The following is a 144,179-nucleotide window of genomic DNA, read 5'->3' as shown; positions in this document are numbered from 1 at the left end:
GAAGTCTTGAGAACTTTAAGGTATCCTGATTCTATCTTCAGAAATTAATTCCTGGCAGATCTTTGAGGACTGTATGTAGTTCTGAGATTATAGTGGGACTGATTCATGGGATTCAAGCATCTTAACCACTATAATCTCTCCAGTACAAAGTCCTACATCTTTTAATGTACTTTTCATTGTCATTAAAATAGTGTCCCATATTAATTTCATAAGTTTTTTCATCACATTTTATGCATTTATCCCTCTGGTTAATTGTTGTATTCAATTGTAAATAGGATTTAAAAAACACTTTTATTACTATAACCATTCATTTTCTATGCCCATTGAATGCTTCTGTAGATTTTAATGAAGTCTTTTAAGACTATTGAATAATGCTATCATATAATTTGCACATAAGAATGGATTGAATACTTCTCTGAAGGGGATGTTTGGGTAATACCCAGTGGTGCTCAGGGATTACTCCTAGCTCTGTGCTCAGGGATCACCCCTAGCTGTGCTTCAGGACCTTTGTAATGACCCAGAGATTAACCTGGGTCAACTGCATTGCAAGGGAGTATCTTCATCTCTCTTACCCTACTTTAATTCTTATTACTTTTTTGTTTATTTATTATGTGTTTTCTATTTGATCTGGTTAATACATTTACTATTCAAATAAATAAAAGCGGTAATGATAGACCATTTCATCTTATTCCCAATATTAATAGGAAACTTAAATTGAAGAGAAAAATGGGGCCAAAGAGATAATACAAAATGACTTTTTTCATGACTTTTCAGCAAAAGTCATGCACATATACTGCTCAGGTTCAATCTCATGGTTCACTGAGCATTGAAGGGATCAGTCTGGAGGCCTCAGGGCATTAGATAATCCTTGGTCCCACAGAACCTAAGTAGTATCACACCCTAAGGCTCTCCCAGTGATCTGCCCAATCTATTTAGCTGAGCATATTTGGGAGGGGCCTTCAGAATTCCTGAGCATTATCTTGGAATTCCCCTATGAAAAATAAACAACAAAATAAAACATTGTGACAATGTTGATTTATACGACTTTATATTAGACTTGTAATTGACATGATATAGGATGTTATAATACGACTTATTCTAAACGTTTATGCACATTTGGAACATTTGGAATACAGTATTACCACACCTATCATCATCAAGCCAATGTATGTCCAGCACAATCCGCTAGACCATTTTCAACAACTCCTTCCCATGTGGTGACATAAATTTACATTATTCTTCTTTAGAAAGGATTTCTGTTCATATATGATTCTATTTATACACATACATAGATCTGTTACTTTTTCACTTACTATTATCAATGGTTGCTTTGGTGTTGGGATTACTGAATTTGAATTTACATATTGTATATACATTTTTAAAAAAAATCTGAATTTTCTAAAAATAAAAACATATTAAATTCACTGCTGCAATTCTAATAAAGATTATTCAAAGTGTTTTCTGATATGCAAATGTGCACAGACATATTAATTTAATCGTATTTGTATTTGGTGTATTTTTCAAAAAAATCTTTTTACTTTTAAACACTGAGTTTTTACTCGCTATATCTAGAGTATGTGTTTTTATTGTTCCTAGGTATGTACCTTCTATCAAAATTTTATTTTGTTACATATATTATGATATCGAAGGTTAAATATATGACTTAATATTTACAAAACAATGGTCTTAGAACTGAGCCGTATTCTCAGATGGTACCATTTTCTAAAAAAATATCTAATTAGCAATGATCTTGTCAAATGCTTTTACAACATTACAGATAACAACATACAAGTTTTGTCATATTGATCACTGATACACATTATAAATGATAGGGTAATTACAATAATTTTCAGAAAAATAGAGAGGATCACAGAGGCACTGTGAACAATTATATGGCAAAAAATTTGTGTGGGTTGAACCTCCCTTGAGTTTCTGGAAGAAACTTTCTTGACAATGATATGTGATCCTTCAAAAACACTGTTTAATTTGAAAAATAGTGCTTTTTTGAGAACTTTTTCATCTCTCTATATAATAAATACTGCTATTTTGTGTGATATACTGGTCTTTTTTTCATTATCAGGGTAATGATGATCCTATAACATTACTTGGAATCATTCCCTTCTTTTCTTCTTTGTTTGATCAATTTATCAGTCCTTTTATTTTTTTAATTTAAAGAATGAGGTGGAGGTGTGGCATAAATTTGTTTTTGAAGATTTAAATATTTGGTAAAATGTGCTGGTCAAAATTGGAATTATAAATGAGAGTGGCCTCCCTGAGACAAGTCTTAGGTAGCTTGGTGTTGTGAAGCAAGCATGTTTAGGTCCTCTTCTGTCCTCCTCTGTAGGGTGGTGATCAGACACCTTGTCTTTGTTGTTCCATAACTCTGGAGACAATGTTTTGCCTTGCTCTTTCAGAGCCTGTTAACTTTTGCATTAGAATTTTAACTAATAATATTAGAAGCAGAGACTAACAAAGAGAAGTATGTCTGTGACATCTTGTACAGATTGCTGAACAACTCCAGTAAAGAGAGATTTTCCTTTGCTTTATCTTGCTAAGAATGGGACCACTTGGTTTAGAGATAAGGCTAAGATATGGTCTTACAGCCTTGCAGGAAACCAATCCTGGTTGACCCCTGGGAGTACATATGTCCCCCAACTACCCTGAGGAGTGATCTCTGAGCACAGCTGGGTGTAGTCCAAAAACAAAGAAACAAAAGAATAGGATCAGGGCAGAAATTTGCATTTTGGGCATCTCGTTCTTATGTATTTTCTCACTGCCAATCCTTTGTGAAATCTTAAGTTAGTTTCTTTATAAAATTAAACTGAGTAAAACTATAAAACTTAAAGTGAATTTGTGTCAGTATCTGGAGAAATGAATGTCACAGTCACAGTCCTCCCATTGTTCATCGATTTGCTTGAGAGGGCACAAGTAACGTCTCCATTGTGAGACTTGTTGTTACTGTGTTTGGCATATTGGATAGGTCATGGGGAGAGCGTGGGCAACATACTTTTTGTAGCTTGCTGGGCTCTCCAAGAGGGCCCGAGGAATCAAATCCCGGTCGGCCTCATACAAGCAAATACCCTATCCACTGTGCTATCGCTCCAGCCCAATGTCACAGTATATAGAAATATAATATTTATTGTGTTCTATCAGTGTAAATAAGCTATATGCAAGTCATTTTTCTTGTAAAATAAAAAAGAGACCCAGGCCTAATTTTAAATATCTAAAAGTTTAAATCAAAAGCAGATGTTGAAAAAATTTGGGGCAATGTGGAAAGAATTCATATTTTCTACTTCTGTCAAATAAAAATATAGCATCGCTTTTTCATTTTTTAATTAGGAGTTCTTTGAAAAAACAACTTCTTGCATCTTTAATGTAACAAAATTACTCATCACGGACATTATATATTTTCAAATAGAAAGTACTGGCCTCCATATTACCTTCGACTTGGGTTGGAATATTTCGTAACAACAGACAACAGCCATGGGTCTCAATAAACGGTTCAGCTTTCAAACTAATGTAAGTTTTTTTGTTTGTTTTAACTATTTTAACTGTATAGAGAAAATATAAGATTTCATAGTAATCTTAGTTAATTTGTTAAATTATCACGATCACGACCATCCTGTTGTTCACCGATTGCCTCGAGCAGACCCCAGTAACGTCTCCTTCATCCTAGCCCTGAGATTTTTTAAAAAGTACCATATTGAAGGCTCTTCCAGGGTTAGGAGAATGAGACCCATCATTGTTACTGGTATTTGGCATATTGGGTACACCACGGGGAGTTTGCCAGACTCTGCTGTGTGGGCAAGTTACATTCGGTAGCCTGTAAACTATAGAATGAAGAAAATATTGTTTGTTAATGATTTTTATATAAATATTAAAGTATGAAGTTGTTGTTTTTCCAAAACCAAATTTTTAAAAAATAGTCTGCTTTCCACTTTCATTACATTAGTTTATTCCTTTTGTTTATTTTTTTAAAATTTTTATTAGTGAAACACCGTGAGGCACAGTTGTAGACTTACAAATTTTTGTGCTTGCGTTTCAGTTATACAATGAACGAATACCCATCCCTCCACCAGTGCCCATTCTCCATTATTTACATTTTTTTAAAAATTTTACACAGAAAATGTTACTGTGTGGTCTGTTGCCCGCTAAAAAATGACAACATATTTATGCATTTTTTCCATTTTAGGATTAAAGAATATCCAGCTGAAGAACGCAACTGTGCTTCATTATTCTTATCTAGACTCAATGCACAGTTTTGCAATTCTCCAATTTCATATTGTTGCAAGCATAAACTTCAGAATTAGTATAGCTGTATATGGATTTTATTAAATAAGATGATAATCATAAAGAGAATAGCAGAATATCTACACATTCTTATGACAATCATTTTGCATTTAATAATGAACTTACCAAATAGAATTGAAATGTACAAAAACAAAGTTTTTGTAATTACCGTAAAGTTTTCATTCGTGCCTTTTCTATTTTAGTGAAATTATTTCTATATTTTATCACAAGTATGAGGATTATTTTAATTTTTTGCTATATTTTCTTGTATTAAAATAATTCCATAATATTCTCATTTCATACTATATTTTATAAACAGTGGTGGTAATTTTTATTGTTAGAAAAATTTCTGTAAATCTACGACTATCCTGCATTACTCTTGAGCATGACTTATGTGATTGAGTAACCAATCTTAACTCTTTAAATTTTATTTTATTTTTGGTTTGGGGCCAAACCGGTGGTCCTCAGAACTTTCTCCTGACCTTGCACTCAGGGATCATCCTGGCAGTGCTCTGTGGATCACACTAAATTGGGCAAGCGCGCTACCTGCTATACTATGGCTCTGGCCCCTTTTCACTTTAAATTTTATTTAATTAGCTTCAAATGAAATTTGAATACCTACTCTTCAGATGATTGATCTTGGTTAGTGTCTGTTGCAGTTATACCACAGATCTGTAATGTTATAGTAATATTCTACGAACTATGAATTTATACTAAATATAAAATGTTTGTGAACATACAAGATTATTTTACTTGTGTATATAATATATGCATAGATTTGTTACTATAATACCATGTTATGATTTTTTGTATTGTATCTGTATATACAGCACACATTTGTGTGTAATATCCTGATAGATTGGTTTGTTTTATAAGCAGTAAAAATTGTTTACTTCTCTATTTCTGATTACTTTATTCATTACTTTTGCAAATCTGTTATTTGATTATGTTCATAAGTCTCTCATGAACCATTGAAAATAAATTGCACACTGTACTGAGTAGTACAATGTCTTAAATATCATCTGTTTTAATTCACTACTGTTACTATTTTATCTTTAAATTTTAATACATATATTTTAATATTTCAATTTATATTATTTTATTCACTCGTTACTCATGCAATTGCTTTTTTGACATTGCATTCAGTTTTATGTCATCAGCTTTTTATCTAAAATAAGTTCTTTTTTTGTTATTGAATCCCTATGAGATACGGTTACAAAGCTTTCATGTTTGAGTTTCAGTCATACAATGATCAAATACCCATCCCTTCACCAGTGCACATTTTCCACCACCAAAATCCCCAGTATGCCCCCGCATAGTAACCCTTCCCCTGTCTGTGTGGCAGACAATTGCCACAATACTCTCTCTCTTCTTTGATTACATTCAATATTTTGACACCAGTCTCACTATTATTATTTGAAGTTTCTCCATACACTGCCACTCAAAACTCCTGAAACAGCAATGCTAGACAATTTATTTTGTATTGCTTGTTATGAATAGCATAAAACGTTTCACAGCCGTGTACTCCTGAAATAGAGTCTGGAGAGATCTCTGCAGCGAGCTGCTCAGTTCCAAGATTCGTGTATGTGTGTGTGTGTGTGTGTGTGTGTGTGTGTGTGTGTCTGGACAATGGTCGCGTAGGAGTTTAGTAGGTAGCCGGCGGTTTGTGGGCATTATCTCAGGGTCCCAACGGGGCTGGAGGAAGGAGAGGGTTCAGCTCTCTCCTTGTCCTGTGAGGTCTGGAATTTGCCATTACTACTCCTGAAAACCTGGACTCTTTATGCTGATATACAAAAACAAGATTACTAGATCATGCAGTATCTCTCTCCTTAGATCTTTCAGGTAAGTCCATACTGTTTTCCAAAATGGTTGTGCCAGTGTATATTCTTGTTACATTCCCATTATAAGATCTTTACTTTCCCTCAATCCTTTCAACACTTCTTATTACTTCTACAAAAGTCGCTCATTCTCACAGGTGTGACTTCTTACTGTACTGTTAATTTGCATTTTCTGAAAATGAACTTTTTATTCCAGTACAATACAGTTCCATTTATTGTCACTTTGGATTATAGATTAAAATCAGGGTGCAAACTGCTTTCATATTTTTTCTATCTTGGAATTTCCATAACTAAGATTTTTTATGAGTCTATATAACTATTAGTACTTTCTGTCCTATCTCCTTAAAACTGTAATTGTTGGTGCTAAAGAGGTAATAGAGCGGCTATGATGCTTGATTCACGATACACATGATTTATATGGGTTCAGACCCCAATATCACACATGAGCTTCTTGAGTACAAGGGAAGACTAAGTTCTGGGCATAAAGACAAAAAAGTTCACATTTTTTTAAATTATTAATGAAATTGCATTAAATCTACATGTTGCTTTCAGTAAAATGTAGTGTTGATATATACATTTTCACTGTCCATATACAAAAATATCTTTTCATAGTTTTTGTTTGTGAAGAAAGTCTTGAGCATTTCAAATCTGCTGACTCTGACTCTGTGCTCAAGATCCTGGCACATCTTGGGGGACCATATGTACTGCTGAGATTGAAGTGGGGCCTGATACATGCCATTCAGGTATCTGAACCACTGTCCAATCTCTCCAGTTTAAGGTCCTTATGTTTTTTCCTTGTCATTCAATAGAGTCCTGTAATAATTTTTCATCACATTTTATGCATTTGTTTCTCTGGTTAATTATTCTATTCAATTATAAATAAGGCTTCTTTTTGAATTTTCATTTTTGTAACCATTAATTTTCTATGCTAACTGAATTCTATAGATTTTAATGATATCTTTAAGGCTGTTTAAATATACTATCATATGATTTGCACATGATGATGGATTGAATTCTTTACTGAGGAGGGAGATTTGTGAGAATCTGAATGGTGTTCAGGGATTATTCCTTGCTCTGTGCTCAGGGATCACCTGTAGCTGTGTTTGGGGACCTTTGTGATGTCAGGGATCTAACAGAGTCAGCTGCTTTACAAGCGAGTTCCTTAAACTCTCTCATTTGACTTGAATTCTTATTACTTTTTACTTGTTTAATGTGCTTTCTACTTGATTTGACTAGTACTTCTAATATTCAGCTTAACAAAAGTGGTAAGAATAGATGTTTACCTTCTTACCAATTTTAATGTAAAAGCTTACATTTAAGAAAATTTGGACCAGAGATATAGCACTGGGATTTCAGATAAGTAATGCACATGTACGCCCCGGGTAAAACCACAGAGTTAACCCAGCATTGAAGGGTTCAGCCTGGAGGTCTCTGGGCACTTGATAACCCTTGGTCCCATAGAATCTGAGCAACATAACAGCCAAAGGCAATCCCACTGATCTGCCCAATCTACTTGTCTGAGCATTCATGGAAGGGGCCTTTGGGATTCATGTCCACAGCTTGGGATGCTCCCATCAAAAGTAAGTAACAAAATAAAACATTTTTATTGTGACAATGTTGATTTATATGACATGTTTGATTTATAAATAACATATCTGACTTTATGTGCAACATTATAATAGACTGTTTTCCAAGAGTTTATACACATTTGGAATACAGTACTGTCATAACCCTCCGATCACCAACAGGCCATATAGTTCAGCACAATTCATTATATCATTCTCACCAAATCCCTTCCATGTGATGATCTAAATTTTCATTATTCTTCTTTAGAAAGCCTTAGCTGTAGCGATAGCACAGCGGTAGGGCGTTCGCCTTACAAGTGGCCAACATGGCCGACCCGAGTTCGATTCTTCCGCCCCTCTCGGAGAGCCCGGCAAGCTACCAAGAGTATTCGATATGCCAAACACAGTAACAACAAAGTCTCCAATGGAGACGTTACTGGGCCCGCTCGAGCAAATCGACGATCAACGGGAGGGCCTTTACCTTTAGCTGTTCATATATGATTTTATTATAAATATATATAGTTCTATTATTTTTCACTTTTAGCAACAGTTGCTTCAGTGTTGAAATATTAATTCAATTTACATATTTTATGTATATTTGGAAAATTATAATTTTCAAAAAAATAAGCATACACACATAAAATTCATTGTTACAACTCTAATATAGATTATAGATTATTCAAAGTGTTTACTGATACGAAAAGGTGCATAGACATATTCATTTTATCGTATTTGTATTAGTGTGTTTCTCAAGAAAAATCTTTTCACTTTTAAATACTGAGTATTATTAAGTACTAGCTAAGTATGTGTCTTTATTATTCCTAGATACATCCTAGATACATCATTAGAAGTGTGTTTAAATGAATATAAATAATACCAGCATTATTCTTAGGTCCTTCAATATGCATTTAATCATATGATGGAAATCTCTTCAGAGATATTTCTTGAGCCAAGGGTTTTTTGATCTACTTAAACTATACATCTTTGTTTGAGAATCTTTCAGAACAGAAAGCAATTAGTTTTCTATTTATTTTCTGGCAGCTATGGGTATAGCTCAGAGGACTATAGAATTTTCTTTGCACATAGGAATTCTAGGTTTTGTCCTTGGCACCACAGGAGACTGCCCAAAAAAAAAGTTGCTTTCCTCTCGGACATGCATGTGAGCATGAGGACCACATACTGCCGCCACCACTTCCCACACCACTGCCTAGTGTTCCTGTTGCCCAGGCAACAGGTGCAGTCTGACCTCTGTTTCTAAAATTGATTTTTCTGTGTTCTCAACTGCCAGTGCTTCTTACTTGCTCAGTCTCCTTTGTTTCATGTTTTATCACTTAACCACATAAAATGTAATGTTTCTCTGATATTTTATATCTGTAAAAATCCTGACTTTTTCTTAGTACTTCTTTTAGTGTCCAGTCATGTGCAGTAGGTCAGAGAGAGGATCAGAGTTTAACTTTGCTGTAGATAAAATAACTAAAGGATTCGGGGCTGATGAGTGGTACAGACTGGATGGCTCTTCCCTGGCTTGTCACTGACCCAGATTCGATCCCTAGTACCCAATATGGTCCCCTAGGAGTGATCCATCAGTGCAGAGCCAAGAGCAAGCTCCATGTGGCTGACCCAGGTTCTATTCCTCTGTCCCTCTCAGAGAGCCTGGCAAATTACTGAGAGTATCCCACATGCTGGTTAGAACCTTGCAAGCTTTCGTGGTGTATTCGATATGCCAAAAACAGTAACAATAAGTCTCACAATGGATATGTTACTGGTGCCTCTTGAGCAAATCGATGAACAATGGGAGGACAGTGCTACAGTGTTGCATCCCTTCTATCAATATTTTATTTTATTGTGTATATAAATACAAATATATATATGTATATATACATATACATATATAGCTACATTTGGGATTGAATCCCGACTTCATATTTACAAAACAAGGACCCTACAACTGAACTGTATTCCCAGATGTCACCATTTTTAAAAAATTAACAACAAATTGGTAATGATCTTGTCAAATGTCTTCACAATATTATTGACAGTAATAGATCTTTTTTGTCTTTTTTTCATTCATAGCACTTATAAAAAAGAGTGAAATTTCTAATATACATGTACAAACCTATCGATATGGTAGGGAAAGCTTCTAATATAATCTGATTTTTCTCATAAAGAGTCCCTTTTCTTGTCATGCAAGGCCCCAGTCTATCTCTTTGATGCTCCAGACCTTTACCCCTTCCTAGCTCAGGATAATGTACCCTCAATTGCCTCATTTATTTTAGAAGCAGCATCTATGGGAATTCTCCCACATATATAATTAAATCTCTTAATTTCTCCTAGGGCTGGAGTGATAGCACTGCGGTAGGGCATTTGCCTTGCAAGCTGCCGGCCCGGCCCAGCCGGGTTTGATTCCTCTGCTCCTCTCGGAGAACCTGGCAAACTACTGAGAGTATTTGGCCCATACAGCAAAGCCTGGCAAGCTACCCGTGATGTATTCGATATGCCAAACACAGTAACATGTCTCACAATGGAGATGTTACTGGGCCCACTAGAGCAAATTGATGAACAACGGGAGGACAGTACTACGGTGCTACAATAAATATTATAGAAATACAAAGGTTCGCAGAGGCCACTAAAGACAACTATATGGAAAAATTTTGTGTAGGTTGAATTTCCCTTGACTTTCTGGAGGAAACTTACTTGCCAATGTTATGTGATCTTTCAAAAATACTCTTGCATTTGAAAGATAGTGGTTTGTTGAGAACTTTTACTTCTCTATATATCATAAATGCTGTTTTTTTTCTTTTTGAGGGTTATCTATAGGATAACAATTGATTTGTCCTTTTCTGGGATACAAAATTTTGGCATCCATATTACCTCCGATTTGGGTTGATATATTTCGTGAAAGCAGACACCATCCATGGATGTCAATAAATGGTTGAACTTTCAAGCAATTGTAAGTTTTTTATTTCCTTTAACTATTTTAAATATATAGAGAAAATATAACATTTCATAGGAATCTTAATTAACATGTTAAATTATAGCATGAAGAAAATATTATTTTTAAATGAACTTTTATGTAAATATTAAAGTATGGAGTGGTTAGTTGTCCTCACTTCAAAATATTTGAACATTTCCTTTTCTCACTTTTAACATAATAGTTTATTCCTTTTACTTTTCTTTCACAAAAAAAAATGTTACTGTTTAGTGCTTTTCCTGCCGAAAACTGAAAATATATTTATGCATTCCTCTCATTAACACTGTCGCTCTGTCATCCTGTTGTTTATCGATTTGCTTGAGCTGGCACCAACAAGGTCTTCAATATGAGACTTGTTGTTACTGTTTTTGGCATATCGAAAATACCACTGAAAACTTGCCAAGCTCTACCGTGCAGGCGGAATACTCTCAGTATTTTGCCAGCCGCCCTACCTGCTGTGCTATCGCTCCAGTACCATTATTCTCTTTAAAGGATTAAAATAAATGGGCACTGGTGAAGAGTCGGGTACTAGATCATTGGATAACTGAAACCCAAGCACAAAAATTTGTAAGTCTACAGGTGTACCTCATGGTGTTTCACTAATAACAATTTTAAAAATAAATAAATAAATAATTTTGAGAACATAACTGCTCTATTAATCTCTTATTGTTTTTAACAAATATTTCACATAAAAATTAAAGTATGGAGTGGTTAGCCTTCTGAACCCAAATTTTTTGAAAATTATCTTTTCCACCTTCAATATATTAGTTTATTCCTTTACACAGAAAATATTACTGACTAGTGAGTGTCCCGCTAAAAAGTGCTAACATATTTATGCATTTTTTTCCATTACAGGATTGAAGAAGCTTCGGATCGAGAACATAACTGTGTTATATTACTCTTCTCTTACCTCCATGCAGAGATTTGCAATCATCTAAATTCATATTATTGCAAGCTTAAACTTTAGAATTAGTACAGCTATATATGGATTCTATTGAATAAGAGAATAGCTTATTTTGCATCTAATAATACCCTTACCAAATAAACTTGAAACGTAAAAAAATAAAGCTTTAGTAATTACTGTTAAGTTTCTGGGCTGGAAAGATAGTACAGCAGTAGGGTGTTTGCCTTGCATGCAGCCAGCCCAGCCGAGCCACATTCGATTTCTCTGCCCCGCTCGGAGAGCCTGTCAAGCTACCTAGAGTATCTCGCCCGCACGGCAAAACCTGGTAAGCTACCCGTGAAGCACTCAATATTCCAAACAGGGTAACAAGTCTCATGATGGAGACATTACTGGGCCTGCTCGAGCAAATTGATGAACAATGGGAGGACCGTGACCATGACCATAAAGTTTCTATATGAACCTTTTCTATTTCAGGGCAATTATTTCTATATTTCATTCAAGTATGAGCTTTATTAAATTATTGTCATACTTATATTAAAGTTATTCACATTTTTCTTCAATAGAATAATATTCCATTTTTTCTACTAGATTCTATAAAGAGTGGTGGTAATTTTTATTTTTTTGTTTAGATTGGAGTAACAACTATTTTCCATTTCGTGTTTGTAAAATAATGTTAAAATAATCCTGCATTGCTAAAATAAATCTACAGTGAGTGAATGTGCTATTTTTGGTTTTAAAATCAGTGTGTATATGTATTTATATTAAGATGCTTTCTTAACCCAATATCACAAAGAGATTAGAATAAGTTTTTATTTAAAACTGCATACTTAAATTTTACTAAAGCTACATAAGGAATCATTCACTTATTGCATTACCTGATACTAATTGTATGATAGGACTCATACACACACACTCACACATACACACATACACACACACACACACACTCACATCCACATACACACAAGTCTGTATCATTGACATATCGACATATAGACACCTGTGTCTATATCATGTATATGTCTGTGTCTATATCATATATATGTCTACATCATTGAAGGGTGCTCAGATATATCATGATCATTATCACCCCATTGTTCATCTTTTTCCTCGAGCAGGCACCACTAATGTCTCCTTCATCCTAGACCTGAGATTTTGGAAAGTGCCATATTCAAGGCTCTTTCAGGGTCAGGAGAATGAGACCCATCATTGTTACTGGTTTTTGGCATGTTGAGTATGACATGGAGAGTTTGTCAGACTCTGCCGTGAGGACAGGATGCTTTCGGTAATCTGCCAGGTTCTCCAGAGTAAGAAATAGATAATAAGATCTCATGCGGCCCCATTTGTGGCTGAGCACTTCCAGGAGCTGGGTTTTATAGTCTCTGGGTCTTGGTCGTTGATGGGATTACCTGGGGCCGGGGTCAGTTGGTGGGTGTGACACCTACCTACTGAAAGATCGGGGATCTGGGTGGAGAAGGACCAGTCCCAATCCAAGCAGGCTTGGAGATCTCAGCCCGGGGACCCGCATGCCTGTGTTCCTTTGCCGGTTCCTTTATGCATGTGGAGAGTGGTTCTAGCATGGCTATGGCTGGTCCCGGAGGTCTTCAGCTGCCAGGGCTCTGCTTGGAGCTGGGAGGGAAACTCAACCCGCCCTCTTCCAAGGAACCACAATGGGTGAGGACAGCCAGGCTTGGGGGCAGGAGATTCTGCACTGTTCTCTTCCGGGAGGTGGGTTTTATAGTCTCTGGGTCTTGGCCGTTGATGGGATTACATATTTGTGCATGTGTGTGTGTGTGTATGTGTGTGTATGTGTGTGTGTGCATGTATACATATATCACTTGTATCATTTGTCACCCCGTTGCTCATTGATTTACTCGAGTGGGCACCAATAACCTCTCCATTGGTCCCTGTCGTATGCTAGTGTAGACCAATGGTGTCTGCTTGCTATAGAAACAGGAAGAGCATTAATTAAGCCATTTGTTCAGGGTCTTGACAAAGAAGTCCCACCATCTTGTAGGTGGGTGGCTAGGCATTCTTTACACATCCCATGGAATCCAGTTGGTAATGGCTCTAGTCCAGCGGTCCTCTACAAATTGCATTACCTGTCTGTTCCATCTGATTTTCGACACCTTGGCAAGTGTGGCAGCGTCCCTGATCCTCGATGGTCGATGGAGAATGGAACTCCAAATTCCTTCTCTCACTTGAGTAAAGTGACACACACACACACACACACACATATATATATATATATATGTCAGATATATAAGCACTCCGATAGCACAGTGGTAGGGCGTTTGCCTTGCACGCAGCCAACATGGCCGACCTGAGTTCGATTCCTTCGCCCCTCTCGGAGAGCCTGGCAAGCTACCGAGAGGATCTCGCCCGCATGGCAGAGCCTGGCAAGCTCCCCGTGACGTATTCGATATGCCAAACACAGTAACAACAAAGTCTCCAATGGAGATGTTACTGGGCCCGCTCGAGCAAATCAATGATCAACGAGAGGGCCTTTACCTTTACCTGATAAGCACTCCAACAGTGCTCAGTGACAGTACAGAGGGGTTCTTCCTGGCAATGATCTGGGAAACATACGAGGTGCAGTAGATAAAACAGGATCAAATTGCAAGGAAAATAGCCCTTATTGTGTATATGTTATTTGTTTGTTTTGGTGTCATATGGATAGTGCTAAGGACTTCTCCTGTGTCTATTTGTTGTACTGCATCAGTGTAATCTCCATTTTCTAGGATATTTCAGTTTCTTTAGAGATTAAAGTGTGTTTGTAATTTTGCATTATTATCTGTTTATGTGTGTAAAAATATCACAATTAAAAATAAAAGATTTTGTCTTTCCAATTTTCTAAACAGTTATATTTTTGTTTTTATTTATCTTTATTTTTTATTATTCTTTATTTTTCTTTATCAAAAAAACTCCTTGGCTCGACTGGTCCTCTAACTCCATCTTTCTAATAATTATCAGTTTCTTCCTCTTACTTCCCTTCCTCCTTTTTTATTTCCAAATCTGGTACTGTTGAGCCACATCCAAGGTGTTCAAGAGCTGCTTCTGGCACTGTACTTATGAATTACTCGTGACAATGCTCAGGGGGTCATATGTGGTTCCAAGGATAGAACCTGGGTCTGTCTGACTTTCATACAAGGAAGTGCTTTACTTGCTGTGCTTGCTCCTGATCCTTTACTTTATGCTAAAACAGTAACAATAAGTCTTACAATTTGTTGTGAGACGTTACTGGTGCCAGCTCAAGCAAATCGATGAACAATGGAAGACAATGCTACAGTGAGACATTCCCCCTAATTCAGTCTTTGGGTTTTGTTTTGTATAATGCATCTCTCTCTCTCTCTCTCTCTCTCTCTCTCTGTCCTTCTAGCTCTCTCTATTTCTTAAGCCCTTTTTTGCTTTTTTGTTTTCTTACTCTCTACTTCCTTCCTTCGTTCCCACTTCTGTCTGCACAGAATAAACTTCATAACTTCATAAAATTTCATAATTTTCTTTCAATGCATATGTGATGTGAAAGTTCATTCTGTCCATTTACTAAATTTCTCTGTTAATTAGGGATGTATTAGTGAATTTAAAGCCATGAAAGAATATTTGTATATTCGCCATTCACTGCTCTTTTAGATAAAGTCTAGTTAGAAAAAAATTCTTTAAAACTAAGAATGTCCTACATTTCTTTTGAATATGCCTTCTGTGATTGAGTAACCACTCTTTACTTTTCATTTCGTTTTGTTTTTGTTTTTGTGTTAAACCAGGTGGTGCTCAGGGCTTTTCTTTGCTCTGTGCCCTAGGATAACTCCTAACAGTGCTTAGAGGATCTTACTGGATTGGCCAAGTGTAAGGCAAGCTCTTCACCCTCTGAGTTATTGCTCTGGCCCCCTTTAATTTTTAATTTTATTTAGTTAACTTAAAATGAACTTTGATGTCTGCATTTCAGGTGGTTGATCTTGGCTAGTGTCTGCTGAAGGAACACCACAGTTCAGTAGTGTTACAGTAATATTGTAAGAATTATGAATGTATACTGCATCTAAAACGTATGTGAATATAAAAGATTGTCTTCTTTGTGTATTTAATATACTTATAGAATTTTACTATTTGTGTTTTGATTGGTGTATTGTTTCTGTGCATACAGTACAGATTTGTGTGTAAATAAGAATCTATGCATGTAGATCAACTTGTTTCATACACAGTGAAAATTGTTTAATTCTCTATTTCTGGTTATTTTATTCCTTAATTTTTGCAAATCTGTTATTTTATTATGCTCACAAGGCTCTCATAAACCATTGAAAATAAATTGCAACTGTACACATCATTGTGAAACCATCATTTCTCAACACTAATTCTAATGATTTTTGTTTTTGGTATATTCTTTCATGTTTTAAACTTTATTATTCTACATGCTTATTAAATATGACTCTAATAAAAATACATTTATATGAAAATTTTCATTGAATCTAAGTTATTTTCCAATTATATTTATTATGTAAATAAATATTTTATTTCATCAGAACTATGCATATCGTTATGTAGGTTTGAAAAATCTTGATAGAATTAATACACATATAAGTTAATTACTCTTTACTGAAGAATAGTATTTCTTTGAACTTGGTTTTAGTTTCTCCACAATATCTATTTTTAGTGTTACATACATTAAAAAGTAAAAGTAAAGGCCCTCCCATTGATCATCGATTTGCTCGAGCGGGCCCAGTAACGTCTCCATTGGAGACTTTGTTGTTACTGTGTTTGGCATATCGAATACATCACGGGGAGCTTGCCAGGCCCTGCCGTGCGGGCAAGATACTCTCGGTAGCTTGCCAGGCTCTCTGAGAGGGGTGGAGGAATCGAACTTGGGTCGGCCATGTTGGCTGCGTGCAAGGCAAATGCCCTACCGCTGTGCTATCGCTCCAGCCCATGTGCAAATTTAATGTTTGATTTCCAAAATATTCATTTTTTCTGGTCACTAGGTATTGCTATCATCCAATATAGTAAAATGTGTATTTACTGATAGATCTCAAACTACAGTGTTCAGGTCATAGTAGTCCATCCCATCCTTAACAGGGTCCTAATCTAGTTATTACTTTTTGGATTATGACAGAATTTGTCCATGACCATGTTCTACACTTATAGTCAAGTATTATAGTGCTTTTGCCTGACCCATTTCAATGCCAGGGTAGCACAGAGTTTGCCCTGCATCCATCCAGTCTTTTGTCAGTCGGAACCCTGCTTTTGGGGTTCTAGGAATTACTTCCTAGTAAATGAGGCTTTAGTAGAGAAAAAAAGTAGGAGTGAATGTCTTTAGGAGTCAATGAACTTCCAAATAACAAAAGCATAGTATTAAGTGTCTTCCTGTGTCTATACAAAAAGGACATTTCTTTGAATTAACTATGCAAAGGATTTAAGAAGAAGAGAAAAGCAATATTTACAAGTTTAAAGAGTGGTTGATTAGGATATAAAGGTGATTGACCAGTTGGTGAAGCAGAGCACAAAAAGGAGGTTATAAATAAATACAGAGGAATGGGAGCACTATGATGAGAGTAACCCAATAAAACTAAGTTCTCTATGGCAAGGCAGAAAGGACAAACCAATGTTTTCCTACACAGGTAGATCAGTTTCAGTTTGTTTAATAAGCAGTAAAAATTGTTTAAGTATCTATTTCTGTTTATTTTATTTCTTTTGCAAATCTGTTATTTTATTATGTTCATCAGGCTCTCATAAACCATTGAAAATAACTTGCAACTGTACACATCATTGTGAAACCATCATTTTTCTCAACATTGATTCAATTGATTTCTTTTTTAATATATTCTTTCATATTTTAAAGTATTATTCTAAATGTTTATTAAATCTATTTCTGTAATAAAATACATTGGTATAAACAGTTTCATTGAATGTAAATTATTTATCAATCATATTTATTGTGTAAATAAATATTTTTATGTCATAAGAACTATGCATATCAACTTTTCATCTTAAATAAGTGCTTCATCTTTTTTTAAAATTTTTTGCGTCACACCCTGCGATGTACAGGGGTTACTCCTGGCTCTGCACCAAGGAATTATTCCTGGAGGTACTCAGGGGGCCATACGTGATACTAGGAATAGAACCCTGGTTGGCTTTGTACATGGCAAATGCCCTACCTGCTGTGCTATCTCTCCAGTCCCACTTCATCTTTAGAAATGCCTTATTTTTCAAATTACTAGCATATATATTAATTCTTAAAAATTAATGCACTTTATTATGTTAATGTAATTTTTTTACTGATTTCCATGATATCCACTACTGTTAGTTCATGAGGTATTGACATCAAAATAGTCACATGCATATTTATTGATATCATAATAAGTAATGTTCAATTATTTTAAAATTGCTATTGTTCAATATTTTACTGATACTTGAACAGTTAAATGGCTGTAGATTTGACCATTGATACATGTGACAAAAATGTATTATATATAACAATTTAATTTAAAAGTAAAAAAAATGGTAATAATGGGTATGAATTTTTCAAATTATAAAAGGCAGCACTAGTGAATATGAGCTTAATTGGCTATTGGTGACTTTATTTTTATATTTATAATATACTATGATTAAACAAAAGTAAAATATAATTTATTTAATATATGAATCATTACGCCTTTTTTAAAAAATTTTTATTAGTGAAACACCATGAGGTACCATTGTAGAGTCACAAATTGTTGTGCTTGGGTTTCGATTATACTATGATCAAATACCCATCTCTCCACCAGTGCCCATTTTCCATCACCATGGATCCCAGTATCCCTCCCACCCCCATACCCCCATCCCACCCTTCCTCTGTGGCAGGGCATTCCCTTTTGTTCTCTCTCTCCTTTTGGGTGTTGTGGTCTGCAAAAGAGGCATTGAGTGGCAATCATGTTTGGTCTATAGTCTACTTTCAACATGCATCTCCCATCCTGGGAGAATCCTCCAAACACCCTTTATTTGGTGCTCCCTTCTCTATCTGAGCTCCCTTTTCCCCTAGCATGCCCGGCTGGCCTCTAGGCCATGGAGTAATCCTCCAGGTACTTATCTCGGCTATTCTTGGGTATTAATTTCCTATTTTGTTACTTTATGTCACCTAGATGAATGCAATCTTTTTAATGTCTGTCCCTCTCTTTCGGACTCATTTACTTAGCATGATACTTTCCATGTAGTACCTCGTCTGTTCAGTTTTGCACAGATCTTAGATTAACTTTGGCTTTTGATTTTGATCCCTTTCAAGATTTGTTTATAGGTCTCTGAAACAAGGCTTGTATAGCCGAGCCAGAGATCGTTTGTGGCTCTCATATATCTAATTATTGGCTGTTGAATTTCTCAGGAAACTTGGTACCAAGTTTTTGGGATTCCACTGGAGGCACAGTGGCAATTTTGGGGTTAAAAGGAAGCCTGAATACATCATCAGGCTGCTGATGCTCTTGCCCTGTGGATACAGGTTGATCTGCTGGTGGTGCCACCGCCCATTTTTAAAAGTTTTGTATAAATAAAATTTATTTTAGAAAATTCTAAGAATGTAATCAGTAATTATAGACTAAAAATGGACAATTTTGCACATTAAAATTGTCAGTAATCAAAAAATTATAACAGTTCTTGAGAATAATTAGTGACACGCAATTAATTTCCTATTTTAATGGAATTACAATAATTGAGATATTTCCATTAAAGTTGACATAATCAGTTATGAGGAGAAGAGATATGTGATACCAAAATTTAGCCAGTTAGTCTAGGTAGGTCATTTACATTGCTCCTTTTTGTTATTTTTTTATTGAAACCTCATGCCTTACTAAGTTGTTCACAATCCCGTTGTTTCAGGCATTAAATATCCCATACCAAACATACCACTACTGTGTCCTTCCCTCCACCCATATTCCACCTGCTCAGCCTAACACCTTGAAGGCACAGTGACATTTACTTCCTCTTGTTTGTTGCAACAAAAAGGCAAATGGAACTATCAAATTTTAGATCCAGTAAGAGTCAATTTAACAGTGACATCTCACATTGATGTTACTAAGGTCACTGAGGATCTGTGGTGCTGTTTGGTGCTACTTGATTCTTGTGTTATTGCTGAGGCTTGTCAAACTTGTTGGGCTTTTAAACATCATTCCGATCAGTTTGCTCTACTCAGGACTACTATGAAATTTGAGCAATTCATGGAATACTATGAAAGCTAGAAATTAAATAACTTAGATACAATTAATTAATGACCAAATCAAATAGAACATTAGTTCTCTGTTTGAAAACTCAAGGTGGGAAAGAGACAAAAATATAAAATATACATGGCTGCACAGTCCATGAGCTAAATATCTGGAAGAATTTAGTGCATAGCAGTTTGATGAGGTTCAGTTGTGAAACTGGGCCGTTTCTAATTCTGAGGCTATTGGTTCTGGCTGCAGGCTGCTGGGGCTACTGGAAGAGAGGTGGGGAACCTGTCCGACCCCATTGTGAGAAAGCTCCAGTATTCTCAGCACAGACCAGTGTACTTGGAAGAATTGGTGGTATCATGATCTCTTGTGTTGCTAGGTTGTTTCCCTGTTGGCAAATCATCTACATTATTCTTAAAGAGATCTAAGGTTTTAGTACTTGTTGAAATGGAAGCAATTTAACAGTAAAGGATGGTCAAGTCTTTTGTAGCTCACCAAAGCTCTTGTTTCCAAATGACAAACTGTAGTCTCAGAGTCCTCTGTATTGTGGATTTACACTCTTTAAATTCAATCTTAAGAATTTCTTGTTGAAATTTTAAGTGACACTTCAGTAAGGAATCTAGTTTTTTTAAACTCTTGAATTTCATTCAGACTGACAGATCAGTCTGTCCAGACCACAGATATTTCACACCTTGAAAGTTCTTTTCACACCTGGTCTCTCTGTAGAGGACATTTCACATCCTGGCCAGAAGAAGGTGTTTGTTGCTGCTCTTCTCTCTAGCAATTCATGGAATACTATGAAAGCTAGAAATTAAATAACTGAGATATGATTAATAAACGATAAAATCAAATAGAATATTAGTATCTCTGTTTGAAAACTCAAGGTGGGAAAGAGAAAAAAATATAAAATATACAAAAGATTTCTTTATGATTCATTTTTTTATTTGAAGAATCAGTCCATTGTAATTCATGTACATACCTGACTTTGTTAATAAATACAGTATAACTTAAAACTCCATAAATATCATGGCAATGAGCAGGGGTTTTTTTCTGGTATTTGTAAACAGCTTGGCTATCATTCTGTATGTACTCTATTTTTTAGTTATGCCTTCAAAAATATCTTGCTAAAATGAATATGCCTGATCATACATATCAAGCATAGTTTCATACATTGATTTACATTAAACACAATTATTTTCACTCTTATAAAACAATAGGATTAAGAAGCTCCCATTATGTTCGACCTTACGCAAATTATTAAATATCAAAAGACCTTAAAAAATATTGAACAAAGTATGATAAACATACACATAACACATCAACAAAAACCTTTTCTCTACTTCAAATCTCACATATTCTTGTTATTATGAATAGGAAATCAGAAACATTAATTTTGTGAGTATAAAAATAAAATCAGCAATATATTATTAAATCATAATAAAGCCAGTCTGTTAAATGTTTCACACGAGTAATAATGCACATATTTTTCATTCTTATTTTATACCAGTAGGCTGTATTAAGGATAACGTGCAATCTTTAAACTTATTAAACATCAAAGGTTGTAAATATAAAAGTCTGAATTAATATTGTATATCAGTTAAATCCTTTTATTTGATATATTTCAATTGATAATTGCTGGTTTGAGAACCAACATCATCTTTATGAAAATTTGGAGGAACAATTTTGTTCCGTAGATAATCTTTCATTTGCTATGCATGTTATATTGGCCATTGAATTAATTGCCAGCTTCTTAGGCAAAATATTATTGAAAATCATTTAAAATAAATATTTAAAGTAATGTTTCTTGGTTGCTATTAATATTATCTCTAATGTTTTCCTTTTTGTATCCCCAGCAAGTGATATCGCATCAAATTAGAATAATTAAACTTAAGATGTGCTTTTTCATGATGCACAAGTTTAAATCTTTAAGAAAGTTACAAATCAGATTTTTGTTAACCTGTAAAATAACTATTACTTAAGTCACCCCGCCCACACTGACTCTGCTAGAATCTTGGCCACACACTCTATTAACTGCTGCGTATAGTCAGTACAGAGCACAGTCCCCACCACCAAGCAGCTCAGAGATGAGAAGCCAAAGAGAAAACGACCCACAACTAAATTTGAAATCAAGAAGACAGTTAATGAAAGGTAAGGGCTCTAATGGGTTCATTTCAGTAACAAACTAATAGCAAATAAAGCTGGAAGTAAACCTTGAAAATATTTCTCAGAACCTTTAAAGGCCTAACAAGTATTCTCAGTGCAAAGGTAAAGTGTTGAATAGACATTTGACTGTCTCGAATGCAACAACTGGGTGTGGAGGGTGCAGGGAAGAAAAGGGAATGAGGCTTATATACTTTTCATTGGTGGAATCAAAACTTAAAGAAGTTAGACTATCGCATTCTAATATGAAATCTAAGGAAGAATTTTACTCATGCATTGTAATTTGAAGACTTTAATTAAAAAAACTCTTGGAATATTATACTTCTTGAAAATGCAATGGTATTTTCTACAGTAGGATTACAATTTTCCCTAGTGGCATGGTTAATATATTACCTGTGCTTTTGGGTTCTTTTGAAAATAATTATATGATTAACAACATTTCTCCTTGTTGTGTGTTACCATTATTTCTCCTGCAGATTTCCCCTTACCTTTGGAGCAGCTGACTGCTGAGGTCCTGGGAATTACCTGCTTGGTCTTGCTGTCTACCCTAGTGAAAACCATAATCCTTATTTCCTGTAAGGATATGTTTAAGGGGTCTGGGGTATGGACCAATGGGCAGGAGGCAGGAGTAGTCCCTGAGCATAATCATGTTTTTTAAACAAAAATTAAAAAGCACAGTTGAAAATTTCAAGGAAAAATTCAATTTAATAATGATCAATGCCTATATACAATTATAATGTCATGAAAAATAGCTTACTTTACATGTTAATTTAAACATACTGATTATTTTAAATATAGTAAAAATATAAATATAAAAACGCACATTCATTAAATTATTGTAAAATTATGATCATATAAATATTTCATTGCAATTATATGAAAATTATAATAGTAGAGTAATTGCATAGATGTTATATATTAACTTATTTCATAAATAAAATAAATGCAATAAAAGAATTAAATGTCTCATTGAGAAACACTCTTTCATTTTGAGATATTTTAAACAAAATACTTAAAAAATACTATAAATAGTCATATTCTTTGCCTATCCTTAGGAAATAGTCTGCCAAGTCTTCAATATTATTTTATGGTTAAATAAATTTTATTATAGATTATTTTAACATAAAAATTGTAATTGACCTCAAATTAAAAAATGATACTTTTCAGTATTATTTAAAATAATATGGGGGAAGCACCAGAATCCACGAGCACCAGCTGCCCTTATACCAAAAATTATGCTTCCAAAATCCTTTGATGTTGAATCTGCATGTAGAGCAAGTGAGCTGCCCTATGTGTGCCACTCACAGTAGAAGACCTTTTATAAAATTACTTTCCATTTTTCTAGATGCTGAAATTGAAAGACCAGAGTTGAATAATGCATCTCTAGTGACCAGGACTCAGGAAGGTATATAAATACTCTCTGTAATTCTAATAATAATACAATTTATGATTTTTCTATATTTTATGCTATATTAAAATGAGATTATAGTAGAATTTTTGAGAAATCAGAAATTATAAAATCAGGTGGTGAATGCTCATAGTTATTTTGTAAGACGGAATTTCTTATTCATCATTGTGAAAAGATAGTCATTCAGAACCACCATCACTGTATCACTGTCATTCTGTTGTTTGTTGATTTATTCAAGCAGGTGCCAGTAATGTCTCTAGTTCTCCCAGCCCTGAGATTTTAGTAGCCTCTTTTCACTTGTCTTTCCCAATGATTGGAGGTTCTTTCAGAGTCAAGGGAATGAGACCTGTTACAGTTACTGACTTTGGCATATTGGATACATTTTATAGAATTACTTTCCACTGGGAGCTTGCCAGGCTCTGCACTGTGAGGGCGGGACACTCTCAGTAGCTGGCCGGGCTCTTTGAGAGGCATATATACATTTCTCTCTATGATTTGTTGCCTACTGTCTGAACTCCATCAAACATGGTGTGGTAATTATGGAAAATGGATAGGAAGTGTCTTATGATGTGTTACACGGCTGCTTTGCTGCCCCGTGGTCCAGAAAGTGTCCTGGAGCATGGTGGTGGTTAATTGTTTTAGCTGGCTAAAACTTTCCACAGTTCTGTTATTGACATAACACACAGTGAAATATAATATAAATAAGATTAGTCTCTAAAAGTGGATTTTATTCATTGTCATTCCAAATGTGTGCAGTAGATACTTTTGTTCATTTGTTAGCATTAAGTTAGTTTTCATGGTAAAAATTCATTTTATTCTAAACACTAAATAACCCACCAAACTAAAACCATTATCACTTGTCTTTCCCAATGATTGGAGGTTCTTTCAGAGTCAAGGGAATGAGACCTGTTACAGTTACTGGCTTTGGCATATTGGATACATTTTATAGAATTACTTTCCACTGGGAGCTGTAAAATATTGGAACAAAAAAATTCTACATTAAAGTAAAAGGAGTCTCCTGACCCTAGTTTGATTTCTGGCATCTTATATAATACTCCAAGCACTACCAGGAATGATTACTGAGAACAAGGCCAAGAGTTAGCCCTGAGCACCTAAAAGCAAACAAACAACAAAAACAACCAACACAAAGTAAATAAGGAGTCAGGTTACCTCAGAATGAGTACAAGGGCTAGGCCATACTTTGCAGCTACCTTCTGCTACCTTCTCCTGCTTCAAATCCTAGCATTACAATCTGTCTGTGTACATCCCTAGAAATCCAGATATTTCCCGGAACCTCAGTGCTGGAGCAGTACCCTATCCCTGGGCCCCTGCTACCAACCTAGTTTATTAAGAACTGACAGGAGGGCCATGGGTCTTCTGAGCATGCATTAGAGGCCTCTTGAGCAACTCCCTCAAAACATAAATAAAATTTTTTAAAAAGGAGTCCTAAAGACATCTAAGAATTTTTGAGTACTTTGATTAGTGTTTTGTCTCTATCCTGCAATAAGAAACTCTGTTCTTAGATCTTGTGAAGAATAGCACTGTAGCACTGTCCTCCCGTTGTTCATTGATTTGCTCAAGTGGGCACCAGTAACGTCTCCATTGTGAGACTTGTTGATATTGCTTTTGGCATATCGAGTATGCCACGAGGAGCTTGCCAGGCTCTGCGTGAAGGATAATGAATCACAGAATTGGATAACACATATGCAATGATTATCCAGGGAGTCATGTTTTACACAAAAATGAGGATGATTCACCTCATATAACTATACTCACTGTTATCAATTGACCCAAATTCTTTTTCCTTATTTTACTGAGAGATTTTTTTCTATTCTAAAATTGTTATTTTGTTCATTGTCTTTCAGAACATGCAGAGAGTATTTTTTTTATAAGGGCACACAATGAGGAAATAATAGCAGAACCTTTTCTCTCCCAGTATATGGATATATTGCTTTATGTTCTGTGAAGGACACAGTTATGCCATGAACATATATATTTATACCTATACACATGTAAAACTAATTTTTGAATAGGGTTTTTAAATAATAACTCGTGATCTTCCTCCAGCATGTCATTGTAAACATTGTCCAGAGGATTGGCTCATCTATTCCAATAGCTGCTATTATATTAGCAATGAAACAAAACCATGGAATGAGAGTTTGAAGGACTGTATTTCCAAGAAGTCTAACCTGCTTTATATAGACAGTGAAGAAGAAATGGTAAGATTTTAAAAGTTTTAAACATTTTGATAAGCAATCTTGAAGTCAACATCATGTTTAAAGAGTATCAATATTTGGTTTTTATTGTACTAAACTTTGTTAGTATATTACTTGGATTCAAATATTCTTAAAATAATTTTATAACATAAATGCATATTTGATATTTATTTTGTTTCAATTTTATTTTTTAATCTTCTCTGGGGAGAGAGGGAAACCTGTGGTGATGCTAGTGATGCTCATTGCTTATTTCATGCTCAAGGAATCACTCCTAGCAAGTGCCTTAACTCCTGTGCTCTCTCTCTAGTACCAGCTTTGATTTTTCTTTTCTTTTCTTTTTTTGGGGGGGTTTTGGGGTTCTGAAAAACAGTATAAGTTTAGATGCTTTCCTTGTATTTAAAACCGCCAAACCTCTTTCATCTCCCTGAATCATATATGGACCCCTGAGCCCCAAATGGAGTGAATCCTGTGCACACAGCAAGCATAAAACCCTGAGCAAAACCAGGTGTCACTCAAAAACAGATGCACAAAAAGAAAAGAAAAGAAAAGAAAAAAAGATGGCATTTCATTAAAGGGGAGGCAGAGGGGTCACAAGGCTGCACTTGGCCATGCTAGGGATCAAACTCGGAGTCTTGCACTTATCCCACCACTTTAAGCTATCCATTTTCCTGACACTGTCTTCTTACTCTAACGTAAATGTTGCTGGTTAAAGCCATCGTCAAGGAAATTAAATGTTTTATTTATTATACATGGGCTGGATCGATAGCACAGCAGGTGGGGCATTTGCCTTGCATGCAGAAGACACGGGTTCGATTCCTCCTTCCCTCTATGAGAGCCTGGCAAGTTACCAAGAGTATCCCGCCCTTATGGCAGAGCCTGGCAAACTCCCTGTGGCATATTCGATATGCCAAAAACAGTAACAACAAGTCTCACAATGGAGATCTTACTGGTGCCTGCTCGAGCAAATCGATGAACAAGGGGAGGATAGTGCTACAGTGCTATCCTTCACAAGATCTAAGAACAGAGTTTCTTAGTGCAGGATAGAGACAAAATACTATTCAAAGTACTCAAAAAATCTTATTTATTTGCTTTTTGGGTCACACCCAGCGATTCCTCCTGGCTCTGCACTTAGGGATCATGCCTGGTGGTGCTCAGGGGACCACATGGGATGCTGGGAATCGAACCCAGGTTGGCCATGTGCAAGGCAAATGGCTTACCCGCTATGCTATTGCTCCAGCCCCCTAATCAACAAATATTCTTATTTTTAATATTCTAAATTATCTTTTTTTTTTTTTGCTTTTTGGGTCACACCGGCAATGTACAGGGGTTAGTCCTGACTCTGCACTCAGGAATTACTCCTGGCGGTACTCAGGGTACCATATGGGATGCTGGGAATCGAACCCTGGTTGGCCTCATGCAAGGCAAATGGCCTATCTGTTGTGCTACTGCTCCAGACTCTATTCTAAATTATCTTTGCTCACTTTTTGCTTCATATTCATGGAAGTATTATGTGTGTCTCCTTTCACTCCATGTGATATGTAGAAGTTCATTTCTAGTTTTGCATTTTTTCTGTTGAAGTTAAATTTTCACTATTTTGCTCTAAGAGTATTCCATTTTAATTTATTTAATAAAAATAAATAAATTTTATTTATATCCCCCGATGAATAATGGGGGATCAAGTGATCAAGTGATCAATAAAAATTTTAAAAATAAGTTTTATGAATATGTTCACAAAATATGTTTATAATAAAATTCCATTTGTTGTAATTATATTTGTATACTATGAAATATATTTATAAGTGAGTATATTTTATAGTACAATATATTACAATTATAGTATGATACTATTACAAGGAATGCACTATACTATATTACTAGAGTAGTATGATACTATAGCTGTATGTAATTATAAATTCACAGGGATCTATACATGGTGTGTGTACATCCGATACTATATAATTAATGAATATCTAATATTGTGATTATTGAATTTTTAAAAATTAATTTATAACTATATTAGATATTTTTTATAATAGTCAAAATTTAGCAACATCAGGAATTTAAATATTATAAGCTTTGGTGAATATATAAAAAGCATCATTATGTTAATATGCATTTTTCTGATTGCTATAAATTGAACATTATTTTCTGTTTTATTAATTATTATTGTAGTCTCTTTATGAAGTGTCTATTTGGTTCTCTTGCCCATTTTTTCTTCTTGTCTGTATTTTCCTTCCAAAATGTTTTCTTAATTCATCTGTGAACTATTTCTTTTCTTTATGTCATTGAAGTTTATATGAGGAGTTTATATTGGAGTTTTTTAATGATTTCTATTTTAATATTAGTATTTATTCTTAAGTTGAATTATTATTTCATTTCAATTGTTATTGAATTTTAATTCTTTTTATAATACTAAAATAATTATATATTTTGGAAGCAATTATCTTTCTAGTTTCTAGATATCTGATTTGTAAACGTTTTCTCCAAGATTATCGTGTATAATGTTTTCTGTTAAAAAATTCAGAAAAGTGTGGAAAGTAAACTTCATCAAATTTTTGCACATCATTCTTTTGATATTGTATCTAAGAAATATATATCTCAAAGCCATTTAATTTTTTTCTAATATATATTCTTGATTTTTATAGCTCATATTTAGTTTTATGAGAAATTTTGAGATATTATGTATAAAGTGTGCGAAGAAGCTTATGGAACTGGGAATAGAACCAAGGTCTTCTGAAACCAATATTTATCCTACTGATTTGCTTTATATTCAATAGTTTTGTATATTTTTTATTCAGAATGTTAATTTTGTTATATTTTTTTTAAGTAGCACTGTAGCAATGTCCTCCCATTTTTTATCGATTTGCTCGAGCGGGCATCAGTAACGCCTCACAACAGATTGTGAGACTTGTTGTCACTGTTTTTGGCATATCAATACGTCATAAGTAGCTTGTCAGGCTTTTCCCTGAGGGCAAGATACTCTGGGTAGCTTGCCAGGCTCTCGGAGAGGGGCAGAAGAATCAAACCCAGGTCAGTCTCGTGCAAAGCAAACACCCTATCCACCTGTGCTATCGCTCCAGGCCTTTTTTAAAAAAAAAAAACTTTATTTATTCATTTATTTATTTATTTATTTATTTTCTTTTTGGGTCACACCCAGCAATGCTCAGGGGTTACTCCTGGCTTTGCACTCGGGAATTACTCCTGGCGGTGCTTGGGGGACCATATGGGATGCCAGGGATTGAACCTTGGTTGGTCACATGCAAGGCAAATGACCTACCCACTGTGCTATCGCTCCGGCCCCAGCCCTTTTTTGTTAAAAATTATTTTTTAAAAATCACTGAGAGACAGTTAAAAAGCTTTTCTGTTTGAGTTTCAGTCATACAATGATCAATCACCCAACCCTCCAGGTGTGCTCATCTTCCACGACCAATTTCCCCAGTATCTCCTCTGATCCCACCCCTCCTGCTGACTCTATGGTAGACAATCTCCCTATGCTTTCTTTGGTATTACTTGTCATGAATAGCATAAGATGTCATGTGGCCATGAGAACATCTGAGTGCTCCTGGAATTCTAAAATTTTAGATAATTAGGATCTGGAGAAATCTCTGCAGCGAGCTGCTTGGTTCAGAGATTCCCTTGTGTGTCTTTGGATCATGGCTGTTAAGGAGCTCAAGTAGCAGCCAGAAGGCAGTTTGTGGGCCTGACATCCAGGGTCCCATGGAAACGGGAATATGAGAAGGACTGGCCCATGCCCTATCCCTTTAGGCATGGAGTTTACAGTCCCCGAATCTGTGTACCTGGACTTCTCTGGTAGCTAGGGTTTTTTTAGCAGACATATGGAGAGACAATGCCTGCCTGAGTCTGAGGTGCCCTGGTGAAGTCAGTCTGGCAATAAAGCCTGGGGATATCTCTTCAGTGAGCTGCTCACTTCAGAGATTCTTTTGTGGGTCTCTGAATCATGGCCCTTGTTTCCATCTTTTTCAGACAAATAAACTATTGGCATATTCCCTGTAGGGTACAGCTGCTTATCCATAGGGTACCACAGCCCTAACTGTGGTTTTTGATCTCTTTGAAAATTTATGGGTCTTTGGAATAAGGTCAATAAATTAGCTTGTATAGCTGAGCCAGAGGTGGTTTGTGAGTTTGCTCCCACATACCTAACTTTTGGCCGTTTAATTTCTTGGTGAACTTGGCCCCAAGTTGTTGGGGTCTGGCCAAAGGCACAGCAGCAATTTGGGGTATCAGGAAGACTGAAGGCACCATCAGGCTACTGATACACTCACCCTGCAGGTAGGTTGACCTGCTGGCAGCACCATACCCTCAGTTTTGTATCTTATTCAAGGCTTTCAGCATAATAATGGTCGCATAACTTTATCTCCTCACATATCAGTTTAATTCTGTATGTTCTTTTTGTTTTACTGTGTTAAGTTTTGGTTTCCATAGGGGAATACGAGTCTGGGGCTTCTTGATTCTGCAAATTGCTAATTATATATATATATATGTATATTATGTGTGAGGTGACCTAGGCTTAGTGGAACTTTGCTCCTTTAGCCAAATCACTGAATATGATTTTCACATGATTCAAGTTACCTCATTGTCCTGCCATTTTCCTCAATGTTATCTATTTTACCACTGTCTTTAACAATTGCTTAGCTTTTTTATTATATTGTCTCGAAATGTCTCAGGTTTATAAACACTCTTGAATGAAATAAGCTTATTCTTTTATTGTTTCTAGCACTTCTTTTTTTTTCTGTATTTGTTCTTCTCATGTTATATTTAAACCTAAATTGCTTCCCTTATACTGTAAAAGTTTCTGATTTCTCTATTTTTTTATCTTTCACATTCTAACATGAAAAGTCTCTAAAACACCATCTTCAGTTTCATTAGTTCTATGATTTGTATCTCAAATTTTTACTCAATTTAGTAATTTTTTGCTTTAGATATTATATTTTAACTCATTTTTTGACTTAGTGTATTTTATATTATTATATTGACATGTCCTATCCAATGCTATTATATTGTATTCAAATATAATTATCATCTTAACATCTTATTTATAATGTCTAATATTTTTAAATGACAGATGAAATAAATAACTTAATTTTATTACAAAAATTAAAACTAATACACAAGAAATTTTGATTTTTCGTAATCCTTTTCCTCATAGAATATATTTGTGGCTTTTAATGTCATGCCTTGGAGTGGACCCTCCAATGAAACCAATGATGGTGTAGAGATGTGGTCAGATGGCTCAGTTTTATCATCCAAGTGGTAAGCTCCTTAAACAGCCTTATATTTCTATGTGTAACTGATTAATCTTAGAAAGAAAGATGAATAATCGTATAGATGTGATACCAATTTTTTACTGAAAATTTTTACACGAATTATTCAGATTTTGACAGATAGCTATTATTCCAAATATACTGTGTATTCATCATCTTTTAGGTGTGACTTTCCAATATTAACTATATATTATTGTCTATATTTTAGGTTCGCAAGTTCTACAGAAAACCCGGATAAATGTTTCTATATAGATTATTTTAGAAAACGAATTATTCCAGCATCCTGTTTAGAAAGAAGATTGTATGTTTGTAGGCACCAATTTCTTTAATGTACTTAAATTTTGAAAACTTCTGTTCTTACCATTTTATAAAGTACTCATTTTTTCTAAAGCAATACAATTATATCCAGAGTTATATTTACATTAATTTATTACTCCTGATTTGCATCTGGGGCTGGAGCTATAGCACAGTAGGTAAGGCATTTGCCTTGCAAGTGAACAATATGGGCAACCCAAGTTCCATTTCTCCGCCCCCTCAGAGAGCCCGGCAAGCTACTGAGAGTATCTCGCCTGTATGGCAAAGCCAGGCAAGCTACCCGTGATGTATTCGATATGCCAAACACAGTAACAAGTCTCATGATGGAGATGTTACTGGGCCCGCTCGTGCAAATCGATGAATAACGGAAGGACCGTGACCGTGACCGTGATTTGCATCCAAATTAAGAGTAAGATAGAAGGAATTTCCATCTCTCAACTCCCTCACCTATAGATACACTCCCAGGGATATCACTAAGTGGGATGGTACAGCTTATACTGAGGATGTCTCTACTAATGCAATTGAATGATCTGAAGTCCATGATTTACCTTTAAATTCACACTGTTGTTGTAGAATTAATTTAAAATACACATTCATATGGATCACCAAATTAAACAGTCAGGTACATATTGTATATTCCTTAATAATTTGTTATTTTAATAAATGTTTGAATTACAAACCATCATGTTGAGCTTTTTATTCATTATTTCTCATAATGTGTATATTTTGTAATGAGTTGATTGTTCTGACCCTTAAAAGTGCTGCCAAGGAGGATTTAATAAGCAAGGTATAAGTTGTGTACCCCAGAGTAGACTCAGGAGACAGAAGCAGGAGAGATTTGAAGAAAACAATTTGCTGTTTGTTTGCAATTGTCCATTAAGTATGGATAAAAGACAGAGAATGCCTGTAGGTTAAAGGGCGTACCCAGAGAAAGGATCACTTGGATATCAGGCTTCCTAAAAATGGATTTCAGAGTTTACTGAAGACCTTTGGCACAGATAGTGTTGGGGCCAAGCTGTCCTGCATGGTCCTAAGACAGAGAAATTATAAGGTCACAGATAGAAATTGCTGAGGATGGGTCCCAGACTGCAAGGTCACAGCAGGCAGAGGCTCAGTACAGGGAACTGAGCCTACCCACAATGGCTTACAGGAAGTTGAATTCCACTGGACTTCCTGCCTACTGTTTCTTAGTAGCCACAGGAGAGAAAATGCCAGGAAGCCGGGTTGAGTCTCCCCAGTGGCTTTTACTGACAATGAACATCAGTCAAGCATATTTATTTGCAAAATAAATTACTGTTTCATAGATATTTATCTCGTTCAATTCGGACATGATCTTCATGGTCTATCTGCACTTGTGTCAGAGAATATTCAAAGTTCGTTGCCTATATCAACTGAAGCTGATCTAGTTGCTGAAGTGGTGTTATGAAGAGGGGGTTTTTAGAGCCTTCAGAGCTACTCTGAAGGATGCCTGGAGGACCACATGTACCAGCTGCATACACGATATACTTCTTAAACCCTTCTGGAATAAAATTTATGCTCTCTCTCCTCTCTCTCTCTCTCTCTCTCCCCCATATATAATAAATACACTATAGATAGTATGTGAGTGCATGTGTGTGTGTGTGTAGGTATTCTTTGTTTGTTTTGTTTTTGGGCTACACTGTGCAGTACTCAGGGCTTACAAGTGGCTCGTTATTCAAAGATCATCTCTGGTGTTGCTTCGGGGACGATATGAGGTGCCAGTATTTGAATCTGATCAACTGTAAGCAAGGCAAGTATCCTGCCAGCCCAGAAGTTGTTAGCTCCTAAATGTTTGCAATACCTTATTGAAAACTTAAAATGAATATTCACTGTATATTTGAAATACCTTTTTTTGCTTTTTGGGTCACACCTGGCGATATACAGGTTTACTCCTGGCTCAGCACTCAGGAATTACTCTTGGAGGTGCTCCAGGGACCATATGGGATGCTGGGAATTGAACCCAGGTCGGCCACGTGCAAGGCAGACGACCTACCTGCTGTGCTATCACTCCAGCCCCTAAAATACCTTTTAATATTTACTTATGAAATTCATTCATGTTTTGGATATTTTTATTATGTATTTTATGGTCTGTTAATATCTCACTTTTAATTTAATATTTCATTGCTATATTAGGTCATTGATGTATTTTTTGATTAGTTCTAGGGATTTTTATAATGTGATTTTGTTTGGGAAGCACATCTACAGATATACTGAGGCTGTTCCTCAGTGTTTGTCAACCGTGTGATGCTAAGGATGAAACCCATGACCCTAACATGCAAAGTCTGCACTTGAGCACTCAAACTCATCAAACTCTTTAGCCCTGACCCAGTATCAGGCAATTTTTTGTTTTTAGTAAAAACCATATATCTCTTCATGGTCTTAGCTTTAATATGGTCTTAAATATAGGACTGGAGTGATAGCACAGTGGGTAGGGCATTTGCCTTGTATGTGGCCAACCTCGGTTCGATTCCTCCATCCCTCTCTGAGAGCCCGGCAAGCTACCTAGAGTATCCCGCCACAAAGCAGAGCCTGGCAAGCTACCCTTGGCATATCAATATGTCAAAAGCAGTAACAAGTCTCACAATGGAGACGATACTGGTGCCCACTTGAGCAAATCGTTGAACAACTGGACAACAGTGCAGTGTTACTAAACATTAAAGAATATTAAAATCAGTTATTTTGGGGGGTATGGTGCCGGCAGTATCTCAATCTATACCTGTGAAGAGAGTGCATCACCAGCCTGATGGCGCCTTCAGACTTCCAGATACCCCAAAATTGCTGCTGTGCCTTTCACCAGACCCCAAAAACTTGGGGCAAAGTTTACCAAGAAAGTAAACGGCCAAAAGTTAGGTATGTGGGAAATACACCCACAAACTACCTCTGTCTCAGCTATGTAATTGGAGGCATGGCCTCTCTGGTTCCTGATTGAACTGCTTAGTGGCCATGATCCCAGAGACTCAGAAACAAATCTCAAAACCCAGCGGCTTTGGGCAGAAATGCGTCTAGTGCCTGCAGTAGGTTACCAGTGCTGGGCCAACCAGGTAGGAATAGGTTTCATGCCTTGGCCTGTTCCCCCCAGCGGCCCAGTGGCCTTCATCCTTCAGAGGCCACTGGACAGTCAGGTTTGGGCCCCCAGTGATGAGACACGCAGAGCCTCATGGGGTCGGGGGGCCGGTCCTGTCCTCCCCACCCAAATGAGACCCAAATCATCGCCCACTAACGGCCTCTCTGGCTCCTGATCAAGCTGCTTAACGGCCATAATCCCAGAGGCTCAGAAACAAATCTCAAAACCCAGCGGCTTTTGACAGAAATGCGTCCAGACCCCACAGTATGTTACTGTCGCCTGGCCACCCCAATGGGGAAAGAGTGTTGTCCCTCTACCTGCTCCCCCTTGGTGACTCAGTGGCCATCATCCTCCAGAGGCCATTGGACAGTCAGGTCTGGGCCCGAAGTGATGAGACATTTGGGGTCTCACGGGAAGGGGTGGAGCCGGGCCTGTCCTCCCCACCCCAACAAGACCCCAAGTCATCGCCCATGAACGGCCTCTCTGGCTCCTGATCAAGCTACTCATCAGCCATGATCCCAGAGACTCAAGAGCAAATCTTGAAACAAAGTGGCTTTTGGCAGAAATCCCTCCAGATTTAAGTGCTAAAATTTCAGAATTTCAAAATCACGTGGCCCTACTGCAGCCACAATACATCATATGTTATTCATAACCAGAAATAGAACACAAATTTTCTACTGTTGCCGTTTCAGCAGATCTGAGCGTTGGGGTAAAATCTCAAATAATAATGGTGGGTCTGGTGTTGAAATATTGAATGTGATCAAAGTAGAGAGAGAGTAATGTGGAAATCTTCTGCCCAAAGGTAGGGGGAGGGTGTGGGATGGGGTTATACTGGGTTTTTTTGTGGTGAAGAATGGGCACTGGTGAATATATGGGTGTTTCACTGTATGATCGAGACTTAGACCTGAAAGCATTGTAACTTCTCTCACAGTGATTCAATAAATAAAATTATAAAAATGAAAAAATTTAAGGTGGAGTTTATGCACAATTCAATCAATTAATCAGTGGCTGAATAAATAGCAATAATCCTACATAAAAAATAAAAAGATCAGTTATTTTAAATTCATAAATGTACCATTTATATTATAATTTATAAGAATGTCCTTGTTTATACTTTTTGGGAGAACAGTGTTGACTACCACACTATACCTATAACTGAAGTTTTTATATCTCTCTGTCACTGTCCCTAAGACTCTTCTCATCTACCCTCACTACTTTGTTAACTTTGTGAATTTTATCTTTAAAGTTGAAGAGTTTGTTTGCATTAGACTTTGTCTATTTCCTTGCTTTGCTTCTTTAGGTATCACATATGACTGTGATCACTTGGTATTTTTCTCCTGACTTTCTCCCAATTCTTAGAAATATTCTACGAAAAGTCCAATGACCAATTTAAAAAATAATGTAGTTTTATTATAGTTACACAGAAAATAGTTTCAGCAATGGAGAATTAGCTCATGTGCAGGAGACCCAGATTCAACTCCTAGAACCCTGTGGACACCCTATTCCCCACAAACACCACAGATAGTGACCTAAGACAGAGTCATGAATCGCTCCCAACATTTCTAGGTGTTGTTAAAAAAAAGAGAAAGAAAATGAAAGAAAATGCTACTGTTTCACATAGCATAAAAAAGAAAAGGAATTTTTTTCATTATGATGCTAATAGAATTATTTCCTGGTATAAAAATGTGTAATGCTATACTCACCAAATATCAGAACATATATTATGCAAATCTAAATTTTATTTTATGAAGGAATGAACTTTAGGATGAAAACACTTAAATTGGATTCTGTTGCATCTGTATCTCCATCTATATACCAAAAATATATTTATTTGGTGTCTCTCTTTTTTTTTTCCGCTTAGCACTATATAATGGGTATCCACCTTTCAAAAGATCACTTACCATTAGTCCATTTTATAAAATATCAAAGAAGAGATAAATTTGTATGTAAGAAGGTACATCAGTGCTTGCCAAGGGTTGAATGGAAGTGGAATGGGAAGTGACTTTTAATTGCTTCTGTATTTCTTTGATATTGATGAAAACTTCATAAATTTTGATAATGCTGTTAGTTACATTACAATCTTCATTTATTCATTTTAATTGAAATAATTTATGTTGTCTGAATAACTCTTCAGACTAGGTTATGGGGTTTGGAAGAGTATGGGGAATGGTGTTGGAAATACATTAATATATGAAGTAATGTGTAAAGATGTTATCTTAACAGTATTAAATGTGGTGCAGAGATCAAACCCAGGTCTGCTCCATTTAAGGCTAGAGCCATACCCACTGTACAATTGCTCTAGTCCTTAGTCTTTATTTGTTCTCTATAAAAAATTTTAAACCAGAATATATCTTAAAAGTTCATTTATGAGTAATAAATTCAAATGTGAAAATGTTAAGAATTGGTACAGAGAAACTGAGAGAAAATTAGGGAAATTGATGTATTTTGCCAGTTACAATGAAGTTGAAAATGCATTCCTTAAAATAATTTGATTCATCTTTAAATTTTAATAGTGTCATGATTTTAGAATATTTTCATTATAACATAAGTTACACTATCACAGATCACAGATCATCCTGTTATTCGTCGATTGCCTCGAGCGGGCCCCAGTAATGTCTCCTTCATCCTAGCCCTGAGATTATATTCAAGGCTCTTTAGGAGAATGAGACCCATCATTGTTACTGGTATTTGGCATATTGGGTACGACACAGGGAGTTTGCCAGACTCTGCCGTGTGGGCAGGTTACATTCGGTAGCCTGCCAGTTTGTCAAAGTAGGAATGAGATGTCATAATAAGATGTCGCGCAGCAGCGCGAATGCGGCCGCGCGGTTCCGGGAGCTGGTTTTTATAGTCTCTGAGTCTTGGCCGCTGATGGGATTACACGGCCAGGGGGCCAGTTGGTGGGTGTGACCCCCTGCCTACTGGAATTTGGAGGATCTGGGTAGAGGATGCTCGACTCCAATCCGAGTAGGCTTGGAGATCTCGGCTCCGGAACCCACGTGGCTTTGTCCCTCTGCCGGTACTTTCAGGTGTGTGGAGAGTGGTCTCAGCATGGTGGTGTCTGGTCCTGGAGGTCTTCGGCTGCCGGAGCTCTGGTCGGGTCGGGGAGGAAAGCTCAACCCGCTCCCTCCAAGGGGCCCCGGTGAGGAATAGCCAGGCGCGGGGGCAGGAGACTGCACTGTTCTCCCTCCGGGAGCTGGTTTTATAGTCTCTGAGTTACACTATAACCTATATAAAAAAACCTATATAAAAAAGAAAGAAGTGTGTACTGTCAATTTTAATAATCTTTTCCAAAGTACAATTAAAAGCTTTTAGAGACACTAAACAAGGTAGAAGAATTCAGAGTTGTGACTAAGAAGGAAGGGAAGTTTACAGAATCAGTGCTCCAAATCGTTTGTCTTCAGGTTTCATTAAGGTACAAAATCTAGTTCTCACAGGCATTTTCCCATGTAAAATTACATAACACACTCAATAAGCCCAGAATATGCTGTATTTCCAAGAAACAGCTTGAGAGAAGTTCTTTTAAAAACACAGTGAGTATAATAATTTCTTGTTCATATTTTAACTTACACATTAATTTAAAGAAAATTGACACTTTCTATGCTGTTCACAAAGACCATAGGTACTATTTGTTTACAAGACTAAGTGGAAGATGCACAATCATTCATGCTCAAAAGAAATTATGGGTAGCTGTCTCTATACTAGCTCATATTATTTAATATAATTTACATGCACTAGGTATGGGGCAACATTTATAAATATTCAAACTATAAGAGAACTTTGGTGTCTTTATTTGGATAGTTCAGGCTAGAAAACATGATATTCATGAATAGAAAACATGAATATCAGAGTCTAAAAAAAATAAAGATAATGCCTTTGAATTTTATAAATATTCATTGCTCACTGTAAAAAATTAGTTAAGTGCACAAGAACAATTAAATGTGAATTTAATAAGTTCCTTACAAGAAATATTCACTTTGGAAGTCATAATAAATATAGCTATACCTAATTTTAATGTTTAGTCCATTATTAAATAAGTTTCTTAAAATATTTCATTAATAAAAATCAAATGTTTTTTCTCACATTCTCACTTTTTTAAATTTTCTTTTTGGATCACACCTGGTGATGCTCCGGGGTTACTCCTGGCTCTGCACTCAGGACTCACTCCAGGCGGTGCTTGGTGGACCATATAAGATGCTGGGAATCAAACCCGGGTTTGCTGCGTGCAAGGCAAACGCCCTACCGGCTGTGCTATTGCTCCAGGGCTATTTTTGAATTTTTAAATAAAAATCAAGGCGAGTTAGTCTTGGTGAAATTCTAATTTATACAAAATTTTAAGAAAATCAAGCAGAAAAATTTGGAAATACTTTTCAAAATGTATATACTAGACACTGTTAAAAGAGAGAGTGTTCTAATCATATTAAATGACTGGATATGGAACAGGTGAAATAAAATGTTATTTGCATCAAAAAAACAGAATAATGAACTATTGAGAGCTACAAAAGTCAGTATTTGAGTGTATTTATATTCATTCTGTCTTACATATTTTTATTTTTCACATTAGTAAGTCAAATTATTGGACTTAAAATAAGTTTTTAGAGGTAAATCTTTTAAAGAAAAAATTAATTTTAGTTGTACTCACTACAGAGTACATTAACTATATTATTAACTTACATTATCTAATTTATTAGAATTTCTTATACAGCTCAATCTACCTTTACTGATTTTCATAGCTCTAGAATACTTCTGAAAATTTGTGCCAGTGAATCATGCCAAGTGATCTTTGTCCATAACTTTAAAGTATTATTTCCAAACCATGAAATCAATTGACAGTTTATTATTGAGATGTGTATTTTAAACCTTTGATTTTTAAAATCAAATATTATTCTGTTTTAAATCAATTTAGTGTGTCATAAAAAATTACATAAAATATTTTTGGGGATATGGTGCCGCCAGCAGGTCAATCTGTACCTGTGAGGCGAGTGCATCAGCAGCCTCATGGCGCCTTCAGACTTCCAGATACCCCAAAATTGCTGCTGTGCCTTTGGCCAGACCCCAAAAACTTGGGGCAAAGTTTACCAAGAAAGTAAACGGCCAAAAGTTAGGTATGTGGGAAACACAACCCACAAACCACCTCTGGCTCAGCTATATAATAGGAGGCAAGGCCTCTTTGGTTCCTGATTAAACTGCTTAATGGCCATGATCCCAGAGACTCAGAAACGAATCTCAGAACCCAGTGGCTTTAGGTAGAAATGCGTCTGGTCTCTGCAGTAGGCTACCGGTGCTGGGCCAACCCAGGTGGGAATAGGTTTCGTGCCTTGGCCTACTCCCCCTGGCGGCCCAGTGGCCGCCATCCGTCTGAGGCCACTGGATAGTCACATTTGGGCCCCCAGTGACGAGACACACAGGGCCTCACGGGATGAGGGTGGAGCCGGGCTTGTCCTCCCCACCCCAACGAGACCCCAAGTCATCGTCCACAAACAGCCTCTCTGGCTCCTCATCAAGCTGCTTAATGGCCATGATCCCAGAGACTCAGAAACAAATCTCAAAACCCAGTGGCATTTGGCAGAAATGCATCTGGACTCCACAGTACGTTACTGTCGCCTGGCCACCCCAGGGAGGAAAGGGTGTTGTCCCTCCGCCTGCTCCCTCTTGGCGACTTGGTGGCTGTCATCCTCCAGAGGTCATTGGACAGTCAAGCTTGGGCCCGCAGTGACGAAACTTGTTGGGTCTCACGGGATGGGGGGGGGGAGGTAGAGCCGGGCCTGTCCTCCCCACCCTAACGAGACCCCAAGTCATCGTCCACAAACAGCCTCTCTGGCTCCTCATCAAGCTGCTTAATGGCCTTGATCCCAGAGTCTCAGAAACAAATCTCGAAGCCCAGCAGCTTTTGTCAGAAATGTGTCCGGACCCCGCAGTAGGTTACTGTCACTGGGCCACCCCAGGGGGGAATGGGTGCTGTCCCTCCGCCTGCTCCCTCTTGGCGACTTGGTGGCTGTCATCCTCCAGAGGTCATTGGGCAGTCAGGCTTGGGCCCACAGTGACGAAACTTGTTGGGTCTCACGGGATGGGGGGGGGGGGGAGGTGGAACTGGGCCTGTCCTCCCCACCCAAACGAGACCCCCAAGTCATTGCCCACAAACGGCCTCTCTGGCTCCTCACCAAGCTGATCAACGGCCTTGATCCCAGAGACTCAGAAACAGATCTCGAAACCCAGTGGCTTTTGTCAGAAATGTGTCCGGACCCCGCAGTAGGTTACTGTCACCGGGCCACCTCAGGGAGGAAAGGGTTCTGTCCCTCCGCCTGCTCCCTCTTGGCGACTTGGTGGCTGTCATCCTCCAGAGGCCATTGGACAGTCAGGCTTGGGCCCGCAGTGACGAAACTTGTTGGGTCTCACGGGATGGGGGGGGGAGGTAGAGCCGGGCCTGTCTTCCCCACCCCAATGAGACCCCAAGTCATCGCCCACGAATGGCCTCTTTGGCTCCTCATCAAGCTGCTCAACGGCCATGATCCCAGAGACTCAGGAGCAGATCTCTAAACCCAGTGGCTTTTGGCAGAAATCCCTCCAGATTTAAGTGTTAAAATTTCAGAACTTCAAAACCACATGGCCCTACTGAAGTCACACGATATCATATGTTATTCATAACCAGCAATAGAACACACATTGTCTATTGTTGCCTTTTCAGCAGATCTGAGTGTTGGGGTAAAATCTTAAATAATGGTGGGTCTGGTGTCGAAATAGTGAATGTGATCAAAGTAGAGAGAGAGTAATGTGGAAATCATCTGCCCCACAGGCAGGGGGAGGGTGTGGGATGGGGGTATACTGGGATTTTTGGTGGTGGAGAATGGGCACTGGTGAAGGTACGGATGTTTCATTGTATGACTGAGACTTAGACCCAAAAGCTTTGTAACTGCTCTCACGGTGATTCAATAAGTAAAATTATAAAAAAATGGAAAAAGAAAAAAAAAGTAAGGTGGAGTTCATGCACAATTCAATCAGCTAATCAGTGGCTGAATAAATAGCAGTACTCCTACAAAAAAAATATTTCTTCAACATTTAAAAGATTTCTATGAATTCTACAATCTTTTAAAATAATTATTTGGTGGTTCAAAAAAAGAGTACAGGAGGTAAGACATTTGCCCTGCATGCATCAGGGTTCAAATCCCTTGTACCACCTATCATCCCCAAAACACTGCCAGCAGTGATCCCTGTGCATAGAGCAAAAGGAATCCTTGAGCACTGCCACACCTAGCCTAACTTCTCGCCCTTCCCAAACACTGATTAAAAATAAAAAGTTCATTTGATAACAAGTCACTTTAGTGCAGGAAATAGTAATGCTAATTTTCTTCCTGTTTTGGGCATTCAATCTTAAAATATTAGGTGACTTAAGATTTTGTCCTAAAAATTAGTGTATTGCAGAGGGGAAAGGGTGTTGCTCCCTTCCGCCCTCCTCCCTCTGGAAAGAAAGATGGCGGCCACATGGGAGCCTTGTGGACAGCAGGTATGAGCCGGGGGAGTGGGGGCGACTAAAACCTCATGGGTCAGGGGGCGTTCCGGTCCGTCCTTCACGCCCTACCGAGGTCACCAGTCGCCCCCCGCGAGCGGCTCTCCAGCACGGCCATGGCCCCAGAAGCACAAGAACTTAATGCAGAACCCAGGAGCTTGGAGCAGAAAAGTGAATGGACTATGTGTTGATCCAGGCCATCAAGTCTGCCGGAGGGGAAAGGGTGTTGCCCCATTCGCCCTCTCCTCTCTGGAAAGAAAGATGGCGGCCACATGGGAGCCTTGTGGACAGCAGGTATGAGCCGGGAGTGTGGGGGCGACTAAAACCTCATGGGAAGGGGGGCGTTTCGCTCCGCCCTTCACGCCCTACCGAGGCCACCGGTCCCCCCGCGAGCGGCTCTCCAGCACGGCCACGACTCCAGAACACAGAAACCAATTTCTTAACTATCTGACTTTCAGTAGAAATACTTCCAGGGTCAATAGGTAAAATAGCAGAAATCCAAAACCAACATTTAATTCTTGAACCCAGCTGTAGAAAGCAAATCACTTCACAATGCTTTTGAAGCATGTCTGATTTGGGGGGGGGGGGTAAACTCTAAATAATAGTGGTGAATCTTTTATTGAAACAATGAATCTAATCAAAGCAGATAGAGTGTTAACTAGAATTCATCTGCCTCACAGGGACGGGGAGGGGTGGGGGGTGGGGTTTTATTGGGGTTCTTCATGGTAAAAAATAAGTATTGGTAAAGGGAAATGTGTTTGATATTTGCATGACTGAGACATAAACCTGAAAGCTTTGTAACCTTTCCCACAGTGATTCAATAAATAAATAAATAAATAAATAAAATAAAAATAAATAAAAATTAGTGCATTAATATTTTGTAATACGGCATCTATCTTTTTCTTGTAGTATTAAAATCCTTCTGTGGAATCTGAGTTTAAACTAATGAGAATGTTATTATTCATGTGCTAATTATTACTCACTTTCTTTGCTTTATGTTTCTTCAAGCAATGCATCAAACATAGGACTTCATTCTAAAAGCTAGTCTACCACAAAACACCTTTAAAATGAACTATCTTGAAAGTTCTATGCAATGTGCAGTACTTTATGCATTGTGCAGTACATGTGGCATAATACAACTGACACTCCACCCACATTGACTAGGCTGAGAATCTTTTCATCTTAGACTCCTGTCTTCAGATTCAGTGGGTCATTGCAGTTATCAAAGAACACAGTCACCTACAGTTCCCAGCTGCGGAGATGAATAACCAGAGGGTAACCTATGAAGAGCTGAATCTACATAAGGACTGGAAGAGAAGGCAAAAGGAACCCCAGGACTCCAAAAGCTCTGATACAGTAACTGAGCAGGAAATAACCTACGCAGAGTTTAATTTTCAAAACTCTTGTCAGGATCCTCAAGGGAATGACCAGCAGCTCCACAGCAGAGGTAAGAATTTTCACAGACACAGTAGAATACAACCGTTCTAGTATATGCACGAAAGTAGAATAGAGTAAGGAATGATCTGTTCCCTTTCTTTTGTTGGTGAGAATCAGATCATAAAATTGAAATACGGCATTTTAGCATAAAATCTGAGGACTAATTTTATTCAAGCATCGTAATTTGTTGTTGTTGACTAAAATCCCGTGAGGGTTATATTTACTGGAAGTGTAATAGATGCAGTATCCGGGGAGAATATTAGAATGGGAGAAATAGTTTTAGAATCCAAGTTAATACATTTGCAAGTGGTTTGTCTTGTGTACTAACCATCTAAACATTTGTGTCTATTTTTTATTTTCCGTGTTTTCATTTTCCTCCAGTAGCTTTACTGGAAAAGTTCATTGCTGGATCCCTGGTACTCCTCTGCCTTGTTTGGATGATAATAATTTTCATTGTTATTCCCTGTAAGTAAATTTTGGAAAGATTATAAGGAGACTTTCCACATTAATGATTCTCTGTAACTTTAAATATTCATAATGTGAAGAGGCAGAACTCTCATTTTAATTTATGTTCTTGGAAAATGTCTAATACTTATTCTTAGTACATTAAAAAATTCCGATACGGGGCAGGGATGATAGTATAACACTTGTCTTGCACATGTAAACCTGGATTCTCATATGCTTCACCTAGCATTTGCTGAAGTGTCCCCAGAGTATAGAGCCAGGAGTAACTCCTGAATTTCCAACACCAAGGTTGGACTAATTTGGGTGTGGTCCCAAATCAAAAAGCGACCCCCAAAAGTTCAGTACAGAACAATGTGAAAATTGTTATAGTGTAAAAGTTATTATAAATTGATTCTGGACACTGATTAAATGGGATCAGGTAAGTGATGGTGAAATTAGGTATATTAGGCTTTTGAAATATTATCCCCAATGTTCATTATTTTATTAAGTTCTTTAAGTAAAATGATTTTATTTTAGGTTACTCTAATCCTTAGCAATTAATAAACTTCTCAAACAAAATTTCTTTCAAAGAACTAAAATATTGCCTTATTTAAATCAAAATAAATATTTTTATGAATTTAATTTTTCTAGCTACTGAGAATCAGGAGTCAAAAAATTCATCTCTGGTAACAATGATGCAAAAAGGTATGTTTTAGAAAATTCTAGGTGTCATTAGTACCTTTTATATTTTATCTTAGGTTAAACAAAAATGTAAATAGGGCTGAGAAGGTGGCTTAAAGAGTTGGAGTGCAGGACTCACAGGTGGGTACCTCAGGTTCCATCCCTGACACCGCATGGCTCCTTTCTATTTCCAGAAATAACCCCTGGAGAACTACAGGGAGTAGACACTGAGCACTTTCTCTATGTCCCCCAAATCAGTAATAAATAATAACTACTGGAGAGTGTTCTTCTAAGGTATCAAAGAAAGAAATATTTGTTTGAAAAAAAAACACCATATCCATTAAGAATTCGTTTAAATTTCTCATTGTTAAAACTTGAGGAAAGAGCTCAATTTTATGATCTAAAATGTGGCTTAAGGATTGAAGAGATTGTAAGGGGTTAAGGCACTTGTCTTGCATGCGGTTCACCACAGTTCCATCCCCAACTCTGTGTGTGGTCCCTACCGCACCACCAGAAGTGATCTCTGAGCACAGAGCTAGCTATAAACCCTAAGCAGTGTTGACTCTGGTCCTAAACCAAAAACTTAGTTCATTGACTTTAGGACAAATAGAGAGTTAATTTTGTTGTGATTTCTTTATATGGGTCTATAAGTTAGGGGATATAAAAATTCTGTGACTGCATATATGTGTTTTAAATGTACCACCTCAAGTACATAGATATGCACTTATGTTTAACATATCCATACATATGTGTATGTTTATATACATGAGTACATATCTATGTATATATGTCTGCATATATACATATGCTTATGCATGTTTGTAATATTATTTTAGTTAAATATCAAATAGTTTTTTGATTGGACTTAATTTTTCTTTAGCATATAATTGTAATCACTGTCCAGAGGAGTGGTTCATATATTCCAACAGCTGCTATTATATCAGTAATGAAAAGAGAACATGGAATGAAAGTATGATGGCCTGTGTGTCTAAGAATTCTAAGCTTCTTTATATAGATAATCCTGAAGAAATGGTAAGATTTGAAAGCTGTATCTATTTTGTTAAATGATATTTCAATAGATGCTATGTTTAAAGAGCTCATCAATGCTTTGTACATTATAGATATTTAAGTTTAGCACTGTAGCACTGTCCTCCCATTGTTCATCGATTTGCTCAAGCGGGCCCCGTAACGTCTCACCAATGCAGAGGTTGTTGTTACTGTGTTTGGCGTATCAGTCACAGGTAGCTTGCCAGGCTTTGCTGTGCGGGCAAGATACTCTTGGTAGCTTGCCGGGCTCTCCGAGAGGGGTGAAGGAATCAAACCTGGCTAGGCCAGGCCTGCTGCCTGCAAGGCAAAGGTTAATATTGCATTTTTTAACTCTAGCTAAAATTTTTCAACGGTAACAATTTTTCAGCAATTGTGATTACATTTTTATACCAGGAATGCTTGCACATTTGTTACTTTTTGCTTCACTGGCTTTTATAGAAAACAGTGCTGTGTTCATGGAGGTCTCCAGAGCAGAGTTCATGGGGTCACAGGGCTGTTCCTCGCAGTACTTGGCTGTATGTGGTGCCAAAAGTCCAGCTAAGGATTGTGTTCCACCCTTTCTAGAAATGTCGTCAGCATCATCAGTGCCTTCTTACTCCAAAATAAGTCTTATTTATCTTATCAAGGAAGCTAGACATTATATTGCAAATATTTACCAAGTGAAAAGAAGCAGGTTCTTGCAAGTAAGATCTTCAAATAAAATCTTTCAAACATAGTATATTCCTTTTGCCCTCTCTAATTGCTGAATCCGTACTCTGAATTTTAATCTATTATAAATTACATTTTCTTAAAACTTGAGCTTCACATACAAGAGAAGATTATTATGTTCGAATTTTTACTCTCATATATGTTCTTTCTTATTTCTGTGTTTATAGTTTTTACATTTTTCACTGTTCTATTGATGACTTAACATTTTAAATATTCTTATACATATTTACTTTTAAAGATATTCATTTTATAGATATTTTATTGAAATCTTAATTCATTACAAGATGTATATTATATATACAGTATATGTTATATAAAAATCTAGTATATTTATGAAATGTCTTATGGTTGTTGTTTTATAGTTATATTAGTTTTAATAATGAAAATATTGCAAATAAAAATTTAGTACATAAACATATATAATATATGATAAATTGATATGTGTGTATCAATTTGTTATATTACTCAGACATTTTCTAATATTGTCAAAATACATTTTACATATTAGTCTTTTGATCTAAAACTTATAACCATTAGTAATTTAAATGTTATAAATTCTGATGATTGTATATGAGAATCTTTGCGATATTAGTTTTTGTTTGTTTGGGGGTCATACCTTTGTTTTTTTCTGGTATACTACTGGTTCCAGACAGCGATTACTATGGGGACCAAATGGGATGCTCCAAATCAAACCTGGGTCAGCTACATACATGCAAGGCTTGAATCCTTACACACTGTATCATCTCTGGCCCGAGAATTATTATGATCTTAATAGTCATTTTCTGTTTGATAATGATTTGGTATGGATTGAACACATATTTTTCTGGTTTACTAGTATTATAATATTTTGTTTTGCTAAATGCCTGTATCTTTTGCCCATTTTTCCTACCTTGCTGTCTTTATTTTCCTTCCCAGATGTTTTGTCATATTTAACTTTTAAACTCTTTTTTGTTTTATGAGATGCAAATATCTTATTTTGACTTAATGGCTTAAAGTTTTAATTTCTATTGGTGCCTTTTAATAATTATCAATTTGATAATTATTTAATTATATTAAGTTTAGTAGGGCTGGAGCGATAGCACAGCAGGTAAGGTGTTTGCCTTGCACAAAGCCAACATGGCCTACCCAGGTTCGATTCATCTACCCCTCTCGGAGAGCCTGGCAAGCTACTGAGAGTTTCTCAACCACACGGCAAAGCCTGGCAAGCTCCCCCTGACGTATTCTGTATGCTAAAAACAGTGAAAACAAGTCTCACAATTTGTTGTGAGACGTTACTGGTGCCCGCTTGAGCAAATCGATGAACAATGGGAGGACAGTGCAGTGCTATTAAGTTTAGTAATTAAATTTAATAATGATTTAAGTTCTATTTTGAGAGGTTTTTATATATTCAGGAAACAAGTATCTTTAAAGATGCCTAATTTATAAATAGTTTTTCAAAGTTTATAACGTGTAATTTTTTTCATAAAATAAAAAAATTTGGGGGGCTGGAGCGATAGCACAGCGGTAGGGCGTTCGCCTTACAAGCGGCCAACATGGCCAACCCGAGTTCGATTCCTCCGTCCCTCTCGGAGAGCCCACCAAGCTACCAAGAGTATTCAATATGCCAGACACAGTAACAACAAAAATCTCCAACGGAGACGTTACTGGGCCCGCTCGAGCAAATCGACGATCAACGGGAGGGCCTTTACCTTTACCTTATTTTTTTATTTGGTTTGGTTTCAATTTGGGGACCACACTTAGAGGGACTATATGCTGGCAGTGCCAAACCAGGGTAACACACATGCAGGACAAAAAGACAAACATATTAACCTCCTGAACTATCCTTAAAGGTAAAGGTAAAGGCCCTCCCGTTGAACTATCCTTAGGTCTTAGAAATAAATTTTTTTGTTAAATACACTTTAGTTCTTTTATAATTCATTCCTCTGATGTTAAACTGACCTCTGTCTAATTCAATGGCATCCACATTTTTCTAATATCACGATCACGATCATCCTGTTGTTCGTCGATTTCCTCTAGCAGGCACCAGTAATGTCTCCTTCTTCCTAGCCCTGAGATTTTAAAAGAGCCATTTCATTGCTCTTTCAGGATTAGGAGAATGAAACCCATCATTGTTACTGGTATTTGGCATATTGAATACGACACAGGAAGTTTGCCAGACTCTGCCATGCAGCCACGATACTTTTGGTAGCCTGCAAGGTTCTCCAAAGTAAAAATAAGATAATAAGATGTCACATGGCCGCAAATATTTTCTAATATATCATCTTCATATTTTATAGTTTACATTCAGGTATTTTAAGATTTTTATTGCATGTGATATGGATTAAATTACCTTCCTTGAGGGGCTGGAGAGATAGTCAAGGCGTAAGGAGTTTGCCTTGCATGCAGCCAACCCGACAGACCCCAGTTCAATTCCTCTTCCCCTCTTGGAGAGCTTGGCAAGCTACCGAGAGAATCTCGCCTGTAGGGCAAAGCCTGACAAACTCCCCTTGACCTATTCAATATGCCAAACACAGTAACAAAAAGTGTCACAATGGACACGTTACTTGGCCCGCTCTAGCAAATCGATGAACAACAGGAGGACAGTGACAGTGACTTTACCTTACTTGCATATTTGTAGCCAACTGGTTCTATATGTTGAGAAAGACTATACTCCCTACTTAATAATTTTGTAACTTTGTTCAAGCTCACGCATAGGGTACCACAGCCCTAACTGTGGTTTTGGACCTCTTTGAAAATTTATGGGTCTTTGAAATAAGGCTAATAAATTGACTTGTATAGCTGAGCCAGAGGTGGTTTGTGGGTTGGCCCCCACATACCTAACTTATGGCCGTTTAATTTCTTGGTGAACTTGGCCCCAAGTTGTTGAGGTCTGACCAAAGGCACAGGGACAATTTGGGGTATCAGGAAGTCTGAAGGCCCCATTAGGTTACTGATGCATTTGCGCTGCAGGTAGGTTGACCTGCTGGCAGCACCATACCCCCAGTTTTGTATCTTATTCAAGGCTTTCAGCATCATAATAGTCACATAACTTTCTCTCATCACATATCAGTTTAATTCTGTATGTTCTTTTTTTTTAACTTTGTTAAGTTTTGGTTTCCATGGGGTTATATGAGTCTGGGGCTTCTTGATCCTGCAAATTGCTAATTTTATCTACACATGTATATTATGTGTGAGGTGACCTAGGCATAGTGGGACTTTGCTCCTTTAGCCAAATCATTGAATATTATTTTCACATGATTCAAGTTACCTCATTGTCCTGCCAGTTTCCTCAATATTATCTATTTTACCATTGTCTTTAACAATTGCTTAGCTTTTTTATTATATTGTCTCGAAATGTCTCAGGTTTATAAACATTCTTGAATGAAATAAGCTTATTCTTTTATTGTTTCTAGCACTTCTTTTCCTTTCTGTATTTGTTCTTCTCATGTTATATTTAAACCTAAATTGTTTCCCTCATACTGTAAAAGTCTATGAGATTTCTCTATTTTTTCTCTCTTATCTTTAACATTCTAACATGAAAATTCTCTATAGCACCATCTTCAGTTTCATCAGTCCTAGGTTTTGTATCTCAAATTTTTACTCAATTTAGTAATGTTTTGCTTTAGATAATATATTTTAACTCACATTTTGACTTAGCTTATTGTATATTATTATATTGACATGTACTATTCGATGCTATTATATTATATTATATTCAAATATAATTATCATCTTAACATCATATTTATAATGTCTAATATTTTTAAATGACAAATGAAATAAATAACTTAATTTTATTACAAAATTAAAACTAACATAAGAAATTTTGATTTTTCATAATCCTTTTCCTCATAGAATATATTTGTGGCTTTTGATATCCTGCTTTGGAGTGGGCCCTTCAACGAAACCAATGATGGTGTCCAGATGTGGTCAGGTGGCTCAGTTTTTTCGTCCAAGTCGTAAGCTTCTTAAACATCCTTATATTTCTATGTGTAACTGTGATTATTTTTTTTTATTTTTAGTATATATTCTTTTTGCTTTTTGGATCACACCTGGCGATGCACAGGGGTTACTCCTGGCGCTGCACTCAGGGGTTACTCCTGACGGTGCTCAGGGGACCATATGGGATGTTGGGATGTTTTGAATTGAACCCGGGTCTGCCGCGTGGAAGGCAAACGTCTTACCCGCTGTACTAGCTCTCCAGCCCCTATGTGTAACTGTGATTAATCTTAGAAAGAAAGATGAATAATTGAATAGATGTGATACCAATCTTTTTTACTAAAAATTTTTACATGAATTATTCAGATTTTGACATATGGCTATTATTCCAAATATACTCTGTATTCATCATCTTTTAGGTGTGACTTTTCAATATTAACTATATATTATTCTCTATATTTTAGGTTCGCAAGTTCTACAGAAAACTCGGAAAAATGTTTCTATGTAGATTTTTCTAGAAAACGAATTACTCAAGCATCCTGTTTAGATAGAAGATTCTATGTTTGTAGGCACCAATTTCTTTAATGTACTTAAATTTTGAAAACTTCTGTTCTTACCATTTTATAAAGTTCTCATTTTTTTCAAAAGCATTACAATTATATCCAGAGTTATATTTACATTAATTTATTACTCCTGATTTACATCCAAATTAAGAGTAAGATAGAAGGAATTTCAATCCCCCAATTCCCTCACCTATATATACACCCCCAGGGATATCACTAAATGAGAAGTTACAGTTTATACAGAGGATGTCTCTATTAACGCAATTGAATGATCTAAAGTCCATGATTCACCTTTAAATTCACACTGTTGTTGTAGAATTACTTTAAAATACACTTTCATATGGATCACCACATTATACAGTCAGGTAGATATTGTATATTCCTTAATAATTTGTTATTTTAATAAATGTTTGAACTACAAACCATCATGTTGAGCTTTTTATTCATTCTTTCTCATGTGCATATTTTGTAAATTAGTTGATTGTTCTGACCCTTAAATGTGCTCCCAAGGAGGATTTAACAAGCAAGGTATAAGTTGTGTATCCCAGAGTGACTCAGGAGGCAGAAGCAGGAGAGATTTGAAGAAAACAATTTGTTGTTTGTTTGCAATTGTCCATTAAGTATGTATAAAAGACAGAGAATGCCTGTAGGCTAAAGGGCGTACCCAGAGAAGGGATCACTTGGAGATCAGGCTTCCCTAGAATGGATTTCAGTGTTTACTGAAGACCTGTGGCACAGATAGTGTTGGGACAGAGCTGTCCTGCTTGGTCCTGGGACAGAGCAATTATAAGGTCACAGATAGAAATTGCTGAGGATGGGTCCCAGACTGCAAGGTCACAGCAGGCAGAGGCTTAGTACAGGGAACTAAGCCTACCCACAATGGCTTACAGGAAGTTGAATTCCACTGGACTTCCTGCCTACTGTTTCTTAGTAGCCACAGGAGAGAAAATGCCAGGAAGCCGGGTTGAGTCTCCCCAGTGGCTTTTACTGACAATGAACGTCAGTCAAGCATATTTATTTGCAAAATAAATTACTGTTTCATAGATATTTATCTCGTTCAATTCGGACATGATCTTCATAGTCTATCTGCACCTGTATCAGAGAATATTCAAAGTTTGTTGCCTATATATCAACTGAAGCTGATCTAGTTGCTGAAGTGGTGTTATGAACAGGGGTTCTTTAGAGCCTTTAGGGCTACTCTGAGGGATGCCTGGGGGACCACATGTACCAGCTGCATATAAGATATACTTCATAAACCCTTCTGGAATAAAATGTATGCTCTCTCCTCTCTCTCTCTCTCTCTCTCTCTCTCTCTCTCTCCCTCCCCATATATAATAAACAAAATATAGATAGTGTGTGTGTGTGCATGTGTGTATGTGTGTGTTGTTTGTTTTGTTTTGGGACTATAATGTACAGTACTCAGCTGACTGTACTACTGACTCTTTATTCAAAGATCATTTCTGGTGTTGCTTTGGGGACAGTATGAGGTGTCAGTGTTTGAATCTGATCAACTGTATGCAAGGCAAGTATCCTGCCAGCCCAGAAGTTGTTAGCTCTTAAATGTGTGCAATACCTTATTGTAAACTTAAAATGAATATACACTGTATTTTTGAAATACTTTTTTTTTTGCTTTTTGTGTCACACCTGGCGATGTACAGGGGTTAATCCTGGCTCTGCACTCAAGAATTACTCCTGGCAGTGCTCAGTGCTCAGGGGACTCTATAAGGTGCTGGGAATTGAACCTGGGTCGGTCACATGCAAGGCAGATGCCCTGCTATCGATCCAGCCCCTAAAATACTTTTTAATATTTACTTATGAAATTGATCAATGTTTCAGATATTTTTATTATTTATTCTGTTAATATCTCATTTTTAATTTAATATTTCATTGCTATATTAGGTCATTGATATATTTTTTTATAATTTCTAGGAATTTTAATAATGTGATTTTGTTTGGGAAGCACATCTGTAGATATACTGAGGCTGTTTCTCAGCGTTTCTCAAGGAACTGTGTGATGCTAAGGATGAAACCCATGACTTTAACATGCAAAGTCTGCACTTGAGCACTCGAGCTCATCAAACTCTCTAGCCCTGACCCAGTATCAGGCCATTTGTTTTAGTAAAAAACCATATATCTATTCATGGTTTTAGCTTTAATATGGTCTTAACTATAGGACTGGAGTGACAGCACAGTGGGTAGGGCATTTGCCTTGTATGTGGCCAACCTGGGTTCGATTCCTCCATCCCTCTCTGAGAGCCCGGCAAGCTACCGAGAGTATCCCACCACATGGCAGGGTCTGGCAAGCTACCTGTGGCATATTCAATATGTCAAAAGCAGTAACAACAAGTCTCACAATGGAGACGTTACTGGTGCCTGCTCAAGCAAATCTATGAACAACTGGACAACAGTGCAGTGCTACTAAATATTAAAGAATATTAAAATCAGTTCTTTCAAATTTGTGAATGTACCTATTATATTCTAATTTATAAGAATGTCATTGTTTATACTTTTTGGGAGAACAGTGTTGACTACCACACTATACCTACAACTAAAGTTTTTATATCTCTCTGTCACTGTCCCTAAGACTCTTCTCATCTACTCTCACTACTTTGTGAACTTTTTGAATTTTATCTTTAAAGTTGAAGGGTTTGTTTGCATTTGACTTTGTCTATTTCCTTGCTTTACTTCTTTATGTATCGCATATGACTGTGATCATTTGTTATTTATCTCCTGACTTTCTCCCAATTCTTAGAAATATTCTATGAAAAGTCCAATGATCAATTTAAAAAATAATGTAGTTTTATTTTAGTTACATAGAAAATAGTTTCAGCAATGGAGAATTAGCTCATGTGCAGGAGACCCAGATTCAACTCCTAGAACCCTGTGGACACCCTGTTCCCCAAAAACACCACAGGTAGTGACCTAAGACAGAGTCATGAGTCGCTCCCAACATTTCTGGGTGTTGTTTAAAAAAAGAGAAAGAAAATGGAAGAAAATGCTACTGTTTCACATAGCATAAAAAAGAAAAGGATTTTTTTCATTATGATGCTAACAGAATTATTCCCTGGTATAAAAATGTGTAATGCTATACTCACCAAATATCAAAACATATATTATGCAGATCTAAATTTATTTTATGAAAGAATAAACTTTAGGATGAAAACACTTAAATTGGATTCTGTTGCATCTATATCTCCATCTATATACCAAGAATATATTTATTTGGTGTCTCATTTTTTTTTCGCTTAGCACTATATTATGGGTATCCACCTTTCAAAAGATCACTTACCATTAGTCCATTTTATAAAATATCAAAGAAGAAATAAATTTGTATGTAAGAAGGTACATCAGTGCTTGCCAAGAGTTGAATGGAAGTGGAACGGGAAGTGACTTTTAATTGCTTTTGTATTTCTTTGAAACTGATGAAAACTTCATAAATTTTGATAATGCTGTTAGTTACATTAAAATTTTCAATTATTCACTTTAATTGGAGTAAATTATGTTGTCTGAATCACTCTTCAGACAAGGGTATGGTGTTTGGAAAGGTATGGGCAATGGTGTTGGAAATACATTAATATTTGAAATAATGTGCAAAGATGTTATCTTAACAATATTAAATGTGGTGCAGAGATCAAACCCAGGTCTGCTGCATTTAAGGCTAGAACTATATCCACTGTATAATTGTTCTAGCCCTTAGTCTTTATTTTTTCCTCTCTGAAAAATTTTAAACCAGAATATATCTTAAAAGCTCATTTATGAGTAATAAATTCAAATGCAAACATGTTAAGAAGTGGTACAGAGAAACTGATAGAAAATTGGGGAAATTGATATATTTTGCTAGTTAAAATGAAATTAAATATGCATTGCTTAAAATAATTTGGTTCACCTTTAAATTTTAATAGTGTTATTATTTTAGAATATTTTATTATAAGTTACACTATAACTTATATAAAAAAGGAAGAAGTCTGTACTGTCAATTTTAATAATCTTGTCAAAAGTACAATTAAAAACTTTAAGAGACACTAATCAAGGTCGAAGATTTCAGAGTTGTGACTAAGAAGGAAGGGCGTTTAAAGAATCAGTGCTCCAAATTGTTTGTCCGCAGGTTTCATTAAGGTACAAAATCAAGTTCTCAGAGGCATTTTCCCACGGAAATATTACATAACACACTCAATAAGCCCAGAATATCCTCTATTCCCAAGAAACAGCTTGAGATAAATTATTTTAAAACCACAGTGAGTGTAACAATTTTTTGTTCATACTTTAGTTACACATTGATTTAAAGAAAATCGGCACTTTCCATGTTGTTCATGAAGACCATAGGTACTATTTGCTTACAAGATATGTGAAGATGCACAACCATTCATGCCCAAAAGAAATTATGGGTAGTTGTCTCTATGCTAGCTCATATTATTAAATATAATTTACATGCACGAGGTATGGGGCAACCTTATTTTATAAATAATCAAACTAGAAGAGAACTTTGGTATCTTTGAATAGTTCAGACTAGAAAATATGACATTCATGAATAGAAAACATGAATATCAAAGTCTAAAAAAAATAAGATAATGGCTTTGAGTTTTATAAATATTCATTGTTCATTGTAGAAAATTAGTTAAGTGCACAAGAGCAATGAAATTTTTTTCAAATTAATACAATTAAATGTGAATTTAATAAATTCCTTATAAGAAGCATTCACTTTGGAAGTCATAATAAATATAGGTATACATAATTTTAATGTTTAGTCCATTATTAAAGAAGTTTATTAAAGTATTTGATTCAATTGTAAAAGTCAAATGTTTTTTCTCACATTCTCACTTATTTTTTCTTTACTTGTTTTTTTTTTTTCTTTTTGGTTTACACCCGGAGATGCTCAGGGGTTACTCCTGGCTCTGCTCTCAGGAATCACTCCTGGCGGTGCTTGGTGGACCATATAGCATGCTGGGAATCAAACCCGGGTCGGTTGCGTGCAAGGCAAACACCCTACCCACTCTGCTATTGCTCCAGCGCTATTTTTGATTTTTTAAATAAAAATCAAGACGAAGTAATGTTGGTGAAATTCTAGTTTATACAAAATTCTTAAAAAATCAATCAGAAAAATTTGGAAATACTTTTCAAAATGTACATACCAGACACTGATAAAAGAGAGAGTGTTCTAATAATATTATATGGCTGGATGTGGAAGAGATGAAATAAAATGTTATTTGCATCAAAATAACAGAATAATGAACTATTGAGAGTTACAAAAGTCAATATTTGAGTGTATTTATGTTCATTATGTCTTACATATTTTTTTTCATTTTAGGAAATCAAATTATTGGACGTAAAATAAGTTTTTAGAAGTAAAACTTTTAAAGCAAAAATTAAGTTTAGTTCTACTCACTACAGAGTGCATTAACTATATTATTAACTTACATTATCTAATTTATTAGAATTTCTTATACAGCTAAAACTACCTTTACTGATTTTCAAAGCTCTAGAATACTTCTGAAAATTTGTGTCAGTGCATCATTCCAAGTGGTCTTTGTCCATAACTTTAAAGTATTATTTCTAAAGCATTAAATAAATTGACAATTAATTACTGAGAACATGGATTTTAAAACTTTGATTTTTAAAATAAAATATTATTCTGTTGTAAATGAATTTACTGTGTCATAAAAATTACATAAAATATTTCTTCAACATTTACAACATTTATATGAATTCTACGATCATTTAAAATAATTTTTTTTAGTGGTTCAAAGAGAGTGCAGGAGGTAAGACATTTGCCTTGCATGCATCAGGGATCAAATCTCTTGTACCACCTCTTGTCCCAGAAACACTACCAGGAGTGATACCTGTGCACAGAGCAGAAGGAAGCCCTGAGCACTGCCAGGCCTAGCCTAACTTTTACCCCTTCCCAAATAGTGATTAAAAATAAAAAGTTCATTTGATAACAAGTCACTTTAGTACAGGAAATAGTTAATGCTAATTTCCTTCCAGTTTTAGGGCATTCAATCTTAAAATATTAGCAGACTTAAGATTTTGTCCTAAAAATTAGTGCATTAATATTTTCTAATACAGCATCTATCTTTTACTTGTAGTATTAAAATGCTTCTGTGGAATCTGAGTTTAAACTAATGAGGATGTTATTATTCATGTGCTAATTATTACTCACCATCTTTGTTTTATGTTTCTCCAACCAATGCATCAAACATAGGACTTAATTCTAAAAGCTAGTCTACCACAAAACACCTTTAAAAATAAACTATCTTGAAAGTTCTATGAAAATTAGACCAAACTTTTACTTTATGCGATATGCAGTACCTTATACATTGTGCAGTACATGTGGCATAATACAACTGACACTCCACCCACATTGACTATGCTGAGACTCTTGTCATCTTAAACTCCTGTCTTCAGATTCAGTGGGTCATTGCAGTTATCAAAGATCACAGTCACCTACAGTTTCCAGCTCAGGAGATAGAATAACCAGAGGGTAACCTATGAAGAGCTGAATCTGCATAACGACTGGAAGAGAAGGCAAAAGGAACCCCGGGACTCCAAAAGCTCTGATGCAGTAACTGAGCAGGAAATAACCTATGCAGAGTTAAATTTTCAAAACTCTTGTCAGGATCCTCAAGGGAATGACCAGCAGCTCCACAGCAGAGGTAAGAATTTTCACAGATACTGTAGAATACAACTGTTCTAGTATTTGCACAAAAGTAGAATAGAGAAAGGAATAATCTGCTCCCTTTCTTTTGTGGGTGAGAATCAGATCATAAAGTTGAAGTATGGCGTTTTAGCATGAAATCTGAGGACTAATTTTATTCAAGCATTGTAATTTGTTGCTGTTAACTAAAATCTCGTGAGGGTTGTATTTATTGGAAGTGCAATAGATGCAGTATCCAGGGAGAATATTAGAATGGAAGAATTAGTTTTTGAATCCAAATTCATATCTGTTAATCCCTGTGCAAGTGATTTGTCTTGTATACTAACCACCTAAACATTTGTGTCTATTTTTTATTTTCTGTGTTTTCATTTTCCTCAAGAAGCTTTACCAGAGAAGTTCATTGCTGGATCCCTGGTACTCCTCTGCCTTGTTTGGATGATAATAATTATCATTGTTATTCCCTACAAGTAAATTTTGGAAAGATTATAAGGAGACTTTCCACATTAATGATTGCCTGTGACTTTAAATATTCATAATGTGAATAGGCAGAACTCTCATTTTTATTTTTGTTCTTAGAAAATGTCTAATACTTTTTCTAAGTATATTAAAAAATACCGATACAGGGGCAGGAATAATAGTTTAACACTTGCCTTTCACATGGCCACTTGGATTCTCATATGGTCCTGTAAGCATTTCCTGAAGTGATCCCAGAGTATAGAGCCAGGAGTAACCCCTGAGTTTCCAACACCAAGGTTGGACCAATTTGGATGTGACCCCAAATTAAAAAGCAACCCAAAAAAATTCAATACAGAATGATGTGAAAGTTGTTACTATGTAAAATTTATTATAAACTAATGCTGGACATGATTAAATAGGTTCAGGTAAGAGATGGTGAAATTAGGTATCTTAAGCTTTTGAAATATTCTCCCCAATGTTCATAATTTTATTAGGTTCTTTAAGTAAAATAATTTTATTTTAGCTTACTCTAATCCCTAGCAATTAATAAATGTCTCAAACAATATTTCTTTCAAAGAACTAAAATATTACCTTATTTAAATCAAAATAAACATTTTTATGAATTTTAATTTTTCTAGCTACTGAGAATCAGGAGTGAAAAAATTCATCTCTGGTAGCAGTGACGCAAAACGGTATGTTTTAGAAAATTCTAGATGTTATTAGTACCTTTTATATTTTATCTTAGGTTAAACAAAAACGTAAATAAGGCTGATGAATTGGCTTAAAGAGTTGGAGGGCAGGGCTCACAAGTGGGTACCCCAGGTTTCATCCTTGGCACCGCATGGCTCCTTTGTATTTTTAGAAATGACCCCTGGAAAACTACAGGGAGTAGCCACTGTGCACTTCCTCTATGTCCCCCAAATCAGTAATAAATAATAACTATAGGAGAGTATTCTTCTAAGGTATCAATAGAAATATTTGTTTGGAACAAAACACATATCTATTAAGAATTGGTTTAAATTTCTCGTTAAAATTTGAGGAAAGAGCTCATTTTTATAGTCTAAAATGTGATTTAACGACTGAAGACATAGTAAGGGGTTAAGGCACTTGTCTTGCAAGCAGTTCACCACAGTTCAGTCCCCAACTCTGTGTATGGTCCCTTCCACACCAAAAGAAGTGATTTCTGAGCAAAGAGCTACTATAAGCCCTGAGCAGTGTTGATTGTGGTCCTAAACCAAATCTTAGTTCATTGACTTTCAGGACAAATAGATAGTGGATTTTGCTGTGTTTCCTTAATATGGGTGTTTAAGTTAGGGAATAAAAATTCTGTGACTGCGCATATGTGTTTTAAATGTACCACCTCAAGTTTATAAATAAGCACTTATGTTTAACATATCCATACACATGTGTATGTTTATATACATGAGTACATATCTATGTATATATGTATGCATATATACATCTGCTTTTGCATGTTTGTGATATTATTTTAAAGATCAAATAGTTATTGATTATGACTTGATTTTTCTTTAGCATATAATTGTAATCAGTGTCCAAAGGAGTGGTTCATATATTCCAACAGCTGCTATTATATCAGTAATGAAAAGAAAACATGGAAGGAAAGTGTGATGTCCTGTGTGTCTAAGAATTCTAAGCTTCTTTATATAGATAATCCTGAAGAAATGGTAAGATTTGAAAGCTGTGTCTATTTTGTTAAATGATATTTCAACAGATGTTATGTTTAAAGAGCTCATCAATGTTTTATACATTATAGATTTTTAAGTTTAATATTACATTTTTAAATCTAGCTAAAATTTTTCAAAATGATAACAATTTTTCAGCTTTTGTGATTACATTTTTATACCAGGAATGCTTGCACATTTGTTACTTTTTGCTTCACTGGCTTTTATAAAAAATAGTGCTTTGTTCATGGAGGTCTCCAGAGCAGAGTTCAGGGGTCACAGGGCTATTCCTCACAGCACTTGTCTGTATGTGGTGCCAAAAGTCCAGCTAAGGATTGTGCTTCCCCCCTTCCAGCAATCTCTCCAGCTCCTATAGTGCCTTCTTACTCCAAAATAAGTCTTATTTATGTTATCAATGGGCTGGAATGATAGCACAGCAGGTAGGGCATTTGCCTTGCAAATGACCAACAAAGGCCAACCCACCTAGATTATCTCCACCTCAAGACAAAGCCTGGCAAGCTACCTGACTGCCAAACACAGTAAAAACAAGTTTCACAATGGAGATGTTACTGGGCCCACTCAAGCAAATCTTATCAAGGGAGCTAGACATTGTATTGCAAATATTTATCAAGTGAAAAGAAGCAAGTCCTTGCAAGTAAGATCTTCAAACAAAGTCTTCCAAACATGGTATAATTCCTTTTGCCCTTTCTATTTGCTAAATCAGTATTCTGAATTTTAATCTATTATAAATTATGTTTTCTTAAACTTGAGCTTCACATACAAGAGAAGATTATTATGTTCTAATTTTCATTCTCATCTATGTTGTTACTTCTTATTTTTGTGTTTATAGTTTTTACATTTTTCACTGTTCTATTTGATGACATAATATTTTAAATATACGTATTTAGTTTTAAAGATATGCATTTTATATATATTTTATTGAAATCTTAATTCATTCCAAAATGTATATTATATCTATAGTATATATTATATAAACATCTAGTATATTTATGAAATGTCTTATGGTTATTGTATTATAGTTATATTAGTTTTAATAATGAAATATTGCAAATAAAAATTTAGGACATAAACATATATAATAGATGATAAATTGATATGTGTGTATCATTTTGTTATATTATTCAGTCATTTTCTAATATTGTGAAAACACATTTTACATAATAGTCTTTTGATCTAAAACTTAAAATTATTAGTAATTTAAATATTATAAATTCTGATGACTGTATATGAGAATTTTTGTGATATTATTTTTCATTTGTTCGGGGGTCACACCCTTGTTTTTTCTGGTATATTACTGGTCCTGGACTCAACAATTACGCTGGGGACCAAATGGGATGCCCCAAATCAAACCCGAGTCAGCTACATACATGCAAGGCTTGAATCCTGCACGCCATATCATTTCTGGCTCCAGAATTATTATGATCTTAATAGGCATTTTCCTGTTTGGTAATGATTTGGTATGGATTGAACACATTTTTCTGGTCTAATAGTATTACAATATTTTGTTATGCTAAATGCCTCTATCCTTTGCCCATTTTTCCTACCTTGCTATCTTTATTTTCCTTCCCAGATGTTTTGTCATATTTAAGTTTTAAACTCTTTTTTGTTTTATGAAATGCAAATATGTTATTTTGACTCAATGGCTTAAAATTATAATTTCTATTGGTGCCTTTTAATAATTACCAATTTGATAATTATTTAATTATATTAAGTTTTGTAGGGCTGGAGCTATAGCACAGCAGGTAAGGCCTTGCAGGCAGCCAACATAGCCTACCTGGGTTTGATTCCTCTGCCCCTCTCGAAGAACCCTGCAAGCTACCGAGAGTATATTGCCTGCATAGCAAAGCCTAGCAAGCTCCTCTGACTTATTCTATATGCTAAAAATAGTGACAACAAGTCTCACAATTTGTTGTGATACATTACTGGTGCCCACTTGAGCAAATTGATGAACAACGGGAGGACAGTGCAGTGCTATCAAGTTTAGTAATTAAATTTAATAATGATTAAAGTTCTATTTTGAGAGATTTTTATATATTCAGAAAACAAGTATCTTTAAAGATGCCTAATTTGTAAATCGTTTTTCAAAGTTTATCACATGTAATTTTTCTCATAAAATAAAAATTATTGATTTTTTTGGTTTGATTTGGTTTCAATTTGGGGACCACTCTTAGGGGGACTCTATGCTGGCAGTGCCAAACCAGGGTAGCACACATGCAGGACAATAAGACAAACACATTAACCTCCTTAGGTATTAGAAATAAATTGTGATTTTATTGAAATCTTAATTCATTACATTCTTTTATAATTCATTCCTCTTATGTATTAAACTGACCTCTGTCTAATTCAAAGGCATCCACATTTTTCTAAGATATCATCTTCATATTTTATAGTTTATATTCAGGTATTTTAAGATTTTATAGCATGAGATTTGAATTAAATTAGTATTCATTATTATTACCTTCCTTGCATATTTGTAGCCAACTATTTCTACATGTTGAGAAAGACTGCACTTCGTACTTAATAATTTTGCAATTTTGTTCAAGCCTACATATCATAAATGGGTGACATCCTTTTTATATTTCCTAATGTCACATTGACTTAAATGCTTTTTGGTTGAGTCTGAAATATTTGTATAGCTTATTTAAAGTAAGTTTCTAATAGTAATTTATATTCTTTCTTTTTAAACTGTCAGATCTTTGTATGCTTTATTCTATCAACCTATCTTTTAAAATCAACTTCCTATTTTCTTATGAGGGTCACTCCTGGAATTGATTTGGGTCCTTGCCAGCTGAGAGCCAAACTAAGGCCTTGCATGTGCATTGCTACTCCATTATCTAAATATTTGGCCTAATTGATTGTTTTCTGTTCAAAATCTTCCACTTCATATTCAATGCATTCAGCATCAGAGTGATTACATAATTTTAGCTTGTTTACCTTATATTGCAATGGATTAATATGATGGGGCTAAAATATAAATCCTACATGGTATCATTTCAATAAATCATCTTTTATCATATAAAATGATATGTTAAATCTTCAGTGTGATGGCTGTGTCCTTTAACGCGCAGAGTTATTTTATTTGAATGTACATTTGTTTATTTTTATATTTTGCTTTTGTTGTCCATGTTTTGATGTCCTACTTAGGAAATCATTGCCAATTATAATAGCTCCAACTTCCCTCCATGTTTTCTTCTAGAAGTCTTATAGTTTTGAGTTTTGTGATTAGTACCTTAATCCCTTTGGATTTAAAATGGTATATATGGTGCAATGAAAAAATTCAAATAGATTGGCACAGGTAGAGCCAGTCTAGCTGCCAACATTTCTGGCTGATCCTTTCTAAATTGAACAGTCCTGGTATACATATAAAAAATTATTAGACGAAATATAACACTGCTTATATCTGAATAGATGGCTAAGTGTATAAACTCTCCAAGGGTGTCTAGGGAGACTCTGGCAGCTCTCGACCTTTCTGCCCATGTTTGGGGATGGGCCTGAGCCCCTCCCCCAGCTGGGGCAGCCCAGGCCATGGGGCAGATGGAGGAGGAAAGGAGCACCAAGACATTTGATTGATCAATTGCTGTTTATTTCATCCTCCCCAGGCGCCTGCCCCAGTGTCTCTGAGCCCCCCATTCTAGTCTCACACTGCCCCTCACACCCGTCTCCTCCTGTCTCTCCTGCTCAACTCTCCAAGCTCCATCTCGCTCTTTCTCCACATGCCTACTCCTGCATACTTCTACATCTTTCTCCTCTGTTCCTCTTGCTAGTCTCTCCGCACTCCATCTTGCTGTCCTGCTCTTTCTCTAATCTACCCAGCTCTCTTGCCTCTCCAACTACCCACCACTCTGGGCCACCACTGCACCCAGCCTGGTAGCCAAATCAATGTAAGAAAGCCCTTCCTGACTGCCAGGCTCAAGGGTGGGAAGCATCACCTATGGATATTCAAAAGCCCTTCCTGACTGCCCAGGGGCAAAATGCCTCTAAAGGTGTTTTTCCTCCTTTCCTCAATCCAGTGACTCAATACCAGTTATTTTTGTATGAACACAGGAAGAGATAACATTGAGACTTGTAGGGCAGCTCTTCTGGGAACATCTTGCCACAGACTCAGACTACAGAGATCAGGCCAGATTAATCATTCCTAACCCAGCAGGGTCTGAATCTAGTTACTACTTTTTCTATCATGACAACTTTTGTTCATGACCAAGCTCTTATCTTATAGTTAAGCATTAGGCACTTTGAGACTCATCTCAATTCCTGGGTAGCACATAGCTAACCGCTTGCCCTAGTTCCATCTAGTCCTCATCAGGACCCTGCTTTTGGGAATGCTAGGAGTAAGGGCAACTGAGGTTTAGGTCGAGAGAGCAGATGCCCAGGAGGAAAATATCACTGAGAGTCAATAAACTCCCACATTATAAAAGCATAGCATATACTGTCTTCTTGTATCCATACAAAAAAGATGTTGCTCTGAATAAACTGTGCAAAGGACTTAGGGAGAAGTGAAAAACAATATTTACAAGTCAACAGAGTACAAAGAAAGAAGTTATAAATAAACACAGAGGAATGGGAGCACTGTGATGGGAGTAACCCAATAAACCTAAGCTACCTAAGGATATGTAGAAAGGACAAAACAATGTTATCTTACAGCTAAGTTTTTATTTCCGTGGGGAAATATGGTCTATGACTTGCTTATTCAATCTTATAACCTTTATAAGTGGGTTAGGAATGAGGCCATTTGACTCAGGCTAGGTGGGACTTATCTCAATCTGTTTTTCATTCTTTAAGCAACCTCATTATTTTTCTCAAGATTATTTTTAGCAATTTTCTTTGATTGTTATTTAGTCATTTGATTTTGTTTTGAGATATGAGTTTCAGTGTGCTGATTTTATTAGCACTTTGCTGACCCTCTTGGGTTTACAGCACAGCGGTAGGGCGTTTGCCTTGCACGCATCCAGCATGGCCGACCCGAGTTCGATATCTCCGCCCCTCTCAGAGAGCCCGGCAAGCTACCGAGAGTATCTCGCCCGCATGGCAGAGCCTGGCAAGCTTCCCGTGACTTATTCAAAATGCCAGACACAGTAACAACAAAGTCTCCAATGGAGACGTTACTGGGCCCGCTCGAGCAATGAACTAAGTTAGAAAGGTTGTTTCTCCATTGTATCTAGCAGTTATTTTTCTGTACCTTTCTGTATTTGTTCTTCTCTGATTTTATTTTAAACCTAAAATACTGTTCTGTACATACTTTTAGAGGGTCCAACACATTTTTCTCTTTCCTCTCATTCTGCTATAAATAATTTCTACAGTTCATCTTCAATTTTCTCATTTATTTTCTTTTGCACTTTAAATTTTTAAAGTTAATATACTGTTACTTTTGTTTCAAATAGTATACTTTAACTCAGATTTTCCATTGGGTTATTTGCTGAGCTTAATATTCATATTTCCTGTTCATTCCTTCAGTGCCATCATGTTATATTTTTATTATTTGAATAGAAATATTATTGTCACTGCGCACATTTATAATAATTTCTAATATTCAATATTATAAGATGCAAATAACTTAATTTTGTAATTACCAAAATTCAAATTAGCATTAGATATATTTTTCACAATATTTTTTATAGAATTTTTTGAGAGTCTTTAGTGTCCTGTCATGGATTGGACTTGGAACTGATAATTTACGGGTATGTCCAAATGGTTCATCTTTGTCTTCTAAAAGGTAAGCCTTTTGAGCATCCTTTAATTTTGTGCCTATTAAAGAGTAATCATAGAGAAAAAAATATGTGAAGTCATATGAATTCAATAAGTTGCTTTGGAAAAATTTTAAAGAGAATATTCAAATTTTAAATATAGCATTCCAAATAGTTCATTTATAAAATATTAATTTATTCCTTTCCAATATTAATTAATACATTATTCCCATTGCTTTAGGTCCTCAGTGCTTCAAGAGATGAACGAAAATTGTACCTATGTAGATCCTGGTAACAAAATATATGTTCCTATATCCTGTTTAGAAAATAGAACATATGTTTGTAAGCACCAAATACTTTAACCTAAATAAATTTGGCTGTTGCTATTATCACAATGTATAAAGTATGTATATCTCATTTCTTCAAAAGAAATACAACTGTTTTTAGAACTATCTTAAAATGTTTATGTTTAATCCAAATAAAGAAACATAGAGGGAGTTCTTAGCCCTCCCAACCCCATATTGGCAAATCCTCACCCATGAGTCATATCACTAACCAAAGACAACAAAGCTATATCAATAAATCTTTCCAAGCTGAAGTCTTTTGTTTATCTGAAGTTTCACCTTTTGAGTTGTAGAATGAATTGAAATCAATCATTCATGTGAATCATCAGCAAATATAGTGATATACATACTTATTTTTCTAGTTTAATAGATTATATAGGAATTATATATCACCATGGCAAGAACTTTTATATTTGATTTGTCTACAGTAATACGTCGTCGTTATTCGTCGAATGCCTCGAACAGGCCCCAGTAACGTCTCTTTCAACCTAACCCTGAGATTATATTCAAGGCTCTTTAGGAGAATGAGACCCATCATTGTTACTGGTATTTGGCATATTTGGTACGCCACGGGGAGTTTGCCAGACTCTGCCCTGTGGGCAGGCTACATTCGATAGCCTGCAAGTTTGTCCAAAGTAGGTATGAGATGATAAGATGTCATAAAAGATCTCCTGATAAGGCATTCGCTGCCGCGCGGTTCCGGGAACTGGATTTTATAATCTCTGAGTCTTGGCCGTTGATGGGATTACACGGCGCCAGGGGGCCAGGTGGTGGGTATGACCCCCGCCTACTGGAATTTGGAGGATCTGGGTGGAGGATGCTCGACTCCAATCCGAGTAGGCTGGGAGATCTCCGCCCCGGAACCCGCGTGGATTTGTCCCTCAGCCAGTACCTTCAGGTGTGCGGAGAGTGGTCTCAGCATGGTGGTGGCTGGTCCTGGAGGTCTTCGGCTGCCGGAGCCCTGATTGGGGTGGGGAGGAGAGCTCAGCCCGATCCTCTCCAACGGGTTCCGGCGAGGAACAGCCAGGCGCGGGGGCAGACTGCACTGTTCTCGTCCGGGAGCTGGATGTTATAGTCTCTGAGTCTTGGCCATTGATGGGATTACACGGCGCCAGGGGGCCAGGTGGTGGGTATGACCCCCACCTACTGGAATTTGGAGGATCTGGGTGGAGGATGCTCGACTCCAATAATAATACGTATTCTCAGATTTTTCAATTGACTGATTTGTTCTAGGTCTTGAAAATTTTGCAATGGATTAAATAGCCAAGAGTTCAAGGTGTGTGTGTGTGTGTGTGTGTGTGTGTGTGTGTGTGTGTGTGTGTGTATTTATGGACTCAGGAGAGAGAAAGTGGGGAGATCTTCATTGTTTACTAAGAGGGGGTAAAAGAAGACAAAGAATAAAAGAATATCCCAGATTAATGGAAAGTGCCCAAAGGGGTCTCTGATAGGACTAGCTCCCCTAAGGCTGTGTTTTAGACTTACTGAAGATTGGGTGGGTCACAGATAGCTTTGGGGCAGAGGTGTGCCTTTATGACCCAGGGAAAAAGCACTTCTACAGGGGCAAACTGAAATTAGTGAGATCCATCTCAAGGAGGGGCTGGCAGGAGGAAAACCTCTATACAAAAGCCAGCAGCAGAGTCTGCAGTGCAGGGGACAGATACTGACCACAATCATTTTCCTGAGAGTGAATTTCATAGAATTTCCTGTGTTAAAGCAGGTGGTAAATTACACCATAAAATAGCTAAAGAAGAGAGGGTATCAGGAAACCAAGAAGAACCCTTTCTCTACTCTGCCTTTCTAGTGTTTTTTACTGGCAAAAATCAAACAGTATGTAAATCAATTTATTGCCAAAGAAACCAATATTTCACAAGACGTGTACTGCTTTCAGTAAACACATGGTATTATCTTGTGTTATCAATATTATCTTGCTTGGTCCTTATACCATACAAAAATGGATGATCATTGAATATGGATGTTGATATGAGTTCATATATGAATACTGCATATATCAAAAATAATTATACCTGATAAATGTGGTTTTATGTCTGATTGAAGTTATTTTCCACTAAAAAGTATGGATTTGAGTTTCCTGTTCCTCCATTTTAAATTTTTCTAAATATTTCATATTCACCTTTAGTGTTGTAGCATTCATTTAAAATAATCATGCATGTAACTTATCAAATTATGTAGTCATGTATATTTACACATTCTTTAATACTTCATATTTTATTAAATTATTTATAAATTAAGAAGTAATATAATAGACTATTAGTCCCCAATAATGCATATATTTTTATTTTCTGGTTAATTGATTTGAACAACCCTTGAAGGTATTGGAAATCAGGATTCATCCACCCAAAGTAGCATGTTGCACAAATTAGATTTGAATCAATGAACAAATGTCAGAATATGATAAAAATAATTCTTTATTCTGGTACTTAAAACTTTGACATTATTTACAATAACCAAGAATCGGAAGCAATAATCCAAGTACCATCAACAATAAATGGATGAGCAAAATGTCCATATGACTGCAGTAGAATCTTGTTCTACCATAGAAAAATTTCTAATTCATGCCAAAATTCTGGTGAAAATTGAAGATGTATAATATGGGTGAAATAAGCCTGACACAAAAGGACAAATAATTGTATTCCACTTATTGAGGCATCTAGAATAACCAGAAGGACTGAGAAAGTGGATTATAAATTACAAGAGGTTTGGGTGAAGTCATCGGGAATTATCAGATTAGTAGTTACTGATTTTGGTTTAGGTAGAAAAAAATATTTTGAAAATGAATAATGGAGATACCTGCACAATATTGTGGATGCAATTTATGACACTGGGTCTACATTAAAAATGGTACAAATAAAAAAATGTATTTTACATAATATATCAAAAATAATGTAATGCACAAAAATCTTTACATAACATTTAAATAAATACATTGGAATGTGTAAGAATTATATTAATCAATATACTTTTAAAATACCTTTGATATATTGAATCAGAGTTGAATAGAAAGAATTGGGTCTCTAAGCTTTAAGACCTTGCACAATATGTCTTGATGTATGAGACAATTTTTAACTCTTTGTTAAGAATAACTTTGGAAGCATGGATTAAATAAAATAACAAAGAATAGTTAGTGTTTAAGGAGAGTGTACAATGGAGGAGTTACTTGGAGTGAATCTCTGTGACTTTTTATAATTTTAATCTAACCTCATTTAGCACCAAACTAAATTGTACCCTGTGTTTATATCATGTTGAACTGAATGAGGAAAAATGTGAAAAAGCTGAAACCACAAAAAACACTGTAGAGAAAATAATAAACATTCCAAGTTGATTGTGTAAAATCATAGCTGTATGTATTGTTTGTGTTCAGTTATAAACAACTCAGAATAGATAATTATTTTAAAATAAGCATGGAAAAATTAGACGCATTGAAGAAACACCGTGTTGAATTTCTACCTGAATTCATCATATTTATTTATCACTGTACTAAGAGTAAAGAATGCCTTGAGGCAGATATTTTATACATAGTCACGTGTTTACCATCAGGCGAAGATTCAGACAGAATCCTCTGCTGTTAGAGATACTGTAATGAGCAGACGAGATCCAATTTGCATTACCATAATGACAAGTAAAAGTCACTATTACTAAGTGATTTTTTTTAAACTAAGATAAAAGCTCTGTATCTGAGTATGTGGTTCAATATTCTAGAGCACATACTCTGGCGGGTGGAGTGGGGGGGGAGGGTAAGGGTAGTGAGAGGGATACTGGGATCATTGATGGTGGAGAATGGGCACTGGCAGAGGGATGAGTACTCAATCATTGTATGACTGAAATTCAAGCACGAAAGTTTGTAAGTCTGTAACTGTACTCCATGGTGATTCATTAATAAAAAAATTAATAAAAAAATTTTAAAAATAAAATTTTCATTTTTTTAAAAAATGAAATTTAAGCATTTGGTAAAATTCACTGGTGAAAATTGAAATTTATAAATGGGAATGACTGCAATATTGAAAGGTCATCAAGAATATCCCTTTACCTACTTTTAACCCTCAGATTTTATCCTCCATGATCATTCCCAGCTATTATTATCATATTGGTCTCTTCTCTATCTTACCTACCCTCAACACCCCACACACTTGTGGTTAGGAGAGAGAGAGAGAGAGAGAGAGGGGAGGGGAGGGGAGAGAGAGAGAGAGAGAGAGAAAGAGAGAGAGAGAGAGAGAGAGAGAGAGAATGGCTGCCCTGAGCCACCTCTTACGTAGCTTGGTGTTGGGAAGCAGCAAGTCTTGGTCTACTGTTGGGTGCTCTGTAGTCGAGTTTTTCCATAACTGTTGTTTCATAACTCTGAAGAAAACTTTTTGTCTTTCTCTTTTGAATCCTTTAACTTTTACCTTAGAATTTTAGTTAATAATGTTATTAGCAGGGACTAACAAAGAGAACTAAGTCTATGAGAGCTTGAACAGATCCTTGGACTCTTTCAGTAAAGAGGGATTGTTCTTTGCTTTATCTTGCTAAGAATGAGAGCAGTTGTTGGCTTAGAGATAGGACAGGGGTTAAGGTATGGCCTTCTGACCTTGAAGAAAGTACCCTAGTTTGACCCCAGGTACCACATATGTCCCCCAATAACTCCAGAACTGATTGCTGAGCACAACTAGATGTAGCCCTGAAACAAATAATTTTGCACTGCACTGTAGACTGCACTGTCCTCCCATTGTTCATCAATTTGCTCGAGAGGGCCCAGTAACGTCTCCACTGTGAGACTTGTTGTTACTGTGTTTGGCATATCAAATATGTCACGGGAAGCTTGCCAGACTTTGCTAGGCGGGTAAGATACTCTTGGTAGTTTGTCAGGCTGTTTTAGAGGGGAGGAAGAATTGAACCCCAGTCCCTGAGGTCAGACTAGTGCAAGGCAAATGCCCTACACATTGTGCTATTGTTCCAACCCAGTCATCCAGTTATTATTTATTTCCTAACTGTCAATCCCTTAGAAAATCTTTGTTAGTTTCCTTATAAAATCATTATTATCTGTTTATGTATTTGAAAAGCATCACAGTTGAAAATGAAAGATTTTTGTCTTTCCAATTTTCTCAGCAATTATCTTTTCTTTGTTTGGTATTTTCAAGAAAACCCCTTGCTCTAGTGGTTCTCTAACTGCTATTTTCATGATGCCATATATTTCTAATAATTATCAGTTTCTTCCTTTTACTTCTCTTGCTGCTTTTTTCATTTCCAAATTTGGGACGGTTGAGCCACATTCAAGGTGTTCGAGAGCTGTTCTGGCTCTGTGATTGTGAATTACTCTTGGCAATGCTCAGGGGATCCTATGTGGTTCTAAGGATAGAACCTGGGTCTATCTGACCCTCATAAAGCAATCGCCTTACTTCCTGTGTTTGCTCTCTGACCCTTCTTTACATTCCTCCTATTTCAACCATTGAGTTTTGTTTTGTACAATGCATCTCTCTTTTTCTCTCCCTCTCTATTTCTTGAGCCCGTTTTGCTTTTTTATTTTCTTACTCTTTCCTTTCTTCCTTCCTTCCCATTTATGTCTGCACAGAATAGACTTAATCTCATAATTGTCTTTACATTCATATGTAATGTGAAAGTTTGCTCTGTCCATTTACTAAATTGCTGTGTTAATTAGAGATGTATTAATGAATTTAAAGCCAAGTAAGAATATTCCTATTTGACTTTCACTGCTCTTTTAAATAAACTCGTGTTAGAAAAATTTCTTTAAATCTAAGAATGTCCTACATTTCTTTTGAATATGTCTTCTGTGATTGAGTAACCACTCTTGACTTTTCATTTCATTTTTGTTTTTGAGTCAAACCTGGAGGTGCTCAGAGCTTTTTCCTTACTCTGTGCTCGGGGATCATTCCTGGGAGTGCTCAGGGGACCATACCGGATTGGCCAAGAGTAAGGCAAGCTCCGGACCCTCTCAGTTATTGCTCTGTCCCACGTTAATTTTTAATTTTTACTTAATTAACTTAAAATTAACTTTGATGTCTCCATATCTACACTTAGCTAGTGTCTGCTGGAGGAACACCACAGTTCAGTAATGTTATAATAATATTGTAAGAATTATGAATGTATACTGCATCTAAAATGTATGTGAACATAAAAATTATCTTATTTGTGTATTTAATATATACACAGAATATTACTATATGTCATAATTTGGTGTATTGTTTCTTTGTATAAAGTAGAGATTTGTGTGTAAATAATAATCTATGCAAGTAGATAAACTTGTTTCATAAGCAGTGTAAATTGTTTAATTCTCTATTTCTGATTATTTTATTCCTTACTTTTTTCAAATCTGTTATTTTACTATGTTCACCAGGCTCTCATAAACCATTGAAAATAAACTGCAACTGTACACATGATTGTGAAACTATGATTTTTCAACACTAATTGTAATGATTTTTGTTTTTGGTATTTGCTTTCATATTTTAAACTTTATTATTCTACATGTTTATTTAATATGCCTCTGTAATAAAAATACATTTATATGAATATTTCCATTGAATCTAAATTATTTTCCAATTATAAGTACTATGCAAATAAGTATTTTATATCATAAGAACTATGCATATTTTTATTTAGGTTTGAAAATCTTGATAGAATTAGGTAAGGTAAGGTAAAGGCCCTCCCGTTGATCGTTGATTTGCTCGAGCGGGCCCAGTAACGTCTCCATTGGAGACTTTGTTGTTACTGTGTCTGGCATATCGAATACTCTCAGTAGCTTGTCAGGCTAAGTTAATTACACTTTAATACTGAAAACTAGTATTTCTTTTTTTTTTATTAATGAAACATCATGAGGTACTTGTGCTTAGGTTTCAGTTATATAATAATCGAATACCCATCCCTCCACCAGTGCCCATTCTCCACCACCACCAGTCCCAGTATCTGTCCCACCCCCATACCCCCTCCCCACCCTAACACTGTGTCGGGGCATTCCCCTCCATTATCTCTCTCCTTTTGAGTGCTGCGGTTTGCAAAATAGACATTGAGTGGCAATCTTGTTCGGACTATAGTCTACTCTCATCATGCATTTCCCATCCTGAGAGGAACCTCCCAACAACCTTTATTTGGTGCTCCCTTCTCTATCTGAGCTGCCTTTTCCCCTAGCGTGTGCAGCTGTCCTCAGGGCCATGGAGTAATCCTCCTGGTATTTATCTCGGCTATTCTTGGCTGTTAGTCTCTTATACTGTTACTTTATGTTCCCCAGATGAACGCAATCTTTCTATGTCTATCCCTCTCTTTCTGACTCATTTCACTTAGCATGATACTTTCCATGTAGTACCACTTGTATGTAAATTTCATGACTTCATCCTTTCTGACAGCTACATAGTATTCCATTGTGTAGATATACCAAAGCTTCTTTAATCAGTCATCTGTTCTTGGGCACTCAGGTTTTTTCCAGATTCTGGCTATTGTAAACAGTGCTGCAATGAACAGACAACTGCAGATGTCACTTCGATTATACTTTTTTGCCTCTCTGGTGGATATTCCTAGGAGTGGAATTGCTGGGTTAAATGGAAGCTGAATTTCTAGCTTTTTGAGAATCGTCCATACTGTTTTTCAGAAGGGCTGAACCAGTCGACATTCCCACCCGCAGTGAAGGAGGGTCCCTTTCTAGCCACACCTGAGCCAGCACCCGTTCCTTTTGTTCTTTTGGATGTGGGCCAGTCTCTGTGGTGTAAAATGATATCTCATTGTTGTTTTGATTTGCATCTCCCTGATGATTAATGATATAGAGCATTTTCTCATGTGTCTTTTAGCCATTCGGATTTCATCTTTGATGAAGTTTCTGTTCATTTCATCGCCCCATTTTCTGATAGGGTTGGATGTTTTCTTCTTGTGTAGTTCAACCAGTACTTTGTATATCCTTGATATCAACCCCTTGTCAGATGTGTATTTGGTGAATATCCTTTCTCATTCTGTGGATTGTCTTTGTATTTTGGTCACTCTTTCTTTTGAGGTGCAGAAGCTTCTTAGTTTAAGATAGTCCCATTTGTCTCTGTTTTCACTTGCTTAGCTAGTCTTGACATCTTTGAAGACACCATTAGCTTCAGTGTCATGGAGGGTTTTGCTGACTTTGTCTTCAATGTATCTTATGGATTCCGGTCTGATGTTGAGGTCTTTAATCCATTTTGATCTTACTTTTGTACATGGTGTTAGGCAGAGATCTGAGCCCATATTTTGCATGTAGCCATCCAGTTTTGCCAGCACCATTTGTTAAAAAGGCTTTCCTTACTCCACTTCATATTTCTTGCTCCTTTATCAAAGATTAGGTGATCATATGTTTTGGGGGAGATGTCAGTATGTTCAACTCTGTTTCATTGGTCTGCTGGTCTGCTTTTGTTCCTGTACCATGCTGTTTTAATTATTACTGCTTTGTAATAGAGTTTGAAGTTAGGGAGGTTGATTCCTCCAATTTTCTTTTCCCCAAGAATTGCTTTAGCTATACTTTGGAGCTTATTGTTCCATATAAATTTCAGGAGTGTTTGCTCCAGTTCTTTGAAGAATGTCCTGGGTATCCTAATAGGGATCACATTGAATTTGTACAGTGCTTTGAGAAATATTGCCATTTTGACAATGTTAATCCTCCCGATCCATGAACAGAGGATATTTTTCCATTTCCTTGTGTCTTCTTTTATTTCCTGAAGCAGCATTTTGTAGTTTTCTTTCTACAGGTCCTTTACTTCTTTAGTTAAGCTAATTTCTAGGTAGTTGAGTTTCTGGGGTACAGTTGTGAACGGGATTGTTTTCTTCATGTCGTTTTCTACTCTCTCACTATTTGCATATAGGAAACCATAGACTTTTGGGTATTGATTTTATGGCCTGCAACTTTACTATATAGATCTTTTGTTTCTAAAGTTTCTTGGTAAAGGTTTTAGGGTTCTCTAAGTATAGTATCATATCATCTGCGAATAGTGAGAGCTTGATTTCTTCCTTTCCTACTTGGATGCCCTTAATCTCTTTTTCTTGTCAAATTTCTATTGCAAATACTTCCATTACTACATTGAACAGTAGTGGAGAGAGTGGGCATCCTTGTCTCGTTCCTGATCTTAGAGGGGAGGCTCTCAGTTTTTCCCCATTGAAGATGATGCTTGCTGTAGGCTTGTGTTAGATGGCTTTAACTATATTGAGGAAAGTCCCCTCTATCTCCAATTTGGCAAGCGTTTTCATCATAAACGGGTGCTGGATCTTGTCAAATGCTTTCTCTGCATCTATTGATATGATCATATGATTTTTATCTTTTCTTTTGTTGATTTGATGGATTATGGTGATTGATTTCCAAATGTTAAACCATCCTTGCATTCCCGGGATGAATCCCACTTGGTCATGGTGTATGATCTTTTTGATGAGTTGTTGAATTCTATTTGCTAGTATTTTGTTGAGAATCTTCACATCTGTGTTCATCAGGGATATAGACCTGTAGTTTTCTTTTTTTGTGGTATCTTTGTTTCCTTTTGATATTAGGGAGATATGGGCTTCATAGAAACTGTTTGGGAGGATTTCTGTTTTTTCAATTTTCTGCAAAAGCTTGAGAAGAACTGGCAATACGTCCTCTTTAAGTGTTTGGAAAAATTTGCTAGTGAATGCATCTGGACCTGGGCTTTTGTTTTAGGGAAGACTTTTGATTACAGTTTCAATTTCCTTGATGTGAATAGGTCTATTCAGGTACTCTATATCTTCTTGATTCAGCTTTGGGAGATTATAGGAATCCAGAATTTATCCATTTCTTCTAGGTTCTCTTGTTTCGTGGCATACAGACTTTCAAAGTAGCCTCTGATGATCTTTTGAATTTCTTTGGTTTCTGTTGTGATATCCCCATTCTCATTTCTTATTTGGTTTATTAGGGTTCTCTCTCTCTGTCTCTTTGTGAGTGTTGCTAGGGGTTTATCTATCTTATTTATTTTCTCGAAGAACCAACTCTTAGTTTCATTGATCTTTTGGATTGTTTCTTTATTTTCCATGTCATTAATTTCTGCTCTAAGTTTTATGATCTCTTTCCTTCTGCCTATTTTGGGCTCCTTCTGTTGACCCTTTTCTAGGATCTTGAGCTGTGGAGTCAAGTTGTTTATGTGCATTCTTTCTTCTATCTTGAGGTATGCTTGCAGAGCTATAAATTTTCCCCTTAATACGGCTTTCGCTGCATCCCATAGGTTCTGGTAGCTCGTGTCTTCATTCTCATTTGTTTCCAGGTATCTTTTGATTTCATTCTTGACTTCCTTCCTGATCCATTCGTTGCTCAGCATTGAGTTGTTTAGTTTACAGGTGTTTGATTTGGTTCTCCGTGTCTGTGTGTGATTCATTTCTATTCTCAGTGCATCGTGGTCTGAAAAGATTGTTGGTAGTATTTCTATCTTCCTGATTCTACTGAGGTATGTTTTGTGACCTAGCACATGGTCTATTTTGGAAAATGTTCCATGCACACTGGAGAAAATGTGTATTCTTTCTTTTTGGGGTGTAAAGCCCTGTACAGGTCTGTAAGTTCTTTCTCTTCTATTTCTTCTTTCAAAGCCAATGTTTCCTTCCTGAGTTTTGTTCTTGTTGATCTATCCAGAGGTGATTAGTCGATGTTGAAGTCTCCAGCTGAAAACTAGTATTTCTTTGAACTTGGTTTTAGTTTCTTCACAATATCTGTCCTCACCAGGACCCCTTGGATGATGGCGGGTTGAGTTTCCCTCTCTGCCCTGCCCCAACAGCTGAAGACCTCTGGGACCCAGCCAGAGCCATGCTGAGACCACGCTCCACATGCTTGGATGAACCTCATGCATGAAGGAACTGGCAGAGGAACCCAGGTGTGTGGGACCTGGGGCTGAGATCTCAAAGCCTGCTCTATTCGGGACTGGACCTCCTCTAGCCAGCTCCCCCACCTTCCAGTACCTAGACAGTTACACCCACCAAATGCCGTGTAACCCCATCAACGACAAGGATCCAAAGACTATAAAATCAAGCTCCCGGAAGATAGATAATAATAAGACTTCTTATTCTCTAGTTCTCGCTCTCAGAGAACCCAGCAGGCTACTGAGAGTATCATACTCGCATATATGCCTGACTAGGAATACCTGTAAAGGTGATTAGAGGCTGCCCCCAAAGCCTCCATCCCTCTTGGAGAGCCCAGAAAGCTACCGAGAGTATCATGTATCATGCCCACACAGCAGAGCCTGGCAAGCTACCCGTGGTGAACTCAATATGCCAAAAACAGTAACAGTGAATAGTCCTCATTCCCCTGACCCTGAAGGAGTCCCCAATATGTCATCAGGCTACACTAGCACGTAACAGGGACAAATGGAGACATTACTGGGCCCGCTCGAGCCAATCAATGAACAATGGGGTGAGAGTGATAGTAGTGTCACATACATTATGTGCTAATTTAAAGTTTGATTTCCAAAATATTCTTTTTTTCTGGTCACTAAGTATTGCCATCAACCTATATAGTAATATGTGTATTTACTGATAGATCTCAGACTAGAGTGCTCAGGTCAGCTTAGTCTATCCTAACATTAACAGGGTTCCTAATCTAGTTATTACTCTTTGGATTATGACAGAATTTGTCCATGATCATGCTTTAAACCTCTAGTCAATTATTATAGCACTTTGGCCTGGCCCATTTCGATGCCAGGGTAGCTCACAGCTTGCCATGGGTCTATCCAGTCTCTCTTGGGGACCCTGATTTTGGGGTACTAGTAAGTAAGGAGTCAATGAACTCACATATTACAAAAACATAGCATTAACTATTTTCCTGTGTCTATAGACAAAGGACAGGACATTGCTCTGAATTAAATATGCAAAGGATTTAAGGAGAAGAGAAAAGCAATATTTACAAGTTAAAAGAGTGGTTGATTAGGAGATAAAGGTGATTGACCAGTTGGGAAAGCAGAGCACAAAGGGAAGTTTACAAATAAACACAGCAATGGGAGCACCTTGATGGGAGTAACCCAATAAAACTAAGTTCCCTGTGGCAAGGCTGAAAGGACAAACCAGTGTTATCCTACACAGGTAGATCAGTTTCAGTTTGTTTAATAAGTAGTGAAAATTGTTCAATTATCTATTTCTGATGATTTTATTTCTTTCGCAAATCTGTTAATTTATTATGTTCACCAGGCTCTTCTAAACCATTGAAAATAACTTGCAAATGTACACATCATTGTAAAGACATCATTTTTCTCAACGATGATTCAATTGACTTCTTTTTTAATATATTCTTTCATGTTTTAAAGTATTATTCTAAATGTTTATTAAATCTATCTCTGTAAGAAAAATACATTTGTATAGACATTTTCATTGAATGTAAATTATTTTCAATTATATTTATTGTGTAAATAAATATTTTAAGTCATAAGAATTAAGCATATCAACATTTCATCCTAAATATGTACTTCAACTTTTTAAAGTTTTTTACATTTAAAACATTTTTTGCTGCGTGCAAGGCAAACTCCGTACCACTGTGCTATCGCTCCATGGTGGTGGAAAATGGGCACTGGTGGAGGGATGGGTATCTGATCATTGTATAATCAAACCCAAGCACAAAAAATTGTAACTCTACAACTGTACCTCATGGTGTTTCACTAATAAAAAAACAAAAAACAAAAAAAAAACATTTTTTGCTTTTTGGGTCATCCCTGGCGATGCACCAGGGTTACTCCTGGCTCAGCACCCAGGAATTACTACTCCTGGAGTTGCTCAGGGAGCCATATGTGATACTGGGAATCAAACCCTGGTTGGCCGTGTGAATGGCAAATGCCCTACATGCTGTGCTATCTCTCCAGCCCCACTTCATCTTTAGAAATGACTTATTTTTCAAATTACTAGTGTATATTTTAATTCTTAACATTAATGCATTTTGTTATGTTAATGTACTTTTTTTTAATTGATTTCCAGGATATCCACTACTGTTAGGTCATGAGGTATTGACATCAATATAAATAGTCACATGCATATTTATTGATATCATAACAAGTAATTTTCAATTCTTTTAAAATTGCTATTGTTCAATTTTTTACTGATACTTGAACAGTAAAATGGCTGTAGATTAGACCATTGATACATGTGACAAAAATGTATTATATATAACAATTTAATTTAAAAGTAAAAACAAAATGGTAATAATGGGTATGAATTTTTTAAATTATAAAAAGCAGCACTATTGAACATGAGCCGATTTCGCTATTGGTGACTTTATTTTTATATTCATAATATACTATGATTAAACACAAGTAAAATATAATTTTTTAATATATGAATCATTATGCCTCTCAGAGAGCCGAGCAAGCTACCAAGAATATCCTGCTCACACGGGCAGAGCCTGGCAAGCTCCCCGTGGTGTATTCAATATACCAAATACAGTAATGAAAATAGGTCTCCTTCCCCTGACCCTGAAAGATCCTCCAATCTTTGGGAAAAGATGAGTAAGAATAGACTGCTAAAATCTCAGGACTGGGAAGAATAGAGATGTTACTGGTGCCTGCTCGAGTAATTGGACGATCAATGGGATGACAGTGATCTAGTGATACATGATGAATCATAGAAAATGGCATATACCTAACAAGTATCCATTTATAAAAGCTTTACATTTAGTATAGATTATTAGCATATAGCTATGGATTTTTTTAAATACTTTTAATAATTTCATAAAGATAAAGCTAGATTTGGTCTAAATTCAGTCTCCTAGGGAGTGCTTTAGAAATGACTTTCCTTAGGAATGATAGATTTCTCCTTTTTTATACAAACTGAGGAGTGATTAAAATGATTCCTTTAGGTTTAGGTATAAACTAGATATTTCAGATTTAATGATATGCTTCTGACACCACTGTTCCATTTGATTTGTGTTTTAAAAGTCTAATTTTTTAGGGCCAAGTGAGAGTTGAGTGGGTAGACTTGCGTATGACTGACCCAGATTCCGTCCCTGGCACCTCTTAGGTTTCAGGCCCAGTCAGGAGTGATCCCTGAACAGAGAGCCAGGAGTAAGCCCTAAGCATGGCCAGGTGTGACCCCAAACCTGCACCAGTAACGTCTCTATTCCTCCCAGTCCTGATATTTTAGCAGCCTCTTCTTCGTCTTTTCCCAACTCGTCTTCCTCTCCAAATCTGCTTTTTCTATAGAGCAGAGAGAGAGCAGAGTGGTAGTGTGGGCGTTTGCCATGTGCCTGGCCCATCTAATTTCCATTCCTGAGATTCCATATAGTCCCCTGAAGACCCCAAGGATTGATCCTTAAGCACAGAGCCAGGTATAAGCACTGAGCACTGCAGAGTTGTGGGCCCAAACTCAAACAAAAAACCTCTTTTCTGTTGCTTCTGTTTTTCATTAAGAGATATTTGAAATTAATATCTTGATTGGGCCTAAATAATAGTACAGTGGTTAGGTCACCGGTCTTGCACAGTTTACCCTGATTTGATTCTTGGCACCATATATGGCTCCTTGAGCACTGCGGGGAGTGATCCATGAGCACCGAGTCAGATGTAAGCCCCAAGTTCTTCTGAGTGTAGTACTGCCCAAAATTATCTTGGCACCAAGCTGCATTGCATAAGCCAGGTCCAGATTTGATCCCCAGCACCCCATATGATCTGTTTTCTAACAGCAATGATCCTTGAGCACAGAATCAGGAAGAAGCCCAGAGCACTGAAGAGTGAATCCCAAATTTCAAATAAATAAATAAATAAATAAATAATAGTATTATTATCTGTCCCCTTACAAAAGTTTGGCTTTGGCTTGTGATATTTATAGTGAATATTTCTATAAGGACGAAAACCTAATTATCTTTGGATAATAAGTAAATGAATGTCACACTGAGTTATTTCATATTTAATATATTTTATGGGGATTTAGGTGAATATTTTAATGCTTTACCTTACCCAAAGACATTTATTCTGGTAAAATTTTAAAGACATTTTATAAATAATAAAACTTAAAAATTTCAACAAATTGGACAGTAATCAGAGACAGAATTGATGATTTGTGTTGTCACAATACATTTGAAAATGTAATGATTAAATAGTAGAAATTCATCAGAAAATTACTGATATATCATTAATTGTTTATTGTTAGTGGATAATAGTTTTTGGGATATTTCCATTAGAATAAATGTGCCATCATGAGACTATAAGGGAAAGTCATATAATACCAAAATTTTGCAATTGTGCCTAAAAGTAGGTCATCAATGTTATTTCTAATAAGATCTAAGTTTTTAGTATTTGTGCTAGAGATGGAAGCAGTTCAACAACAAATGATGGTAAAGTCTTTTGTACCCTGATTCCTATTGTTATGAAAATAATTTCTCAGGCATTTTGCCAATGGACAAACTAAATGACAGACAAAACCCAAAATCCCCTATATTGTCAGGCGTGTTCATTACTGTCTTTAAAATACAAGTCTAAGGGCTTTCTTTGAAATTTTAAGTGAACTTCAATAAGGAATCTATTTTCTTTTCACTTTTGCTTTTCTCTTTGAGCCTTTACAGGCCTGTCTGCCCAGACCACAGATAGTTTGTCTTTTCACAATAGTAATCTTTGTCTCTCTGGAGAGGACATTCCACATTTTGATCAACAGAAGGTATTTGTTGCTGCTCTTCTCTTTAGTAATTCATGCGATACTGAAACTAGAAATGAAACAACTAAGGTATAATCAATAAGCAATGAAATCAAATAGAACATTTATATCTTTACTTGAATAAATCAGGATGGAAAAGCAATATAAGATATTAAATGAATAAAGGATTTAATAACAATTCAGTTTCTTGACTGTGAAATATTAATCAATTGCTTATTCACATGCATACTTGACTTTGTAAATCAATATGATAGAAACTAAGTCAATATGGTAGAAATTAAGAACCCCAAAATCTGATAATAAACTTTGTATTTTGTTATTTGTATGCAATATGTCTAAAATTCTAAATGTATTGTTTTTAGGCATGCATAAAAACAATCTTACTTAAAAATGTGGCATCATCTCATATTACAGAGACTGACAAACATCAAAAAGAACAACAATCAGTGCTGTTGTGGAAAGGGACTCATTCATTCTGGGAATGAGAAATCATTTTATGCTTAATCTATCATATGTTAATTTATTTCCATATACTTTACTGCTTTCTCACCCAAAGATATGTATCTTATATTTTTTTCAAGTTTTTTTTAAATGTTTTATCAAGTATCTGGGAGATAGACTGTTACAAAGCTGTTCATGATTGTGTTTCAGTCATAGTGTGATCCAACACACATCCTCCACCAGTGAACATTTTACACCACTAGTATACTCCATTTTCCTCCCACCAATCACCAATTTCCCCTTCTCCACCAACAACTTCATCTGCCTTTATGGTGGGAAATTTTCTTCTTTCTTTCCTTTTGTGCGTTATGGTTTGCAATACAGGTACTAAGGGTCACTGTGTTTGTTCAGGTCATTCAATATTTTTATCAGGAAGTAGTGTTTTTTTGTTTGTTTGTTTTTTGTGTGGATAAAGACTTGTATCACTCCATACTACCCTAAATACAAAACACACACACAAACACACGCACACACACTCACTCCTCTGGTATACTACATAGTTCTCTATTTTAGTGAACTAAATTCCAATTTTCAATTGAAATTTCATTATGATCAATGTTTTAAGTTTGATATATCAAATTAGATTTACAAAGAATGCATTATGTTGCAAGACTCACAATCTCAATGTGAGCCAACTAAAGCAAAAAAAAAAGGTAGGTTTAATAAATGTAGTGGAAAGTTTCATGAAGGTGTTAGTTATTTTTTTAATTTTTTAATTTTAATTTTTATTTTTATTAGTGAGACACCATGAGGTACAGTTGTAGACTTACAAATTTTTGTGCTTCGGTTTCAATTATACAATGATCAAATACCCATCCCTCCACCAGTGCCTTTTTCCACCACCACGGACCCCAGTATCCCTGCCACGACCTATTACCCCCCTCCCACCCTGCCTCTGTGGCAGGGCATTCCCTTTTGTTCTCTCTCTCCTATTGGGTATGTGGTTTGCAAAAGAGGCAATGAGTGGCAATCATGTTTGGTCTATAGTCTATTTTCAGCATGCTTCTCCCATCCTGGGAGGATCCTCCCAACAGAATGTGCTAGTTTTAGATAGTTGAATTACATTTTTTATTGAATCATAGTGATATACACAGTTACAAAATTGTTCGTGTTTGGGTTTCACTCATAAGCTGTTCCAACCCCCATATTTTCACCACTAATGGTTCTAGTCCTACCCTGCCCCACCCCTTTGTCTCTATGGCAGGCACATTCTCTCCCACTCCCTCTCTTTGTCCCTTCTCTCTCTCTCTCTTTTTGTCTCTCTGTCACCCCCCACCCCTTTCTCTCTTTCTCTCCATATCTGTAATAGTTCATGATTGGATGGAAGCTTTAAGGTTGTGGATGTGATTTTGGATTGTGGAAGCAAGCAGCTGCCAGGGGCTTTGCTTGGGTGGCACAAGGCTGACACTCCCCCTGCCCACCCAAGCGCTCACATAGTCTGTTCAGTCTTGCACAGGTCCTAGATTAACTTTGGCCTTTGATTTTGATGCCTTTCAAGACTTGTTTGTGGATCTCTGAAACAAGGCTTGTATAGCTGAGCTAGAGATGGTTTGTGACTGTGGTTCTCATGTACCTAATTATTGGCTGTTGAATTTCTCAGGAACTTGGTATCAAGTTGTTGGGGTTCCTCTGGAGGCACAGTGGCAATTTAAGGAGTAAAAGGAAGCCTGAGGATACCATCAGGCTGCTGATGCACTTGCCCTGTGGATACAGGTTGGACCTGCTGTTGGTGCCACCTATCATTTTTAAAAGTTTTTAATAAATACAATTTACTTTAGAAAATTCTAAGAATGTAAGCAGTAATTATAGATTGAAAATTGACAATTTCTTACATTAAAATTATCAGTCATTAAAAAAGGAAATATAACAATCCTTGAGAATAATTAGTGACATACAATTAATTTCCTACTTTAATGGGATTACAATAATTGAAATATTTCCATTAAAGATGACATAATGAGTTATATGGAGAATAGATATGTGATACCAAATTTAGCCAGTAAGTCTAGTTAGGTCATCTACATTGTTCCTATTTGTCATTTTTTATTGCAACTTCATGATTTACCAAGTTCTTCATATTACCGTTGTTTCACGCATTAAATATTCCCATACCAAACCTACCACTACTGTGTCCTTCCCTCCAACAATATCCCACCACCTCAGCCTAACACCTTGAAGCACAGTGACATTCACTTCCACTTGTTTGTTGCAACAAAAAGGCAGATGGACTAATCAAATTTTAGACCCATTAAGAGTCAATTTGAGATAACTGTTACAACTCACAGCGATGTTACTAAGGTCAATGAGGAACTTTGGTGCTGGTTGGTGCTAGTTGAGTCTTGTGTTATTGCTGAGGCTTGTTGAACTTGTTGGGTTTCTATGCAACATTTCAATCAGTTTGCTCTATTCAGCACTACTGTGAAATTTGAGGTGCATGGCTACACAGTTCATGAGCTAAAGATCTGGAAGAATTTGGTGGCATAGCAGTTCGATGAGGTTCAGTTGTGAAACTGGGCCGATTCTAATTCCGAGGCTGTTGGTTCTGGCTGCAGACTGCAGGGACTACTGGAAGAGAAGTGGGGAACCTGCCCAACCCCATTGTGAGATTGCTCCAGTGTTCTCAGCTTAGACCAGTCTACTTGGAAGAATTGGTGATATCATGATCTCTTGTGATGCTGGGTTGTTTCCCTGTTGGCAAGTCATCTATGTTATTCTTAATGAGATTTAAGGTATGCTTAATGAGATCTAAGGTATTTGTAGTTGAGATGGAAGCAATTTAACAGTAAAGGATGGTAAAATCTTTTGTAGCTCAACACAGCTCTTGTTTCCAAGGTATTTGCCAATAAACAAATCAAATGATAAACTATAGTGGCAGAGTCCTCTTTATTGTGGATTTACATTCTTTAAATTCAATCTTAAGAATTTCCTGCTGACATTTCAAGTGACACTTCAGTAAGGAATCTAGTTTTTATAACTCTTGAATTAAATTCACATTGACAGGTCAGTCTGTCCAGACCACAGATATTTCACCCCTTGAAAGTTCTTTTCACACCTTGTCTTTCTGTAGAGGACACTTCACATCCTGGCCAGAAGAAGGTGTTTGTTGCTGCTCTTCTCTCTAGCAATTCATGGAATACTATGAAAGCTAGAAAATAAATAACTGAGATACGATTTATAAACAACTAAACCAAATAGAATATTAGTATCTCTGTTTGAAAACTCAGGGTGGGAAAGAGACAAAAATACAAAATATACAAAAGATTTCTTTATGATTCATTTTTTTATTTGAAGAATCAGTCAATTGTATATTCACGTATATACCTGACTTTGTTAATCAATACAGTATAACTTAAAACTCCATAAATATCGTGGCAATGAGCAGGTTTATTTTTTGGTATTTGTAAACAGCTTGGCTATAATTCTGTATGTACTCTATTTTTAGTTATGCCTTCAAAAATATCTTGCTAAAAGGAATATACCTGATGATACATATAAAGCATAAAGTTTCATACATTGATTTACATTAAAAATTATTTTAACTCTTACAAAGCATTAGGATTAAGAAGCTCCCATTATGTTCCCGCTTACACAAATTATTAAATATGAAAGACCCAAAAAAATATTGAACAAAGTATAATAAACATACATATAGCTATCAACAAAAACCTTTTTTTTACTTTGAATCTCACATATTCTTGTTATTATGAATAGGAATTGGAGAGCCCGGCAAGCTACCGAGAGTATTCGATATGCCAGACACAGTAACAACAAAGTCTCCAAAGGAGACGTTACTGGGCCCGCTCGAGCAAATCGACGATCAACGGGAGGGCCTTTACCTTTACCGCTCGAGCAAATGAATAGGAAATCAAAAACATTGATTTTGTGAGTATAAAAAAAATCAGGAATATATTATTAAATTGAGTAAAGCCAGTCTGTTAAATGTTTCACACGAATAATAATCTACATATTTTTCATTCTTATTTTATACCAGTAGGCTGTATTAAGGATAATGTGCAATCTTTAAACTTATTAAACATCAAAGGTTGTAAATATAAAAGTCTGAATTAATATTGTATATTAATTAAATCATTTTTAATTTGATAAATTTAAATTGATAAATTTCAATTGATAATTGACTGGTTTGAAAACGAACATCATCTTCATAAAAATTTGGATGAAAAATTTTGTTCCATAGATAATCTTTCATTCGCTCTGTACGTATATATTAGCCATTAAATTAATTGCCAGCTTCTTAGGCAAAATATTATTGAAAATCATTTAAAATAAATATTTGAAGTAATTTTCCTTGGTTGTTTGCTATCAGTATTATCTCTAATGTTTTCCTTTTTGTATTCCCAGAAGTGATATTGCATGAAATTAGAATAATTAAACTTAAGATGTGCTTTTCCATGATGCACAAGTCCTTCCATTTTTCATCGATTTGCTCAAGTGGGCCGAGTAACGTCTCACCATGCAGAGGTTGTTATTACTGTGTTTGGCGTATCAGTCACAGGTAGCTTGCCAGGCTTTGCCATGTGGGCAAGATACTCTTGGTAGCTTGCTGGGCTCTCTGAGAGGGGTGGAGGAATCGAACCTGGCTAGGCCAGGCCTGCTGCAGGCAAGAAAAAGGTTAATATTGCATTTTTTAACTCTAGCTAAAATTTTTCAACGATAACAATTTTTTAGCTATTGTGTTTGCATTTTTATACCAGGAATGCTTGCACATTTGTTACTTTTTGCTTCACTGGCTTTTATAGAAAACAGTGCTGTGTTCATGGAGGTCTCCAGAGCAGAGTTCATGGGGTCACAGGGCTGTTCCTCGCAGTACTTGGCTGTATGTGATGCCAAAAGTCCAACTAAGGATTGTGCTCCACCCCTTCTAGCAATCTCTTCAGCATCATCAGTGCCTTCTTACTCCAAAATAAGTCTTATTTATCTTATCAATGGGCTGGAGCGATAGCACAGCGGGTAGGGCGTTCGCCTTACACGCGGCCAACATGGCCGGCCCGAGTTCGATTCTTTCGCCCCTCTCGGAGAGCCTGGCAAGCTACTGAGAGTATTCGATATGCCAGACACAGTAACAACAAAGTCTCCAATGGAGACGTTACTGGGCCCGCTCGAGCAAATCGACGATCAACGGGAGGGCTTTACCTTTACCTTTACCTATCTTATCAAGGAAGCTAGACATTGTATTGCAAATATTTACCAAGTGAAAAGAAGCAGGTCCTTGCAAGTAAGATCTTCAAATAAAATCTTCTAAACATAGTATATTCCTTTTGCCCTCTCTAATTGCTGAATCTGTACTCTGAATTTTAATCTATTATAAATTATATTTTCTTAAAACATGAGCATCACATGCAAGAGAATATTATTATGTTCAAATTTTCACTCTCATATATGTTCTTCCTTCTTACTTTTCTGTTTATAGTTTTTACATTTTTCACTGTTCTATTGATGACTTAAGATTATAAATATACATATTTAGTTAGTTTTAAAAATATTCATTTTATAAATATTTTATTGAAATCTTAGTTCATTACAAGGTGTATATTATATACAGTATATGTTATATAAACATCTAGTTTATTTATGAAAGTTCTTATGGTTATTGTATTATATTTATATTAGTTTTAATATGAAAATATTGCAAAAAAATTTAGGACATAAGCATATATGATATATGATAAGTTGATATGTGTGTATCAATTTGTTATATTATTCAGACATTTTCTACTATTGTCAAAACGCATTTTACATAATAGTGTTTTGATCCAAAACTTATAACCATTAGTAATTTAAATATTATAAATTCTGATATGAGAATCTTTGTGATATTAGTTTTTGTTTGTTTTGGGGTCACACCCTTGTTTTTTTGTAGTATACTACTGGTTCTGGACAGCAATTACTAAGGGGACCAAATGGGATGCCCCAAATCAAACCTGGGTCAGTTACATACATGCAAGGTTTGAATCCTTACACACTGTATCATCTCTGGCCCGAGAATTATGATCTTAATAGTCATTTTCTGTTTGATAATGATTTGGTATGGATTGAACACATATTTTTATGGTTTACTAGTATTACAATATTTTCTTTTGCTAAATGTCTGTATCTTTTGCCCATTTTTCCTACCTTGCTGTCTTTATTTTCCTTCCCAGATGTTTTGTCATATTTAACTTTTAAACTCTTTTTTGTTTTATGAGATGCAAATATCTTATTTTGACTTAATGGCTTAAAGTTTTAATTTCTATTGGTGCCTTTTAATAATTATCAATTTGATAATTATTTAATTATAGTAAGTTTAATAGGGCTGGAGTGATAGCACAGCAGGTAAGGTGTTTGCCTTACACACAGCCAACATGGCCTACCCAGGTTCGATTCGTCTACCACTCTCAGAGAGCCCGGCAAGCTACTGAGAGTTTCTCAACCACACGGCAAAGCCTGGCAAGCTCCCCCTGAAGTATTCTGTAGGCTAAAAACAGTGAAAACAAGTCTCACAATTTGTTGTGAGACATTACTGGTGCCAGCTTGAGCAAATCGATAAACAACAGGAGGACAGTGCAGTGCCATTAAGTTTAGTAATTAAATTTAATAATTACATTTTGAGAGATTTTTATATATTGAGGAAACAAGTATCTTTAAAGACGCCTAATTTGTAAATAGTTTTTCAAAGTTTAGCACATGTAATTTTTTTCATAAAATAAAAAAAATTGATTTATTTTTTTATTTGGTTTGGTTTCAATTTGGGGAACACACATAGAGGGTCTATATGCTGGCAGTGCCAAACCAGGGAAACACACATGCAGGACAAAAAGACAAACATATTAACCTTCTGAAATATCCTTAGGTCTTAGAAATAAATTGTTTCAATAAGTACACTTTAGTTCTTTTATAATTCATTCCTCTGATGTCAAACTGACCTCTGTCTCTAATTCAATGGCATCCACATTTTTCTAATATCATGATCACGATCATCCTGTTGTTAGTCAATTTCCTCTAGCAGGCACCAGTAATGTATCCTTCTTCCGAGCCCTGAGATTTTAAAAGAGCCATTTCATTGCTCTTTCAGGATTAGGAGAATGAAACCCATCATTGTTACTGGTATTTGGCATATTGAATACGACACGGGAAGTTTGCCAAACTCTGCCATGCAGCCATGATACTTTTAGTAGCCTCCAAGGCTCTCCAAAGTAAAAATAAGATAATAAGATGTTGCACGGCCGCAAATATTTTCTAATATATCATCTTCATATTTTATAGTTTACATTCAGGTATTTTAAGATTTTTATAGCATGTGATATGGATTAAATTACCTTCCTTGAGGGGCTGGAGTGATAGCGCAGGCGTAAGGCATTTGCCTTGCATGCAGCCAATCCGACAGACCCCAGTTCAATTCCTCTTCCCCTCTTGGAGAGCTTGGCAAGCTACCGAGAGAATCTCGCCTGTAGGGCAAAGCCTGACAAACTCCCCTTGACCTATTCAATATGCCAAACACAGTAACAACAAGTCTCACAATGGACACGTTACTTGGCCCGCTCTAGCAAATCGATGAACAACAGGAGGACAGTGACAGTGACTTTACCTTACTTGCATATTTGTAGCCAACTGGTTCTATATGTTGAGAAAGACTATACTCCCTACTTAATAATTTTGTAACTTTGTTCAAGCTCACGCATAGGGTACCACAGCCCTAACTGTGGTTTTGGACCTCTTTGAAAATTTATGGGTCTTTGAAATAAGGCTAATAAATTGACTTGTATAGCTGAGCCAGAGGTGGTTTGTGGGTTGGCCCCCACATACCTAACTTATGGCCGTTTAATTTCTTGGTGAACTTGGCCCCAAGTTGTTGAGGTCTGACCAAAGGCACAGGGACAATTTGGGGTATCAGGAAGTCTGAAGGCCCCATTAGGTTACTGATGCATTTGCGCTGCAGGTAGGTTGACCTGCTGGCAGCACCATACCCCCAGTTTTGTATCTTATTCAAGGCTTTCAGCATCATAATAGTCACATAACTTTCTCTCATCACATATCAGTTTAATTCTGTATGTTCTTTTTTTTTAACTTTGTTAAGTTTTGGTTTCCATGGGGTTATATGAGTCTGGGGCTTCTTGATCCTGCAAATTGCTAATTTTATCTACACATGTATATTATGTGTGAGGTGACCTAGGCATAGTGGGACTTTGCTCCTTTAGCCAAATCACTGAATATTATTTTCACATGATTCAAGTTACCTCATTGTCCTGCCACTTTCCTCAATGTTATCTATTTTACCACTGTCTTTAACAATTGCTTAGCTTTTTTATTATATTGTCTTGAAATGTCTCAGGTTTATAAACATTCTTGAATGAAATAAGCTTATTCTTTTATTGTTTCTAGCACTTCTTTTCCTTTCTGTATTTGTTCTTCTCATGTTATATTTAAACCTAAATTGTTTCCCTCATACTGTAAAAGTCTATGAGATTTCTCTATTTTTTCTCTCTTATCTTTCACATTCTAACATGAAAATTCTCTACAGCACCATCTTCAGTTTCATCAGTCCTAGGTTTTGTATCTCAAATTTTTACTCAATTTAGTAATGTTTTGCTTTAGATAATATATTTTAACTCACATTTTGACTTAGCTTATTGTATATTATTATATTGACATGTACTATTCAATGCTATTATATTATATTATATTCAAATATAATTATCATCTTAACATCATATTTATAATGTCTAATATTTTTAAATGACAAATGAAATAAATAACTTAATTTTATTACAAAATTAAAACTAACATATAAGAAATTTTGATTTTTCATAATCCTTTTCCTCATAGAATATATTTGTGGCTTTTGATATCCTGCCTTGGTTTGGGCCCTTCAACGAAACCAATGATGGTGTCCAGATGTGGTCAGGTGGCTCAGTTTTTTCGTCCAAGTCGTAAGCTTTTTAAACATCCTTATATTTCTATGTGTAACTGTGATTTTTTTTTTTATTTTTAGTATATATTCTTTTTGCTTTTTGGATCACACCTGGCGATGCACAGGGGTTACTCCTGGCGCTGCACTCAGGGGTTACTCCTGACGGTGCTCAGGGGACCATATGGGATGTTGGGATGTTTTGAATTGAACCCGGGTCTGCCGCGTGGAAGGCAAACGTCTTACCCGCTGTACTAGCTCTCCAGCCCCTATGTGTAACTGTGATTAATCTTAGAAAGAAAGATGAATAATTGAATAGATGTGATACCAATCTTTTTTACTAAAAATTTTTACATGAATTATTCAGATTTTGACATATGGCTATTATTCCAAATATACTCTGTATTCATCATCTTTTAGGTGTGACTTTTCAATATTAACTATATATTATTCTCTATATTTTAGGTTCGCAAGTTCTACAGAAAACTCGGAAAAATGTTTCTATGTAGATTTTTCTAGAAAACGAATTACTCAAGCATCCTGTTTAGATAGAAGATTCTATGTTTGTAGGCACCAATTTCTTTAATGTACTTAAATTTTGAAAACTTCTGTTCTTACCATTTTATAAAGTTCTCATTTTTTTCAAAAGCATTACAATTATATCCAGAGTTATATTTACATTAATTTATTACTCCTGATTTACATCCAAATTAAGAGTAAGATAGAAGGAATTTCCATCCCCCAATTCCCTCACCTATATATACACCCCCAGGGATATCACTAAATGAGAAGTTACAGTTTATACAGAGGATGTCTCTATTAACGCAATTGAATGATCTAAAGTCCATGATTCACCTTTAAATTCACACTGTTGTTGTCGAATTACTTTAAAATACACTTTCATATGGATCACCACATTATACAGTCAGGTAGATATTGTATATTCCTTAATAATTTGTTATTTTAATAAATGTTTGAACTACAAACCATCATGTTGAGCTTTTTATTCATTCTTTCTCATGTGCATATTTTGTAAATTAGTTGATTGTTCTGACCCTTAAATGTGCTCCCAAGGAGGATTTAACAAGCAAGGTATAAGTTGTGTATCCCAGAGTGACTCAGGAGGCAGAAGCAGGAGAGATTTGAAGAAAACAATTTGTTGTTTGTTTGCAATTGTCCTTTAAGTATGTATAAAAGACAGAGAATGACTGTAGGCTAAAGGGCGTACCCAGAGAAGGGATCACTTGGAGATCAGGCTTCCCTAGAATGGATTTCAGTGTTTACTGAAGACCTGTGGCACAGATAGTGTTGGGACAGAGCTGTCCTGCTTGGTCCTGGGACAGAGCAATTATAAGGTCACAGATAGAAATTGCTGAGGATGGGTCCCAGACTGCAAGGTCACAGCAGGCAGAGGCTTAGTACAGGGAACTAAGCCTACCCACAATGGCTTACAGGAAGTTGAATTCCACTGGACTTCCTGCCTACTGTTTCTTAGTAGCCACAGGAGAGAAAATGCCAGGAAGCCGGGTTGAGTCTCCCCAGTGGCTTTTACTGACAATGAACGTCAGTCAAGCATATTTATTTGCAAAATAAATTACTGTTTCATAGATATTTATCTCGTTCCAGCCCAGCACAGCGGGTAGGGCGTTTGCCTTACACGCGGCCAACATGGCCGACCCGAGTTCGATTCCTCCGCCCCTCTCGGAGAGCCTGGCAAGCTACCGAGAGTATTCGATATGCCAGACACAGTAACAACAAAGTCTCCAATGGAGACGTTACTGGGCCCGCTCGAGCAAATCGACGATCAACGGGAGGGCCTTTACCTTTACCTTTACCTTTATCTCGTTCAATTCGGACATGATCTTCATAGTCTATCTGCACCTGTATCAGAGAATATTCAAAGTTTGTTGCCTATATATCAACTGAAGCTGATCTAGTTGCTGAAGTGGTGTTATGAACAGGGGTTCTTTAGAGCCTTTAGGGCTACTCTGAGGGATGCCTGGGGGAACCACATGTACCAGCTGCATATAAGATATACTTCATAAACCCTTCTGGAATAAAATGTATGCTCTCTCCTCTCTCTCTCTCTCTCTCTCTCTCTCTCTCTCTCTCTCTCTCTCTCTCTCTCTCTCTCCTCCCCATATATAATACACACAATATAGATAGTGTGTGTGTGTGCATGTGTGTATGTGTGTGTTGTTTGTTTTGTTTTGGGACTATAATGTACAGTACTCAGCTGACTGTACTACTGACTCTTTATTCAAAGATCATTTCTGGTGTTGCTTTGGGGAGAGTATGAGGTGTCAGTGTTTGAATCTGATCAACTGTATGCAAGGCAAGTATCCTGCCAGCCCAGAAGTTGTTAGCTCTTAAATGTGTGCAATACCTTATTGTAAACTTAAAATGAATATACACTGTATTTTTGAAATACTTTTTTTTTGCTTTTTGTGTCACACCTGGCGATGTACAGGGGTTAATCCTGGCTCTGCACTCAAGAATTACTCCTGGCAGTGCTCAGTGCTCAGGGGACTCTATAAGGTGCTGGGAATTGAACCTGGGTCGGTCACATGCAAGGCAGATGCCCTGCTATCGATCCAGCCCCTAAAATACTTTTTAATATTTACTTATGAAATTGATCAATGTTTCAGATATTTTTATTATTTATTCTGTTAATATCTCATTTTTAATTTAATATTTCATTGCTATATTAGGTCATTGATATATTTTTTTGTAATTTCTAGGAATTTTAATAATGTGATTTTGTTTGGGAAGCACATCTGTAGATATACTGAGGCTGTTTCTCAGCGTTTCTCAAGGAACTGTGTGATGCTAAGGATGAAACCCATGACTTTAACATGCAAAGTCTGCACTTGAGCACTCGAGCTCATCAAACTCTCTAGCCCTGACCCAGTATCAGGCCATTTGTTTTAGTAAAAAACCATATATCTATTCATGGTTTTAGCTTTAATATGGTCTTAACTATAGGACTGGAGTGACAGCACAGTGGGTAGGGCATTTGCCTTGTATGTGGCCAACCTGGGTTCGATTCCTCCATCCCTCTCTGAGAGCCCGGCAAGCTACCGAGAGTATCCCACCACATGGCAGGGTCTGGCAAGCTACCTGTGGCATATTCAATATGTTAAAAGCAGTAACACCAAGTCTCACAATGGAGATGTTACTGGTGCCCGCTCAAGCAAATCTATGAACAACTGGACAACAGTGCAGTGCTACTAAATATTAAAGAATATTAAAATCAGTTCTTTCAAATTTGTGAATGTACCTATTATATTCTAATTTATAAGAATGTCATTGTTTATACTTTTTGGGAGAACAGTGTTGACTACCACACTATACCTACAACTAAAGTTTTTATATCTCTCTGTCACTGTCCCTAAGACTCTTCTCATCTACTCTCACTACTTTGTGAACTTTGTGAATTTTATCTTTAAAGTTGAAGGGTTTGTTTGCATTTGACTTTGTCTATTTCCTTGCTTTACTTCTTTATGTATCGCATATGACTGTGATCATTTGTTATTTATCTCCTGACTTTCTCCCAATTCTTAGAAATATTCTATGAAAAGTCCAATGATCAATTTAAAAAATAATGTAGTTTTATTTTAGTTACATAGAAAATAGTTTCAGCAATGGAGAATTAGCTCATGTGCAGGAGACCCAGATTCAACTCCTAGAACCCTGTGGACACCCTGTTCCCCAAAAACACCACAGGTAGTGACCTAAGACAGAGTCATGAGTCGCTCCCAACATTTCTGGGTGTTGTTTAAAAAAAGAGAAAGAAGGTTTTCAACCCCTGAGCCGCGTGGGACGGGCACAGAGGCCCAGCTCTGGGCAACCAAGCTGAACGGCTCCAATTCCAACAGGTACAGCCCGCCCCCAAGGGCCTGGGTTCCTCTCTGGGCACGCGCAGCTAGAAACAGCCCCGAGACAGCCGGTTTTCAACCCCTGAGCCGCGTGGGACGGGCACAGAGGCCCAGCTCTGGGCAACAAAGCTGAACGGCTCCAACTCCAACAGGTACAGCCCGCCCCCAAGGGCCTGGGTTCCTCTCTGGGCACGCGCAGCTAGAAACAGCCCCGAGACAGCCGGTTTTCAACCCTTGAGCCGCGTGGGACGGGCACAGAGGCCCAGCTCTGGGCAACAAAGCTGAACGGCTCCAACTCCAACAGGTACAGCCCGCCCCCAAGGGCCTGGGTTCCTCTCTGGGCACGCGCAGCTAGAAACAGCCCCGAGACAGCCGGTTTTCAACCCCTGAGCCGCGTGGGACGGGCACAGAGGCCCAGCTCTGGGCAACCAAGCTGAACGGCTCCAACTCCAACAGGTACAGCCCGCCCCCAAGGGCCTGGGTTCCTCTCTGGGCACGCGCAGCTAGAAACAGCCCCGAGACAGCCGGTTTTCAACCCCTGAGCCGCGTGGGACGGGCACAGAGGCCCAGCTCTGGGCAACCAAGCTGAACGGCTCCAATTCCAACAGGTACAGCCCGCCCCCAAGGGCCTGGGTTCCTCTCTGGGCACGCGCAGCTAGAAACAGCCCCGAGACAGCCGGTTTTCAACCCCTGAGCCGCGTGGGACGGGCACAGAGGCCCAGCTCTGGGCAACAAAGCTGAACGGCTCCAACTCCAACAGGTACAGCCCGCCCCCAAGGGCCTGGGTTCCTCTCTGGGCACGCGCAGCTAGAAACAGCCCCGAGACAGCCGGTTTTCAACCCCTGAGCCGCGTGGGACGGGCACAGAGGCCCAGCTCTGGGCAACCAAGCTGAACGGCTCCAATTCCAACAGGTACAGCCCGCCCCCAAGGGCCTGGGTTCCTCTCTGGGCACGCGCAGCTAGAAACAGCCCCGAGACAGCCGGTTTTCAACCCCTGAGCCGCGTGGGACGGGCACAGAGGCCCAGCTCTGGGCAACAAAGCTGAACGGCTCCAACTCCAACAGGTACAGCCCGCCCCCAAGGGCCTGGGTTCCTCTCTGGGCACGCGCAGCTAGAAACAGCCCCGAGACAGCCGGTTTTCAACCCCTGAGCCGCGTGGGACGGGCACAGAGGCCCAGCTCTGGGCAACCAAGCTGAACGGCTCCAACTCCAACAGGTACAGCCCGCCCCCAAGGGCCTGGGTTCCTCTCTGGGCACGCGCAGCTAGAAACAGCCCCGAGACAGCCGGTTTTCAACCCCTGAGCCGCGTGGGACGGGCACAGAGGCCCAGCTCTGGGCAACCAAGCTGAACGGCTCCAATTCCAACAGGTACAGCCCGCCCCCAAGGGCCTGGGTTCCTCTCTGGGCACGCGCAGCTAGAAACAGCCCCGAGACAGCCGGTTTTCAACCCCTGAGCCGCGTGGGACGGGCACAGAGGCCCAGCTCTGGGCAACAAAGCTGAACGGCTCCAACTCCAACAGGTACAGCCCGCCCCCAAGGGCCTGGGTTCCTCTCTGGGCACGCGCAGCTAGAAACAGCCCCGAGACAGCCGGTTTTCAACCCCTGAGCCGCGTGGGACGGGCACAGAGGCCCAGCTCTGGGCAACAAAGCTGAACGGCTCCAATTCCAACAGGTACAGCCCGCCCCCAAGGGCCTGGGTTCCTCTCTGGGCACGCGCAGCTAGAAACAGCCCCGAGACAGCCGGTTTTCAACCCCTGAGCCGCGTGGGACGGGCACAGAGGCCCAGCTCTGGGCAACAAAGCTGAACGGCTCCAACTCCAACAGGTACAGCCCGCCCCCAAGGGCCTGGGTTCCTCTCTGGGCACGCGCAGCTAGAAACAGCCCCGAGACAGCCGGTTTTCAACCCCTGAGCCGCGTGGGACGGGCACAGAGGCCCAGCTCTGGGCAACAAAGCTGAACGGCTCCAATTCCAAACAGGAGACATTCCCAACTCCTCGCCCAGTGCCAGGGACTCTTTCCGGAGCCGCGACCGCTAACGCGGCCGCGAAATATTTTCCCACTACATATGCCATAGGAACCATAAGCTAACTTCTTAGATGGAAACTTCTCTATTTTAGCGCAGCCACTAGAAACACAGTTGCCAATAACTCATAAGCCTATCTTAACTCACACTGCATATCAAGCAGAATAGTAACACTGAACGTGAAGGACTAAACCACACCTCTCACAATGGTAAAGCAACGCAAAAGCCCACCAAACATTCATATTGAAGAGTCTAGCCCAGATGACACCAACAGTACTGTAGTGTTAGACAACCTCTCTGACAAGGAATTCAGAAGGGAGCTACTTAGGATGCTTAGGGAATTAAAAGAAACAATGGAAACCAATGCCAATAGAAGACAAGAGGATCTGAAGGCAGAAATGAGGAAAATGCAATCAGAAATGTCAGACCTGAAAAATCTCGTAGGCGAATTGAAAAGCTCAGTGGAAGGCCTCAGCAGCAGAGTAACAGCGGCTGAGAACAGAATCAGTGAGCTCGAAGATGAAGTTCAGAGACTCTCCCGAAAAGAGCAGAAAATGGAAAAGAGACTCACAATTCGGGAACAGATGGCAAGAGAAGATCGTGATGAAGCCAAGAGGGGTAACATAAGAATTATTGGAGTCCCAGAGGGACAGGAAGAAAACCTCGATGAAGAAGAAACTGTCAAAGACATCATTGCTACAACATTTCCAGAGCTGAAGAAAACTTGTGACCACATTCAGGAGGCCCGAAGGGTACCAGCTAGAAGAAATCCGAATAAAAATACCCCAAGACACATTCTGATCAAAATGACCAAAACCTTAGACAGAGACAAAATTCTGAAAGCAGCAAGATCGAAGAAAGAAATCTCTTACAAAGGAGCATCCTTAAAATTCACAGCTGATTTTTCTGATGAAACCCTCATGGCCCGAAAACAGTGGTGGGACATAGTAAAAAAACTCAATGAAATAAATGCCTCCCCCAAAATACTTTTCCCAGCAAGACTCTCATTCATAATAGAAGGAACAACACACAGTTTCACAGACAAACAACAGCTCAGGAACTTCATAGACTCAAAACCATGGTTACAAGAACAACTAAATGGGCTACTTTAAGGCAAGAAAGGCCCCTCAAATACACCCAATTTTAACATAACAATGGGACAAAATCCCATAACAATAATCTCTCTCAATGTCAATGGGCTAAACGCACCAATTAAAAGACATAGAGTGGCAGGATGGATTAGAAAATTGAACCCAACATTCTGCTGCCTGCAAGAAACGCATCTCAATAGTCAAAGCAAACACAGACTCAGAGTCAAAGGCTGGAAAACAATCCTACAGGCAAACAGCTCCCATAAAAAAGCTGGAGTAGCCATCCTTATATCAGACCACATTGATTTCAGAGTGAGGAAGGTCATAAGTGACAGTGAAGGCCATTACTTATTGATCAGAGGATCTGTACAACAGGAAGAACTTACAATAATAAATGTATATGCACCTAATGAGAGACCAGCAAAGTACTTAAAACAACTACTCATAGATTTGGAAAAAGACATCAATAGCAACACAATACTAGTGGGAGACTTCAACACTGCTTTGTCACCTCTTGACAGATCAACCAGACTCAAGCTTAGCAAGGACATACTTCATTTGAGGGAAACAATGGAAGAAAGGGACTTAGTAGATACATACAGGACACTTCATCCACAAAAAGCTGAATACACATTCTTCTCAAGTGTACATGGAACATTCTCCAAGATAGACCACATGCTGAGCCACAAAACATGCCTCCATAAAATTAAGAAGGTAGAGATTGTATCAACAATCTTCTCAGACCATAATGCGCTGAAATTAGAAGTAAATCACACACAAAAACAGAAAACTAAATCAAACACCTGGAAATTAAACAGTGCACTATTGAACAACGAGTGGATTAGACAGGAAATCAAAGAGGAAATCAAAAGATTCCTAGAAACGAATGAAAATGAGAACACGAGTTACCAAAACTTATGGGACACAGCAAAGGCTGTGTTAAGAGGAAAGTTTATAGCTCTACAAGCATTCCTCAGGAAGGAGGAGCGAGCACACATAAGTAACCTAACCTCACAGCTTAAGAGCTTGGAGAAGGACCAAAAAAAGGAGCACAACCCGAACAGGAGAAAGGAAATAATAAAACTCAGAGCAGAGATTAACAAGATGGAAACCCAAAAAACAATCCGAAAGATCAATGAAACCAAGAGCTGGTTCTTTGAGAAAATTAACAAGATCGATAAGCCTCTAGCAAAACTCACAAAGAAAGGGAGAGAGAAAACCCTAATAAACCGAATCAGAAATGAAAAGGGGGTCATTACAACAGAAACCACAGAAATTCAGAGGATCCTCAGGGAGTACTTTGAGAAGCTTTATGCCACGGAACATCAAAACCTCGAGGAAATGGATAAATTCCTAGACTCCTACAGACTCCCAAGGCTGAACCAAGAAGACCTGGAATACCTGAACAGACCTATCACCATCAAGGAAATTGAAATGGTAATAAAAAGTCTCCCCAAGCACAAAAGTCCTGGCCCGGATGGATTCACTAGTGAATTCTTCCAAATCTTTAAAGAGGACTTACTCCCAATACTCTTTAAGCTTTTCCACGAAATTGAAATATCAAAAACACTTCCAAACAGTTTCTACGAAGCAAATATCACACTGATACCAAAAGCAGACAGAGATACCACAAAGAAAGAGAATTACAGGCCGATATCCCTGATGAACACAGATGCAAAGATCCTCAACAAACTACTAGCAAATAGAATCCAACTACTCATCAAAAAGATCATACACCATGACCAAGTAGGATTCATCCCAGGGATGCAAGGATGGTTCAACATTCGGAAATCAATCAACATAATCCACCATATCAACAAAAGAAAAGATAAAAAGCATATGATCATATCAATAGATGCAGAGAAAGCATTTGATAAGATCCAGCACCCCTTTATGATGAAAACCCTAGCCAAAATGGGTATAGAGGGGACCTTCCTCAACATAATTAAAGCCATCTACCACAAGCCTACAGCAAGCATCATCCTCAATGGGGAAAAACTGAGAGCCTTCCCTCTAAGATCAGGGACGAGACAGGGATGCCCACTCTCTCCACTGCTGTTCAATATAGTACTGGAAGTACTTGCAATAGCGATTAGGCAGGAAAAAGATATTAAGGGCATTCAGGTAGGAAAGGAAGAAATCAAGCTCTCACTATTCGCAGATGATATGATACTCTACTTAGAGAACCCAATAACTTCCACCAAAAAACTCTTAGAAACAATAGACTCGTATAGTAAAGTTGCAGGTTATAAAATCAATACCCAAAAGTCCATGGCTTTCCTATACGCAAACAGTGAGAGAGAAGAAAGCAACATGAAAAAAACAATCCCGTTCACAATTGTGCCCCAGAAAATCAAGTACCTAGGAATCAGCTTAACTAAGGAAGTAAAGGAACTGTACAAAGAAAACTACAAAACGCTACTTCAGGAAATAAAAGAGGACATGAGGAAATGGAAAGATATCCCCTGCTCATGGGTCGGGAGACTTAACATTGTCAAAATGGCAATACTACCGAAAGCATTGTATAAATTCAATGCAATCCCTATAAGGATACCCATGACATTCTTCAAAGAAATGGAGCAAACACTCTTGAAATTTATATGGAACAATAAGCCCCCACGAATAGCTAAAGCAATTCTTGGGAAAAAGAAAATGGGAGGAATCAACCTCCCGAACTTCAAACTGTACTACAAAGCAGTAATAATTAAAACAGCATGGTACTGGAACAAAGGCAGAACTGCAGACCAATGGAACAGGGTTGAATACACTGACATCTCTCCTCAATCATATGCTCATCTAATCTTTGATAAAGGTGCAAGTAATGTGAAGTGGAGTAAGGAAAGCCTCTTTAATAAATTGTGTTGGCATCACTGGACGGCTACATGCAAAAAAATAGGCTCAGAACTCTGCCTAACACCATGTACAAAAGTAAGATCAAAATGGATTAAAGACCTCAACATCAGACCAGAAACCATAAGGTACATTGAAGATAAAGTTGGCAAAACCCTCCATGACATTGAAGCTAATGGTATCTTCAAAGATGCCACGCCACTGGCCGAGCAAGTGAAAACAGAGATAGATAAATGGGACTATCTTAAACTAAGAAGCTTCTGCACCTCCAAAGAAACAGTGACCAAAATACAAAGACAGTCTACAGAATGGGAAAGGATATTCACCGAATACACATCTGACAAGGGGTTGATATCCAGGATATACAAAATACTGGTTAAACTCCACAAGAAGAAAACATCCAACCCCATCCAAAAATGGGGCAATGAAATGAACAGAAACTTTCTCAAAGAAGAAATCCGAATGGCAAAAAAGCACATGAGAAAATGCTCTACATCATTAATCATCAGGGAGATGCAGATCAAAACCACAATGAGATACCATCTCACACCTCAGAGACTGGCCCACATTCAAAAGAACAAAAGCAACCGATGCTGGCGTGGATGTGGCGAGAAAGGGACACTCCTTCACTGTTGGTGGGAATGTCCACTGGTTCAGCCCTTCTGGAAAACAGTATGGACGATTCTCAAAAAATTAGAAATTGAGCTCCCATTTGACCCAGCAATACCACTCTTGGGAATATATCCCAGAGAGGCAAAAATGTATAGTCGAAGTGACATCTGCACTTGTTTGTTCATTGCAGCCCTCTTTACAATAGCCAGAAACTGGAAGAAACCTGAATGCCCAAGAACAGATGACTGGTTAAAGAAACTTTGGTACATCTACACAATGGAGTACTATGTAGCTCTTAGAAAAGATGAAGTCATGAAATTTACATACAAGTGGTACAATATGGAAAGTATCATGCTAAGCGAAATGAGTCAGAAAGAGAGGGATAGACATAGAAAGATTGCATTCATCTGGGGGATATAAAGTAACAAAGTATGAGATTAATACCCAAGAATAGCTGAGATCAGCACCAGGAGGATTACTCCATAACTTAGAGGCCAGCCGGGTATCCTAGAGGAAAGGGCTATTCAGATAGAGAAGGGAGCACCAAATAAAGGATGTTTGGAGGATCCTCCCAGGAGGGGAGATGCATGTCGAAAGTAGACTATGGACTGAACATGTTTGCCACTCAATGCCTCTTTTGCAGACCACAACACCCAAAAGGAGAGAGAGAACACAGGGGATTGCCCTGCCACAGAGACGGGGGGATGGGGGGATGGGGGTGGGAGGGATATTATCCATGGTGGTGGAAAATGGGCACTGGTGGAGGGATGGGTATCTGATCATTGTATAATTGAAACCAAAGCACAAAAAATTGTAAATCTACAACTTTAAAAAAAATAAAATAAAATAAAGGGGAAAAAAAAAAAAAAAGAGAAAGAAAATGCAAGAAAATGCTACTGTTTCACATAGCATAAAAAAGAAAAGGATTTTTTTTCATTATGATGCTAACAGAATTATTCCCTGGTATAAAAATGTGTAATGCTATACTCACCAAATATCAAAACATATATTATGCAGATCTAAATTTTATTTTATGAAAGAATAAACTTTAGGATGAAAACACTTAAATTGGATTCTGTTGCATCTATATCTCCATCTATATACCAAAAATATATTTATTTGGTGTCTCATTTTTTTTTCGCTTAGCACTATATTATGGGTATCCACCTTTCAAAAGATCACTTACCATTAGTCCATTTTATAAAATATCAAAGAAGAAATAAATTTGTATGTAAGAAGGTACATCAGTGCTTGCCAAGAGTTGAATGGAAGTGGAACGGGAAGTGACTTTTAATTGCTTTTGCATTTCTTTGAAACTGATGAAAACTTCATAAATTTTGATAATGCTGTTAGTTACATTAAAATTTTCAATTATTCACTTTAATTGGAGTAAATTATGTTGTCTGAATCACTCTTCAGACAAGGGTATGGTGTTTGGAAAGGTATGGGCAATGGTGTTGGAAATACATTAATATTTGAAATAATGTGCAAAGATGTTATCTTAACAATATTAAATGTGGTGCAGAGATCAAACCCAGGTCTGCTGCATTTAAGGCTAGAACTATATCCACTGTATAATTGTTCTAGCCCTTAGTCTTTATTTTTTCCTCTCTGAAAAATTTTAAACCAGAATATATTTTAAAAGCTCATTTATGAGTAATAAATTCAAATGCAAACATGTTAAGAATTGGTACAGAGAAACTGATAGAAAATTGGGGAAATTGATATATTTTGCTAGTTAAAATGAAATTAAATATGCATTGCTTAAAATAATTTGGTTCACCTTTAAATTTTAATAGTGTTATTATTTTAGAATATTTTATTATAAGTTACACTATAACTTATATAAAAAAGGAAGAAGTCTGTACTGTCAATTTTAATAATCTTGTCAAAAGTACAATTAAAAACTTTAAGAGACACTAATCAAGGTCGAAGATTTCAGAGTTGTGACTAAGAAGGAAGGGCGTTTAAAGAATCAGTGCTCCAAATTGTTTGTCCGCAGGTTTCATTAAGGTACAAAATCAAGTTCTCAGAGGCATTTTCCCACGGAAATATTACATAACACACTCAATAAGCCCAGAATATCCTCTATTCCCAAGAAACAGCTTGAGATAAATTATTTTAAAACCACAGTGAGTGTAACAATTTTTTGTTCATACTTTAGTTACACTTTGATTTAAAGAAAATCGGCACTTTCCATGTTGTTCATGAAGACCATAGGTACTATTTGCTTACAAGATATGTGAAGATGCACAACCATTCATGCCCAAAAGAAATTATGGGTAGTTGTCTCTATGCTAGCTCATATTATTAAATATAATTTACATGCACGAGGTATGGGGCAACCTTATTTTATAAATAATCAAACTAGAAGAGAACTTTGGTATCTTTGTTTGAATAGTTCAGACTAGAAAATATGACATTCATGAATAGAAAACATGAATATCAAAGTCTAAAAAAAATAAGATAATGGCTTTGAGTTTTATAAATATTCATTGTTCATTGTAGAAAATTAGTTAAGTGCACAAGAGCAATGAAATTTTTTTTCAAATTAACACAATTAAATTGGAATTTAATAAATTCCTTATAAGAAGCATTCACTTTGGAAGTCATAATAAATATAGGTATACATAATTTTAATGTTTAGTCCATTATTAAAGAAGTTTCTTAAAGTATTTGATTCAATTGTAAAAGTCAAATGTTTTTTCTCACATTCTCACTTATTTTTTCTTTTCTTGTTTTTTTTTTTCTTTTTGGTTTACACCCGGAGATGCTCAGGGGTTACTCCTGGCTCTGCTCTCAGGAATCACTCCTGGCGGTGCTTGGTGGACCATATAGCATGCTGGGAATCAAACCCGGGTCGGTTGCGTGCAAGGCAAACACCCTACCCACTCTGCTATTGCTCCAGCGCTATTTTTGATTTTTTAAATAAAAATCAAGACGAGGTAATGTTGGTGAAATTCTAGTTTATACAAAATTCTTAAAAAATCAATCAGAAAAATTTGGAAATACTTTTCAAAATGTACATACCAGACACTGATAAAAGAGAGAGTGTTCTAATAATATATGGCTGGATGTGGAACAGATGAAATAAAATGTTATTTGCATCAAAATAACAGAATAATGAACTATTGAGAGTTACAAAAGTCAATATTTGAGTGTATTTATGTTCATTATGTCTTACATATTTTTTTTCACTTTAGGAAATCAAATTATTGGACGTAAAATAAGTTTTTAGAAGTAAAACTTTTAAAGCAAAAATTAAGTTTAGTTCTACTCACTACAGAGTGCATTAACTATATTATTAACTTACATTATCTAATTTATTAGAATTTCTTATACAGCTAAAACTACCTTTACTGATTTTCAAAGCTCTAGAATACTTCTGAAAATTTGTGTCAGTGCATCATTCCAAGTGGTCTTTGTCCATAACTTTAAAGTATTATTTCTAAAGCATTAAATAAATTGACAATTAATTACTAAGAACATGGATTTTAAAACTTTGATTTTTAAAATAAAATATTATTCTGTTGTAAATGAATTTACTGTGTCATAAAAATTACATAAAATATTTCTTCAACATTTACAACATTTATATGAATTCTACGATCATTTAAAATAATTTTTTTTAGTGGTTCAAAGAGAGTGCAGGAGGTAAGACATTTGCCTTGCATGCATCAGGGATCAAATCTCTTGTACCACCTCTTGTCCCAGAAACACTGCCAGGAGTGATACCTGTGCACAGAGCAGAAGGAAGCCCTGAGCACTGCCAGGCCTAGCCTAACTTTTACCCCTTCCCAAATAGTGATTAAAAATAAAAAGTTCATTTGATAACAAGTCACTTTAGTACAGGAAATAGTTAATGCTAATTTCCTTCCAGTTTTAGGGCATTCAATCTTAAAATATTAGCAGACGTAAGATTTTGTCCTAAAAATTAGTGCATTAATATTTTCTAATACAGCATCTATCTTTTACTTGTAGTATTAAAATGCTTCTGTGGAATCTGAGTTTAAACTAATGAGGATGTTATTATTCATGTGCTAATTATTACTCACCATCTTTGTTTTATGTTTCTCCAACCAATGCATCAAACATAGGACTTAATTCTAAAAGCTAGTCTACCACAAAACACCTTTAAAAATAAACTATCTTGAAAGTTCTATGAAAATTAGACCAAACTTTTACTTTATGCGATATGCAGTACCTTATACATTGTGCAGTACATGTGGCATAATACAACTGACACTCCACCCACATTGACTATGCTGAGACTCTTGTCATCTAAAACTCCTGTCTTCAGATTCAGTGGGTCATTGCAGTTATCAAAGATCACAGTCACCTACAGTTTCCAGCTCAGGAGATAGAATAACCAGAGGGTAACCTATGAAGAGCTGAATCTGCATAATGACTGGAAGAGAAGGCAAAAGGAACCCCAGGACTCCAAAAGCTCTGATGCAGTAACTGAGCAGGAAATAACCTATGCAGAGTTAAATTTTCAAAACTCTTGTCAGGATCCTCAAGGGAATGACCAGCAGCTCCACAGCAGAGGTAAGAATTTTCACAGACACAGTAGAATACAACTGTTCTAGTATTTGCACAAAAGTAGAATAGAGAAAGGAATAATCTGCTCCCTTTCTTTTGTGGGTGAGAATCAGATCATAAAGTTGAAGTATGGCGTTTTAGCATGAAATCTGAGGACTACTTTTATTCAAGCATTGTAATTTGTTGCCTGTTAACTAAAATCTCGTGAGGGTTGTATTTATTGGAAGTGCAATAGATGCAGTATCCAGGGAGAATATTAGAATGGAAGAATTAGTTTTTGAATCCAAATTCATATCTGTTAATCCCTGTGCAAGTGATTTGTCTTGTATAGTAACCACCTAAACATTTGTGTCTATTTTTTATTTTTTGTGTTTTCATTTTCCTCAAGAAGCTTTACTGGAAAAGTATATTGCTGGATCCCTGGTGCTCCTCTGCCTTGTTTGGATGATAATAATTATCATTGTTATTCCCTGTAAGTAAATTTTGGAAAGATTATAAGGAGACTTTCCACATTAATGATTTCCTGTGACTTTAAATATTCATAATGTGAATAGGCAGAACTCTCATTTTTATTTTTGTTCTTAGAAAATGTCTAATACTTTTTCTAAGTATATTAAAAAATTCCGATACAGGGGCAGGAATAATAGTTTAACACTTGCCTTTCACATGGCCACTTGGATTCTCATATGGTCCTGTAAGCATTTCCTGAAGTGATCCCAGAGTATAGAGCCAGGAGTAACCCCTGAGTTTCCAACACCAAGGTTGGACCAATTTGGATGTGACCCCAAATTAAAAAGCAACCAAAAAAAATTCAATACAGAATGATGTGAAAGTTGTTATAGTGTAAAATTTATTATAAACTAATGCTGGACACGATTAAATAGGTTCAGGTAAGAGATGGTGAAATTAGGTATCTTAAGCTTTTGAAATATTCTCCTCAATGTTCATAATTTTATTAGGTTCTTTAAGTAAAATAATTTTATTTTAGCTTACTCTAATCCTTAGCAATTAATAAATGTCTCAAACAATATTTCTTTCAAAGAACTAAAATATTACCTTATTTAAATCAAAATAAACATTTTTATGAATTTTAATTTTTCTAGCTACTGAGATTCAGGAGTCAAAAAATTCATCTCTGGTAGCAGTGACGCAAAACGGTATGTTTTAGAAAATTCTAGATGTTATTAGTACCTTTTATATTTTATCTTAGGTTAAACAAAAACGTAAATAAGGCTGATCAATTGGCTTAAAGAGTTGGATTGCAGGGCTCACAAGTGGGTACCCCAGGTTTCATCCTTGGCACCGCATGGCTCCTTTGTATTTTTAGAAATGACCCCTGGAAAACTACAGGGAGTAGCCACTGTGCACTTCCTCTATGTCCCCCAAATCAGTAATAAATAATAACTATAGGAGAGTATTCTTCTAAGGTATCAATAGAAATATTTGTTTGGAACGAAACACATATCTATTAAGTATTGGTTTAAATTTCTCGTTAAAATTTGAGGAAAGAGCTCATTTTTATAGTCTAAAATGTGATTTAATGACTGAAGACAAAGTAAGGGGTTAAGGCACTTGTCTTGCAAGCAGTTCACCACAGTTCAGTCCCCAACTCTGTGTATGGTCCCTTCCACACCAAAAGAAGTGATTTCTGAGCAAAGAGCTAGCTATAAGCCCAGAGCAGTGTTGATTGTGGTCCTAAACCAAATCTTAGTTCATTGACTTTCAGGACAAATAGATAGTGGATTTTGCTGTGGTTTCTTAATATGGGTGTTTAAGTTAGGGAATAAAAATTCTGTGACTGTGCATATGTGTTTTAAATGTACCACCTCAAGTTTATAAATAAGCACTTATGTTTAACATATCCATACACATGTTTATGTTTATATACATGAGTACATACATATCTATGTATATATGTATGCATATATACATCTGCTTTTGCATGTTTGTGATATTATTTTAGTTAAAGATCAAATAGTTATTGATTATGACTTAATTTTTCCTTAGCATATAATTGTAATCAGTGTCCAAGGGAGTGGTTCATATATTCCAACAGCTGCTATTATATCAGTAATGAAAAGAGAACATGGAATGAAAGTATGATGGCCTGTGTGTCTAAGAATTCTAAGCTTCTTTATATAGATAACCCTGAAGAAATGGTAAGATTTGAAAGCTGTGTCTATTTTGTTAAATGATATTTCAACAGATGTTATGTTTAAAGAGCTCATCAATGTTTTATACATTATAGATTTTTAAGTTTAATATTACATTTATAAATCTAGCTAAAATTTCTCAAAACAATAACAATTTTTCAGCTTTTGCGATTACATTTTTATACCAGGAATGCTTGCACATTTGTTACTTTTTGCTTCACTGGCTTTTATAAAAAAACAGTGCTTTGTTCATGGAGGTCTCCAGAGCAGAGTTCAGGGGTCACAGGGCTGTTCCTCACAGCACTTGTCTGTATGTGGTACCAAAAATCCAGCTAAAGATTGTGCTCCACCCCTTTGAGCAATCTCTCCAGCTCCTGTAGTGCCTTCTTACTCCAAAATAAGTCTTAATTATGTTATCACTTTATCACTTAATCACTTAACTTCCCGTTAGTCGTCGATTTGCTCGAGCGGGCGCCAGTAACGTCTCCATTTGTCCCTGTTGCGTGCTAGTGTAGCCCAATGGCATCTGTTCGCTCCGGGAACATGAAGGGCCTTAAACCGATCGTTCATGATCTTGACGAAGAAGTCTGACCATCTGGTAGGTGGGCGGCCACGCGGTCTTTTGACATCCCGTGGAATCCAATCAGTAACAGCTCTAGTCCAAAGGTCGTCTTTAAATCTCATTACATGACCAGCCCATCTTATTTTCGACACCTTGGCAAATGAGACAGCGTCCCTGATCCTTGATCGTCCACGGATGTCAGAACTCCGGATTCTTTCTCTCATTTGAGTGAAACGTGATATTCCAAGCATAGCTCTTTCTATTCTTCTTTGGGAGACCTACCTGAATAGCGTTCTCATCCTGTTTGCGTAGGGCCCAGGTCTATGAGGCATATGTTAATGCAGGAAGAACAGTGGAATCAAAGAGATGTGCCCAGAGCCGGAGGTTCTTCGTCCTCTTAGCTATTTCTTCGACGTTCTTGAAGGCGTTCCAAGCCACTCTCTTCCTCCTGTGCAGCTCGGGTGCCAGGTCATTTGTCATGTTGACCTCTGGACCTAGGTACACATAGCTGTTGCATTCGGAGATGGTCCTTCCATTGAGAGCGAATGGGGCGTCAGGAACAAGGCTGTTTCTCCTAAACATTGTCTTTGTGAGATTCAGATTTATGTTATCAATGGGCTGGAAAGATAGCACAGAGGGTAGGGCATTTGCCTTGCAAATGACCAACAAAGGCCAACCCACCTAGATTATCTCCACCTCAAGGCAAAGCCTGGCAAGCTACCTGACTGCCAAACACAGTAAAAACAAGTCTCACAATGGAGATGTTACTGGGCCCACTCAAGCAAATCTTATCAAGGGAGCTAGACATTGTATTGCAAATATTTATCAAGTGAAAAGAAGCAAGTCCTTCAAAGTAAGATCTTCAAACAAAGTCTTCCAAACATGGTATAATTCCTTTTGCCCTTTCTATTTGCTAAATCAGTATTCTGAATTTTAATCTACTATAAATTATGTTTTCTTAAACTTGAGCTTCACATACAAGAGAAGATCATTATGTTCTAATTTTCATTCTCATCTATGTTGTTCCTTCTCATTTTTGTGTTTATAGTTTTTACATTTTTCACTGTTCTATTTGATGACATAATATTTTAAATATACGTATTTAGATTTAAAGATATGCATTTTATAAATATTTTATTGAAATCTTAATTCATTACAAAGTGATATTATATCTATAGTATATATTATATAAACATCTAGTATATTTATGAAATGTCTTATGGTTATTGTATTATAGTTACATTAGTTTTAATTATGAAATATTGCAAATAAAAATTTAGGACATAAACATATATAATATATGATAAATTGATATGTGTGTATCAATTTGTTATATTATTCAGTCATTTTCTAATATTGTGAAAACACATTTTACATAATAGTCTTTTGATCTAAAACTTAAAATTATTAATAATATAAATATTATAAATTCTGATGACTGTATATGAGAATTTTTGTGATATAATTTTTCATTTGTTCGGGGGTCACACCCTTGTTTTTTCTGGTGTATTACTGGTCCTGGACTCAACAATTACTCTGGGGACCAAATGGGATGCCCCAAATCAAACCCGGGTCAGCTACATACATGCAAGGCTTGAATCCTGCACGCCATATCATTTTTGGCCCCAGAATTATTATGATCTTAATAGGCATTTTCCTGTTTGGTAATGATTTGGTATGGATTGAACACATTTTTCTGGTCTAAAAGTATTACAATATTTTCTTATGCTAAATGCCTTTATCTTTTGCCCATTTTTCCTACCTTGCTATCTTTATTTTCCTTCCCAGATGTTTTGTCATATTTAAGTTTTAAACTCTTTTTTGTTTTATGAAATGCAAATATGTTATTTTGACTCAATGGCTTAAAATTATAATTTCTATTGGTGCCTTTTAATAATTACCAATTTGATAATTATTTAATTATATTAAGTTTTGTAGAGCTGGAGCGATAGCACAGCAGGTAAGGCCTTGCACGTAGCCAACACAGCCTACCTGGGTTTGATTCCTCTGCCCCTCTTGAAAAACCCTGCAAGCTATCTTGCCTGCATAGCAAAGCCTAGCAAGCTCCTCTGACTTATACTATATACTAAAAATAGTGACAACAAGTCTCACAATTTGTTGTGATACATTACTGGTGCCCACTTGAGCAAATTGATGAACAACGGGAGGACAGTGCAGTGCTATCAAGTTTAGTAATTAAATTTAATAATGATTAAAGTTCTATTTTGAGAGATTTTTATATATTCAGAAAACAAGTATCTTTAAAGATGCCTAATTTGTAAATCGTTTTTCAAATTTTATCACATGGAATTTTTCTCATAAAATAAAAATTATTGATTTTTTTGGTTTGATTTGGTTTCAATTTGGGGACCACTCTTAGGGGGACTCTATGCTGGCAGTGCCAAACCAGGGTAGCACACATGCAGGACAATAAGACAAACACATTAACCTCCTTAGGTATTAGAAATAAATTGTGATTTTATTGAAATCTTAATTCATTACATTCTTTTATAATTCATTCCTCTTATGTATTAAACTGACCTCTGTCTAATTCAAAGGCATCCACATTTTTCTAAGATATCATCTTCATATTTTATAGTTTATATTCAGGTATTTTAAGATTTTATAGCATGAGATTTGAATTAAATTAGTATTCATTATTATTACCTTCCTTGCTTATTTGTAGCCAACTATTTCTACATGTTGAGAAAGACTGCACTTCGTACTTAATAATTTTGCAACTTTGTTCAAGCCTACATATCATAAATGGGTGACATCCTTTTTATATTTCCTAATGTCACATCGACTTAAATGCTTTTTGGTTGAGTCTGAAATATAAGTATAGCTTATTTAAAGTAAGTTTCTAATAGTAATTTATGTTCTTTCTTTTTAAACTGTCAGATCCTTGTATGCTTTATTCTATCAATCTATCTTTTAAAATCAACTTCCTATTTTCTTATGATGGTCACTCCTGGAATTGATTTGGGTCCTTGCCAGCTGAGAGCCAAACTAAGGCCTTGCATGTGCATTGCTACTCCATTATATAAATATTTGGCCTAATTGATTGTTTTCTGTTCAAAATCGTCCACTTCATATTCAATGCATTCAGCATCAGAGTGATTACATAATTTTAGCTTGTTTACCTTATATTGCAACGGATTAATATGATGGGGCTAAAATATAAATCCTACATGGTATCATTTCAATAAATCATCTTTTATCATATAAAACGATATGTTAAATCTTCAGTGTGATGGCTGTGTCCTTTAACGCTCAGAGTTATTTTACTTGAATGTACATTTGTTTATTTTTATATTTTGCTTTTGTTGTCCATGTTTTGATGTCCTACTTAGGAAATCATTGCCAATTATAATAGCTCCAACTTCCCTCCATGTTTTCTTCTAGAAGTCTTATAGTTTTGAGTTTTGTGATTAGTACCTTAATCCCTTTGGATTTAAAATGGTATATATGGTGCAATGAAAAAATTCAAATAGATTGGCACAGGTAGAGCCAGTCTAGCTGCCAACATTTCTGGCTGATCCTTTCTAAATTGAACAGTCCTGGTATACATATAAAAAATTATTAGACGAAATATAACACTGCTTATATCTGAATAGATGGCTAAGTGTATAAACTCTCCAAGGGTGTCCAGGGAGACTCTGGCAGCTCTCGACCTTTCTGCCCATGTTTGGGGATGGGCCTGAGCCCCTCTCCCAGCTGGGGCAGCCCAGGCCATGGGGCAGATGGAGGAGGAAAGGAGCACCAAGACATTTGATTGATCAATTGCTGTTTATTTCATCCTCCCCAGGCGCCTGCCCCAGTGTCTCTAAGCCCCCCATTCTAGTCTCACACTGCCCCGCACACCCGTCTCCTCCTGCCTCTCCTGCTCAACTCTCCATCTCGCTCTTTCTCCACATGCCTACTCCTGCATACTTCTACATCCTTCTCCTCTGTTCCTCTTGCTAGTCTCTCCACACTCCATCTTGCTGTCCTGCTCTTTCTCTAATCTACCCAGCTCTCTTGCCTCTCCAACTCCCCAGCACTCTGGGTCACCACTGCACCCAGTCTGGTAGCCAAATCAACATAAGAAAGCCCTTCCTGACTGCCAGGCACAAGGGTGGGAAACATCACATAGGGGTATTCCAAAGCCCTTCCTGACTGCCCAGGGGCAAAATGCCTCTAAAGGTGTTTTTCTCCTTTCCTCAGTCCAATGACTCAATCAACATCTTAATACTAGTTATTTTTGTATGAACACAGTAAGAGATAACATTGAGACTTGTAGGGCAGCTCTTCTGGGAACATCTTGCCACAGACTCAGACTACAGAGCTCAGGCCAGATTAATCATTCCTAACCCAGCAGGGTCTGAATCTAGTTACGACTTTTTTGATCATGACAACTTTTGTCCATGACCAAGCTCTTATCTTATAGTTAAGCGTTAGGCACTTTGGCCAGACTCATCTTGATTCCAGGGTAGCACATAGCTAACCGCTTGCCCTAGTTCCATCCAGTCCTCATCAGGACCCTGCTTTTGGGAGTGCTAGGAGTAAGGGCAGTTGAGGCTCAGGTCAAGAGAGCAGATGCCCAGGAGGAAAATATCACTGAGAGTCAATAAACTCCCACATTATAAAAGCATAGCATATACTGTCTTCTTGTGTCCATACAAAAAGGATATTGCTCTGAATACACTATACAAAGGATTTAGGAAGAAGAGAAAAACAAAATTTTAAAGTCAATAGAGTACAAAGAAAGAAATTACAGACAAATGCAGAGGAATGGGAGCACTGTGATGTGAGCAACCCAATAAACCTAAGCTACCTGAGGCTATGCAGGAAGGACAAAACAATGTTATAGCTAAGGTTTTGTTTCCATGAGGAAATATGGTCTATGACTTGCTTATTCAATTTTATAACCTTTATAAGTGGGATAGGTACGAGGTCATTAGATTCAGGCTAGGTGGGACTTATCTCAATCTGTTTTTCATTCTTTAAGTAACCTCATTGTTCTTCTTAAGATTATTTTTAGCAGTTGTCTTCAATTGTCAATTAGTCATTTGATTATGTTTTGAGATATGAGCTTCAGTGTGTTGATTTTAATAGCACTTTGCTGAGCCTCTTGAGTTTACAGTATTTATGAACTAAGTTAAAAAAGTTGTTTCTCCATTGTATCTAGCAATTATTTTTCTGTACCTTTCTGTATTTGTTCTTCTCAATTGTATTTAAACCTAAAATGGGTTTGCACATACTTTTAGAGGGTCCAACACATTTTTCTCTTTTCTCTCTCATTCTACCATATTTCTACAGTTCATCCTCAATTTTCTCAATTATTTTCTCTTGTACTCCAAATTTTTAAAGTTTATGTAATGTTACTTTTATTTCAAATAGCATAGTTCAACTCAGATTTTCTATTTGTTCATTTGCTGAGCTTAATATTCATATTTCCTGTTCATTTCTTCAGTGCGCTGGAGCGATAGCATAGCGGGTAGGGCGTTCGCCTTACAAGCGGCCAAAAAGGCCGACCCGAGTTCGATTCCTCTACCCCTCTCGAAGAGCCCGGCAAGCTACCGAGAGTATTCGATATGCCAGACACAGTAACAACAAAGTCTCCAATGGAGACGTTACTGGGCCCGCTCGAGCAAATCGACGATCAACGGGAGGGCCTTTTCTTCAGTGCCATCATATTATATTTTTATTATCCTAATAAAAGAATTATTATCACTGCACACATTTATAATAATTGCTAATATTCAATATTATAAGACGCAAATAACTTAATTTTGTTATTATCAAAATTCAAATTAGCATTAAATATTTTTTTGAGTTTTCACGAATTTTTTATAGAATTTTTTGAGCGTCTTTATTGACCTGCTATGGATTGGACTAGAAACTGATAACTTACGGGCATGGCAAGATGATTCATCTTTGTCTTCTAAAAGGTAAGCCTTTTGAGCATCCTTGCATTTTGTGCCTATTAAAGAGTGATCATAGAGAAAAATATATGCAAAATCATATGAATTCAATAAGTTGCTTTGAAAAAATTTTACAGAAAATATTCAAATTTAAATATAGCATTCCAAAGAGTTCATTTAGCAAATATTAATTTATTTCTTTCCAATATTAATTATATATTATTCCCTTTGTTTCAGGTTCTCAGTGTCTCAAAAGATGAATGGAAATTGTATCCAAGGAGATGCTGATAACAAAATATATGCTCCTATATCCTGTTTAGAAAATAGAACATATGTTTGTAAGCACCAAATACTTTAACCTAAACAAACTTATTCTGTTGCTATTATTAACATTTATACAGTATACATATCTCATTTCTTCAAAAGAAATACAACTGTTTTTAGAACTACCTTAAAATGTTTATGTTTAATCCAAATGAAGAAATGTAGAGGGAGTTCTCAGCCCTCCCAACCCCATATTGGCAAACTCTCACGCACGAGTCATGTCACTAACCAAAGACAACGAAGCTATATCAATAAATCTTTCCAAGCTGAAGTCTTTTATTTATCTGAGGGTTCACCTTTTGAGTTGTAGAATGAATTGAAATCAGTCATTCACGTGAATCATCAGCAAATATAGTGATATACATATTTATTTTTCTAGTTTAATAGATTATATAGGAATTATATATCACCATGGCTAGAACTTTCATATTTGATTTGTCTACAATAATATGTATTCTTAGATTTTTCAATTGACTGATTTGTTCTAAGCCTTGAAAATTTTGAGATGGATTAAATAGCCAAGAGTTCAAGGTGTGTGTGTGTGTGTGTGTGTGTGTGTGTGTGTGTGTGTGTGTGGACTCAGGAGAGAAAAAGCTGGGGAGATCTTCATTGTTTACTAAGAGGGGGTAAAAGAAGACAAAGAATAAAAGAATATCCCAGATTAATGGAAAGTGCCCAAAGGGGTCTCTGATAGGACTAGCTCCCCTAAGGCTGTGTTTTAGACTTACTGAAGATTGGGTGGTCACAGGTAGCTTTGGGGCAGAGGTGTGCCTTTATGACCCAGGGAAACAGCACTTCTACAGGGGCAAACTGAAATTAGTGAGATCCAGCTCAAGGAGGGGCTGGCAGGAGGAAAACCTCTATACAAAAGCCAGCAGCAGACTCTGCAGTGCAGGGGACAGATATTCAGACCATAATCATTTTCCTGAGGGTGAATTTCATAGAATTTCCTGTGTTAAAGCAGGTGGTAAACTACACCATAAAATAGCTAAAGAAGAGAGGGTATCAGGAAACCAAGAAGAACCCTTTCTCTGCTCTGCCTTTCTAGTGGTTTTTACTGGCAAAAATCAAACAGGATGTAAATCAATTTATTGCCAAAGAAACCAATATTTCACAAGATGTGTACTGCTTTCAATAAACACATGGTATTATCTTGTGTTATCAGTATTATCTTGCTTGGTCCTTATACCATACAAAAATGGATGATCATTGAATATGGATGTTGATATGAGTTCATATATGAATACTGCATATATCAAAAATAATTATATCTGATAAATGTGGTTTTATGTCTGATTGAAGTTATTTTCCACTAAAAAGTATGGATTTGAGCTTCCTGTTCCTCCATTTTAAATTTTTCTAAATATTTCATATTCACCTTTAGTGTTGTAGCATTCATTTAAAATAATCATGCGTTTAACTTATCAAATTATGTAGTCATGTATATTTATACATTCTTTAATAGTTCATATTTTATTAAATTATTTATAAATTAAGAAGTAATATAATAGACTATTAGTCCCCAATAATGCATATTTTATTTTCTGGTTAATTGATTTGTTCAACCCTTGAACGTATTGAAAATCAGGATTCATCCACCCAAAGTAGCATGTTGCACAAATTAGATTTGAATCAATGAACAGATGTCAGAATATGATAAAAATAATTCTTTATTCTGGTACTTAAAACTTTGACATTATTTACAATAACCAAGATTCAGAAGCAATAACCCAAGTACCATCAACAATGAATGGATGAGCAAAATGTCCATATGACTGCAGTGGAATCTTGTTCTACCATAGAAAAATTTCTAATTCATGTCAAAATTCTGGTGAAAATTGAAAATGTATAATATGGGTGAAATAAGCCTGACACAAAAGGACAAATAATTGTATTCCACTTATTAAGGCATCTAGAATAACCAGAATGACTGAGAAAGTGGATTATAAATTACAAGAGGCTTGGGTGAAGTCATCGGGAATTATCAGTTTAGTAGTTACTGATTTTGGTTTAGGTAGAAAAAAATATTTTGAAAATGAATAATGGAGATACCTGCACAGTATTGTGGATGCAATTTATGACACTGGGTCTACATTAAAAATGGTCCAAATAAAAAATGTATTTTACATAATATATCAAAAAATAGTGTAATGCACAAAAATCTTTACATAACATTTAAATAAATACATTGGAACGTATGAGTTATATTAATCAATATACTTTTAAAATACCTTTGATATATTGAATCAGAGTTGAAAAGAAAGAATTGGGTCTCTAAGCTTTAAGACCTTGCACAATATGTCTTGATGTATGAGACAATTTTTAACTCTTTGTTAAGAATAACTTTGGAAGCATGGATTAAATAAAATAACAAAGAATAGTTAGTGTTTAAGGAGAGTGTACAATGGAGGAGTTACTTGGAGTGAATCTCTGTGACTTTTTATAATTTTAATCTAACCTCATTTAGCACCAACCTAAATTGTACCCTGTCTTCATATCATGTTGAACTGAATGAGGAAAAATGTGAAAAAGCTGAAACCACAAAAAACACTGTAGAGAAAATAATAAACATTCCAAGTTGATTGTGTAAAATCATAGCTGTATGTATTGTTTGTGTTCAGTTATAAACAACTCAGATAATTATTTTAAAATAAGCATGGAAAATTTAGACGCATTGAAGAAACACCATGTTGAATTTCTACCTGAATCATCATATTTATTTATCACTGTACTAAGAGTAAAGAATGCCTCGAGGCAGATATTTTATACATAGTCACGTGTTTACCATCAGGCGAAGATTCAGACAGAATCCTCTGCTGTTAGAGATACTGTAATGAGCAGATGAGATCCAATTTGCATTACCATAATGACAAGTAAAAATCACTATTACTAAGTGATTTTTTTTTAAACTAAGATAAAAGCTCTGTATCTGAGTATGTGGTTCAATATTCTAGAGCACATACTCTGGCGGATGGAGTGGGGGGAGGGTAAGGGCAGTGGGAGGGATACTGGGATCATTGGTGGTGGAGAATGGGCACTGGCAGAGGGATGGGTACTCAATCATTGTATGACTGAAATTCAAGCACGAAAGTTTGTAAGTCTGTAACTGTACTCCATGGTGATTCATTAATAAAAAAATTAATAAAAAATTTAAAAATAAAAATTTTCATTTTCTAAAAAAATGAAATTTAAGCATTTGGTAAAATTCACTGGTGAAAATTGAAATTTATAAATGGGAATGACTGCAATATTGAAAGGTCATCAAGAATATCCTTTTACCTACTTTTAACGCTCAGATTTTATCCTCCATGATCATTCCCAGCTATTATTATCATACTGGTCTCTTCTCTATCTTACCTACCCTCACACTTGTGTTTAGGAGAGAGAGAGAGAGAGAGGGGAGGAGAGAGAGAGAGAGAGAGAGAGAGAGAGAATGGCTGCCCTGAGCCACCTCTTATGTAGCTTGGTGTTGGGAAGCAGCAAGTCTTGGTTTTCTGTTGGGTGCTCTGTAGTCGAGTTTTTCCATAACTGTTGTTTCATAACTCTGGAGAAAAGTTTTTTGTCTTTCTCTTTTGAGTACTTTAACTTTTACCTTAGAATTTTAGTTAATAATGTTATTAGCAGGGACTAACAAAGAGAACTAAGTCTATGAGAGCTTGAACAGATCCTTGGACTCTTTCCGTAAAGAGGGATTGTTCTTTGCTTTATCTTGCTAAGAATGAGAGCAGTTGTTGGCTTAGAGATAGGACAGGGGTTAAGGTATGGCCTTCTGACCTTGAAGAAAGTACCCTAGTTTGACCCCAGGTACCACATATGTCCCCCAATAACTCCAGAACTGATTCCTGAGCACAACTAGATGTAGCCCTGAAACAAATAATTTTGCACTGCACTGTAGACTGCACTGTCCTCCCATTGTTCATCAATTTGCTCGAGAGGGCCCAGTAATGTCTCCACTGTGAGACTTGTTGTTACTGTGTTTGGCATATCAAATATGTCACGGGAAGCTTGCCAGACTTTGCTAGGCCGGTAAGATACTCTTGGTAGTTTGTCAGGCTCTTTTAGAGGGGAGGAAGAATTGAACCCCAGTCCCTGAGGTCAGACTAGTGCAAGGCAAATGCCCTACACATTGTGCTATTATTCCAACCCAGTCATCCAGTTATTATTTATTTCCTAACTGTCAATCCCTTAGAAAATCTTTGTTAGTTTCCTTATAAAATCATTATTATCTGTTCATGTATTTGAAAAGCATCACAGTTGAAAATGAAAGATTTTTGTCTTTCCAATTTTCTCAGCAATTATCTTTTCTTTGTTTGGTATTTTCAAGAAAACCCCTTGCTCTAGTGGTTCTCTAACTGCTATTTTCATGATGCCATATATTTCTAATAATTATCAGTTTCTTCCTTTTACTTCTCTTGCTGCTTTTTTCATTTCCAAATTTGGGACTGTTGAGCCACATTCAAGGTGTTCGAGAGCTGTTCTGGCTCTGTGATTGTGAATTACTCTTGGCAATGCTCAGGGGATCCTATGTGGTTCTAAGGATAGAGCCTGGGTCTATCTGACCCTCATACAAGCAATCGCCTTACTTCCTGTGTTTGCTCTCTGACCCTTTTCTTTCTTTACATTCCTCCTATTTCAACCATTGAGTTTTGTTTTGTACAATGCATCTCTCTTTTTCTCTCCCTCTCTATTTCTTGAGCCCGTTTTGCTTTTTTATTTTCTTACTCTTTCCTTTCTTCCTTCCCATTTATGTCTGCACAGAATAGACTTAATCTCATAATTGTCTTTACATTCATATGTAATGTGAAAGTTTGCTCTATCCATTTACTAAATTGCTGTGTTAATTAGAGATGTATTAATGAATTTAAAGCCAAGTAAGAATATTCCTATTTGATTTTCACTGCTCTTTTAAATAAACTCGTGTTAGAAAAATTCTTTAAATCTAAGAATGTCCTACATTTCTTTTGAATATGTCTTCTGTGATTGAGTAACCACTCTTGACTTTTCATTTCATTTTTGTTTTTGAGTCAAACCTGGAGGTGCTCAGGGCTTTTTCCTTACTCTGTGCTCGGGGATCATTCCTGGGAGTGCTCAGGGGACCATACCGGATTGGCCAAGAGTAAGGCAAGCTCCGGACCCTCTCAGTTATTGCTCTGTCCCACGTTAATTTTTAATTTTTACTTAATTAACTTAAAATTAACTTTGATGTCTCCATATCTACACTTAGCTAGTGTCTGCTGGAGGAACACCACAGTTCAGTAATGTTACAATAATATTGTAAGAATTATGAATGTATACTGCATCTAAAATGTATGTGAACATAAAAATTATCTTATTTGTGTATTTAATATATACACAGAATATTACTATATGTCATAATTTGGTGTATTGTTTCTTTGTATAAAGTAGAGATTTGTGTGTAAATAATAATCTATGCAAGTAGATAAACTTGTTTCATAAGCAGTGTAAATTGTTTAATTCTCTATTTCTGATTATTTTATTCCTTACTTTTTTCAAATCTGTTATTTTACTATGTTCACCAGGCTCTCATAAACCATTGAAAATAAACTGCAACTGTACACATGATTGTGAAACTATGATTTTTCAACACTAATTGTAATGATTTTTGTTTTTGGTATTTGCTTTCATATTTTAAACTTTATTATTCTACATGTTTATTTAATATGCCTCTGTAATAAAAATACATTTATATGAATATTTCCATTGAATCTAAATTATTTTCCAATTATAAGTACTATGCAAATAAGTATTTTATATCATAAGAACTATGCATATTTTTATTTAGGTTTGAAAATCTTGATAGAATTAGGTAAGGTAAGGTAAAGGCCCTCCCGTTGATCGTCGATTTGCTCGAGCGGGCCCAGTAACGTCTCCATTGGAGACTTTGTTGTTACTGTGTCTGGCATATCGAATACTCTCGGTAGCTTGTCGGGCTAAGTTAATTACACTTTAATACTGAAAACTAGTATTTCTTTTTTTTTATTAATGAAACATCATGAGGTACTTGTGCTTAGGTTTCAGTTATATAATAATCGAATACCCATCCCTCCACCAGTGCCCATTCTCCACCACCACCAGTCCCAGTATCTGTCCCACCCCCATACCCCCTCCCCACCCTAACACTGTGTCGGGGCATTCCCCTCCTTTATCTCTCTCCTTTTGAGTGCTGCGGTTTGCAAAATAGACATTGAGTGGCAATCTTGTTCGGACTATAGTCTACTCTCATCATGCATTTCCCATCCTGAGAGGAACCTCCCAACAACCTTTATTTGGTGCTCCCTTCTCTATCTGAGCTGCCTTTTCCCCTAGCGTGTGCAGCTGTCCTCAGGGCCATGGAGTAATCCTCCTGGTATTTATCTCGGCTATTCTTGGCTGTTAGTCTCTTATACTGTTACTTTATGTTCCCCAGATGAACGCAATCTTTCTATGTCTATCCCTCTCTTTCTGACTCATTTCACTTAGCATGATACTTTCCATGTAGTACCACTTGTATGTAAATTTCATGACTTCATCCTTTCTGACAGCTACATAGTATTCCATTGTGTAGATATACCAAAGCTTCTTTAATCAGTCATCTGTTCTTGGGCACTCAGGTTTTTTCCAGATTCTGGCTATTGTAAACAGTGCTGTAATGAACAGACAACTGCAGATGTCACTTCGATTATACTTTTTTGCCTCTCTGGTGTATATTCCTAGGAGTGGAATTGCTGGGTTAAATGGAAGCTGAATTTCTAGCTTTTTGAGAATCATCCATACTGTTTTTCAGAAGGGCTGAACCAGTCGACATTCCCACCCGCAGTGAAGGAGGGTCCCTTTCTCGCCACACCTGAGCCAGCACCCGTTCCTTTTGTTCTTTTGGATGTGGGCCAGTCTCTGTGGTGTAAAATGATATCTCATTGTTGTTTTGATTTGCATCTCCCTGATGATTAATGATATAGAGCATTTTCTCATGTGTCTTTTAGCCATTCGGATTTCATCTTTGATGAAGTTTCTGTTCATTTCATCGCCCCATTTTCTGATAGGGTTGGATGTTTTCTTCTTGTGTAGTTCAACCAGTACTTTGTATATCCTTGATATCAACCCCTTGTCAGATGTGTATTTGGTGAATATCCTTTCCCATTCTGTGGATTGTCTTTGTATTTTGGTCACTCTTTCTTTTGAGGTGCAGAAGCTTCTTAGTTTAAGATAGTCCCATTTGTCTCTGTTTTCACTTGCTTAGCTAGTCTTGACATCTTTGAAGACACCATTAGCTTCAGTGTCATGGAGGGTTTTGCTGACTTTGTCTTCAATGTATCTTATGGATTCCGGTCTGATGTTGAGGTCTTTAATCCATTTTGATCTTACTTTTGTACATGGTGTTAGGCAGAGATCTGAGCCCATATTTTGCATGTAGCCATCCAGTTTTGCCAGCACCATTTGTTAAAAAGGCTTTCCTTACTCCACTTCATATTTCTTGCTCCTTTATCAAAGATTAGGTGATCATATGCTTTGGGGGAGATGTCCGTATGTTCAACTCTCTTTCATTGGTCTGCTGGTCTGCTTTTGTTCCTGTACCATGCTGTTTTAATTATTACTGCTTTGTAATAGAGTTTGAAGTTAGGGAGGTTGATTCCTCCAATTTTCTTTTCCCCAAGAATTGCTTTAGCTATACTTTGGAGCTTATTGTTCCATATAAATTTCAGGAGTGTTTGCTCCAGTTCTTTGAAGAATGTCCTGGGTATCCTAATAGGGATCACATTGAATTTGTACAGTGCTTTGAGAAATATTGCCATTTTGACAATGTTAATCCTCCCGATCCATGAACAGAGGATATTTTTCCATTTCCTTGTGTCTTCTTTTATTTCCTGAAGCAGCATTTTGTAGTTTTCTTTCTACAGGTCCTTTACTTCTTTAGTTAAGCTAATTTCTAGGTAGTTGAGTTTCTGGGGTACAGTTGTGAACGGGATTGTTTTCTTCATGTCATTTTCTTCTCTCTCACTATTTGCATATAGGAAACCATAGACTTTTGGTTATTAATTTAATGGCCTGCAACTTTACTATATAGATCTTTTGTTTCTAAAGTTTCTTGGTAAAGGTTTTAGGGTTCTCTAAGTATGGTATCATATCATCTGCGAATAGTGAGAGCTTGATTTCTTCCTTTCCTACTTGGATGCCCTTAATCTCTTTTTCTTGTCTAATTTCTATTGCAAATACTTCCATAACTACATTGAACAGTAGTGGAGAGAGTGGGCATCCTTGTCTTGTTCCTGATCTTAGAGGGGAGGCTCTCAGTTTTTCCCCATTGAAGATGATGCTTGCTGTAGGCTTGTGTTAGATGGCTTTAACTATATTGAGGAAAGTCCCCTCTATCTCCAATTTGGCAAGGGTTTTCATCATAAACGGGTGCTGGATCTTGTCAAATGCTTTCTCTGCATCTATTGATATGATCATATGATTTTTATCTTTTCTTTTGTTGATTTGATGGATTATGTTGATTGATTTCCAAATGTTAAACCATCCTTGCATTCCCGGGATGAATCCCACTTGGTCATGGTGTATGATCTTTTTGATGAGTTGTTGAATTCTATTTGCTAGTATTTTGTTGAGAATCTTCACATCTGTGTTCATCAGGGATATAGACCTGTAGTTTTCTTTTTTTTGTGGTATCTTTGTTTCCTTTTGATATTAGGGAGATATGGGCTTCATAGAAACTGTTTGGGAGGATTTCTGATTTTTCAATTTTCTGGAAAAGCTTGAGAAGAACTGGCAATACATCCTCTTTAAGTGTTTGGAAAAATTTGCTAGTGAATGCATCTGGACCTGGGCTTTTGTTTTAGGGAAGACTTTTGATTACAGTTTCAATTTCCTTGATGTGAATAGGTCTATTCAGGTACTCTACATCTTCTTGATTCAGCTTTGGGAGATTATAGGAATCCAGAATTTATCCATTTCTTCTAGGTTCTCTTGTTTCGTGGCACACAGACTTTCAAAGTAGTCTCTGATGATCTTTTGAATGTCTTTGGTTTCTGTTGTGATATCCCCATTCTCATTTCTTATTTGGTTTATTAGGGTTCTCTCTCTCTGTTTCTTTGTGAGTGTTGCTAGGGGTTTATCTATCTTATTTATTTTCTCGAAGAACCAACTCTTAGTTTCATTGATCTTTTGGATTGTTTCTTTATTTTCCATGTCATTAATTTCTGCTCTATGTTTTATGATCTCTTTCCTTCTGCCAATTTTGGGCTCCTTCTGTTGACCCTTTTCTAGGACCTTGAGCTGTGGAGTCAAGTTGTTTATGTGCATTCTTTCTTCTATCTTGAGCTATGCTTGCAGAGCTATAAATTTTCCCCTTAATACGGCTTTCGCTGCATCCCATAGGTTCTGGTAGCTCGTGTCTTCATTCTCATTTGTTTCCAGGTATCTTTTGATTTCATTCTTGACTTCCTTCCTGATCCATTCGTTGCTCAGCATTGAGTTGTTTAGTTTACAGGTGTTTGATTTGGTTCTCCGTGTCTGTGTGTGATTCATTTCTGTTCTCAGTGCATCGTGGTCTGAAAAGATTGTTGGTAGTATTTCTATCTTCCTGATTCTACTGAGGTATGTTTTGTGACCTAGCACATGGTCTATTTTGGAAAATGTTCCATGCACACTGGAGAAAATGTGTATTCTTTCTTTTTGGGGTGTAAAGCCCTGTACAGGTCTGTAAGTTCTTTCTCTTCTATTTCTTCTTTCAAAGCCAATGTTTCCTTCCTGAGTTTTGTTCTTGTTGATCTATCCAGAGGTGATTAGTCGATGTTGAAGTCTCCAGCTGAAAACTAGTATTTCTTTGAACTTGGTTTTAGTTTCTTCACAATATCTGTCTTCACCAGGACCCCTTGGATGACGGCGGGTTGAGTTTCCCTCTCTGCCCTGCTCCAACAGCTGAAGACCTCTGGGACCCAGCCAGAGCCATGCTGAGACCACGCTCCACATGCTTGGACAAACCTCATGCATGAAGGAACTGGCAGAGGAACCCAGGTGTTTGGGACCCGGGGCTGAGATCTCAAAGCCTGCTCTATTCGGGACTGGACCTCCTCTAGCCAGCTCCCCCACCTTCCAGTACCTAGACAGTTACACCCACCAAATGCCGTGTAACCCCATCAACGACAAGGATCCAAAGACTATAAAATCAAGCTCCCGGAAGATAGATAATAATAAGACTTCTTATTCTCTAGTTCTCGCTCTCAGAGAACCCAGCAGGCTACTGAGAGTATCATACTCGCATATATGCCTGACTAGGAATACCTGTAAAGGTGATTAGAGGCTGCCCCCAAAGCCTCCATCCCTCTTGGAGAGCCCAGAAAGCTACCGAGAGTATCATGTATCATGCCCACACAGCAGAGCCTGGCAAGCTACCCGTGGTGAACTCAATATGCCAAAAACAGTAACAGTGAATAGTCCTCATTCCCCTGACCCTGAAGGAGTCCCCAATATGTCATCAGGCTACACTAGCACGTAACAGGGACAAATGGAGACATTACTGGGCCCGCTCGAGCCAATCAATGAACAATGGGGTGAGAGTGATAGTAGTGTCACATACATTATGTGCTAATTTAAAGTTTGATTTCCAAAATATTCTTTTTTTCTGGTCACTAGGTATTGCCATCAACCTATATAGTAATATGTGTATTTACTGATAGATCTCAGACTAGAGTGCTCAGGTCAGCTTAGTCTATCCTAACATTAACAGGGTTCCTAATCTAGTTATTACTCTTTGAATTATGACACAATTTGTCCATGATCATGCTTTAAACCTCTAGTCATTTATTATAGCACTTTGGCCTGGCCCATTTCGATGCCAGGGTAGCTCACAGCTTGCCATGGGTCTATCCAGTCTCTCTTGGGGACCCTGATTTTGGGGTACTAGTAAGTAAGGAGTCAATGAACTCACATATTACAAAAACATAGCATTAACTATTTTCCTGTGTCTATAGACAAAGGACAGGACATTGCTCTGAATTAAATATGCAAAGAATTTAAGGAGAAGAGAAAAGCAATATTTACAAGTTAAAAGAGTGGTTGATTAGGAGATAAAGGTGATTGACCAGTTGGGAAAGCAGAGCACAAAGGGAAGTTTACAAATAAACACAGCAATGGGAGCACCTTGATGGGAGTAACCCAATAAAACTAAGTTCCCTGTGGCAAGGCTGAAAGGACAAACCAGTGTTATCCTACACAGGTAGATCAGTTTCAGTTTGTTTAATAAGTAGTGAAAATTGTTCAATTATCTATTTCTGATGATTTTATTTCTTTCGCAAATCTGTTAATTTATTATGTTCACCAGGCTCTTCTAAACCATTGAAAATAACTTGCAAATGTACACATCATTGTAAAGACATCATTTTTCTCAACGATGATTCAATTGACTTCTTTTTTAATATATTCTTTCATGTTTTAAAGTATTATTCTAAATGTTTATTAAATCTATCTCTGTAAGAAAAATACATTTGTATAGACATTTTCATTGAATGTAAATTATTTTCCAATTATATTTATTGTGTAAATAAATATTTTAAGTCATAAGAATTAAGCATATCAACATTTCATCCTAAATATGTACTTCAACTTTTTAAAATTTTTTACATTTAAAACATTTTTTGCTGCGTGCAAGGCAAACACCGTACCACTGTGCTATCGCTCCATGGTGGTGGAAAATGGGCACTGGTGGAGGGATGGGTATCTGATCATTGTATAATCAAACCCAAGCACAAAAATTTGTAACTCTACAACTGTACCTCATGGTGTTTCACTAATAAAAAAACAAAAAACAAAAAAAACAAAAAAAAAACATTTTTTGCTTTTTGGGTCATCCCTGGCGATGCACCAGGGTTACTCCTGGCTCAGCACCCAGGAATTACTACTCCTGGAGTTGCTCAGGGAGCCATATGTGATACTGGGAATCAAACCCTGGTTGGCCGTGTGAATGGCAAATGTCCTACATGCTGTGCTATCTCTCCAGCCCCACTTCATCTTTAGAAATGACTTATTTTTCAAATTACTAGAGTATATTTTAATTCTTAACATTAATGCATTTTGTTATGTTAATGTACTTTTTTTTATTGATTTCCAGGATATCCACTACTGTTAGGTCATGAGGTATTGACATCAATATAAATAGTCACATGCATATTTATTGATATCATAACAAGTAATTTTCAATTATTTTAAAATTGCTATTGTTCAATTTTTTACTGATACTTGAACAGTAAAATGGCTGTAGATTAGACCATTGATACATGTGACAAAAATGTATTATATATAACAATTTAATTTAAAAGTAAAAACAAAATGGTAATAATGGGTATGAATTTTTTAAATTATAAAAAGCAGCACTATTGAACATGAGCCGATTTCGCTATTGGTGACTTTATTTTTATATTCATAATATACTATGATTAAACACAAGTAAAATATAATTTTTTAATATATGAATCATTATGCCTCTCGGAGAGCCCAGCAAGCTACCAAGAATATCCTGCTCACACGGGCAGAGCCTGGCAAGCTCCCCGTGGTGTATTCAATATGCCAAATACAGTAATGAAAATAGGTCTCCTTCCCCTGACGCTGAAAGATCCTCCAATCTTTGGCAAAAGATGAGTAAGAAGAGACTGCTAAAATCTCAGGACTGGGAGGAATAGAGATGTTACTGGTGTCTGCTCGAGTAATTGGACGACGAATGGGATGACAGTGATAGATACATGATGAATCATAGAAAATGGCATATACCTAACAAGTATCCATTTATAAAAGCTTTACATTTAGTATAGATTATTAGCATATAGCTATGGATTTTTTAAATACTTTTAATAATTTCATAAAGATAAAGCTAGATTTGGTCTAAATTCAGTCTCCTAGGGAGTGCTTTAGAAATGACTTTCCTTAGGAATGATAGATTTCTCCTTTTTTATACAAACTGAGGAGTGATTAAAATGATTCCTTTAGGTTTAGGTATAAACTAGATATTTCAGATTTAATGATATGCTTCTGACACCACTGTTCCATTTGATTTGTGTTTTAAAAGTCTAATTTTTTCGGTCCAAGTGATAGTTGAGTGGGTAGACTTGCGTATGACTGACCGAGATTCCGTCCATGGCACCTCTTAGGTTTCAGGCCCAGTCAGGAGTGATCCCTGAACAGAGAGCCAGGAGTAAGCCCTAAGCATAGCCAGGTGTGACCCCAAACCTGCACCAGTAACGTCTCTATTCCTCCCAGTGCTGATATTTTAGCAGCCTCTTCTTCGTCTTTTCCCAACTCGTCTTCCTCTCCAAATCTGCTTTTTCTATAGAGCAGAGAGACAGCAGAGTGGTAGTGTGGGCGTTTGCCATGTGCCTGGCCCATCTAATTTCCATCCCTGAGATTCCATATAGTCCCCTGAAGACCCCAAGGATTGATCCTTAAGCACAGAGCCAGGAATAAGCACTGAGCACTGCAGAGTGTGGGCCCAAACTCAAACAAAAAACCTCTTTTCTGTTGCTTCTGTTTTTCATTAAGAGATATTTGAAATTAATATCTTGATTGGGCCTAAATAATAGTACAGTGGTTAGGTCACCGGTCTTGCACAGTTTACCCTGATTTGATTCTTGGCACCATATATGGCTCCTTGAGCACTGCGGGGAGTGATCCATGAGCACCAAGTCAGATGTAAGCCCCAAGTTCTTCTGAGTGTAGTACCATCCAAAATTATCTTGGCACCAAGCTGCCTTGCATAAGCCAGGTCCAGATTTGATCCCCAGCACCCCATATGATCTGTTTTCTAACAGCAATGATCCTTGAGCACAGAATCAGGAAGAAGCCCAGAGCACTGAAGAGTGAATCCCAAATTTCAAATAAATAAATAAATAAATAAATAATAGTATTATTATCTGTCCCCTTACAAAAGTTTGACTTTGGCTTGTGATATTTATAGTGAATATTTCTATAAGGACAAAAAAACCGAATTATCATTGGATAATAAGTAAATGAATGTCACACTGAGTTATTTCATATTTAATATATTTTGTGGGGATTTAGGTGAATATTTTAATGCTTTACCTTACCCAAAGACATTTATTCTGGTAAAATTTTAAAGACATTTTATAAATAATAAAACTTAAAAATTTCAACAAATTGGACAGTAATCAGAGACAGATTTGATGATTTGTGTTGTCACAATACATTTGAAAATGTAATGATTAAATAGTAGAAATTCATCAGAAAATTACTGATATATCATTAATTGTTTATTGTTAATGGATAATAGTTTTTGGGATATTTCCATTAGAATAAATGTGCCATCATGAGACTATAAGGGAAAGTCATATAATACCAAAATTTTGCAATTGTGCCTAAAAGTAGGTCATCAATGTTATTTCTAATAAGATCTAAGTTTTTAGTATTTGTGCTAGAGATGGAAGCAGTTCAACAACAAATGATGGCAAAGTCTTTTGTGCCCTGATTCCTATTGTTATGAAAATAATTTCTCAGGCATTTTGCCAATGGACAAACTAAATGACAGACAAAACCCAAAATCCCCTATATTGTCAGGCGTGTTCATTACTGTCTTTAAAATACAAGTCTAAGGGCTTTCTTTGAAATTTTAAGTGAACTTCAATAAGGAATCTATTTTCTTTTCACTTTTGCTTTTCTCTTTGAGCCTTTACAGGCCTGTCTGCCCAGACCACAGATAGTTTGTCTTTTCACAATAGTAACCTTTGTCTCTCTGGAGAGGACATTCCACATTTTGATCAACAGAAGGTATTTGTTGCTGCTCTTCTCTTTAGTAATTCATGGAATACTGAAACTAGAAATGAAACAACTAAGGTATAATCAATAAGCAATGAAATCAAATAGAACATTTATATCTTTACTTGAATAAATAAGGATGGAAAAGCAATATAAGATATTAAATGAATAAAGGATTTAATAACAATTCAGTTTCTTGACTCTGAAATATTAATCAATTGCTTATACACATGCATACTTGACTTTGTAAATCAATATGATAGAAACTAAGTCAATATGGTAGAAATTAAGAACCACAAAATATGATAATAAGCTTTGTATTTTGTTATTTGTATGCAGTATGTCTAAAATTCTAAATGTGTTCTGTTTTTAGGCATGTATAAAAACAATCTTACTTAAAAATGTGGCATCATCTCATATTACAGAGACTGACAAACATCAAAAAGAACAACAATCAGTGCTGTTGTGGAAAGGGACTCATTCATTCTGGGAATGAGAAATCATTTTATGCTTAATCTATAATATGTTAATTTATTTCCATATACTTTACTGCTTTCTCACCCATAGATATGTATCTTATATTTTTTTCAAGTTTTCTTTAAATGTTTTATCAAGTATTTGGGAGATAGACTGTTACAAATCTGTTCAGGATTGTGTTTCAGTCATAGTGTGATCCAACACACATCCTCCACCAGTGAACATTTTACACCACTAGTATACTCCATTTTCCTCCCACCAATCACCAATTTCCCCTTCTCCACCAACAACTTCATCTGCCTTTATGGTGGGAAATTTTCTTTTTTCTTTCCTTTTGTGCATTATGGTTTGCAATACAGGTACTAAGGGTCACTGTGTTTGTTCAGGTCATTCAATATTTTTATCAGGAAGTAGTGTTTTTTTGTTTGTTTGTTTGTTTGTTTTTTGTGTGGATAAAGACTTGTATCACTCCATACTACCCTAAATACAAAACACACACACACAAACACACGCACACACACTCACTCCTCTGGTATACTACATAGTTCTCTATTTTAGTGAACTAAATTCCAATTTTCAATTGAAATTTCATTATGATCAATGTTTTAAGTTTGATATATAAAATTAGATTTACAAAGAATGCATTATGTTGCAAGACTCACAATCACAATGTGAGCCAACTAAAGCAAAAAAAAAAAGGTAGGTTTAATAAACGTAATGGAAAGTTTAATGAAGGTGTTAGTTATTTTTTTAATTTTTTAATTTTAATTTTTATTTTTATTAGTGAGACACCATGAGGTACAGTTGTATACTTACAAATTTTTGTGCTTCGGTTTCAATTATACAATGATCAAATACTCATCCCTCCACCAGTGCCTTTTTCCACCACCACGGACCCCAGTGTCCCTGCCACGACCTATTCCCCCCCTCCCACCCTGCCTCTGTGGCAGGGCATTCCATTTTGTTCTCTCTCTCCTATTGGGTGTGTGGTTTGCAAAAGAGGCAATGAGTGGCAATCATGTTTGGTCTATAGTCTACTTTCAGCATGCTTCTCCCATCCTGGGAGGATCCTCCCAACAGAATGCGCTAGTTTTAGATAGTTGAATTACATTTTTTTATTGAATCATAGTGATATACACAGTTACAAAATTGTTCGTGTTTGGGTTTCACTCATAAGCTGTTCCAACCCCCATACTTTCTCCACTAATGGTTCTAGTCCTACCCTGCCCCACCCCTTTGTCTCTATGGCAGGCACATTCTCTCCCACTCCCTCTCTTTGTCCCTTCTCTCTCTCTCTCTTTTTGTCTCTCTGTCACCCCCCACCCCTTTCTCTCTTTCTCTCCATATCTGTAATAGTTCATGATTGGATGGAAGCTTTAAGGTTGTGGATGTGAATTTGGATTGTGGAAGCAAGCAGCTGCCAGGGGCTTTGCTTGGGTGGCACAAGGCTGACACTCCCCCTGCCCACCCCTGTGCTCACCTAGTCTGTTAAGCCTTGCACGGGTCCTAGATTAACTTTGGCTTTGATTTTGATGCCTTTCAAGATTTGTTCATGGATCTCTGAAACAAGGCTTGTATAGCCGAGCTAGAGATGGTTTGTGACTGTGGCTCTCATGTACCTAACTATTGGCAGTTGAATTTCTCAGGAACTTGGTATCAAGTTGTTGGCGTTCCGCTGGAGGCACAGTGGCAATTTGAAGAGTAAAAGGAAGCCTGAGGATACCATCAGGCTGCTGATGCACTTGCCCTGTGGATACAGGTTGACCTGCTGTTGGTGCCACCTATCATTTTTAAAAGTTTTTAATAAATACAATTTACTTTAGAAAATTCTAAGAACGTAAGCAGTAATTATAGATTGAAAATTGACAATTTCTTACATTAAAATTATCAGTCATTAAAAAAGGAAATATAACAATCCTTGAGAATAATTAGTGACATACAATTAATTTCCTATTTTAATGGGATTACAATAATTGGGCTGGAGCGATAGCACAGCGGGTAGGGCGTTCGCCTTACAAGCAGCCAACATGGCCGACCCGAGTTCGATTCCTCCGCCCCTCTCGGAGAGCCCGGCAAGCTACCGAGAGTATTCGATATGCCAAACACAGTAACAACAAGGTCTCCAATGGAGATGTTACTGGGCCCGCTCGAGCAAATCGACGATCAACGGGAGGGTCTTTACCTTTACCTTTACAATAATTGAAATATTTCCATTAAAGATGACATAATGAGTTATAAGGTGAATAGATTTGTGATACCAAAATTTAGCAAGTAAGTCCAGTTAGGTGATCTACATTGTTTCTTTTTGTTATTTTTTATTGCAACCTCATGATTTACTAAGTTCTTCACATTACCGTTGTTTCACGCATTAAATATTCCCATACCAAACCTACCACTACTGTGTCCTTCCCTCCAACAATATCCTACCACCTCAGCCTAACACCTTGAAGCACAGTGACATTCACTTCCTCTTGTTTGTTGCAACAAAAAGGCAGATGGACTAATCAAATTTTAGACCCATTAAGAGTCAATTTGAGATAACTGTTACAACTCACAGCAATGTTACTAAGGTCAATGAGGAACTTTGGTGCTGTTTGGTGCTAGTTGAGTCTTGTATTATTGCTGAGGCTTGTTGAACTTGTTGGGTTTTTATGCAACATTCCGATCAGTTTGCTCTATTCAGCACTACTGTGAAATTTGAGGTGCATGGCTACACAGTTCATGAGCTAAAGATCTGGAAGAATTTGGTGACATAGCAGTTTGATGAGGTTCAGTTGTGAAACTGGGCCGATTCTAATTCCGAGGCTGTTGGTTCTGGCTGCAGACTGCAGGGACTACTGGAAGAGAAGTGGGGAACCTGCCCAACCCCATTGTGAGATTGCTCCAGTGTTCTCAGCTTAGACCAGTCTACTTGGAAGAATTGGTGATATCATGATCTCTTGTGATGCTGGGTTGTTTCCCTGTTGGCAAGTCATCTATGTTATTCTTAATGAGATTTAAGGTATGCTTAATGAGATCTAAGGTATTTGTAGTTGAGATGGAAGCAATTTAACAGTAAAGGATGGTAAAATCTTTTGTAGCTCAACACAGCTCTTGTTTCCAAGGTATTTGCCAATAAACAAATCAAATGATAAACTATAGTGGCAGAGTCCTCTTTATTGTGGATTTACATTCTTTAAATTCAGTCTTAAGAATTTCCTGCTGACATTTCAAGTGACACTTCAGTAAGGAATCTAGTTTTTATAACTCTTGAATTAAATTCAGATTGACAGGTCAGTCTGTCCAGACCACAGATATTTCACCCCTTGAAAGTTCTTTTCACACCTTGTCTTTCTGTATAGGACACTTCACATCCTGCCCAGAAGAAGGTGTTTGTTGCTGCTCTTCTCTCTATCAATTCATGGAATACTATGAAAGCTAGAAAATAAATAACTGAGATACGATTTATAAACGATCAAACCAAATAGAATATTAGTATCTCTGTTTGAAAACTCAAGGTGGGAAAGAGACAAAAAATACAAAATATACAAAAGATTTCTTTATGATTCATTTTTTTATTTGAAGAATCAGTCAATTGTATATTCACGTATATACCTGACTTTGTTAATCAATACAGTATAACTTAAAACTCTATAAATATCATGGCAATGAGCAGGTTTATTTTTTGGTATTTGTAAACAGCTTGGCTATAATTATGCATGTACTCTATTTTTAGTTATACCTTCAAAAATATCTTGCTAAAAGGAATATACCTGATGATACAGATAAAGCATAAAGTTTCATACATTGATTTACATTAAAAAATTATTTTAAGTCTTACAAAGCATTAGGATTAAGAAGCTCCCATTATGTTCCAGCTTACACAAATTATTAAATATGAAAGACCCTAATAATATTGAACAAAGTATAATAAACATACATATAGCTTTCAACAAAAACCTTTTTTTTACTTTGAATCTCACATATTCTTGTTATTATGAATAGGAAATCAAAAACAGTGATTTTGTGAGTATAAAAAATTCAGGAATATATTATCAAATTGAGTAAAGCCAGTCTGTTAAATGTTTCACACGAATAATAATCTACATATTTTTCATTCTTATTTTATACCAGTAGGCTGTATTAAGGATAATGTGCAATCTTTAAACTTATTAAACATCAAAGGTTGTAAATATAAAAGTCTGAATTAATATTGTATATTAATTAAATCATTTTTAATTTGATAAATTTAAATTGATAAATTTCAATTGATAATTGACTGGTTTGAAAACCAACATCATCTTTATAAAAATTTGGATGAAAAATTTTGTTCCATAGATAATCTTTCATTTGCTCTGTATGTATATATTGGCCATGAAATTAATTGCCAGCTTCTTAGGCAAAATATTATTGAAAATCATTTAAAATAAATATTTGAAGTAATTTTCCTTGGTTGTTTGCTATCAGTATTATCTCTAATGTTTTCCTTTTTGTATTCTCAGCAAGTGATATTGCATGAAATTAGAATAATTAAACTTAAGATGTGCTTTTCCATGATGCACAAGTTTAAATCTTTAAGAAAGTTACAACTCAGGTTTTTGATTGTTAACCCCCGCCCACAGTGACTCTGCTAGGATCTTGGCCACACCTTCTATTAACTGCTGCATGTAGTCAGTACACAGCACAGTCCCCACCACTAAGCAGCTCAGAGATGAGACGCCAAAGAGAAAAAGACCCACAACGAAATTTGAAATCAAGAAGACAGTTAATGAAAGGTAAGCTCTAATAGCTTCATTTCAGTAACAAACTAATAGCAAATAAAGCTGGAAGCAAACCTTGAAAATGTTTCTCAGAGCCTTTAAAAGCCTAACAATTATTCTCAGTGCAAAGGTTTAGTATTGAATAGACATTTGACTGTCTAGAGTGAGCAATTGGGTGTGGAGGGTGCAGGGAAGAAAACGGAATGAGGCTTATACACTTTTCATTTTGGAATCAACACTTGAAGAAGTTGGACTATACAATTCTAATATGAAATCTAAGAAAGAATTTTACTCATGTATTGTAATTTGAAACCTTTAATTTGAAAAAAAAATTCTTGGAAAATTAAACTTCTTGAAAATGCAATGGTATTTTCTACAGTAGGATTACAATTTTCCCTACTGGTTTGATTGATATATTGCCTGTGCTTGTGGGTTCTTTTGAAAATAATTATATGATTTCCAACATTTCTCCTTTTTGTGTGTTGCCATTACTTCTTCTGCAGATTTCCCCTTACCTCCAGAGCAGCTGACTGCTGAGGTCCTGGGAATTACCTGCTTGGTCTTGCTGTCTACCCTCGTGAAAACCATAATCCTTATTTCCTGTAAGAATATGTTTAAGGGGTCTGGGATATGGACCAAAGGGCAGGAGGCAGGAGTAGTTCCTGAGCATAATCACGTTGCTGCTCAAACAAAAAATTAAAAAACACAATAGAAAATTTCAAGGAAAATGTTCAATTTAATAATGATCAATGCCTATATACATTTATAATATCATAAAAAAACTTATATGTTAATTTAAAGACACTGATTATTCTAAATATAGTAAAAATATAAATATAAAAATGCACCTTCATTAAATTATTGTAAAATTACGATCACATAAATATTTCATTGCAATTTATATAAAAATTATAGTAATAGAGTAACTGCAGAGATATTATTTAACTTATTTCATAAATAAAATAGATGAAATAAATGAATTAAATGTCTCATTGAGAAACGCTTTTTCATTTTGAGATATTTTTTAACAAAATACTTATAAAATACTATAGTCATATTCTCCACCTTTGCTTATGAAATAGTCTGCCAAGTCTTCAATATTATTTCATGGTTAAATAAATTTTATTATAGATTATTTTAACCTAAAACAATGTAATTGATCTCAAATTAAATATTATACTTTTCATTATTATTCGATAATATGGGGGAGGCACCAGGATCCACGAGCACCAGCTGCCCTTATAGCACAGCGGGTAGGGCATCTGCCTTGCACGCAGCCAACATACCAAAAATTATGCTTCAAAAATCCCTTGAAGTTGATTCCGCGTGTAGAGTAAGTGAGCTGCCCGATGTGTGCCACTCACAGTAGAAGATCTTTTCCAAAATAAATTTTTATAGAATTACTTTCCATTTTTCTAGATGCTGAAATTGAAAGACCAGAGTTGAATAATGCATCTTTAATGACCAGGACTCAGAAAGGTATATAATGCTCTATGTATTTCTAACAATAATAATACAATTTATGATTTTTCTATATTTTACGCTGTATTAAAATGAAATTATAGTAGAATTTTTGAGAAATCAGAAATTATAAAATCAGGTAGTGAATGCTCACAGTCATTTTGTAAGACGGAACTTCTTATTCAGCATTGTGAAAAGATGGTCATTCAGAACCACCATCACTGTATCACTGTCATCCTGTTGTTTGTCGATTTACTCGAGCAGGTGCCAGTAATGTCTCTAGTTCTCCCAGCCCTGAGATTTTAGTAGCCTCTTCTTACTTGTCTTTCACAATGATTGGAGGTTCTTTCACAGTCAAGGGAATGAGACCTATTACAGTTACTGGCTTTGGCATATTGAATACATTTTATAGAATTACTTTCCTTGGGGAGCTTGCTAGGCTCTGCCTGTGCAGTTGGGATACTCTCAGTAGCTGACTGGGCTCTCCAGGAGGAAGATATGTATATATATGTATGTGACTTGTTGCCTACTGTCTGAATTCCATCAAACATGATGTGTTAATTATGGAAAATGGATAGGAAGTGTCTTATGATGTGTTGCACGACTGCTTTGTGGCCCCGTGATCTGGAAAGTGGCCTGGAGCACGGTGGTAGTTGGTTTTTTCAACTGGCTAAAACTTTCCACAGTTCTGTTATTGACATAACATACACTGGAATATAATAGAAATAAGATTAGACTCTAAAAGTGGGTTTTATTCGTTGTCATTCCAAATGTTTGCAGTAGATACTTTTGTTCTTTTCTTAACATTAAATTAGTTTTCATGATAAAATTTTATCTTTTCTAATGACTAAATAATCCACCAAATTTAAAATTAAAACCATTATGACAGTTCCTGAAAAATTGGAACAAAATAATCTACCTTGAAGTAAAAGGAGTCTCTTGACCTTAGTTTGATTCCTGGGATCTTATATAATACTCTGAGCACTTCCAGGAATGATTACTGAGCACAAACCCAGAAGCTAGCCTTGGCCACAGCTGGGTATATGCCTAAAAGCAAACAAACAAACAAAAAACAAAAAGCACAAAATAAATAAGGAGTAACGTTACTTGAGAACGAGTGCAGTGCCTAAGATATACCTTGCAGCTACAGGCTCTGCTTCAATCCTAGACCACAGCCTGTCTGTGTACATCCCTAGAAGCTCCGGTACTTCATGGAACCCCAGTGCTGGAGCAATACCATATCCCTGGGCCCCTACTACAAACCTAGTTCATTAAGAACTGACAGGAGGGCCATGGACCTTCTGAGCATGCATCAGAGGCTTCTTGAGCAACTCTCTCAAAACATAAATAAAATTTTAATAATAGAAGTCATAAAGACATCTAGTAATTTTTAAGTACTTTGATTAGTATTTTGTCTCCATCCTACACTAAGAAACTGTTCTTCAATCTTTTGAAGGAACGCACAGTAGCACTGTCCTCCTGTTGTCAATCGATTTGCTCTAGCAAACACCAGTAGTGTCTTCATTGTGAGACTTGTTGTTACTGCTTTTGGCATATCGAATATGCCCCATGAGGAGCTTGCCAGGCTCTGCATGAAGGATAATGAATGCCAAAATTGGATAACACATATGCAATGATTTTTCAGGGAGTCATGTTTTACACTAAAATGAGGAAGATTCACCTCATATAACACAAAAATGAGGTAGATTCACCTCATATAACTATACTCACTGTTATCAATTGACCCAAATTGTTTTGCCTTATTTTAATGATATTTTTCTATTCAAAAATTGTTATTTTGTTCATTGTCTTTCAGGACATGCAGAGAGTATTTTTTTTCATAAGGGAACACAATGAGGAAATAAGAGCAGAAGCTTATGTCTTTCAGTATATGGATGCATTACTTTATGTTCTATGTCTGTGAAGGACACAGTTATGCCATGAACATATATATTCATATGTATAAACATTTAAAACTAATTTTTAAATAGGGTTTTTTAAATAATAACTCGTGATCATCCCATAAATGTTTAGGGGACCATATGATTCTCATATGTATGCATACATACATATGCTTATGAATGTATGTAATATTATTTGAGTTAAAGATCAAATAGTTTTTTGATTATGACTTAATTTTCCTTTAGCATATAATTGTAATCACTGTCCAGAGGAGTGGTTCATATATTCCAACAGCTGCTATTATATCAGTTATGAAAAGAAAACATGGAAGGAAAGTGTGATGTCCTGTGTGTCTAAGAAATCTAAGCTTCTTTATATAGATAATCCTGAAGAAATGGTAAGATTTGAAAGCTGTATCTATTTTGTTAAATGATATTTCAATAGATGTTATGTTTAAAGACCTCTAAATATTTTATGCATTATAGATATTGAAGTTTAGCACTGTAGCACTGTCCTTCCATTTTTCATCGATTTGCTCAAGTGGACCGAGTAACGTCTCACCATGCAGAGGTTGTTATTACTGTGTTTGGCGTATCAGTCACAGGTAGCTTGCCAGGCTTTGCCATGTGGGCAAGATACTCTTGGTAGCTTGCTGGGCTCTCTGAGAGGGGTGGAGGAATTGAACCTGGCTAGGCCAGGCCTGCTGCAGGCAAGACAAAGGTTAATATTGCATTTTTTAACTCTAGCTAAAATTTTTCAACGATAACAATTTTTCAGCTATTGTGATTGCATTTTTATACCAGGAATGCTTGCACATTTGTTACTTTTTGCTTCACTGGCTTTTATAGAAAACAGTGCTGTGTTCATGGAGGTCTCCAGAGCAGAGTTCATGGGGTCACAGGGCTGTTCCTCACAGTACTTGGCTGTATGTGATGCCAAAAGTCCAACTAAGGATTGTGCTCCACCCCTTCTAGCAATCTCTTCAGCATCATCAGTGCCTTCTTACTCCAAAATAAGTCTTATTTTTCTTATCAAGGAAGCTAGACATTGTATTGCAAATATTTACCAAGTGAAAAGAAGCAGGTCCTTGCAAGTAAGATCTTCAAATAAAATCTTCTAAACATAGTATATTCCTTTTGCCCTCTCTAATTGCTGAATCTGTACTCTGAATTTTAATCTATTATAAATTATATTTTCTTAAAACGTGAGCATCACATGCAAGAGAATATTATTATGTTCGAATTTTCACTCTCATATATGTTCTTCCTTCTTACTTTTCTGTTTATAGTTTTTACATTTTTCACTGTTCTATTGATGACTTAAGATTATAAATATACATATTTAGTTAGTTTTAAAAATATTCATTTTATAAATATTTTATTGAAATCTTAGTTCATTACAAGGTGTATATTATATACAGTATATGTTATATAAACATCTAGTTTATTTATGAAAGTTCTTATGGTTATTGTATTATATTTATATTAGTTTTAATATGAAAATATTGCAAAAAAATTTAGGACATAAGCATATATGATATATGATAAGTTGATATGTGTGTATCAATTTGTTATATTATTCAGACATTTTCTAATATTGTCAAAACGCATTTTACATAATAGTCTTTTGATCCAAAACTTATAACCATTAGTAATTTAAATATTATAAATTCTGATATGAGAATCTTTGTGATATTAGTTTTTGTTTGTTTTGGGGTCACACCCTTGTTTTTTTGTAGTATACTACTGGTTCTGGACAGCAATTACTAAGGGGACCAAATGGGATGCCCCAAATCAAACCCGGGTCAGTTACATACATGCAAGGCTTGAATCCTTACACACTGTATCATCTCTGGCCCGAGAATTATGATCTTAATAGTCATTTTCTGTTTGATAATGATTTGGTATGTATTGAACACATATTTTTCTGGTTTACTAGTATTACAATATTTTCTTTTGCTAAATGCCTGTATCTTTTGCCCATTTTTCCTACCTTGCTGTCTTTATTTTCCTTCCCAGATGTTTTGTCATATTTAAATTTTAAACTGTTTTTTGTTTTATGAGATGCAAAATCTTATTTTGACTTAATGGCTTAAAGTTTTAATTTCTATTGGTGCCTTTTAATAATTATCAATTTGATAATTATTTAATTACAGTAAGTTTACTAGGGCTGGAGTGATAGCACAGCAGGTAAGGTGTTTGCCTTACACACAGCCAACATGGCCTACCCAGGTTCGATTCGTCTACCACTCTCAGAGAGCCCGGCAAGCTACTGAGAGTTTCTCAACCACACGGCAAAGCCTGGCAAGCTCCCCCTGAAGTATTCTGTAGGCTAAAAACAGTGAAAACAAGTCTCACAATTTGTTGTGAGACATTACTGGTGCCAGCTTGAGCAAATCGATAAACAACGGGAGGACAGTGCAGTGCTATTAAGTTTAGTAATTAAATTTAATAATTACATTTTGAGAGATTTTTATATATTGAGGAAACAAGTATCTTTAAAGACGCCTAATTTGTAAATAGTTTTTCAAAGTTTATCACATGTAATTTTTTTCATAAAATAAAAAAAATTGATTTTTTTTTTTATTTGGTTTGGTTTCAATTTGGGGACCACACTTAGAGGGTCTATATGCTGGCAGTGCCAAACCAGGGTAACACACATGCAGGACAAAAAGACAAACATATTAACCTTCTGAACTATCCTTAGGTCTTAGAAATAAATTGTTTCATTAAGTACACTTTAGTTCTTTTATAATTCATTCCTCTGATGTCAAACTGACCTCTGTCTCTAATTCAATGGCATCCACATTTTTCTAATATCATGATCACGATCATCCTGTTGTTAGTCAATTTCCTCTAGCAGGCACCAGTAATGTATCCTTCTTCCTGGCCCTGAGATTTTAAAAGAGCCATTTCATTGCTCTTTCAGGATTAGGAGAATGAAACCCATCATTGTTACTGGTATTTGGCGTATTGAATACGACACGGGAAGTTTGCCAAACTCTGCCATGCAGCCACGATACTTTTAGTAGCCTGCAAGGCTCTCCAAAGTAAAAATAAGATAATAAGATGTTGCACGGCCGCAAATATTTTCTAATATATCATCTTCATATTTTATAGTTTACATTCAGGTATTTTAAGATTTTTATAGCATGTGATATGGACTAAATTACCTTCCTTGAGGGGCTGGAGTGATAGGGCAGGCGTAAGGCATTTGCCTTGCATGCAGCCAATCCGACAGACCCCAGTTCAATTCCTCCGCCCCTCTCGGAGAGCTTGGCAAGCTACTGAGAGAATCTCGCCTGCAAGGCAAAGCCTGACAAACTCCCCTTGACCTATTCAATATGCCAAACACAGTAACAAAAAGTGTCACAATGGACACGTTACTTGGCCCGCTCTAGCAAATCGATGAACAACAGGAGGACAGTGACAGTGACTTTACCTTACTTGCATATTTGTAGCCAACTGGTTCTATATGTTGAGAAAGACTATACTCCCTACTTAATAATTTTGTAACTTTGTTCAAGCTCACCCATAGGGTACCACAGCCCTAACTGTGGTTTTGGACCTCTTTGAAAATTTATGGGTCTTTGAAATAAGGCTAATAAATTGACTTGTATAGCTGAGCCAGAGGTGGTTTGTGGGTTGGCTCCCACATACCTAACTTATGGCCGTTTAATTTCTTGGTGAACTTGGCCCCAAGTTGTTGAGGTCTGACCAAAGGCACAGGGGCAATTTGGGGCATCAGGAAGTCTGAAGGCACCATCAGGCTACTGATGCACTTGCGCCGCAGGTAGGTTGACCTGCTGGCAGCACCATACTCCCAGTTTTGTATCTTATTCAAGGCTTTCAGCATCATAATAGTCGCATAACTTTATCTCATCACATATCAGTTTAATTCTGTATGTTCTTTTTTTTTAACTGTGTTAAGTTTTGGTTTCCATGGGGTTATACGAGTCTGGGGCTTCTTCATCCTGCAAATTGCTAATTTTATCTACACATGTATGTTATGTGTGAGGTGACCTAGGCATAGTGGGACTTTGCTCCTTTAGCCAAATCACTGAATATGATTTTCACATGATTCAAGTTACCTCATTGTCCTGCCACTTTCCTCAATGTTATCTATTTTACCACTGTCTTTAACAATTGCTTAGCTTTTTTATTATATTGTCTTGAAATGTCTCAGGTTTATAAACATTCTTGAATGAAATAAGCTTATTCTTTTATTGTTTCTAGCACTTCTTTTCCTTTCTGTATTTGTTAGTCTCATCTTATATTTAAACCTAAATTGCTTCCCTTATACTGTAAAAGTTTATGAGATTTCTCTATTTTTTCTCTATTATCTTTCACATTCTAACATGAAAAGTCTCTACAACACCATCTTCAGTTTCATCAGTTCTATGTTTTTGTATCTCAAATTTTTACTCAATTTAGTAATTTTTTGCTTTAGATAATATATTTTAACTCACATTTTGACTTAGCTTATTGTATATTATTATATTGACATGTCCTATTCAATGCTATTATATTATATTATATTCAAATATAATTATCATCTTAACATCATATTTATGTCTAATATTTTTAAATGAAAAATGAAATAAATAACTTAATTTTGTTACAAACATTAAAACTAACATATAAGAAATTTTGATTTTTCATAACCCTTTTCTTCATAGAATATATTTGTGGCTTTTGATATCCTGCCTTGGAGTGGGCCCTTCAACGAAAGCAATGATGATGTCCAGATGTGGTCAGGTGGCTCAGTTTTTTCGTCCAAGTCGTAAGCTTTTTAAACATCCTTATATTTCTATGTGTAACTGTGCTTATTTTTTTTTTTATTTTTAGTATTTTTTTTTTTTTTTGCTTTTTGGATCACACCTGGCGATGCACAGGGGTTACTCCTGGCGCTGCACTCAGGGGTTACTCCTGACGGTGTTCAGGGGAACATATGGGATGTTGGGATGTTTTGAATTGAACCCGGGTCTGCCGCGTGGAAGGCAAACGTCTTACCCGCTGTACTAGCTCTCCAGCCCCTATGTGTAACTGTGATTAATCTTAGAAAGAAAGATGAATAACTGAATAGATGTGATACCAATCTTTTTTACTAAAATTTTTTACATGAATTATTCAGATTTTGACATATGGCTATTATTCCAAATATACTGTGTATTCATCATCTTTTAGGTGTGACTTTTCAATATTAACTATATATTATTCTCTATATTTTAGGTTCGCAAGTTCTACAGAAAACTCGAAAAAATGTTTCTTTGTAGATTTTTCTAGAAAAAGAATTACTCAAGCATCCTGTTTAGATAGAAGATACTATGTTTGTAGGCACCAATTTCTTTAATGTACTTAAATTTTGAAAACTTCTGTTCTTACCATTTTATAAAGTTCTCATTTTTTTCAAAAGCAATACAATTATACCCAGAGTTATATTTACATTAATTTATTACTCCTGATTTACATCCAAATTAAGAATAAGATAGAAGGAATTTCCATCCCCCAATTCCCTCACCTATATATACACCCCCAGGGATATCACTAAATGAGAAGTTACAGTTTATACAGAGGATGTCTCTATTAACGCAATTGAATGATCTAAAGTCCATGATTCACCTTTAAATTCACACTGTTGTTGTAGAATTAATTTAAAATACACTTTCATATGGATCACCACATTATACAGCCAGGTACATATTGTATATTCCTTAATAATTTGTTATTTTAATAAATGTTTGAATTACAAACCATCATGTTGAGCTTTTCATTCATTCTTTCTCATGTGCATATTTTGTAAATTAGTTGATTGTTTTGACCCTTAAAAGTGCTGCCAAGGAGGATTTAACAAGCAACATATAAGTTGTGTACCCCAGAGTGTACTCAGGAGACAGAAGCAAGAGATATTTGAAGAAAACAATTTGTTGTTTGTTTGGAATTGTCCACTAAGTATGGATAAAAGAGAATGCCTGTAGGTTAAAGGGCATACCCAGAGAATGGATCACTCAGAGATCAGGCTTCCCTAGAATGGATTTCTGAGTTTACTGAAGATCTGCGACACAGATAGTGTTGGGGCCGAGCTGTCCTGCTTGGTCCTGGGAGAGAGTAGTTATAAGGTCACAGATAGAAATTGCTGAGGATGGGCTTCAGGCTGCAGGGTCACAGCAGGCAGAGGCTCAGTACAGGGAACTGAGCCTACCCAGAATGGCTTACAGAAGGTGAATTCCACTGGTCTTCCTGTCTACTGTTCCCTAGTAGCCAAAGAAGAGAAAATGCCAGGAAGCAGGGTTGAGTCCCTTTCCCTGCTGTGTCTCCCCACTGGCTTTTAATGACAATGAACATCAGTCAAGCTTATTTATTTGAAAAATAAATCAATGTTTCATAGATATTTATCTCTTTCAATTCAGACATGATCTTCATTGTCTATCTGTACATGTGTCAGAGAATATTCAAAGTTCCTTGCCTATATCAACTGAAGCTGATGTAGTTGCTGAAGTGGTGTTATGAACAGGGGTTCTTAAGAGCCTTTAGGGCTACTCTGAGGAATGCCTGGGGGACCACATGTACCAGCTGCATACAAGATATACTTCATAAACCCTTCTGGA

The 144,179-nt window shown here is 36.5% G+C and overlaps 2 protein-coding genes and 1 non-coding gene across 3 annotated transcripts; 2 read left to right on the top strand and 1 right to left on the bottom strand.

The window, feature by feature from the left end:
• Positions 1–23,078: 23,078 nt before the first annotated feature.
• LOC130029374 (U11 spliceosomal RNA) lies at positions 23,079–23,211 on the bottom strand. The gene has a single exon (XR_008793333.1). It is a non-coding gene; the product is annotated as a U11 spliceosomal RNA (small nuclear RNA).
• Positions 23,212–42,957: 19,746 nt separating this feature from the next.
• LOC130024253 (NKG2-A/NKG2-B type II integral membrane protein-like) lies at positions 42,958–49,956 on the top strand. The gene is made up of 3 exons (XM_056114929.1): positions 42,958–43,144; positions 45,140–45,291; positions 49,849–49,956. Exons 1-3 carry the CDS (start codon positions 42,958–42,960, stop codon positions 49,954–49,956), a joined length of 447 nt encoding a protein of 148 aa, XP_055970904.1.
• A 52,223-nt stretch (positions 49,957–102,179) lies between these two features.
• Positions 102,180–142,358, top strand: LOC130024243 (NKG2-F type II integral membrane protein-like). The gene is made up of 6 exons (XM_056114917.1): positions 102,180–102,194; positions 105,117–105,300; positions 134,713–134,811; positions 135,629–135,688; positions 137,818–137,969; positions 142,251–142,358. Exons 1-6 carry the CDS (start codon positions 102,180–102,182, stop codon positions 142,356–142,358), a joined length of 618 nt encoding a protein of 205 aa, XP_055970892.1.
• Positions 142,359–144,179: the final 1,821 nt, after the last annotated feature.

This window comes from Sorex fumeus, unplaced genomic scaffold, assembly GCF_029834395.1.
Source record: "Sorex fumeus unplaced genomic scaffold, SorFum_2.1 ptg000003l, whole genome shotgun sequence".
Taxonomy (NCBI): domain Eukaryota; kingdom Metazoa; phylum Chordata; class Mammalia; order Eulipotyphla; family Soricidae; genus Sorex; species Sorex fumeus.
This window is presented reverse-complemented; position numbering and strand designations above follow the sequence as displayed.

What these genes read in the sequence shown, in the direction of transcription:
- LOC130024253 (XM_056114929.1), top strand. Translation starts at nt 42,958, where the DNA reads ATGAATAACCAGAGGGTAACCTATGAAGAGCTGAATCTACATAAGGAC. An exon ending in CCAGCAGCTCCACAGCAGAG is followed by an intron (nt 43,145 to 45,139) that starts GTAAGAATTTTC and finishes ATTTTTCTTTAG; the next exon opens with CATATAATTGTAATCACTGT. An exon ending in TAGATAATCCTGAAGAAATG is followed by an intron (nt 45,292 to 49,848) that starts GTAAGATTTGAA and finishes TTTTCCTCATAG; the next exon opens with AATATATTTGTGGCTTTTGA.
- LOC130024243 (XM_056114917.1), top strand. An exon ending in AATGACCAGGACTCAGAAAG is followed by an intron (nt 135,689 to 137,817) that starts GTATATAATGCT and finishes ATTTTCCTTTAG; the next exon opens with CATATAATTGTAATCACTGT. An exon ending in TAGATAATCCTGAAGAAATG is followed by an intron (nt 137,970 to 142,250) that starts GTAAGATTTGAA and finishes TTTTCTTCATAG; the next exon opens with AATATATTTGTGGCTTTTGA.